Source organism: Ascaphus truei, chromosome 4, assembly GCF_040206685.1.
Source record: "Ascaphus truei isolate aAscTru1 chromosome 4, aAscTru1.hap1, whole genome shotgun sequence".
In the NCBI taxonomy this organism is placed as follows: domain Eukaryota; kingdom Metazoa; phylum Chordata; class Amphibia; order Anura; family Ascaphidae; genus Ascaphus; species Ascaphus truei.
Genome location: NC_134486.1, coordinates 11,569,029 through 11,713,207, shown reverse-complemented (window position 1 = coordinate 11,713,207; position 144,179 = coordinate 11,569,029). Strand labels below are relative to the sequence as shown.

General features: G+C 46.5%; 1 protein-coding gene across 2 annotated transcripts; it reads right to left on the bottom strand.

Annotated features, from left to right (window-relative positions):
• Positions 1-57,708: 57,708 nt before the first annotated feature.
• RAB10 (RAB10, member RAS oncogene family) lies at positions 57,709-120,309 on the bottom strand. Of its 2 annotated transcripts, none has more exons than XM_075595343.1 (6): positions 119,737-120,309; positions 88,090-88,150; positions 71,572-71,710; positions 61,518-61,607; positions 59,843-59,944; positions 57,709-58,428 (listed from the first exon to the last, which is right to left on the bottom strand). In XM_075595343.1, the coding sequence occupies exons 1-6, from the start codon at positions 119,825-119,827 to the stop codon at positions 58,345-58,347; spliced, it is 567 nt and encodes a 188-aa protein (XP_075451458.1). In that variant the 5' UTR covers positions 119,828-120,309; the 3' UTR covers positions 57,709-58,344. The 2 variants fall into 2 exon arrangements, with proteins under 2 accessions (XP_075451458.1, XP_075451457.1); XM_075595342.1 differs by having other exon boundaries at positions 119,795-120,308.
• Positions 120,310-144,179: the final 23,870 nt, after the last annotated feature.

The window sequence follows — 144,179 nt, the reverse complement described above, 5'->3', positions numbered from 1 at the left end:
CGGTGAGACTGGAAGTTCGTCACCAGGCTGCGCACCGGTCAAGGCTGCAACCGGCGCTACCAGCGAGTAGGCCGCGACCGGCTCCGCTGCAACAGAGGAACGGGACTGCTCACCCACAGCAAGGTAGGGGACGTCCAGCGTTGTCTCCGCAGGCGGTCAACTGACTCCTCCGACGTTGTCTGGAGCTGTGGTTCTCTCCGATGGCTCCAGAACCTCTGCATCCGCCGGAACGGGTACTTCTGGACCGGAACTCGTCTGGGCTGCGCAGGTAAGTGGGGGTCTTTCTTCCACAGGTCCCGCAGTATACAATTCTCCTTCTAGGGGGGAAACCTCCGCAGGGGACGCGATGACAGTGCGAGCCAATCGCCCAGGCGACCAGACTTAAGGGGCTGCCATGCTCCGCGGTCACCCAAGGGCCCACACCCGACACCCCTGGGGCAGTCCACTTACCCTTCTCGTAGGTCGGCAACGGTCCCAGGCTCTATGTGGAGAGAAACAGGTACAGCTGGACATACCCTGTTACAGTTACATTCCACATGAGACTTGTACTGGGTCACACACAGAGCTTCTCACTATGAAGGCCAGATGCTTAAAGGTGCAGAACCGAAATGCAGCAATAGCACTAATGTGTAAGGGAGGGGTTTCATCCTTTATTCTCTCAGGACACCGCTAACCACAGTGCTCAGTTGCTGAAGCACCCCTGCAACAGGACAGGGTCACAGAAAACACAGGACAGAGAGACTGTCACAGGAGACAGAGATAGACAGTCAGAGGAGGCAGGGGAGTCAGAGGGAGCAGGGGAGTCAGAGGGACAGAGAGAGGGGGCAGAGTGTCAGAGGGCAGAGAGTCAGAGGGGACAGAGAGTCAGAGGGGGCAGGGGAGTCAGAGGGAGCAGGGGAGTCAGAAGGGACAGAGGGTCAGAGGGGACAGAGTCAGAGGTGGCGGGGGTGTCAGAGGGACAGAGAGAGGGGGCAGAGTGTCAGGGGGCAGAGTGCCAGAGGGGGCAGAGTGCCAGAGGGGGCAGAGAGTCAGAGGGAGTGAGGGAGTCAGAGGGGACAGAGAGTCAGAGGTGACAGAGAGTCAGAGGGGACAGAGAGTCAGAGGGAGTCAGGGGAGCCAGAGGGGGCAATGAGTCAGAGGGTGCAGGGCAGTCAGAGGGGGCAGAGAGTCAGAGGGAGCGGGGGGGTAAGAGGGGACAGAGTCAGAGGGAACCAAGAGTTAGAGGGGACCGAGAGTCAGAGGGGACAGAGTCAGTGGGGACCGAGAGTCAGAGGGGAAAAAGTGTCAGAGGAGGCGGGGGAGTAAGAGGGAGCAGGGGAGTCAGAAGGGACAGAGGGTCAGAGGGGACAGAGTCAGAGGGGGCAGGGGAGTCAGAGGGGACAGAGTGTCAGAGGCGGCGGGGGAGTCAGAGGGACAGAGAGAGGGGGCAGAGTGTCAGAGGGGACAGAGTCAGAGGGGGTTGAGAGTCAGAGGGGTCAGAGGGGACAGAGTCAGAGGGGGCAGAGTGCCAGAGGGGACAGAGAGTCAGAGGGGACAGAGAATCAGAGGGGGCGGGGGTGTGAGAGGGGGCGGGGGTGTCAGAGGGGGCAGGGGTGTCAGAGGGGGCGGGGGAGTCAGGGGGGGCAGAGAGTCAGAGGGGGAAGAGTGTCAGAGGGGGCAGAGTGTCAGAGGGGGCAGAGTGTCAGAGGGGGCAGAGTGTCAGAGGGGACAGAGTGTCAGAGGACAGAGAGTCAGAGGGAACTGGGGAGTCAGAGGGTTCAAAGAGTCAGAGGGGACAAAGAGTCAGAGGGGGCAGGGAAGTCAGAGGGAGCAGGGGAGTCAGAAGGGACAGAGGGTCAGAGGGGGCGGGGGAGTCAGAGGGGCGGGGGAGTCAGAGGGGACAGAGAGTCAGAGGGGGCAGGGGAGTCAGAGGGGGCAGGGGAGCCAGAGGGGGCAATGAGTCAGAGGGTGCAGGGCAGTCAGAGGGGGCAGAGAGTCAGAGGGGACAGAGAGTCAGAGGGAGCGGGGGGTAAGAGAGACAGAGTCAGAGGGAACCAAGAGTTAGAGGAGACAGAGTCAGAGGGGACAGAGAGTCAGAGGGGGCAGAGAGTCAGAGGGGGCAGAGAGTCAGAGTGGGCAGGGGTGTCAGAGGGGGTGGGGGAGTCAGAGGGGGTGGGGGAGTCAGAGGGACAGAGAGTCAGAGGGGACAGAGAGTCAGAGGGGACAGAGAGTCAGAGGGGGCAGGGGTGTCAGAGGGGGTGGGGGAGTCAGAGGGGGTGGGGGAGTCAGAGGGGCGGGGAGTCAGAGGGGGCAGAGTGTCAGAGGGGGCAGAGTGTCAGAGGGGGCAGAGTGTCAGAGGGGACAGAGTGTCAGAGGGGACAGAGTGTCAGAAGGGACAGAGTGTCAGAGGACAGAGAGTCAGAGGGGACAGAGTGTCAGAGAAGGCAGGGGTGTCAGAGGGGGTGGGGGAGTCAGAGGGAGCGGGAGAGTCAGAGGGGACAAAGAGTCAGAGGGGGCGGGGGAGTCAGAGGGAGCAGGGGAGTCAGAAGGGACAGAGGGTCAGAGGGGACAGTCAGTGGGGGCAGGGGAGTCAGAGGGGGCAGAGTGTCAGAGGGGGCAGGGGAGTCAGAGGGACAGAGAGAGGGGGCATAGTGTCAGAGGGGACAGAGTCAGAGGGGGCAGAGAGTCAGAGGGGGCAGGGGAGTCAGAGGGAACAGAGAATCAGAAGGGACAGAAAGTCAGAGGGAGCGAGGGAGCCAGAGGGGACAGAAAGTCAGAGGGAACAGAGAGTCAGAGGGGGCGGGGGTGCCAGAGGGTGCGGGGGTGCCAGAGGGTGCGGGGGTGCCAGAGGGGGTGGGGGAGTCAGAGGGGGCAGAGAGTCAGAGGGGGCAGAGAGTCAGAGGGGGCAGAGTGTCAGAGGGGACAGAGGGGACAGAGGGGACATCCTGCATTCCTAGCACCTCTCCTTCCCTGTCACAATCTAGGGTTGTGCATTTGGGTGTTTACATCCATTAACCCCGTGTGGCCAGGGCTCGTGCATAATTTATTTGTGTCAATTTAGACAAGGTTATTATTATATTACTGTATTATGTGTATTTTTTGTATGATGAATGATTTTTCATGATAAAAATATATGTATTAATTCTGGTTTCTTCTGGTTTCCTTTTCATGCGCTCCTATTGTTGTTTTTTGCACGCAATATGGCCGCCTATTTCCAAAGAGGAAGTGCTGGGACTTCATAAATAGTTGCTATAGTAACCAAAGGAAGCTTAATACATTACAAATCATTAAGAAGGGCATAGGGGGGAGGGGGTGTGTGTTAATGCAACATTATCTAATGCTACACAACTAATTTATTTAGAAAAACATATCATTTTGAATGACGTGCTGCTTTAAATCACATAATAACCTTCACATAATGTCCTTCATACATAGGATGCACATTTTATGAAGTTTTTAACTACTTTTTTGCACTAACATTTTGACACGCAGAAAAGTGTACACAATGTGTACACCAATCACCCCCTTTCCACAGGGTTGGATACTTCACTTACTCTAACTGGAGAGCAGTGTCTAAGGGAGAAGCTCTTTATCACCCCAGTCGGAGCGAAGGGTTCCCTGTATGGATCTGCTGCTAGGTGCCTGGAGCCAGGGATGCATTATGAGAGGAGGCAGACAGTAAGTTCCTGGCTGTGTCAGTAAGGTGAAGCCTCGGGAGACCCATTATAATGTCCTGTACAAGGCAATGAGAATCACAAAGCAATGTTCAATGGGCCGTCTCATGCTCACTCCTAACCCACTCCGTGCTGGAAGAGTCTGCGTTCAATTGCACAGACATCTCTATTCATCCCAGAGAGGCTACAGGTGCACAACAAAGGGGGTCAGTCAGTACAGGGGGACCCCCCCCCATTCAGTCATTACAGGGGGACCCCCCCCCGTATATCTAAATGTAAATAATGGGTAAATAATGAAGTGAAATGGAATAATGAGTGGGCGGTGTGGATTGTATTGGAGTGTAGAGAAATCTGGGGGTGGGCTGCACAGGATGAGTGACCGTGCAGTACAGGGTACATCTCCATGTGTAGTGTCACGGAAGACCTGAACATAACACCGGGATTAAGGCACCAGACAGGACAAAGGAGTCAAATAAAGGACATGTATGCCACCCGGAGCCAGCAGACACCACACAAATTCACCAACAGAGCTTACACTCGCCATACAAGGGGTTACGGGGGGAATCCTAGCTGACTAGGTGCCAGGCACCACTTCAAAGGCTTACACAGGGGGCTGCTTCCACACCCTGTAGGGATAGGAACCGTCTAGACTTCAGTGCTGCTATATGCTTTTGTGCTCTGCTTCTCCGGCAAAGATACAAGTCTTGTGCTCAAAGCAGATTTGAGTTTCCCACTTGCGTCAGCCCCGAGCCGCGTTCTCCATGTCTCCGGTAACCAGCCAAGTCCTCAGGCACAAGCAGCTTTGAATCTCCCACTCGCCAGCCTCTGTCTCCGTATCCCCGGCAAAGCTCCTCGGAGATACCTCAGTGCTCACAAGAGTCCCGATGCACAGAGCAACTTTAAAGTCCCCGCTCGGAACAGGCGCTTTGTCCACCTCCACGCTAGCAGCAGCATCAACTCTGGAGCTAAGATCGGGTTTCCTTTACATAGCTTCCCTGCTTCCATTGAAAAGCATGGATAACGTAGCGGTGACCAATCACAGCACGGCTGCTGTGTGTGGGCCAGTCAGAGTTAGCGGTGGGATAGGGGCAGGTTTTGGCTAGAGTGGGAACTTCAAACCGACCAATCAGACTGGGACTAGAACCCGGCAACTGTTCCCCCAGCCAGGCGGAAATCCCGCGCTAGGTTAAGTACCCGGGTATCTGGCACAGTAAGGACCCATATATACCATGAAGGGCTGTGAGGAAGGGGCCTACACCTACCATACAAGGGTTTAGCAACAAGAGCCCATACTGGATCCATCTAACCACAGTCTACAAAAGCAATGGAGACTGTTGTTCCTAACTCCAATAAGCCTCCCTGCGTATAGGAGAGTTTCATCTCTGCCCCCTCCTCTTATGGTTCACTCTGCAATACATTGTTTAATATGTTCCGGTGAAGACTCCTTGTGTGAGGCCAGTTCTCCTTCTTCACTAATTAGACTCAGGGTCTGCTAAAGGCAACACGGACCACCAACATTGTTGTAATCTTTAACTGCTAACCGGTCAGAAATCCCAGAGGTTTACTCACTACGCCCCTCTCCGTATGTCCCATAGCAACTGGCTCTGTTAGCACATTTAACCCCTTGTGTTCCACAATACTCTAAATAAAAAAACAATTTAATCCTAGCTGATGGATCTTCCCGTAGGATCCATTACATAACATTTCCCCACGAAGATCGGTGCATGTTAATTCCGTGACCAGTGCAGAATGGACACTCTTCCATGCAATTAGCACCTTAGGATACGCTGTTTGTGGCATATAAAGGACATTTTACCAATAAAACTGCATTTAAAAAAAAAATATTCTCTGTATATATTGATATACTTATATGTGCACAGATAAGGAGCATACTTATATGTGCACAGATAAGGAGCATGAACGATGAATTCCCTCTGACCTTCCGACATTTTGTCGGACCCCTCTTTCTTTGTTCTCTAATACATGGAGAGATGTAGCAGAACTGACCGTCTCCTGAACCGCGGCAGAAAAAGCTTAAGGACGCAGCTCCGGAGACGGTGCTACCGTGACATTACGGCGGGGGTGGGGGGCGGGGGTGTACATGCTCCCAAATAAGATCCCCATCAATGATTATCCTCCGTTAGCTTTGCTACATCTGTAGTATATTATCAGTCCCCCATTGCTTCCATTAGCTGAAAGGCTACGCTTGAAGCTTCAACCAATGGGTGCATGAGACAGGCAGGGACCTTCCCCTTTGCTTTCAGACTGACGGGAATAGGTTTAATGGGTGCAGCTGGAATACACTACGTACAGTAGGTACAGGACATACAATCAGATACATTTCCTGCTGAGATAGATACTTTCGTTTGTTTCCATGTGCCGGACGTTCCCTCCTCCGCTGCTCCGTCTCACTTTGGTCAGTAGACGTGGAGCACTCAGTGCAGCCCCTGTGCTATAATAAGCATCGATAATGTGGGTATCTTTGGCCTGAGTTGTATATTTTGGCCGTACTTTCTTTGAGTATTTTAGGTTTCTTGTATAGCCGGCTATTCTCGTGGGAGGGGGGAAAAGGGGGGGTTCAAGGGACCTGTTTTGTAATAGCCATTAATACATTATTAGAAATTGGGCAGGAATACTAACTGGGAACATTATTTAACTTCCACACTTCTTTTGAAAGATGGATTCTTTATTGCAAGCTGCATGTGTACCTGAGAGAATACAGAACACCCACATTATCTGGGAACTCCTGCTCACACCGGCACTTCTAGATATCCTTTGCACCCACACTCCCAAATTTCCTCACACCGGCACTTCTAGACCTCTTTGCATCCGCACTCTAGGACCTCCTCGTACCCACACTCCCTGCTCTCCTCCTAGACCTCCGCACACCCACCCTCCCAGATCTCCTCGCAACCCCACTCCCAGCCTCCTCCTAGATCTACTTGCACCCACACAATCAGACCTCCTCGCACCCACACTGCCAGACCTCCTCCTACATCTCCTCACATGCACACTCCTTGACCTCCTCGCACCCACACTCCCAGTACTCCTCCTAGGCCTCCTCACACCCACACTCCTTGACCTCCTCGCACCCACACTCCCAGTACTCCTCCCAGGCCTCCTCACACCCACACTCCTTGTCCTCCTCGCACCCACACTCCCAGCACTCCTCCTAGGCCTCCTCACACCCACACTCCTTGACCTCCTCGCACCCACACTCCCAGCACTCCTCCTAGACCTCCTCACACCACACTCCCAGCACTCCTCCTAGACCTCCTCACACCACACTCCCAGCACTCCTCCTAGACCTCCTCACACCACACTCCCAGCACTCCTCCTAGACCTCCTCACACCACACTCCCAGCACTCCTCCTAGACCTCCTCCCACCACACTCCCAGCACTCCTCCTAGACCTCCTCACACCACACTCCCAGCACTCCTCCTAGACCTCCTCACACCACACTCCCAGCACTCCTCCTAGACCTCCTCACACCACTCCCAGCACTCCTCCTAGACCTCCTCACACCACACTCCCAGCACTCCTCCTAGACCTCCTCACACCACACTCCCAGCACTCCTCCTGGACCTCCTCACACCACACTCCCAGCACTCCTCCTAGACCTCCTTGCACCCACACTCCCAACCCTCCTCCTGGACCTCCTCACACCACACACCACACTCCCAGCACTCCTCCTAGACCTCCTCACACCACACTCCCAACCCTCCTCCTAGACCTCCTTGCACCCACACTCCCAGACCTTCTCACACCATTATTCGCAGCACTCCTCCTAGACCTCCTTGCACCCACACTGCCAGATCTCCTAGACCTCGTTGCACCTACACTCGATACATAGACACATTCTGTAAAGACTTTCTCCGGCAAACCCACCCTGAAACGTACAGCCTAGAAATCTCCTGGTCCCAGCACCCCGAGAAAGGCAAAACACTGAAAAATCTTTAATGTCGCAAAATTTGCACACAGTCACAGTAATGAAATACTTACAACTGGGTCCAAGAGCTGACACTCTAGGACCTCAACACATGGATCAGGGGTACCCAAGTGGGCTGAACCTTTATTAGTGAGCTTGGTCTGGCAAGCATTACATACTCACGGTGGTGGATTTTGCAACCCGGTACTCTGAGGCTGTAGCCCTTGCCACCATCGATGCTAGGGCAGTAGTTTTGGGTGCGTTGCCCTCTGCTGCAGGATTGTTTGTCCAATGAGGGGTGGTCTTGGCTCCCCTGGCCTGAGTTGCCGTGTCCTTGGTAGCCCCCTTTTGTTTATCAAAGCTTGATTGGTCACAAATTCATCAGCCATTTTAGCAGCTTCTACATGGGTTTTAGGTTTACGGTCAAAAACCCATGCCCTCACGTCCGAGGGACACTGCTGCAAAAGTTGCTCCTGGAAGATCAAGTACATTAGTGTGTGGAACTTGGTGACACAACAACGCTACACCCACTGGGATCGTGCATGGCCATGCGGGCCCCGCACCGGACATAGGACTCCCAGTGGTAATTTCCCATCCGGAACAAGCCCGGTACGCTTCTGGGGCGAGGGAATATTTGGTGAGCAACATAGCCTTCACATGGCTATAATCATCACCATCCTCGGGAGGGATAGCTTGCAGTCTCTTTGGCCACACCGGACAATAAGATGTTTAATCGCAAAACCCAGTCCCGTTGTGGCACCTGGTACCATTGACATTGGGTCTCAAAGTCTCTTAAAAACCTGTCGATCTTGTCGACGCCATCAACAAATTTGTTAAAACTGTGGTGGTCCACTCGGGGGGGCGTTTTGCTCCCCATTGATCAAGTGGGAGTTGGGGGATGTTGTTCCGTGGGCTGCTGCAAGCATCCGAATCCGCTCATTTGCGGTAGCCCCCACTCCCCATGAGGCAAGGAGTGCGGTGATGCCAGGGGTGTCAGGTCCGGTAGCCACGGGGACTAACACTGACGCACTCCCAGGAATCAGTCCTCCACCATTATCCCGGTGGTCGCCTGCTCCCTCCCCATGTCATTCCACCACCGGGGCTTGAATAACCTCCTGCGCCCTGGGTTGGCTTGTGACCACTGCAACTGCAGGTGAGGGGCCATTTCCCTCTGGTGAAGCAATACCGGCTTCGTGAAATTCCAAGTCCTCCTCCAGTTGTGTCTTTGACCGACCGTCTGTCGGTAACCCATAGCTTTCACACTGGGTCACAATCCTGGCTCGGTCCCATGACCGGTACCGTCCTGATCGCGTATCCATGTTCGCCCGCAGGCACTAAACTAATGGGTAAAGAGAACTTGTGTTTTCCGTGCCTTGTAAAAACGTGTGTACGCTACCGCTTGTTTTGGGAGCTCGCAATCTTCGAGTTTCCTGCTATGTTATAAGACCGCACAGGATTTTATAACATAGGCGCAACTGATTCAACCGCTGCCACCAGTAATTAAGTCTGTCACAGGAGACTAGGTTTATTAACACCTTGATCATTGATTGAGCAAAGCAAGGAGGTAAAATAAATTGTAATTTATTTCAGGAAAAGACATACACACAATGTAACACTGTCACGGGAGACCAGTACTTTTACACCGAAACCATCGGGATCACTAGCACCAGACAGGACAAAGTTGTTGAATAAAATGGGGTTTATTCTGGCACGCCAGCAGACAAAACAAGATACAATACCAACAGGGGGCCTGGGGAGTAGACTCTAGTCTCGCTAGGTGCAGGGGCCTGCTTCAAGAAGGCTTGCCCTGTCTGCTTCTCGTCCAGGATATCAGAGTGCTGATCACACAGCAGCCACTGACATGTATCGCCAGCTGGTCACTGTAAAGATCCAAACTCCTTCACAGAATGTCTCTCAGTCTCTCCGTCTCTCAGATGCTCTGAGATGCTCTCCACATTCCTTCCCAGAGTGTCTCTCTCTGATGGTCCTCTGAGGGCATCTCCACACTCCTTCCCAGATTGTCTCTCCCCATCCTTACCTGGGTCAGATGCACGGTGCAACAGGGACTGGGCCGGAGGAAATTCACCCCACCCTGTCCTGGGTCAGATAGGCCCCAGTAGGAACTGGAGGCCCGAGGCAATTCACCCTCTCCCCTTCCCTGAACAGAAAGCCTTAGAAGGACTGACAGGCTCAGTCTAAAGGGCCCTCGCCCAGGGGTATCATTCCTATCCCCCTGGGATGGACAGGGCTCAGGAGGAGCCTGGCAGAACTAGGGCCAAGACTCTAGGAGTCAGACACTCAACTCATTTGCATGGGAGTACCCTTTTATACCAGGGGAGTGGCTAGCTTCTCTGCCCAGTAACAGGCCCCACTGTAGCAAGCCCTCATCCAGGCAGGTGACTCCAACCGGTTTCAAGCATGTGCCTGAAAAATGAAACAATATAACTGAGGGGGGTAATCTGACTCCAGACACACTGTCTTTAGTGATAGAACCAGGTAGCATAACTCGTTCCCCTTTTATTCACACCACGTCCTTCCTTTCTTCTGTACGTCTTTATTGAGCAATAACAGCAACATGCAAAAAAAGACAGGGGTCTTTAGTAGGTGCAATAATTCAGATAAAGGTAAAAGACATGAAACTTTACCAGGAGATGATGGGAGACATGACAGTTCCTGAAGGCTTCTGGTTGAAAAGATAGCACACTTTCCTGTCCAGGCAGGAAAAGGCAATGGGATATGCCAATTAATCAAACATAGCATAGCATAGGGGGGGGGGGGGGAGGGGACAGGAACAGCTCAACTGGCTGAGAGAAGGGGGTGTTGCTAGGCAACAGGCTAGGAACCATAAGGGAAAGCTACATTTTGTAGCAACAATGTTGCAACTACACAGAGGAGCTATGGCTGCCTCAGAACAGGGAAACTGAACATACAGAGAGGTTCAGGACAGGAACCTGACACATGCAGAGCCATGTGCTAGGGGTAACAAGGCCTGCTAGTACCAGGACTTACATGCCAGGCTGTAGCATTATAGCAGGGTGCTACATGTATGTATATACTGTATTGTATATAGCTGGGTGCTACATGTATGTATATTCTGTATTGTATATAGCAGGGTGCTACATGTATGTATATACTGTATTGTATATAGCAGGGTGCTACATGTATGTATATACTGTATGGTTTATAGCAGGGTGCTACATGCATGTATATACTGTATTCTTTATAGCAGGGTGCTACATGTATTTATATACTGTATGGTTTACAGCAGGGTGCTACATGTATGTATATACTGTATGGTTTATAGCAGGGTGCTACATGTATGTATATACTGTATTGTTTATAGCAGGGTGCTACATGTATTTATATACTGTATGGTTTATAGCAGGGTGCTACATGTATGTATATACTGTATTGTTTATAGCAGGGTGCTACATGTATGTATATACTGTATTGTTTATAGCAGGGTGCTACATGTATTTATATACTGTATGGTTTATAGCAGGGTGCTACATGTATGTATATACTGTATGGTTTATAGCAGGGTGCTACATGTATTTATATACTGTATTGTTTATAGCAGGCTGCTACATGTATGTATATACTGTATGGTTTATAGCAGGGTGCTACATGTATTTATATACTGTATGGTTTATAGCAGGGTGCTACATGTATGTATATACTGTATTGTTTATAGCAGGGTGCTACATGTATGTATATACTGTATTGTTTATAGCAGGGTGCTACATGTATTTATATACTGTATGGTTTATAGCAGGGTGCTACATGTATGTATATTCTGTATTGTATATAGCAGGGTGCTACATGTATTTATATACTGTATTGTTTATAGCAGGGTGCTACATGTATGTATATACTGTATGGTTTATAGCAGGGTGCTACATGTATTTATATACTGTATTGTTTATAGCAGGGTGCTACATGTATGTATATACTGTATGGTTTATAGCAGGGTGCTACATGTATTTATATACTGTATGGTTTATAGCTGGGTGCTACATGTATTTATTTAGTGTATTGTTTATAGCAGGGTGCTACATGTATTTATATACTGTATTGTTTATAGCAGGGTGCTACATGTATTTATATATTGTATGGTTTATAGCAGGGTGCTACATGTATTTATATACTGTATGGTTTATAGCTGGGTGCTACATGTATTTATTTAGTGTATTGTTTATAGCAGGGTGCTACATGTATATATACTGTGGTTTATAGCAGAGTGCTACATGTATGTATATACTGTATTGTTTATAGCAGGGTGCTACATGTATTTATATACTGTATTGTTTATAGCATGGTGGTACATGTATGTATATACTGTATTGTTTATAGCAGGGTGCTACATGTATTTATATACTGTATTGTTTATAGCAGGGTGCTACATGTATTTATATACTGTATGGTTTATAGCAGGGTGCTACATGTATGTATATTCTGTATTGTATATAGCAGGGTGCTACATGTATTTATATACTGTTTTGTTTATTGCAGGGTGCTACATGTATGTATATACTGTATGGTTTATAGCAGGGTGCTACATGTATTTATATACTGTATTGTTTATAGTAGGGTGCTACATGTATGTATATACTGTATGGTTTATAGCAGGGTGCTACATGTATTTATATACTGTATGGTTTATAGCTGGGTGCTACATGTATTTATTTAGTGTATTGTTTATAGCAGGGTGCAATAATGTATTTATATACTGTATTGTTTATAGCAGGGTGCTACATGTATTTATATATTGTATGGTTTATAGCAGGGTGCTACATGTATTTATATACTGTATGGTTTATAGCAGAGTGCTACATGTATTTATATACTGTATGATTTATAGCTGGGTGCTACATGTATTTATTTAGTGTATTGTTTATAGCAGGGTGCTACATGTATATATACTGTGGTTTATAGCAGGGTGCTACATGTATGTATATACTGTATTGTTTATAGCAGGGTGCTACATGTATTTATATACTGTATTGTTTATAGCATGGTGGTACATGTATGTATATACTGTATTGTTTATAGCAGGGTGCTACATGTATTTATATACTGTATTGTTTATAGCAGGGTGCTACATGTATTTATATACTGTATGGTTTATAGCAGGGTGCTACATGTATGTATATTCTGTATTGTATATAGCAGGGTGCTACATGTATTTATATACTGTTTTGTTTATTGCAGGGTGCTACATGTATGTATATACTGTATGGTTTATAGCAGGGTGCTACATGTATTTATATACTGTATTGTTTATAGTAGGGTGCTACATGTATGTATATACTGTATGGTTTATAGCAGGGTGCTACATGTATTTATATACTGTATGGTTTATAGCTGGGTGCTACATGTATTTATTTAGTGTATTGTTTATAGCAGGGTGCAATAATGTATTTATATACTGTATTGTTTATAGCAGGGTGCTACATGTATTTATATATTGTATGGTTTATAGCAGGGTGCTACATGTATTTATATACTGTATGGTTTATAGCAGAGTGCTACATGTATTTATATACTGTATGATTTATAGCTGGGTGCTACATGTATTTATTTAGTGTATTGTTTATAGCAGGGTGCTACATGTATATATACTGTGGTTTATAGCAGGGTGCTACATGTATTTATATACTGTATTGTTTATAGCAGGGTGCTACATGTATTTATATACTGTATTGTTTATAGCAGGGTGCTACATGTATGTATATACTGTATTGTTTATAGCAGGGTGCTACATGTATTTATATACTGTATTGTTTATAGCAGGGTGGTACATGTATGTATATACTGTATTGTTTATAGCAGGGTGCTACATGTATTTATATACTGTATTGTTTATAGCAGGGTGCTACATGTATGTATATACTGTATTGTTTATAGCAGGGTGCTACATGTATGTATATACTGTATGGTTTATAGCAGGGTGCTACATGTATGTATATACTGTATGGTTTATAGCAGGGTGCTACATGTATGTATATACTGTATGGTTTATAGCTGGGTGCTACATGTATTTATTTAGTGTATTGTTTATAGCAGGGTGCTACATGTATGTATATACTGTATTGTTTATAGCAGGGTTCTACATGTATTTATATACTGTATGGTTTATAGCAGGGTGCTACATGTATGTATATACTGTATGGTTTATAGCAGGGTGCTACATGTATTTATATACTGTATTGTTTATAGCAGGGTGCTACATGTATGTATATACTGTATGGTTTATAGCAGGGTGCTACATGTATTTATATACTGTATGGTTTATAGCAGGGTGCTACATGTATTTATATACTGTATTGTTTATAGCAGGGTGCTACATGTATTTATATACTGTATTGTTTATAGCAGGGTGCTACATGTATGTATATACTGTATTGTTTATAGCAGGGTGCTACGTGTATTTATATACTGTATTGTTTATAGCAGGGTGCTACGTGTATGTATATACTGTATTGTTTATAGCAGGGTGCTACGTGTATGTATATACTGTATTGTTTATAGCAGGGTGCTACATGTATGTATATACTGTATTGTTTATAGCAGGGTGCTAAATGTATTTATATACTGTATTGTTTATAGCAGGGTGCTACATGTATGTATATACTGTATGGTTTATAGCAGGGTGCTACATGTATGTATATACTGTATGGTTTATAGCAGGGTGCTACATGTATGTATATACTGTATGGTTTATAGCTGGGTGCTACATGTATTTATTTAGTGTATTGTTTATAGCAGGGTGCTACATGTATTAATATACTGTATGGTTTTTAGCAGGGTGCTACATGTATTTATATACTGTATTGTTTATAGCAGGGTGCTACATGTATTTATATACTGTATTGTTTATAGCAGGGTGCTACATGTATGTATATACTGTATTGTTTATAGCAGGGTGCTACATGTATTTATATACTGTATTGTTTATAGCAGGATGCTACATGTATGTATATACTGTATTGTTTATAGCAGGGTGCTACATGTATGTATATACTGTATTGTTTATAGCAGGGTGCTACATGTATTTATATACTGTATTGTTTATAGCAGGGTGCTACATGTATGTATATACTGTATTGTTTATAGCAGGGTGCTACATGTATTTATATACTGTATGGTTTATAGCAGGGTGCTACATGTATTTATATACTGTATGGTTTATAGCAGAGTGCTACATGTATTTATATACTGTATGGTTTATAGCTGGGTGCTACATGTATTTATTTAGTGTATTGTTTATAGCAGGGTGCTACATGTATATATACTGTGGTTTATAGCAGGGTGCTACATGTATTTATATACTGTATTGTTTATAGCAGGGTGCTACATGTATGTATATACTGTATTGTTTATAGCAGGGTGCTACATGTATTTATATACTGTATTGTTTATAGCAGGGTGCTACATGTATGTATATACTGTATTGTTTATCGCAGGGTGCTACATGTATTTATATACTGTATTGTTTATAGCAGGGTGGTACATGTATGTATATACTGTATTGTTTATAGCAGGGTGCTACATGTATTTATATACTGTATTGTTTATAGCAGGGTGCTACATGTATGTATATACTGTATTGTTTATAGCAGGGTGCTACATGTATGTATATACTGTATTGTTTATAGCAGAGTGCTACATGTTTTTATATACTGTATTGTTTATAGCAGGGTGCTACATGTATGTATATACTGTATGGTTTATAGCAGGGTGCTACATGTATGTATATACTGTATGGTTTATAGCAGGGTGCTACATGTATGTATATACTGTATGGTTTATAGCTGGGTGCTACATGTATGTATTTAGTGTATTGTTTATAGCAGGGTGCTACATGTATGTATATACTGTATTGTTTATAGCAGGGTGCTACATGTATTTATTTACTGTATGGTTTATAGCAGGGTGCTACATGTATGTTTATACTGTATGGTTTATAGCAGGGTGCTACATGTATTTATATACTGTATTGTTTATAGCAGGGTGCTACATGTATGTATATACTGTATGGTTTATAGCAGGGTGCTACATGTATTTATATACTGTATGGTTTATAGCAGGGTGCTACATGTATTTATATACTGTATTGTTTATAGCAGGGTGCTACATGTATTTATATACTGTATTGTTTATGGCAGGGTGCTACATGTATGTATATACTGTATTGTTTATAGCAGGGTGCTACGTGTATTTATATACTGTATTGTTTATAGCAGGGTGCTACATGTATGTATATACTGTATTGTTTATAGCAGGGTGCTACATGTATTTATATACTGTATGGTTTATAGCAGGGTGCTACATGTATGTATATACTGTATGGTTTATAGCAGGGTGCTACATGTATTTATATACTGTATTGTTTATAGCAGGGTGCTACATGTATGTATATACTGTATTGTTTATAGCAGGGTGCTACATGTATGTATATACTGTATTGTTTATAGCAGGGTGCTACATGTATTTATATACTGTATTGTTTATAGCAGGGTGCTACATGTATGTATATACTGTATGGTTTATAGCAGGGTGCTACATGTATGTATATACTGTATGGTTTATAGCAGGGTGCTACATGTATGTATATACTGTATGGTTTATAGCTGGGTGCTACATGTATTTATTTAGTGTATTGTTTATAGCAGGGTGCTACATGTATGTATATACTGTATTGTTTATAGCAGGGTGCTACATGTATTTATATACTGTATGGTTTATAGCAGGGTGCTACATGTATGTATATACTGTATGGTTTATAGCAGGGTGCTACATGTATTTATATACTGTATTGTTTATAGCAGGGTGCTACATGTATGTATATACTGTATGGTTTATAGCAGGGTGCTACATGTATTTATATATTGTATGGTTTATAGCAGGGTGCTACATGTATTTATATACTGTATGGTTTATAGCAGGGTGCTACATGTATGTATATACTGTATGGTTTATAGCAGGGTGCTACATGTATTTATATACTGTATTGTTTATAGCAGGGTGCTACATGTATGTATATACTGTATGGTTTATAGCAGGGTGCTACATGTATTTATATACTGTATGGTTTATAGCAGAGTGCTACATGTATTTATATACTGTATTGTTGATAGCAGGGTGCTACATGTATGTATATACTGTATTGTTTATAGCAGGGTGCTACATGTATTTATATACTGTATTGTTTATAGCAGGGTGCTACATGTATGTATATACTGTATTGTTTATAGCAGGGTGCTACATGTATGTATATACTGTATTGTTTATAGCAGGGTGCTACATGTATGTATATACTGTATTGTTTATAGCAGGGTGCTACATGTATTTATATACTGTATTGTTTATAGCAGGGTGCTACATGTATGTATATACTGTATGGTTTATAGCAGGGTGCTACATGTATGTATATACTGTATGGTTTATAGCTGGGTGCTACATGTATTTATTTAGTGTATTGTTTATAGCAGGATGCTACATGTATTTATACTGTATGGTTTTTAGCAGGGTGCTACATGTATTTATATACTGTATTGTTTATAGCAGGGTGCTACATGTATTTATATACTGTATTGTTTATAGCAGGGTGCTACATGTATGTATATACTGTATTGTTTATAGCAAGGTGCTACATGTATTTATATACTGTATTGTTTATAGCAGGGTGCTACATGTATGTATATACTGTATTGTTTATAGCAGGGTGCTACATGTATGTATATACTGTATGGTTTATAGCAGGGTGCTACATGTATTTATATACTGTATGGTTTATAGCAGGGTGCTACATGTATTTATATACTGTATTGTTTATAGCAGGGTGCTACATGTATTTATATACTGTATTGTTTATAGCAGGGTGCTACATGTATGTATATACTGTATTGTTTATAGCAGGGTGCTACGTGTATTTATATACTGTATTGTTTATAGCAGGGTGCTACGTGTATGTATATACTGTATTGTTTATAGCAGGGTGCTACGTGTATGTATATACTGTATTGTTTATAGCAGGGTGCTACATGTATGTATATACTGTATTGTTTATAGCAGGGTGCTACATGTATTTATATACTGTATTGTTTATAGCAGGGTGCTACATGTATGTATATACTGTATGGTTTATAGCAGGGTGCTACATGTATGTATATACTGTATGGTTTATAGCAGGGTGCTACATGTATGTATATACTGTATGGTTTATAGCTGGGTGCTACATGTATTTATTTAGTGTATTGTTTATAGCAGGGTGCTACATGTATTAATATACTGTATGGTTTTTAGCAGGGTGCTACATGTATTTATATACTGTATTGTTTATAGCAGGGTGCTACATGTATTTATATACTGTATTGTTTATAGCAGGGTGCTACATGTATGTATATACTGTATTGTTTATAGCAGGGTGCTACATGTATTTATATACTGTATTGTTTATAGCAGGATGCTACATGTATGTATATACTGTATTGTTTATAGCAGGGTGCTACATGTATGTATATACTGTATTGTTTATAGCAGGGTGCTACATGTATTTATATACTGTATTGTTTATAGCAGGGTGCTACATGTATGTATATACTGTATTGTTTATAGCAGGGTGCTACATGTATTTATATACTGTATGGTTTATAGCAGGGTGCTACATGTATTTATATACTGTATGGTTTATAGCAGAGTGCTACATGTATTTATATACTGTATGGTTTATAGATGGGTGCTACATGTATTTATTTAGTGTATTGTTTATAGCAGGGTGCTACATGTATATATACTGTGGTTTATAGCAGGGTGCTACATGTATTTATATACTGTATTGTTTATAGCAGGGTGCTACATGTATGTATATACTGTATTGTTTATAGCAGGGTGCTACATGTATTTATATACTGTATTGTTTATAGCAGGGTGCTACATGTATGTATATACTGTATTGTTTATCGCAGGGTGCTACATGTATTTATATACTGTATTGTTTATAGCAGGGTGGTACATGTATGTATATACTGTATTGTTTATAGCAGGGTGCTACATGTATTTATATACTGTATTGTTTATAGCAGGGTGCTACATGTATGTATATACTGTATTGTTTATAGCAGGGTGCTACATGTATGTATATACTGTATTGTTTATAGCAGAGTGCTACATGTTTTTATATACTGTATTGTTTATAGCAGGGTGCTACATGTATGTATATACTGTATGGTTTATAGCAGGGTGCTACATGTATGTAAATACTGTATGGTTTATAGCAGGGTGCTACATGTATGTATATACTGTATGGTTTATAGCTGGGTGCTACATGTATGTATTTAGTGTATTGTTTATAGCAGGGTGCTACATGTATGTATATACTGTATTGTTTATAGCAGGGTGCTACATGTATTTATTTACTGTATGGTTTATAGCAGGGTGCTACATGTATGTTTATACTGTATGGTTTATAGCAGGGTGCTACATGTATTTATATACTGTATTGTTTATAGCAGGGTGCTACATGTATGTATATACTGTATGGTTTATAGCAGGGTGCTACATGTATTTATATACTGTATGGTTTATAGCAGGGTGCTACATGTATTTATATACTGTATTGTTTATAGCAGGGTGCTACATGTATTTATATACTGTATTGTTTATGGCAGGGTGCTACATGTATGTATATACTGTATTGTTTATAGCAGGGTGCTACGTGTATTTATATACTGTATTGTTTATAGCAGGGTGCTACATGTATGTATATACTGTATTGTTTATAGCAGGGTGCTACATGTATTTATATACTGTATGGTTTATAGCAGGGTGCTACATGTATGTATATACTGTATGGTTTATAGCAGGGTGCTACATGTATTTATATACTGTATTGTTTATAGCAGGGTGCTACATGTATGTATATACTGTATTGTTTATAGCAGGGTGCTACATGTATGTATATACTGTATTGTTTATAGCAGGGTGCTACATGTATTTATATACTGTATTGTTTATAGCAGGGTGCTACATGTATGTATATACTGTATGGTTTATAGCAGGGTGCTACATGTATGTATATACTGTATGGTTTATAGCAGGGTGCTACATGTATGTATATACTGTATGGTTTATAGCTGGGTGCTACATGTATTTATTTAGTGTATTGTTTATAGCAGGGTGCTACATGTATGTATATACTGTATTGTTTATAGCAGGGTGCTACATGTATTTATATACTGTATGGTTTATAGCAGGGTGCTACATGTATGTATATATTGTATGGTTTATAGCAGGGTGCTACATGTATTTATATACTGTATGGTTTATAGCAGGGTGCTACATGTATGTATATACTGTATGGTTTATAGCAGGGTGCTACATGTATTTATATACTGTATTGTTTATAGCAGGGTGCTACATGTATGTATATACTGTATGGTTTATAGCAGGGTGCTACATGTATTTATATACTGTATGGTTTATAGCAGAGTGCTACATGTATTTATATACTGTATTGTTGATAGCAGGGTGCTACATGTATGTATATACTGTATTGTTTATAGCAGGGTGCTACATGTATTTATATACTGTATTGTTTATAGCAGGGTGCTACATGTATGTATATACTGTATTGTTTATAGCAGGGTGCTACATGTATGTATATACTGTATTGTTTATAGCAGGGTGCTACATGTATGTATATACTGTATTGTTTATAGCAGGGTGCTACATGTATTTATATACTGTATTGTTTATAGCAGGGTGCTACATGTATGTATATACTGTATGGTTTATAGCAGGGTGCTACATGTATGTATATACTGTATGGTTTATAGCAGGGTGCTACATGTATGTATATACTGTATGGTTTATAGCTGGGTGCTACATGTATTTATTTAGTGTATTGTTTATAGCAGGATGCTACATGTATTTATACTGTATGGTTTTTAGCAGGGTGCTACATGTATTTATATACTGTATTGTTTATAGCAGGGTGCTACATGTATTTATATACTGTATTGTTTATAGCAGGGTGCTACATGTATGTATATACTGTATTGTTTATAGCAAGGTGCTACATGTATTTATATACTGTATTGTTTATAGCAGGGTGCTACATGTATGTATATACTGTATTGTTTATAGCAGGGTGCTACATGTATGTATATACTGTATTGTTTATAGCAGGGTGCTACATGTACTGTATGTATATACTGTATTGTTTATAGCAGGGTGCTACATGTATTTATATACTGTATTGTTTATAGCAGGGTGCTACATGTATGTATATACTGTATTGTTTATAGCAGGGTGCTACATGTATTTATATACTGTATTGTTTATAGCAGGGTGCTACATGTATGTATATACTGTGTAACGGGTTTCCCCCCCCCAATCGCAGATACAGTGTGGGGTTGCAGGGAACATATAGTGTTACTCTGTGTTTGGTGCTATACCTGCTGGCTCACAGGAGGGCTGAGCTTCCGCCACGGGGAACCTGGGGTAATTATACTAGGGGTACTTACTTACAACGATGCAGCGCCTCCACCTGCGATGGCTCCAACTAGAGGGGGAGTGGTTCCTCGCAGGACAAACACAATAATCACATAGACAGCATGTATATTAACTAGTGACTTTACTAACATGCAATACGACACATCACATTCATAATAACCTGTGTCCCTCTCTCACGAGGAGATACTAACCGCGACGTCTCGCAGGACGCTTCCCCAACACCAGGTGATCCCACCCAGTGTCCAAAGAACCCCACCCAATGTCCCGCACTCTTGCAGAGAGAGTCAATGGGTGACTGCGCAGTCACTATTTACGCTAAGGGCCCGGTGGTGCACTTATGACTGTAGGTACCTGCCGAGCACTCCGGTGCTCGGGTCAGCAACACTTCACAAAGGATTAGTCGGGCGATGACTCCTGATCCTCCAACCGAACTCCTGGCACGCGGACCGCCAGGGCGGTCCCACTCTGGAATAGTCTCTGTGGACCCCAACGTGGGTCCGAACCGCTTCAGAGGAACAGCAGCCTCCGCTGTGTCCCTATCTAATCTAAGTGGCACGCGCTATACTATAGGCCGTCCCTATAGCACAGCATCCTTAGGTGGCTTTGGGGAAACTCCTAGGGGCCTACAGGGGTTAATGACCTGCCCCACTCCCCTAACTACCCAAGTCCCCTCAGCCTCACTAATACCTAACGAGTCCCAGCGCCTACAGCAGCAAGCTGTATCTCACTGGATGCTGCAGCCAACGTGCTGCGCAACAAGGTGCCTGCCTGTCAGACCTCACAGCACTGACAGCCGTGACTCTGACAAGGTAGCACTCTAACACTAAGGGCAGCGTCCCTATCTTGGGCCTCCCTCAGCACTTACCCACTAACCTAGTGTGGAGTGGGGGCCTACCTGGGGTGTGGGTACCTATAGGGTTGCAGGAGCTGCACTCGCTCCCTGCACCCTTCCTTCCCTCACAGCTCCCCTGCTCCAACTGACAATCCTGAGTGACAGGGTCCCTTAACCTAGGGCATTCCCTGGCAACACTCTCTCATGGGGTACTTCTGAGCTACCTCGGGCCCTGGGGGTGCTGGCCTAGTACAGGGAGTCCCTGACTCCTGTACCCTACCTCCTTCCCTGGGCTGCTCCGGTCTCTGACTGCCTAACGTGGCCTCAGCGCGCGAAATGTATCCACTTGCCTGCCTGGAGATCCTAAGCCCTATTGGCTCCCTGGCATCACGTGGGGCGCGCAGAGGCTCTTGGGATCTGTAGTCCCTGCTCAGAGCCTTCCCTGGTAGGCTAGGGCTTCGCGGGCTTTTCCTATGCTGTACTGCGCCTGCGCAAGCTATCTGCGGCTGCCTCAATCTTTCCCTGCCTAGCCTTGCCCTCGTGCGACTTCTCCCTGGCTCTAGAGGCTGTACTGCGCATGCGCGACCACTGCGCATGCGCGAATCACTGGGCAATGGCGGCGCCCTCTTCGCCAGCCGCCGGGACCCTAGCGACGCGACCTCGGCCTTAGCAACGGCCCGATCGCGTCCCCGGCAACCGGCCGCATGTGGGGAAAGACGCGCTGCTCCCTGCTCCAGCCCCCACCCTTGGAAACAGCCGTCGGGTCCGTCGGCACCCGCGACCGCGCTGCAGAAAAGGAGGGGGGTCTCCAGGAGCCACGGGAGCTCCAGGCTACAACTGTATTCACCGGGCTACGAAGAAACGGGAGTATTCACCGGGCTACGAAGAAACGGGAGTATTCACCGGCCTGCGAAGAAACGGGAGTATTCACAGGCCTGCGAAGAAACGGGAGTATTCACCGGGCTACGAAGAAACGGGAGTATTCACCAAGCTACAAAGAAACGGGAATATTCACCGGCCTGCGAAGAAACGGGAATATTCACAGGCCTGCGAAGAAACGGGAGTATTCACCGGCCTGCGAAGAAACGGGAGTATTCACCATCCTGCGAAGAAATGGGAGTATTCACAGGCCTGCGAAGAAACGGGAATATTCACCGGCCTGCGAAGAAACGGGAGTATTCACAGGCCTGCGAAGAAAAAGAAACGGGAGTATTCACCGGCCTGCGAAGAAACGGGAGTATTCACCGGCCTGCGAAGAAACGGGAGTATTCACAGGCCTGCGAAGAAACGGGAGTATTCACCGGCCTGCAAAGAAACGGGAGTATTCACCACCCTGCGAAGAAACGGAAGTATTCACCGGCCTGCGAAGAAACGGGAGTATTCACCGGGCTACGAAGAAACGGGAGTATTCACCATCCTGCGAAGAAACGGGAGTATTCACCGGGCTACGAAGAAGTGGGAGTATTCACAGGCCTCCGAAAAAACGGGAGTATTCACCGTCCTGCGAAGAAACGGGAGTATTCACCGGCCTGCGAAGAAACGGGAGTATTCACAGGCCTGCGAAGAAACGAGAATATTCACCGGCCTGCGAAGAAACGGGAGTATTCACAGGCCTGCGAAGAAACGGGAGTATTCACCGGCCTGCGAAGAAACGGGAGTATTCACCGTCCTGCGAAGAAACGGGAGTATTCACCGTCCTGCGAAGAAACGGGAGTATTCACCGGCCTGCGAAGAAACGGGAGTATTCACAGGCCTGCGAAGAAACGGGAGTATTCACAGGCCTGCGAAGAAACGGGAGTATTCACAGGCCTGCGAAGAAACGGGAGTATTCACCGGCCGGCGAAGAAACGGGAATATTCACCGGGCTACGAAGAAACGGTAGTATTCACCGTCCTGCGAAGAAACGGGAATATTCACCGTCCTGCGAAGAAACGGGAGTATTCACCGGCCTGCGAAGAAACGGGAGTATTCACCGGTCTGCGAAGAAACGGGAGTATTCACCGGGCTACGAAGAAACGGGAGTATTCACAGGCCGGCGAAGAAACGGGAGTATTCACAGGCCTGCGAAGAAACGGGAATATTCACCGGCCTGCGAAGAAACGGGAGTATTCACCGGCCTGCGAAGAAACGGGAGTATTCACCGGCCTGCGAAGAAACGGGAGTATTCACCGGGCTACGAAGAAACGGGAATATTCACCGGCCTGCGAAGAAACGGGAGTATTCACCGGCCTGCGAAGAAACGGGAGTATTCACAGGCCTGCGAAGAAACGGGAATATTCACCATCCTGCGAAGAAACGGGAATATTCACCGGCCTGCGAAGAAACGGGAGTATTCACCGGGCTACGAAGAAACGGGAATATTCACCGGCCTGCGAAGAAACAGGAGTATTCACCGTCCTGCGAAGAAACGGGAGTATTCACCGGCCTGCGAAGAAACGGGAGTATTCACCGGCCGGCGAAGAAACGGGAGTATTCACCATCCTGCGAAGAAACGGGAGTATTCACCGGCCTGCGAAGAAACGGGAGTATTCACAGGCCTGCGAAGAAACGGGAGTATTCACCATCCTGCGAAGAAACGGGAGTATTCACCGTCCTGCGAAGAAACGGGAGTATTCACCGTCCTGCGAAGAAACGGGAGTATTCACAGGCCTGCGAAGAAACGGGAGTATTCACCGGCCTGCGAAGAAACGGGAGTATTCACAGGCCGGCGAAGAAACGGGAGTATTCACAGGCCTGCGAAGAAACGGGAATATTCACCGGCCTGCGAAGACACGGGAGTATTCACCGTCCTGCGAAGAAACGGGAGTATTCACCGGCCTGCGAAGAAACGGGAGTATTCACCGGGCTATGAAGAAACGGGAATATTCACCGGCCTGCGAAGAAACGGGAGTATTCACCGGCCTGCGAAGAAACGGGAGTATTCACAGGCCTGCGAAGAAACGGGAATATTCACCATCCTGCGAAGAAACGGGAATATTCACCGGCCTGCGAAGAAACGGGAGTATTCACCGGGCTACAAAGAAACGGGAATATTCACCGGCCTGCGAAGAAACGGGAATATTCACCGGCCTGCGAAGAAACGGGAATATTCACCGGCCTGCGAAGAAACGGGAGTATTCATCGTCCTGCGAAGAAACGGGAGTATTCACCGGCCTGCAAAGAAACGGGAGTATTCACCGGCCTGCGAAGAAACGGGAGTTTTCACAGGCCTGCGAAGAAACGGGAGTATTCACCGGCCTGCGAAGAAATGGGAGTATTCACAGGCCGGCGAAGAAACGGGCGTATTCACAGGCCTGCGAAGAAACGGGAATATTCACCGGCCTGCGAAGAAACGGGAGTATTCACCGGCCTGCGAAGAAACGGGAGTATTCACCGGCCTGCGAAGAAACGGGAGTATTCACCGGGCTACGAAGAAACGGGAATATTCACCGGCCTGCGAAGAAACGGGAGTATTCACCGGCCTGCGAAGAAACGGGAGTATTCACAGGCCTGCGAAGAAACGGGAATATTCACCATCCTGCGAAGAAACGGGAATATTCACCGGCCTGCGAAGAAACGGGAGTATTCACCGGGCTACGAAGAAACGGGAATATTCACCGGCCTGCGAAGACACAGGAGTATTCACCGTCCTGCGAAGAAACGGGAGTATTCACCGGCCTGCGAAGAAACGGGAGTATTCACCGGCCTGCGAAGAAACGGGAATATTCACCGGCCTGCGAAGAAACGGGAATATTCACCGTCCTGCGAAGAAACGGGAGTATTCACCGTCCTGCGAAGAAACGGGAGTATTCACCGTCCTGCGAAGAAACGGGAGTATTCACCGGCCTGCGAAGAAATGGGAGTATTCACCGGCCTGCGAAGAAACGAGAGTATTCACCGGCCGGCGAAGAAACGGGAGTATTCATCGGCCTGCGAAGAAACGGGAGTATTCACAGGCCTGCGAAGAAACGGGAGTATTCACCGTCCTGCGAAGAAACGGGAGTATTCACCGGCCTGCGAAGAAACGGGAATATTCACCGGCCTGCGAAGAAACGGGAATATTCACCGGCCTGCGAAGAAACGGGAGTATTCACCGGCCTGCGAAGAAACGGGAGTATTCACAGGTCTGCGAAGAAACGGGAATATTCACCATCCTGCGAAGAAACGGAAGTATTCACCGGCCTGCGAAGAAACGGGAATATTCACCGGCCTGCGAAGAAACGGGAGTATTCACAGGCCTGCGAAGAAACGGGAATATTCACCGGCCTGCGAAGAAACGGGAGTATTCACAGGCCTGCGAAGAAACGGGAGTATTCACCGGCCGGCGAAGAAACGGGAATATTCACCGGGCTACGAAGAAACGGGAGTATTCACCGTCCTGCGAAGAAACGGGAATATTCACCGTCCTGCGAAGAAACGGGAGTATTCACCGTCCTGCGAAGAAACGGGAGTATTCACCGGCCTGCGAAGAAACGGGAATATTCACCGGGCTACGAAGAAACGGGAGTATTCACCGTCCTGCGAAGAAACGGGAGTATTCACCGGCCTGCGAAGAAACGGGAGTATTCACAGGCCTGCGAAGAAACGGGAGTATTCACCGGCCTGCGAAGAAACGGGAGTATTCACCGGCCTGCGAAGAAACGGGAGTATTCACCGTCCTGCAAAGAAACGGGAGTATTCACCGTCCTGCAAAGAAACGGGAGTATTCACCGGCCTGCGAAGAAATGGGAATATTCACCGTCCTGCGAAGAATCGGGAGTATTCACCGTCCTGCGAAGAAACGGGAGTATTCACCGGCCTGCGAAGAAACGGGAGTATTCACCGGCCTGCGAAGAAACGGGAATATTCACCGGCCTGCGAAGAAACGGGAGTATTCACCGGCCTGCGAAGAAACGGGAGTATTCACCGGCCTGCGAAGAAACGGGAATATTCACCGGCGTGCGAAGAAACGGGAGTATTCACCGGCCTGCGAAGAAACGGGAGTATTCACCGGGCTACGAAGAAACGGGAGTATTCACCGGCCTGCGAAGAAACGGGAGTATTCACCGGCCTGCGAAGAAACGGGAATATTCACCGGCCTGCGAAGAAACGGGAGTATTCACAGGCCTGCGAAGAAACGGGAGTATTCACCGGCCTGCAAAGAAACGGGAGTATTCACCGGCCTGCGAAGAAACGGGAGTATTCACAGGCCTGCGAAGAAACGGGAATATTCACAGGCCTGCGAAGAAACAGGAGTATTCACCGGCCTGCGAAGAAACTGGAGTATTCACCGGCCTGCGAAGAAACGGGAGTATTCACCGGCCGGCGAAGAAACGGGAGTATTCACCGGCCGGCGAAGAAACGGGAGTATTCACCGGCCTGCGAAGAAACGGGAGTATTCACCGGCCTGAGAAGAAACGGGAGTATTCACAGGCCTGCGAAGAAACGGGAGTATTCACCGGCCTGCGAAGAAACGGGAGTATTCACCGGCCTGAGAAGAAACGGGAGTATTCACCGGGCTACGAAGAAACGGGAATATTCACCGGCCTGCGAAGAAACGGGAGTATTCACCGGCCTGCGAAGAAACGGGAGTATTCACAGGCCTGCGAAGAAACGGGAATATTCACCATCCTGCGAAGAAACGGGAATATTCACCGGCCTGCGAAGAAACGGAAGTATTAACCGGGCTACGAAGAAACGGGAATATTCACCATCCTGCGAAGAAACGGGAGTATTCACAGGCCTGCAAAGAAACGGGAGTATTCACCGGCCTGCGAAGAAACGGGAGTATTCACAGGCCTGCGAAGAAACGGGAATATTCACCATCCTGCGAAGAAACGGGAATATTCACCGGCCTGCGAAGAAACGGGAGTATTCACCGGCCTGCGAAGAAACGGGAGTATTCACAGGCCTGCGAAGAAACGGGAGTATTCACAGGCCTGCGAAGAAACGGGAGTATTCACCGGCCGGCGAAGAAACGGGAATATTCACCGGGCTACGAAGAAACGGGAGTATTCACCGTCCTGCGAAGAAACGGGAATATTCACCGTCCTGCGAAGAAACGGGAGTATTCACCGGCCTGCGAAGAAACGGGAATATTCACCGGGCTACGAAGAAACGGGAGTATTCACCGTCCTGCGAAGAAACGGGAGTATTCACCGGCCTGCGAAGAAACGGGAGTATTCACAGGCCTGCGAAGAAACGGGAGTATTCACCGGCCTGCGAAGAAACGGGAGTATTCACCGGCCTGCGAAGAAACGGGAGTATTCACCGTCCTGCGAAGAAACGGGAGTATTCACTGGCCTGCGAAGAAACGGGAATATTCACCATCCTGCGAAGAAACGGGAATATTCACCGGCCTGCGAAGAAACGGGAGTATTCACCGGCCTGCGAAGAAACGGGAGTATTCACCGGCCTGCGAAGAAACGGGAGTATTCACCGGCCTGCGAAGAAACGGGAATATTCACCGGCGTGCGAAGAAACGGGAGTATTCACCGGCCTGCGAAGAAACGGGAGTATTCACCGGGCTACGAAGAAACGGGAGTATTCACCGGCCTGCGAAGAAACGGGAGTATTCACCGGCCTGCGAAGAAACGGGAATATTCACCGGCCTGCGAAGAAACGGGAGTATTCACAGGCCTGCGAAGAAACGGGAGTATTCACCGGCCTGCAAAGAAACGGGAGTATTCACCGGCCTGCGAAGAAACGGGAGTATTCACAGGCCTGCGAAGAAACGGGAATATTCACAGGCCTGCGAAGAAACGGGAGTATTCACCGGCCTGCGAAGAAACTGGAGTATTCACCGGCCTGCGAAGAAACGGGAGTATTCACCGGCCGGCGAAGAAACGGGAGTATTCACCGGCCGGCGAAGAAACGGGAGTATTCACCGGCCTGCGAAGAAACGGGAGTATTCACCGGCCTGAGAAGAAACGGGAGTATTCACAGGCCTGCGAAGAAACGGGAGTATTCACCGGCCTGCGAAGAAACGGGAGTATTCACCGGCCTGAGAAGAAACGGGAGTATTCACCGTCCTGCAAAGAAACGGGAGTATTCACCGGGCTACGAAGAAACGGGAATATTCACCGGCCTGCAAAGAAACGGGAGTATTCACCGTCCTGCAAAGAAACGGGAGTATTCACCGGCCTGCGAAGAAATGGGAATATTCACCGTCCTGCGAAGAATCGGGAGTATTCACCGTCCTGCGAAGAAACGGGAGTATTCACTGGCCTGCGAAGAAACGGGAGTCTTCACAGGCCGGCGAAGAAACGGGAGTATTCACCGGCCTGCGAAGAAACGGGAATATTCACCATCCTGCGAAGAAACGGGAATATTCACCGGCCTGCGAAGAAACGGGAGTATTCACCGGCCTGCGAAGAAACGGGAGTATTCACCGGCCTGCGAAGAAACGGGAGTATTCACCGGCCTGCGAAGAAACGGGAATATTCACCGGCGTGCGAAGAAACGGGAGTATTCACCGGCCTGCGAAGAAACGGGAGTATTCACCGGGCTACGAAGAAACGGGAGTATTCACCGGCCTGCGAAGAAACGGGAGTATTCACCGGCCTGCGAAGAAACGGGAATATTCACCGGCCTGCGAAGAAACGGGAGTATTCACAGGCCTGCGAAGAAACGGGAGTATTCACCGGCCTGCAAAGAAACGGGAGTATTCACCGGCCTGCGAAGAAACGGGAGTATTCACAGGCCTGCGAAGAAACGGGAATATTCACAGGCCTGCGAAGAAACGGGAGTATTCACCGGCCTGCGAAGAAACTGGAGTATTCACCGGCCTGCGAAGAAACGGGAGTATTCACCGGCCGGCGAAGAAACGGGAGTATTCACCGGCCGGCGAAGAAACGGGAGTATTCACCGGCCTGCGAAGAAACGGGAGTATTCACCGGCCTGAGAAGAAACGGGAGTATTCACAGGCCTGCGAAGAAACGGGAGTATTCACCGGCCTGCAAAGAAACGGGAGTATTCACCGGCCTGAGAAGAAACGGGAGTATTCACCGTCCTGCAAAGAAACGGGAGTATTCACCGGGCTACGAAGAAACGGGAATATTCACCGGCCTGCGAAGAAACGGGAGTATTCACCGGCCTGCGAAGAAACGGGAGTATTCACAGGCCTGCGAAGAAACGGGAATATTCACCACCCTGCGAAGAAACGGGAATATTCACCGGCCTGCGAAGAAACGGGAGTATTCACAGACCTGCGAAGAAACGGGAAAATTCACCATCCTGCGAAGAAACGGAAATATTCACCGGCCTGCGAAGAAACGGGAGTATTCACCGGCCTGCGAAGAAACGGGAGTATTCACCGGCCTGCGAAGAAACGGGAGTATTCACCGGCCTGCGAAGAAACGGGAGTATTCACCGGCCTGCGGAGAAACGGGAATATTCACCGGCCTGCGAAGAAACGGGAGTATTCACAGGTCTGCGAAGAAACGGGAATATTCACCGGCCTGCGAAGAAACGGGAGTATTCACAGGCCTGCGAAGAAACGGGAAAATTCACCATCCTGCGAAGAAACGGGAATATTCACCGGCCTGCGAAGAAACGGGAGTATTCACCGGCCTGCGAAGAAACGGGAGTATTCACCGGCCTGCGAAGAAACGGGAGTATTCACCGGCCTGCGAAGAAACGGGAGTATTCACCGGCCTGCGAAGAAACGGGAATATTCACCGGCGTGCGAAGAAATGGGAGTATTCACCGGCCTGCGAAGAAACGGGAGTATTCACCGGGTTACGAAGAAACGGGAATATTCACCATCCTGCGAAGAAACGGGAGTATTCACAGACCTGCGAAGAAACGGGAGTATTCACCGGCCTGCGAAGAAACGGGAATATTCACCGGCGTGCGAAGAAATGGGAGTATTCACCGGCCTGCGAAGAAACGGGAGTATTCACCGGGTTACGAAGAAACGGGAATATTCACCATCCTGCGAAGAAACGGGAGTATTCACCATCCTGCGAAGAAACGGGAGTATTCACCGGCCTGCGAAGAAACGGGAGTATTCACAGACCTGCGAAAAAACGGGAATATTCACCGGCCTGCGAAGAAACGGGAGTATTCACCGGCCTGCGAAGAAACGGGAGTATTCACCGTCCTGCGAAGAAACGGGAGTATTCACAGGCCTGCGAAGAAACGGGAATATTCACCGGCGTGCGAAGAAACGGGAGTATTCACCGGCCTGCGAAGAAACGGGAGTATTCACCGGGCTACGAAGAAACGGGAGTATTCACCGGCCTGCGAAGAAACGGGAGTATTCACCGGCCTGCGAAGAAACGGGAATATTCACCGGCCTGCGAAGAAACGGGAGTATTCACAGGCCTGCGAAGAAACGGGAGTATTCACCGGCCTGCAAAGAAACGGGAGTATTCACCGGCCTGCGAAGAAACGGGAGTATTCACAGGCCTGCGAAGAAACGGGAATATTCACAGGCCTGCGAAGAAACAGGAGTATTCACCGGCCTGCGAAGAAACTGGAGTATTCACCGGCCTGCGAAGAAACGGGAGTATTCACCGGCCGGCGAAGAAACGGGAGTATTCACCGGCCGGCGAAGAAACGGGAGTATTCACCGGCCTGCGAAGAAACGGGAGTATTCACCGGCCTGAGAAGAAACGGGAGTATTCACAGGCCTGCGAAGAAACGGGAGTATTCACCGGCCTGCGAAGAAACGGGAGTATTCACCGGCCTGAGAAGAAACGGGAGTATTCACCGTCCTGCAAAGAAACGGGAGTATTCACCGGGCTACGAAGAAACGGGAATATTCACCGGCCTGCAAAGAAACGGGAGTATTCACCGTCCTGCAAAGAAACGGGAGTATTCACCGGCCTGCGAAGAAATGGGAATATTCACCGTCCTGCGAAGAATCGGGAGTATTCACCGTCCTGCGAAGAAACGGGAGTATTCACTGGCCTGCGAAGAAACGGGAGTCTTCACAGGCCGGCGAAGAAACGGGAGTATTCACCGGCCTGCGAAGAAACGGGAATATTCACCATCCTGCGAAGAAACGGGAATATTCACCGGCCTGCGAAGAAACGGGAGTATTCACCGGCCTGCGAAGAAACGGGAGTATTCACCGGGCTACGAAGAAACGGGAATATTCACCGGCCTGCGAAGAAACGGGAGTATTCACCGGCCTGCGAAGAAACGGGAGTATTCACAGGCCTGCGAAGAAACGGGAATATTCACCACCCTGCGAAGAAACGGGAATATTCACCGGCCTGCGAAGAAACGGGAGTATTCACAGACCTGCGAAGAAACGGGAAAATTCACCATCCTGCGAAGAAACGGAAATATTCACCGGCCTGCGAAGAAACGGGAGTATTCACCGGCCTGCGAAGAAACGGGAGTATTCACCGGCCTGCGAAGAAACGGGAGTATTCACCGGCCTGCGAAGAAACGGGAGTATTCACCGGCCTGCGGAGAAACGGGAATATTCACCGGCCTGCGAAGAAACGGGAGTATTCACAGGTCTGCGAAGAAACGGGAATATTCACCGGCCTGCGAAGAAACGGGAGTATTCACAGGCCTGCGAAGAAACGGGAAAATTCACCATCCTGCGAAGAAACGGGAATATTCACCGGCCTGCGAAGAAACGGGAGTATTCACCGGCCTGCGAAGAAACGGGAGTATTCACCGGCCTGCGAAGAAACGGGAGTATTCACCGGCCTGCGAAGAAACGGGAGTATTCACCGGCCTGCGAAGAAACGGGAATATTCACCGGCGTGCGAAGAAATGGGAGTATTCACCGGCCTGCGAAGAAACGGGAGTATTCACCGGGTTACGAAGAAACGGGAATATTCACCATCCTGCGAAGAAACGGGAGTATTCACAGACCTGCGAAGAAACGGGAGTATTCACCGGCCTGCGAAGAAACGGGAATATTCACCGGCGTGCGAAGAAATGGGAGTATTCACCGGCCTGCGAAGAAACGGGAGTATTCACCGGGTTACGAAGAAACGGGAATATTCACCATCCTGCGAAGAAACGGGAGTATTCACCATCCTGCGAAGAAACGGGAGTATTCACCGGCCTGCGAAGAAACGGGAGTATTCACAGACCTGCGAAAAAACGGGAATATTCACCGGCCTGCGAAGAAAAGGGAGTATTCACCGGCCTGCGAAGAAACGGGAGTATTCACCGTCCTGCGAAGAAACGGGAGTATTCACAGGCCTGCGAAGAAACGGGAATATTCACCGGCGTGCGAAGAAACGGGAGTATTCACCGGCCTGCGAAGAAACGGGAGTATTCACCGGGCTACGAAGAAACGGGAGTATTCACCGGCCTGCGAAGAAACGGGAGTATTCACCGGCCTGCGAAGAAACGGGAATATTCACCGGCCTGCGAAGAAACGGGAGTATTCACAGGCCTGCGAAGAAACGGGAGTATTCACCGGCCTGCAAAGAAACGGGAGTATTCACCGGCCTGCGAAGAAACGGGAGTATTCACAGGCCTGCGAAGAAACGGGAATATTCACAGGCCTGCGAAGAAACAGGAGTATTCACCGGCCTGCGAAGAAACTGGAGTATTCACCGGCCTGCGAAGAAACGGGAGTATTCACCGGCCGGCGAAGAAACGGGAGTATTCACCGGCCGGCGAAGAAACGGGAGTATTCACCGGCCTGCGAAGAAACGGGAGTATTCACCGGCCTGAGAAGAAACGGGAGTATTCACAGGCCTGCGAAGAAACGGGAGTATTCACCGGCCTGCGAAGAAACGGGAGTATTCACCGGCCTGAGAAGAAACGGGAGTATTCACCGTCCTGCAAAGAAACGGGAGTATTCACCGGGCTACGAAGAAACGGGAATATTCACCGGCCTGCAAAGAAACGGGAGTATTCACCGTCCTGCAAAGAAACGGGAGTATTCACCGGCCTGCGAAGAAATGGGAATATTCACCGTCCTGCGAAGAATCGGGAGTATTCACCGTCCTGCGAAGAAACGGGAGTATTCACTGGCCTGCGAAGAAACGGGAGTCTTCACAGGCCGGCGAAGAAACGGGAGTATTCACCGGCCTGCGAAGAAACGGGAATATTCACCATCCTGCGAAGAAACGGGAATATTCACCGGCCTGCGAAGAAACGGGAGTATTCACCGGCCTGCGAAGAAACGGGAGTATTCACCGGCCTGCGAAGAAACGGGAGTATTCACCGGCCTGCGAAGAAACGGGAATATTCACCGGCGTGCGAAGAAACGGGAGTATTCACCGGCCTGCGAAGAAACGGGAGTATTCACCGGGCTACGAAGAAACGGGAGTATTCACCGGCCTGCGAAGAAACGGGAGTATTCACCGGCCTGCGAAGAAACGGGAATATTCACCGGCCTGCGAAGAAACGGGAGTATTCACAGGCCTGCGAAGAAACGGGAGTATTCACCGGCCTGCAAAGAAACGGGAGTATTCACCGGCCTGCGAAGAAACGGGAGTATTCACAGGCCTGCGAAGAAACGGGAATATTCACAGGCCTGCGAAGAAACGGGAGTATTCACCGGCCTGCGAAGAAACTGGAGTATTCACCGGCCTGCGAAGAAACGGGAGTATTCACCGGCCGGCGAAGAAACGGGAGTATTCACCGGCCGGCGAAGAAACGGGAGTATTCACCGGCCTGCGAAGAAACGGGAGTATTCACCGGCCTGAGAAGAAACGGGAGTATTCACAGGCCTGCGAAGAAACGGGAGTATTCACCGGCCTGCAAAGAAACGGGAGTATTCACCGGCCTGAGAAGAAACGGGAGTATTCACCGTCCTGCAAAGAAACGGGAGTATTCACCGGGCTACGAAGAAACGGGAATATTCACCGGCCTGCGAAGAAACGGGAGTATTCACCGGCCTGCGAAGAAACGGGAGTATTCACAGGCCTGCGAAGAAACGGGAATATTCACCACCCTGCGAAGAAACGGGAATATTCACCGGCCTGCGAAGAAACTGGAGTATTCACAGACCTGCGAAGAAACGGGAAAATTCACCATCCTGCGAAGAAACGGAAATATTCACCGGCCTGCGAAGAAACGGGAGTATTCACCGGCCTGCGAAGAAACGGGAGTATTCACCGGCCTGCGAAGAAACGGGAGTATTCACCGGCCTGCGAAGAAACGGGAGTATTCACCGGCCTGCGGAGAAACGGGAATATTCACCGGCCTGCGAAGAAACGGGAGTATTCACAGGTCTGCGAAGAAACGGGAATATTCACCGGCCTGCGAAGAAACGGGAGTATTCACAGGCCTGCGAAGAAACGGGAAAATTCACCATCCTGCGAAGAAACGGGAATATTCACCGGCCTGCGAAGAAACGGGAGTATTCACCGGCCTGCGAAGAAACGGGAGTATTCACCGGCCTGCGAAGAAACGGGAGTATTCACCGGCCTGCGAAGAAACGGGAGTATTCACCGGCCTGCGAAGAAACGGGAATATTCACCGGCGTGCGAAGAAATGGGAGTATTCACCGGCCTGCGAAGAAACGGGAGTATTCACCGGGTTACGAAGAAACGGGAATATTCACCATCCTGCGAAGAAACGGGAGTATTCACAGACCTGCGAAGAAACGGGAGTATTCACCGGCCTGCGAAGAAACGGGAATATTCACCGGCGTGCGAAGAAATGGGAGTATTCACCGGCCTGCGAAGAAACGGGAGTATTCACCGGGTTACGAAGAAACGGGAATATTCACCATCCTGCGAAGAAACGGGAGTATTCACCATCCTGCGAAGAAACGGGAGTATTCACCGGCCTGCGAAGAAACGGGAGTATTCACAGACCTGCGAAAAAACGGGAATATTCACCGGCCTGCGAAGAAACGGGAGTATTCACCGGCCTGCGAAGAAACGGGAGTATTCACCGTCCTGCGAAGAAACGGGAGTATTCACAGGCCTGCGAAGAAACGGGAGTATTCACAGGTCTGCGAAGAAACGGGAATATTCACCGGCCTGCGAAGAAACGGGAGTATTCACCGGGCTACGAAGAAACGGGAATATTCACCGGCCTGCGAAGAAACGGGAGTATTCACCGTCCTGCGAAGAAACGGGAGTATTCACCGGCCTGCGAAGAAACGGGAGTATTCACAGGCCTGCGAAGAAACGGGAAAATTCACCATCCTGCGAAGAAACGGGAATATTCACCGGCCTGCGAAGAAACGGGAATATTCACCGGGCTACGAAGAAACGGGAGTATTCACCGGCCTGCGAAGAAACGGGAGTATTCACCGGCCTGCGAAGAAACGGGAAAATTCACCATCCTGCGAAGAAACGGGAATATTCACCGGCCTGCGAAGAAACGGGAGTATTCACCGGCCTGCGAAGAAACGGGAGTATTCACAGACCTGCGAAAAAACGGGAAAATTCACCATCCTGCGAAGAAACGGGAATATTCACCGGCCTGCGAAGAAACGGGAATATTCACCGGGCTACGAAGAAACGGGAGTATTCACCGGCCTGCGAAGAAACGGGAGTATTCACCGGCCTGCGAAGAAACGGGAAAATTCACCATCCTGCGAAGAAACGGGAATATTCACCGGCCTGCGAAGAAACGGGAGTATTCACCGGCCTGCGAAGAAACGGGAATATTCACCGGCGTGCGAAGAAATGGGAGTATTCACCGGCCTGCGAAGAAACGGGAGTATTCACCGGGTTACGAAGAAACGGGAATATTCACCGGCCTGCGAAGAAACGGGAGTATTCACAGACCTGCGAAGAAACGGGAGTATTCACCGGCCTGCAAAGAAACGGGAGTATTCACCGGCCTGCGAAGAAACGGGAATATTCACCGGCCGGCGAAGAAACGGGAATATTCACCGGCCTGCGAAGAAACAGGAGTATTCACCGGCCTGCGAAGAAACGGGAGTATTCACCATCCTGCGAAGAAACGAGAGTATTCACCGTCCTGCGAAGAAACGGGAGTATTCACCGGCCTGCGAAGAAACGGGAATATTCACCGGCCTGCGAAGAAACGGGAGTATTCACCGGCCTGCGAAGAAACGGGAGTATTCACAGGCCTGCGAAGAAACGGGAGTATTCACCGGCCTGCGAAGAAACGGGAGTATTCACCGGCCGGCGAAGAAACGGGAGTATTCACCGGCCTGCGAAGAAACGGGAGTATTCACCATCCTGCGAAGAAACGGGAGTATTCACCGTCCTGCGAAGAAACGGGAGTATTCACCGGCCTGCGAAGAAACGGGAGTATTCACCGGCCTGCGAAGAAACGGGAGTATTCACAGGCCTGCGAAGAAACGGGAATATTTGCGACAAAAACTATCGCCCATTTCTAGCAACAAAACCCTTTTAAATTGCGTTTACTTTTATTACCACTAGGTGGAAGCACCGAGCCACTGAAGCACTAATTTAGAACAAAGCGACTGAAATCCTTCCCACCGCGGAGTTGCAGTTTGGTGTCTGTGTGTGCATGTTAGTGTGATGCAGGACATGCGGTGTCAGGATTCTTTGTGTGCATGTTAGTGTGATGCAGGTCATGTGGTGTCAGGATTCTGTGTGTGCATGTTAGTGTGATGCAGGTTATGCGGTGTCAGGATTCTGTGTGTGCATGTTAGTGTGATGCAGGACATGCGTTTCAGGATTATGTGTGTGCATGTTAGTGTGATGCAGGTCATGCGGTTTCAGGATTCTGTTTGTGCATGTTAGTGTGATGCAGGTCATGCGGTTTCAGGATTCTGTGTGTGCATGTTAGTGTGATGCAGGTCATGTGGTGTCAGGATTCTGTGTGTGCATGTTAGTGTGATGCAGGTCATGTGGTGTCAGGATTCTGTGTGTGCATGTTAGTGTGATGCAGGTCATGTGGTGTCAGGATTCTGCGTGTGCATGTTAGTGTGATGCAGGTCATGTAGTGTCAGGATTCTGTGTGTGCATGTTAGTGTGATGCAGGACATGCGTTTCAGGATTATGTGTGTGCATGTTAGTGTGATGCAGGTTATGCGGTGTCAGGATTCTGTGTGTGCATGTTAGTGTGATGCAGGTCATGTGGTGTCAGGATTCTGTGTGTGCATGTTAGTGTGATGCAGGTCATGCGGTGTCAGGATTCTGTGTGTGCATGTTAGTGTGATGCAGGTCATGTGGTGTCAGGATTCTGTGTGTGCATGTTAGTGTGATGCAGGTCATGTGGTGTCAGGATTCTGTGTGTGCATGTTAGTGTGATGCAGGTCACGTGGTGTCAGGATTCTGTGTGTGCATGTTAGTGTGATGCAGGTCATGTGGTGTCAGGATTCTGTGTGTGCATGTTAGTGTGATGCAGGTCATGCGGTGTCAGGATTCTGTGTGTGCATGTTAGTGTGATGCAGGCCATGCGGTGTCAGGATTCTGTGTGTGCATGTTAGTGTGATGTAGGTCATGCGGTGTCAGGATTCTGTGTGTGCATGTTAGTGTGATGCAGGTCATGCGGTGTCAGGATTCTGCGTGTGCATGTTAGTGTGATGCAGGTCATGTGGTGTCAGGATTCTGTGTGTGCATGTTAGTGTGATGCAGGTCATGTGGTGTCAGGATTCTGTGTGTGCATGTTAGTGTGATGCAGGTCATGTGGTGTCAGGATTCTGTGTGTGCATGTTAGTGTGATGCAGGTCATGTGGTGTCAGGATTCTGTGTGTGCATGTTAGTGTGATGCAGGTCATGCGGTTTCAGGATTCTCTGCGGTAGTTTTATATCTGTGCATAAACCAAGTCTATATTTTACATGCAAACATTAGCGCTCCCCTCTTGCCCGCAAGCGCCAACCCAGCTTCCCCCACGCGCGCGCGCCAAACCAGCTTCCCCCACGCACGCGCCAACCCAGCTTCCCCCACGCACGCGCCAAACCAGCTTCCCCCACGCACGCGCCAACCCTGCTTCCCCCACGCGCCCGCCAACCCAGCTTCCCCCACGCGCCCGCCAAACCAGCTTCCCCCACGTGCCCGCCAAACCAGCTTCCCCCACGCGCCCGCCAACCCAGCTTCCCCCACGCGCCCGCCAACCCAGCTTCCCCCACACGCCCGCCAACCCAGCTTCTTCCACGCGCCCGCCAACCCAGCCTCTTCCACGCGCCCACCAACCCAGCTTCTTCCACGTGCCCGCCAACCCAGCTTCCCCCACGCGCCCGCCAACCCAGCTTCCCCCACGCGCTCGCCAACCCAGCTTCCCCCACGCGCTCGCCAACCCAGCTTCCCCCACGCGCTCGCCAACCCAGCTTCCCCCACGCGCTCGCCAACCCAGCTTCCCCTGCGCACCCGCCAACATAGCTTCCCCCACTTCCCCCAACCCAGCTTCCCCTGCGCGCGCGCGCCAACCCAGCTTCCCCTGCGCACCCGCCAACCCAGCTTCCCCTGCGCACCCGCCAACATAGCTTCCCCCACTTCCCCCAACCCAGCTTCCCCTGCGCACCCGCCAACATAGCTTCCCCCACTTCCCCCAACCCAGCTTCCCCCACGCGCTCGCCAACCCAGCTTCCCCTGCGCACCCGCCAACATAGCTTCCCCCACTTCCCCCAACCCAGCTTCCCCTGCGCGCGCGCCAACCCAGCTTCCCCTGCGCACCCGCCAACCCAGCTTCCCCTGCGCACCCGCCAACATAGCTTCCCCCACTTCCCCCAACCCAGCTTCCCCTGCGCACCCGCCAACATAGCTTCCCCCACTTCCCCCAACCCAGCTTCCCCTGCGCGCGCGCCAACCCAGCTTCCCCTGCGCACCCGCCAACATAGCTTCCCCCAACCCAGCTTCCCCTGCGCACCCGCCAACATAGCTTCCCCCGCTTCCCCCAACCCAGCTTCCCCTGAGCACCAGCGAACATAGCTTCCTCCGCGCCCACCAACCCAGCTTCCCCCGCACGCCCGCCTCCAGCCCTGGGCAGCAGCCGCGGAATTAGCCCACCCGTCTGGCCGCCCCCCAACCGCCCACCCCTGCGCCCAGTCACCCACCCAGGCAGTTAGTCACCCACCCACATCAGTCAGGCACACTGATGTACACACAGTGCAAACACGATAACACACTGATACACTAACACACACACTGATGTACACACAGTGCAAACACGATAACACACTGATACACTAACACACACACTGATGTACACACAGTGCAAACACAATAGGACACTGATACACTAACAGGCACATTGATGTACACACTCATTAACCCAGTGTTTTCCAAACCTCTCCTGGTGAGCTGTGGCCACACCAGGCTTTGGGAATAACCCATGCGCTTGTAGCCAGGTGAATGCACTTTCTTTCTTTGCACACTAATAGGATGTTCGGTGGTTGTCTCAGAAACCTGCTGTGGCCGCGGGGTCACAAGGAGCGGTGTGGGAAACACTGCATTAGCCCCCAAGCTGCCCTATGACGTACACAAAATGTCACAAGGGCCGGCGCGGGGTCAATAGAAGATTTAGGGCATGTTGTGTGACTTGTGCTTGTTTTATAGGAGGAGCGGGGAACCGGATCATAACCGAAGTGGAGGGGAGTCCTCTTCTGCTCGCATTGCTGGGGTCTCGCCTTCAACCATCGAATTGCAACCCCCCCAAACTTCAGAGAGCAAAAGTATTAACACACCAACAGGAACACAGACCCATTAACACACAGATACTGATACACATACAAAGGCATTGAACACAAACACACATGTACAATATAGAATATCGATGATGCACATAACAAGTAGACACTACTAAAGCTATGTAACTGGCATCATTTGGCGTGTAGTACGTATCACAGAGAGTAATGAATAAATACATCACCCAGGACCATATCAAAGACAAACGCCGCAGGTGTGCACCGAACTGAGGCATACCGCACCGCGCCGGCAAGTAATATCAAAGTGATTGTATTAGAGTTCACATAATCCAACGTTTCGGTCCCCTCAAAAGACCTTCATCAGGGCCGTGATATTCACAGATCTGCACCAAACCCCACATTGTCATATCCTGCCGACATCGTGAAATGGGTGATAAGCCCCCGACTGATACAGCTGTTCCCAGCGGCGGGACTACCGTATGTGCGGCCAGTTCATCTACACCAGGACCCACCACCTTCAGGGGCCCACCACCTTCAGGGAACCATGCTTCACAGGCTGCAACGCTGTTCCGGAGCCTATGTTGGTAGATGGAGCAATGTCCTTACCGGGCGCCAGAGGGAGTCCATCCAGGAGCCTAGTTCTGCAACTGGCAGTACCTGAGGAAAAATGATCCGCTAATATTGACACTTTTCACTTGTTTACCAGCTTTTAAAGACCCTTTCCATAATAATTAAAAAAAAACCTCTTCCATAAATTATATATATATATATATATATATATATATATATATATATATATATAGTTAAGTTATGGTGAGTAAAAAAAGTGACAAAAACCCTCCACAGGAAAGCAAATATGCAAATACAACTGTATCCTCATCTGCATGTCTTAGGCAGGTCTGCAACCCCGCCTTTCCCCATTATCACCCAGCATACAGCACTTCCACTGCAGCAAGGGATTCTGGGAAATGACATGCAAATGAGCACACAGTGTCACTTTTTGCCTCAATAACCATTTTTAACATGGTTCCCTATAGGCTTAAGCTTGCTGCATGGTCACAGCTTAACCCTGGCTGTGCTCAAAGCTGTGACCATGCAGCAAGCTTAAGCCTATAGGGAACCATGTTAAAAATGGTTATTGAGGCAAAAAGTGACACTGTGTGCTCATTTGCATGTCATTTCCCAGAATCCCTTGCTGCAGTGGAAGTGCTGTATGCTGGGTGATAATGGGGAAAGGTGGGGTTGCAGACCTGCCTAAGACATGCAGATGAGCATACAGCTATATTTGCATATATATATATATATATATATACTTGTTTTTTTTTCTCGCCTTCCTCTGGATTAATTTACTGTAAGTACGGGTACAGGATAAAGTATCTGATGTCTAAATTTAGCATAGGTTGAACTTGATGGACGCATGTCTTTTTTTCAACCACATCTACAATGTAACTATGTAGCTATGTATCAAAGTACCTATGTAACGTATATGAGAATGACAAACTGCAGATCTGGAAACGTGCATTGCGCATTGCGACCTGGGTAAGTAATGTCATGTTTCTGCAAGATGCTGCCGCAGAGACCCGCAGTGACGTCACTCTTCCTGGTGACTTTTGTAGGCGTCTGCAGACTTTTATGACTAATAGGATTTATTTATTAAGTCCCATTTGCTGCAGGAGGAACCTGAAACACAGAGAAACACCTTCAAGGCGCCTCCGACAATGAGTGGGAAAGTGCGCTGGGATGTGTAATGTGAACCTCAGACTGGACGGACCGGTTCTGCTGGCTGCGGGCGATCCGCTTTCTCTTATCTGCTGTCTGCGGGATGTTGAGGCAGCGTTTCGGATCTGGAGCACCTCCCACCACCAATTGATATGCAGCAATGTAGACATGTACTAAGTAGAGATGTGAGGACAGGTCTCGGTGCACCTTGCACAAGTTCACGTGAAAATCACAAATGGGTGCAAATCTTGGACGGAAGGCTGTGTGTTGATTCAGATCTAAGAACATCTGTTTATTTATGCAAAATGCGCCAATATTTGCCAGTATATTTTCCGGGTCTTTTAAATGAAATATTTGCCAGAGTTGGTGCGTCAGATAGGATCGGCAATTTCTGGTAAATGTTTATACAGAGGTAGTAAGACTTTCACTCCCTGTGGCCGCGAGAAGCCAATTATTTACGTATTGCGTGCGGTGACCGGGACTGAACTGTTGTGGTGTACGCTCAAGTGCCAAAACTCATTTTTGTTTTATAAAACAAATATTTTTGTAAATAAGAATGGTAACATTCTTACAGATTACTGCGCCCGCGTGCGCACAGACACACGTCGGAAAAAACGGGACCCCTTTTATTTTTCATTATATTGTAGAAAAATCACTACATTTTCATGACAATGTGAGCAATTACAGGTCTGTCACAGTAGATTATTATATTTAAGAACTATTTGATAATTTAATAAATATTCTTGGGGAAATGGTGTTTAGTGAAGAAGATGAGCACGTTATAAAGAGCTTGAGACCCAGCAAGGTTTATGGTCCAAAACGCTTCCACAGAATATTTCCTGATAAAGGATGGTCATTCAGGAGTGGGAGCAGCTGGATCAGCGCGTTATCGATTATACAATCGGGCCGCGGCGTTTTTGTCTTCGGGCGCACGTTTCAGCAGAAGGAGGGGATGTTGAACACACACATTGAACATACTTTATAGTAATCTTAGTGTTTAAGATTAGATTCCAACAGTTTAACACATTTACGAGATACAAAGGAAAAACTCCTATTTCTTGTTGAATGAACACCACCCTCCCTCAGAGTAGCTGGGACTTGTTCACATAATACAGTGACATCAATGTAGTTAATTTCCTTCATTGTGCTTGTGACACAGTGTTAAACTACATAACCGGCCTACAATTGTGCACATTATCACAGGGATTGAGCAAGAAATATATAAAATATGAAGAAAAACTAAAAGGGTCCTTTTTTTACCAGAACACAGGTGGGTGGTGTATATATACACATATACACATATGTAGCTATGGCATTTTTGTCTATGGGGTGGGTGAGAAACTCCCAATAATGTAAGGGCCAAAACTCTAATTATATAAATCAATCCTATTTTGAACTGTGCTGGTCTTTTTTCTACATTTATGCTTCCTGAACAGAAAAGGGGAGATCCTTTTAAAAAATAAATTTAAAAAAAGTGCATTTGAAGCAGAAACCTTTGAGGTTATGCAAGCTCTGTACAACACCATCTAATCTATGAAGAACCCTAATAGGTATCACAACCTATAGACTTAAAAAGGTAAGTATTGCACAGTATCACCCCCTCCACCTATTAATGATTAGAGGACAGGTCACCCCAACAGGTGACGGAAGAATGAAAGCCTCACCAGCCTTATACAGAGGAACATTCTTGGTTTGGGAATGGGCCAAGTGAACTGAACGAGCTCACCACTTCGTTTTGCAAGAAGTTGCTTTATTTTGCCTCCTACCTTTTTTTTTGCTTTCCACATTAAGCAGTGTTGCAAAATAAAATGACACATCCAATGCGTTTGCCCGGAAACTGTGTGGCTATCGCTGAGGAAAAGGTTTCAATCATACAATTGTTGTGCTTGGCAGGAGCAGTTATTTCTATGGAAGGACCGCGAGTTTGGAGCTGGAGAATATGACATCATGTAAAGTCATAAACCATCGAGCGGATGGCTTGCTAAGTGTGTTGGAGGACCACTGCAAAAGCCGACTATATTTTAGTTCCCATGTTCTTTTGCAATAATCAAAATAAACTAATGGGTGGAGACCAAAGGGGTTCATCGATGTAAATCGGTGTGAGTGATAACTTTTAGATTACTTTTTTTGTAAAAAATTATGTTATACGTTTTGTTAAGGTTTGTAAGTAAGTGGAAATGTGGGAGCGGTTTTATTTTCCTTGCGTCGTGTCATTGTGTTACGCAGGACATAACTAATTATTTTAGCCATGGAGATACGCAAGCACACGCACACACAAAAGTTTGTGAACCCGAAGGATAATTATGAGAATTCTATTGTTTTTCCATGATAACCTTCTTGAATCCAAACCAGTCTTTTCTTAAATATCCAGTAGGGTTTATAGTAACCAATTCCATATAGTTTGAAACAAAATGATGTATGAATTAGATAAACCGTGAGTAATTAGGAGTCAAGGTATGTGAAAAGTAAGTGAAACCCTGGTTTTATCAGATAAATTAAAGGGGATAATTAGAATCAGGTGTTTTAATAGTTAGGTAGATCTTCAGGTGGGATTTTGGGAAGCCCCACCCTACATAAAGATCAGAAACTTTGTGCGTTTGGTCTTCACCATACAGCTGTGTGGAAACATGTCATGCCACGATCAAAAAAAATCCCTGAGGACACCAAAAAAGCAGTTATTGATGCTCATCGGTCTGGAAAGGGTTACTAAACCCTTTGTAAGGATTTGGGGCTCCACCAATCCACTGTCAATCTGGAGAAAGTTCAAAGACCACAGTCACTACCCAGGAGTGGTCATCCTACCAAAATCTCTCCAAGAACAAACTGGCAAAAGGAAGTCTCAAAGAACCTCAAAGTAACACCCAAGGATCTGCAGGTCACTCTCGCCTTGGCTAATGTGAGTGTTCATGACCCAACTATCAGAAAAAGACTGAACATGAATGATATCAATAGAAGGATAGCCAGGAGGAAACCACTGCTCTCTAAAAAGAACAATGCTGCCCTTCTGACGTTCGCCAAAGAGCACATAGATGATCCCCAAGACTTCTGGAGCAATGTTCTCTGGACAGACGAGTCAAAGGTAGAACTTTTTGGCCTCAATGAGAATAGTTATGTTTAGCAAAAACCAAACTGCATTCGAACGGAAGAACTTCATCCCAAACGTCAAGCATGGTGGTGGGAGTGTGGTTTGGGGCTGCTTTGCTGGACGGCTTGCCATCATTGACACAACCATGAATTCTGCATTGTATCAGAAGATTCTAGAGGAGAATGTCAGGCTATCCGTCCGTGGAGCTGAACCGAATGGGGGTCATGCAGCAACACAATGTTCCTAAACATACAAGCAGATCTTTATATATATTTTTTTTAAATGAATGGCTGCAGAAGAAATTCTGCATTTTAGAATGGCCTAGTCAATATCTGGACCTAAACCCCATCGAAATGTTGTGGCAGAACCTGAAGCGAGCTGTTCATGGAAGTACCCTTAAATATCACTGATTTGAAGCAGTTCTGTAAGGACGAATGGGCCAAAATCCCTCAAACCGATGTGAGAGACTGACCACCAGTTACAGGAAACGCTTAGTTGAAGTTATTGCCGCTCAAGGGGGCGCCACCAGGTACTGAATCTAAAGGGTCACTTACTTTCTCACACATGGATATTGAATGTTGAATCATTTGTGTATGTATGTATGTATATCTTTATTTATATAACGCCAAGTGTACTCAGCGCTTCACAAAGAATACAGTACAGGGAATTATAATACAAAAAGCGCAGCAAAATCAGACAATAGAAAAGGAGATTCCTGACCCAAAGAGCTTACAATCTAAGTGGAATGTTGGGAGACTTACAGAGACAGCAGGGGAGGGAATAAGTGCGGTGGATGGCAGTGCTTGGGCACAACGGTTGGTAGGAGTGACTGTGGGTGTGGGACAGGAGCCATGAGTGCAGGCTATTGGGATGCTTGATTTGTGAGCCGAGTGTTAAGGTTAGTCAGTATTAAATCAGATAGGTTAACACCACTAGCAGAGGAAGAGGTGTCAGGGAGGCGTGGGTGAGAGCAGGCGTGTGTATATGGCTGGGTCCAGGATTAGCCGAGATATCCCCAGCAGCAGGAAGCAGTAGATAGAGGATCTGTGTGGGTGTTTTTTTATTGATAGGTAAAGAAATTAATCGGGGAAGGGGTGTATAAATAATGGTGCAGTGTATGAGCACGTGCATAGGTGGAGGGGAGGAGAGATGAAGAAGTGTAGATAGGAGGGGAGTAGGGGAGTGGGGAAGTTGGAGAGAACATAAATGTTTACAAAAGAAGTGAGAAAACACCCGTGGCTGTTGCTTCACTACCAGTATTCACCCAGCTCTGACACCAGCATACTTGGCTCCTGCTATATTAGTTATAATAACCCCCTCGCCACTCTACCTTGATCTTTATCTGCACATGTTATCTTCACCCTTACTTATTTTCGGATATATATATATATGCTTCCTGTACACTCGAAGAAACCTTTGAGGTTTTGAAAGCTATGTACCCTATAACTTTATCTAAGCAGAACCCGAATGTTGGTCCCCAACTCGTCCTCAAGCCCCACCCCCTCAACAGGTCCGGTTTTCAGGATATCCCTGCTTCAGCACAGGTAGTTCAGTCAGTCCTTGGTCCAGCAGAGGTAGCTCAGATTGAGCCACCTGTGCTGAAGTTGGAATATCCTGAAAACCTGACCTGTTGGGGGGGGGGGGGGTGCTTGAGGACTGGAGTTGAGCCCCCTGCCCTAAACAGTATCACAACCTACAACAGCTCTACATTTCCCCAGGACCCATTTGGCTACTTGAACATTGAACTGCACAAGGAGGTCTCCCGGGAGCGTCCAGTATCCACACTAAATCCAGCCAAACAAAGGACACCAGCCTTTAGTCAATATAATGTGAAAGTGTTTTTTCCATGTCATGGAAACTCATTGAAAAGGAACTCAGACCATCCCTGATGTGGATAAGAAACTGCACAGCATACTGCATGAGTCACAGAGCACATCAAACCTGCCAGCAAATGTGTTAGAATATAAAAACGTGGCACAGCAAAAAGCGATGCTTATTTCTTAAAGTCTCCTTGGTTTTGCAATAGGACTGCACCAGAACTATCCCAGGAAAACGGTTCTGTTCCGCTGATGGGGGGGGCTACTTGTTTGATACACCACTCTCACAGAGGGTGGGTGGGGGGCATGACAGATTAGTGTGCTGATCCTCTGCATTCAGTGAACTCCATAATAGGAACCTAAATGTTACAATTTTTAGCACGATTTTAAGTTGCAGTCCCACGGAGGACTACAGTGAGCAAATGGCAGGGGTAGCTTTACCTGGACAACCCCAGCTGAAGAACTTAACCTGTAGTTAACAGATATCTGTGCACGTGTTAGGCTGCGGTCCCAGTCACTGCTACAGCGCACACCTCAGCGTGCGCTGTGCGTGTCAGCACCACCCCTCAATGGGGAAGGGCCCAGTACTCACCTTCCCGCAGAAGGTGCAGCCGCGCTGTACTGCAGGGTTTTTTAAACTCGAAATAGAGTTTAAACCTTGCAACGGAGGCGTGGCCACGCCCCCACCGGCGGTTCACCCAATGAGGGCGAACCAGCCACGTGACATGGCCACGCCCTGCAAATCCTCGACCACGCCCCGTCGCAAACTCCCCCTCTCCTGGAGACCGCAGATCGCGGTTAGCGCTGTGCACGCGCTGCCACCCCTCCCCCCCCACCGTGCACGCGTCACAGTCATGACTGGGCCCGCAGCCTTAGGCTACGATTATACCAGCTGGGCGTGCACGCGGATCTGGTGACATCACCGCTGCGATCCGTCAAAGCGACCTGTGAACTGCAGGCAGGAGGCAGCCGGAGACAAGGAGGCGTGGCCGTGAGCGGTTCGCCCTCATTGGCTGAACCGCTCACGTGACGCGGCCGTCGCCTGCAGAGGACAAGATCTCAGGTGTGTTCTCCTGTCTGCCGCCCTGTAGTTCCTGTCTGCGCAACGTATGTTAACTTGCGTGGCAGCAATTTGTTATTGAGCTGCGTGACGCCGCCGGCCGCTTTTGGTATAATCACGGCCTCAGAGTTACTGCGTATGAATGAGTAGTGGAGTGGGTGAACATATCTTTATAATCATGGGTAGTTAACATAGTACATATTTGAGTGAGTGTGAGCAGAGGTGTGTGGTTGTATAGCTGTGTGTGGGTGAGTAGGTGTGTGACTGTGTAAATAAATATATCTTCAAGGGACTGTGTAGGAGTAGGCCTGCTGTCGATTAGTTTCATGCCACCAAACCTCGTCTATAAAGGCATACAGTAGGCGAGTATGAGTAACGCTAGGATCTTCTGCCGTTGAAATCCAATAATTTGGAGGAAGATATTAGGGCAGATAGGCAAGATGCAGAATATCAAAAACAGATGTTTTACAAATCACCGTCACTATCGTTTGTCACTCTGATTACAAACAGAAAAGTGAAATGTACTAATTTTTTAGTTTAGATGAATAGATTATATATGTACGCACGCGTGCACTTCAGGGCCGCGTTAACGGATTGCTATATATGTACGCACGCGTGCACTTCCGGGCCGCGTTAACGGATTGCTATATATGTACGCACGCGTGCACTTCAGGGCCGCGTTAACGGATTGCTATATATGTACGCACGCATGCACTTCAGGGCCGCGTTAACGGATTGCTATATATGTACGCACGCGTGCACTTCAGGGCCGCGTTAACGGATTGCTATATATGTACGCACGCATGCACTTCAGGGCCGCGTTAACGAATTGCTATATATGTACGCACGCATGCACGTCAGGGCCACGTTAACGGATTGCTATATATGTACGCACGAATTGCAGGGCGATTGATTTAGAGACCCAGCTCTCCTTATTTGGAATGGTGCAGCATGTTACCAGGTACATAGAGGTCCTTGACACATGCAGTATGTGATATTTGCGCGGCTAACTATAATCTTCCAAAAAGGTGTGGCGACTCCATAAAGGAGTACCACTAATGAATGTACAAAACAGGTTTACTACCACTTTTTTTGGAGCCAAAGAAAGTTGGCTCCTATTCAATTTAATATAATAAGTATTGTCCAGATATTTCAATAATATGGTTAAGGTTGAGTATTTCTTGTAATCAAGATTATCACTATTTTTTATTTATTTTTAACGTCTCTTTGGACACTCAAGATTAAATACGAACACCTAATCAAGTATACTGTAGATATGAAGGAATTTTAAGTCTAGATTGGGTGCCCAGCTGCTTTACTCAGACTTCACCTTACTAAATGGTCCTACAGAACCTGAGGAAGGATATTTGTATTTTTAAAAAAAAAAAAAAACTTTGTACACGCAGCCAGACAGGAAAGGGTACAATGACAGCTGCCCAGTGACGAGCACTTTGTGTAGAATAGGACCCGCCTTCTGCATCCTCGTTCCTAATTACATCCCACCAGGTCAATACACTGCGAAGCCTTCTCTTTGACCAGGCCTCGAGGACTAGAAGCTGAGAAGTGACACGCCTCCGACGTCCATTATCCTATGTTCTGCGAAAACATCTTCCCCATGCTGGAGAGCAGAATACATTCCCCTCAAACAAGCGGGGCCGAGAGGGAAGCTGTTTTCACTGTATTCTGAATAGGGAGATTGGTTTGAGGTTGCCATGGGCAGATATTATACAGCTCAACATGAAAATACTTTCTAAATGCCTATATTTGATTAAAAAAAAAAAAAAAGAAACCTCCAGCAATCACCACCATTTAAACCCATGACCTTTCAGTGGCTGAAGTCACAGAGTTAATAACCCTTTGCTGTTGGGGGCGTGGAACACATCAGACCACAAAGGTGGTAAAACTATTATGGATTTTGGTTCAACTTGTCGCCAGAAGGAGCACACACACATTTAAGCTTATTAACTCCCTGTAACACGTCAAATACAACTATTTGTAATGTAATCTGGGATAATTATTTGGATTACGACTGGGACACCAACAAAACTGCATTTCCTAACTTGTCACATTTCAGGCCCGCTGGACCAGACATGCATCAAGTGCAGATATAAAGATAGGGGGAAGTGCTGAAAGACAGTCAGTTCTACGTACATCATTATGAAATCTTCTATAAGATTACAACTGTTAAGTGATTTTTAAAAAGGGACTTAAATTTGTTACGTACTATTCACTAATATGGTGGTTCGCAACTCCAGTCCTCAAGATCGCCCCCAACAGGTCAGGTTTTAACAACAATCCATCGTTTAGCACAGGGGGCACCCATTAGTGGCCAAGTCGAATAACCCCATCCCTGAAATTGTCAGCATCCTTCCTAGGTTAAGTAGTTATTGAAGAAAGCAGTTTGGATTGTGCATTAGTAACAGAGGGGGCCTGCAGTACAAAAACCCTATGGCAATGGAGGAGTTAATAAAATGCTGAACCCATATGAGCACAAGCACGTATATATTGATATTTGTTTATTGTATCAGAAGTTTTTCCAAGGACGTCCTCAGACCAGAAGATGCAGGGAGACAGTGACTAGGCCGGGATCTCGCTCTGGGGAGTTGGCTTAAGCTGGAATTAAACAAGTTTACGTATTCCGTAAGTATTTACAGCAACAATCCCACCCTAACCACAAAAAGGTTTTACAAACTTTACATAATGAGAATTAGGGGCTCACCTGGACCCGTTTGTTTTATAGCTCCGAGGACCCCCCTGTACCAGATATTTGACCTTTTAAATGTGGCAGTGGTTCAGCTCCCTTTTGGGAATATAAATGGCACCTATCCAAGGCTCATTCCAAAGGGCCAAAAGATGAGAGCGCGATGTCATCAGAGCTCGACATTGCAGCTTGCTATTTGATGACCACGGTGGCTAACCTGGGACCTCCCCAAACACTAGGTGATTGCTCCTCTTACACGCTAAACACAATGCTACATGTTCTCCCCACCTCTCTGTGACCACTTTGCCTTTGGTCAAAGAATGGGTGTCAGGGAAAGTGGCGTAAAACAAAGCCTGCACCCGATGCAACAAGGAATAGCAGCTTGTCACACCAGCAGACATTTTGCAATACTTTGTTCTTCTAACAGGCATTATGAGCTGCTGTACATTGATATTAAAGTACAGCTATAAACAGGCCATATCGTATAGGTCTAAATAAAACTAATGGCACTTAAATGTTGAAAAGAAAGCCAAGTATCAAATAGGATCTGAACGTTTTATAACGGATGGGACGATCGGAAAACAGGCAAATTAGGTGAGCCAAATAGACGTAAAGAATTGGTTATAATAACCAACTATGTAAGGTTACATTCAAGTGACGAACGTTTTAGATAGAAACCATGCATATGCATTTTAAAATTGCATAACAGCCTCTTACTAAAATTGTATGCGATTGTTCTTTAAACAAAGTCCTAAACTCCAAGTGGCGATTTGGTGGTCAAAAACAACAATTCAATTCACTATATTAAACATTCAGTATACACCAAATAGGGGGGAACCCCCTTTCTCCCCCATGAAAATGTGCACAATTGTAGATTACCCCATTATAGGATTTTTTCCTTCGTAGCTCGCAAATGTGTTAAACTGTTATAATGTAATCGGACGTTGAATTTGCCAACCTAGTAATGTTTTCTGAAACACGAAGATTACTATAAAGTTTGCATTCAAAATATCCTCCTCCTGCTGACACACACACACACACACACACACACACACACACACACACACACACAGTCTGATTACAGATGTACAATGTGTTAATCCAGCGACTCCCACTCATTAGTGGTACAAATTAAGTTTCCAATCCTTCCTCAGGATGATTTTTATGTAAACATATGACCATTATTCTTGCTTTCGCAAGCACTTACAGCAGGCGTATATTCAATGCTAAACACCATTTTGTATCTATGCTCTTGATGAAGTCATCAAGCCATCAATTTCCCAAAATATTAGATAAAACATTTGATTGTAATAATCCGTGGCAGACCTATAATCGATGAATGACATTTTCTGAAAGATACGATGAAAAATAAAAGGGGTCCCATTTGTTCTGAACCCCGTGTACATTCTCTAAATTGGATCTCCCCTCCGGCCTTCTCATCCACGAAGAGGCTGGCAAGGGCTTAAAAGCTCATGAACAAACTACACAGACGACATACTGGATTGGTCGGTTCAGTGACGAATTTAACTACCCAGTCAATAAATCACAGCTAGACGGCAGCTTTGTTGTTAATCATGATTTTATAATGAACAGAATTAGGGTAACCAAAGAAATATTTCAGTTTATTTAAACTTGTTAAAAGGGGAGGTGAGAAAAATAAAAAATAAACCATGAACATGTCACACAGATCTTTCATTTATATATGTTGAACACTACTGCTAACAGGATGCTAATATGTTTATTTGCTCAGATCTTGGACCTCAATATAGACTTAAATAAAGTTTTATATACATAAAAAAAAGTTACGCACGTTTAACCCTTTCGGTGCTGAAGTGTCTGCACTGAAAGGGTCAATTCCCCTTTTTATGACAAAATAATCCAAAGAAATTCAAGAGAAAAACAATGACAGTTTATATTATATTAGCCCATTTGCTGCCAGGGGTTACCAGCACCAGTATCACGTAACACTAGACCATGAATCACACCGACCGGTAACTTTGGCTGTCGTATTTTACGGCCATGCCAGTCTCTGACAAGCATGGTGCGTCTTAGCATCGAAACTGAGCCCCCGATTTGATAAACCCCTGAAGGGGATAAGACCTAACCGTGTACAAAAGGATTTAATACCATGCAGCCCAACACCCAACAGCACAATAAACTCTATATGTTGGGAAGTAAAGTTGTGTAGGCGAAAAAGCTGTGTGCGCCGAGCTCATTAACAGATTAAACAAAACATTTTTTATTTATCCCTTGATGGGAGCATTATAGATTTAGCTTTCTTGTTTCAGAAACTTTGTATGTCAGGGAATCTTGGCACCGTAATCCAAATCATGCCGTGCCTTATGCTCATTAAAATAGATGCAAATCACTAACCATATCACGGTGGTTAACCTTTATACAACCAGCATGTCATCCATACCAACCAACTCTCCCCTATGAGGGACGAGTCCCTGATTCATCAGAAAATGGCATAACTGCTGCGGTCTCAGAAAATAAAATGCCCTTATACCAATGCAAGTTTTTAAGCTCTCCCGCATTTGGATCACATCTCACTGCAAATAGCCTTCACATTTTGGCCAGTATGTCTACTATGGTCACTTCCAGATAGTGGACAAGCTAAAAGCTACGGGACATGGGAAAAATCAGACGCCCCAAACCCTGCCACCAAGAGCCAGAGTAGTCGTTAAGTTTGATGCCGTGCCAGTGGTGCCGTTCCTGGTGCCAACATGCAGTCGCGATTTTTTTTTTTTAGAGAACTATCCACTCTTGGGCGTTTAAAATGGCCACTGCGATTTACTCCTTCGGTTATGTGACGGCCGTGGCAGTCAAACAGGTAAAAATCGCTAACATTTTAGACTAGCAGAAGGACTTGGCAGATCACACTTTACACTACTAGGGTATATTACTACTGCCATTTCATTGGGGGAGGGGGAGAATAACTTTAACCCCATCAGTGCAGGAGGGGGTAGCAACACATTGCAAACCAGGAGTGGAAAATGCCAAGAGAAGTGACTATAGCACTCATCACTGCACACACAATAAGGCCGTATTAAATGAATACAAAATGTCAGCGTTGTAACAATGGGCCAATCAAGTGATCAGTTCTGGAGAGCTGGTGGACCATACTAACTGAGCAGTACTGTTCTATAAGACCACCTCCAGCGATGGAAGACCATGTGACGCGCCCCGAGGAATAGCACTGTAAATATGGGACACTCTCTCTGGTTTGTGGGGTGTGCTTCGCCCGGCAGTATAATGTACAGGGCAGAGCCTGCACATGCTATATTACATCAGTTGACGTGCAAATCCCTGCTGTAGTTTGGAAAACTATAAATTTGTTACCAATTTAATATTTCAATATCCCTAAGCTCTGCCTATTAGAAATGCTTATGATATTTTTCTTCCCACCGGACAGGAAATAAATGGCGGTTCTTTTTCTGCAGCAAATAACAAATGAGCGGCCTAATTATTCGGTGTTTGTAACGAGTTCTAAGGAGAAGTGACCTGCGGCGCCGAGTGCTGACTCGGCAGTGAAACCGAAGCCCAGGGCGCCTATCTATAGTTACATGTAAAGGAGCAGTCTCTCCCGGGACTAAAAATAACAGAGGACATGTTTAGCATGCTACATGTAACCAAAATATATATATTGGCGACAGACAGGCATATGCATTGCCTTTCATCTATTTGGCGAATGATGGCATCATTACCGTACAAATAAACAGGCGGATGCACACACATTCAAGCAGTCCCCCAACGAAAGGAAAGCCATTTATTACTCCAAGAAAATAGACATAACAGTGTTACTATAAATCAGCAAACTCAGCCGCTCTTTTTAAACCCTTTTGTTTTTGCAGCATGGGAACCCAACAGGCCCCCCCGAAGCTGACCCCTCCTTCTGCCCCCCTCTCTTATAATACTTACTGGGAAATTTACCGGTGTTCCCCTACCAGGGAAACAATGGCCATTCACATCTTGCGAGCCAATAAGCCGCAACGTTACCAGTTACAGCTTCCTATTGGACGGCCTTATGAATCCCCCGGAGAATCCAGGAAGTGATACCAGTAACTTCGCTGGGATCTCTCACAGGAAACAGTGGAGGGGTCCCCAGCGCTAACACAACTGGGTTCAGCTGCATGGAAAGCACAGTTATCGATCGTGGAAAAAGGCAAAAAAAAAAAAAACAACCCAAAGAAACAAGGGGGGTGATCAAAATGGCATGATTGCTGCTTTAAGAATAAAGTGAATCCCTGGAAGACCATTACAGCTGTTCATATAAATACATGTGGGACTGCCCATTTAAGGGAGCCAATTACACCTTTATAAAAAGGTTGAATTTTGGCAAACTAATTGGGACTGGACTCTTAACGGCTCATTACCAACATCCCTTTAATGTAACCCATTTAAACCTTTTCTGCAGCTCTTTACAATACTCAGCACTGTTCTTACCTATTGAAAATCTTACATTATTTCATTCACAGGTTATAAAAAGGCGACAAAAACTCGGCGACTTTTTACAAGTTTGTAAAACGGACAAATATATGCAGATCTCTGCTAAGACTTAAGGGACACACCTGTGCCACCTAAAAAAGGTTTGCGAGAATGCTACTTTCCACCCGAACAAATCTTCAATAACGGGAGATGAGAAAACATGTTAAAATGAGGGATTTCCCTTCCTGTCACTAAGTGGGACTGAACATTTAAATATCACCTCTTTGTACCAAAGGCCCTCTGAAGTCTAAAGCATTGCCCCTCTACTAACGAAGGGGTTAAACTCTCCAGTGCCAGCAGGAAACATTGCAGAGCGATTCTGTCAGCAATGGGATTAAAGGAACCCCAGGCAAATGAGTTTGTTAGGTTGCCAAGGGCTCAGCACTGGCACAGCATAAGAAGCACAGAACATAGGAGAGGGCGTATGCTCAGGCTATTACATAGGGGTTACATTAAAAATAAAATAAAAAGCAGGTTATAAATTCCTGCTAATTAAATCCTAATTTTCGTAGCCTTGTAGTTCGGTTTGCTATAGCAGCAGAGATTGTTGGGTCAAGATTAATATTTTGTCATCAAATTCTGCTCCGAGATGTCAGCGTGGAATCCCTTTACTGCAGGCGTCGTCACGATGTTATTGGCTTTGTTTGTATGTTTCACATTACACGTTAGAGGGTGGGCTAGAAAACACGTGTTTAGTGGGAAGTGGGCCACCAATATAACACATAGCTAGGCAACAGAAGCACATTGCATATCTATACACACACAGCCTACCTAATGTGTTCCCCATTGTGGGAATGAGGCATCTCACGGAGGGTGTCCTCTGACCCTTACATATCAGCGTCTCATTTCTTTCCCTCAGGACCGTGCCCCATGCTTTTATATTCATTGGTATTACAGAACCTCATGTGCCCATTCAAGCCTATTTGCAAACATACTGGGTAGCACAAAATCATGGTAACTATGATCCACTAACAATAGGTTTGGGAATCTGAAATAAGATGCAATACGTGCATTTATAGTCCAGCACCCAGTGAACTTGTAGGTACGGGTTTCAAGGGAAAAGGTGTCTGGGAGTAATGAACACATACAGGATATCAGAATATTACAGAAATGCACTGAACAGAATGGCAGAAACATGTTCAAACAGCATGTACAAGACTCCTTATTTCATACTCAGACATTGTGACGAAGCCAATAAGAAAACATGTTGTACAGAAAGAAATGTTAACCCTTTATAGGGCTGAGCTCAGTGGGCAGGGTTAAAGAAGGTCAAGGGGCAGCTGCTCCAATTTGTCATCTGCCCAGCCACCTGCCCGGGTTGGTGGGAGTCTGATAGGAGGAGGTGTGGAAGGTGAGATGGGGAATCTGTGACTCATGTCAGATGACTTGGTTTGCTCGTCACAGAAAGCCGATACATCAAGGTGGTGACACCACTTTACTTAACCCATTTGTAGCCTGTAACATGGCTGCGCTGTACAATTTAACATTTCATGCCCACAAGACTGCAATAGCAGCAAACTGGTTTAATAAGATAATTCACCCCTTCCTTTCCAGGCTTCCATTAAAATCCCCGACAGAGCTGTTTAGGCACAGACCTGCAGAACAATGCATTGCTGGCCCCTGGGAGCAAAGGGGCTGACCCATTGAGTGTTAGGCGATTTATAACAGGCCCTGGTATGGATGCCATGTTCTACATGTTAGGCACAGGAGCAGTGCACCCAGCTCAGGCCTCCTCAGCACTGGAAGGACCATGAGCACATACAGACATGACCTGTGTGTCTGGCCTCAGAGAAAGGCGAGAGAGAGAGAGAGACAACTCTCCACACTACTTCGGAGACTCGTTAGCTGTGCGCTCCCGGGCTGCATTAAGGCTGTATTTTGGAAAGCCGTAATTAAATCGCATTAACCCATTTGCTACCACGGCTTGATAGTCCCTCTGGCAGGAAGCGGGTTACTAGGATAGATCGCCCTTTATGAAACAGGCACATATTTTCTCTATTTCAAGTCTCAGCCAGCAGGTTACATAAAACGGCTCGTATTCACATAACATACCCACTAAGGCTCAAGATCTAGGAAAACACCGTGAAATACAAGCTCTCCGGTGTAACATGGAGCTGGAATAAAACTTATGACAAAGGCACATATTTTAAACCTTTTTCTTGTACAACATCCCCCCCACATTTAGTAAAAGGAGTGTAATGTGCACCTTTGGTGTAGCACACACTAGGATATCAGGAGCCCTTCTAACATTGGCTCTGTTGCTAAGCCACGTTATTATTGAGCCCACGTATCGCCAAACAGGAGTCACGCTTGCAGCTCTGGTATAAACAGCAGAAGCTTTCAGGAACCGTAAGTCCCACCCGCCCACATTATTCTGCCTGTGTCACTGATACGACACTGCAAATACAGACCGAAAAACATTCCCAAGAACAGAAGGCTCCCCCCTTCCCCCTGTAACGGATACAAAAGAAAGGATTAATTCTAACCTTTATTCTTTAACAAGTTTTTTTTTCAGAATAGAGTTGCAATGAACGCTATAGGTGGCTGGTTTTTTTTCATTTCGTTTTAGTAGTGATAAGAGAACAGGGCTACGGTGGTACAACCAAAATGTAGTGACAACGTATATCAAAAATTATATAAGTCACAAACAAAATGTATCATGTGTGTAGGTGTGTGTATATTTTTTTTTCTTTTCCATTTTCTATACATTTTGTTTTGAGAAATATCAGCAAGCATTCTTTAGGTCAGCGATGGGCAACTCCAGCCCTCAAGGGCCACCGACAAGCCCAGTATTAGGGATATGCCAGCTTCAGCACAGGTGGCTTAATCAGTCCCCGCATCAGCACATGTGGCTCACACGGAGTCACCTGCGCAGAAGCAGGCATAGCCTTACTACCCGACCTGTTGGTGGCGCTTGAGGACTGGGGTTCCCCACCCCTGCTTTAGATGGAGGGATGGGAGATATTGTTACTATAATAGAAGGGGTAAGGAAACATTCATTTTAAGGTTAAAATGGGGGGGGGGGAGGGGCAAAGTGGTTTATGTTGAGAGTAGAAGGGGAAAGGGAAAGCTTAAAGGGGGTTGTGGATGGTGAATGTCGCAAACAGACGCTCAACAACATTTGCTCTTCCAGCCCGTGACGCCGCCGCCGCTGCTGATATCTACATTTTCACTGTTGGGTTCTTTAACTGGAGTCTGTAACGGGAAAAAAAAATTTTAAAAAACATTTCAGGCACATTTTATTTCTAGCATAGGTGATAAACACCGCTGCATTGCCAATATATGTTGTATATCACCTTTCCATGCCTAAGCGCTTTACAAGTGTACAGGCATACCCTGGTTTAAGGACATATCGCCCAACCGGCAAACGGCAGCTCACGCATGCCCTGTCAGCACGTCCTTAACAGCAATACCGGCTCCCTACCTGTAGCGAAGCTGTGCACAAGCGGGGAGACTATAGAGCTTGTTACAAATGCGTTATTTACACCAGTTATGCACGTATATGACGATTGCAGTACACGCATCGATAAGTGGGAAAAAGGTAGTGCTTTACTTTAAGTACATTTTCGATTTACATACATGCTCTGGACCCATTGCATATGTTAATGTGGTGTATGCCTGTACCTTCCAGGCATTAATGCAGGGGTGGGATATATGTCTTACACTATGCATGTCAGGCAATTTGAAGACAGGCTTGGGGAAACAGATTCACGGAGACCGCGACTTGCCCAAGAACAGTGTCAGAACTAATGTTTTTAGAGACGAGATGTTCAATTCCAAAGTATGAATTTGGCAAATGTGATGTTTCAGGCTGTGATACCAGATCGTGTGTTTTTCAAGACCTAAATATTCTCTGTAAAGGATTTATAACCAGTCTGCGTTAAAATAAAGGAAAGTGCTTCCGCTGTGACTTATAAAGGCAAGTTTAACACATTGGGACTCGAGCCCTTAAAACATGCACTCCTCACTGATAGGAACTCACTATATATTTGTGCAGATTTCACTACACAAGAGCTGTGTTCCCAAGTCTGGAACAAGCCAGCACATTCAGAAAACATGTGTTAAGAACAAAGTTGCAACATTCACGTTGGCCCATCTTATTGCAACATACATGGTAACTCATTTCATACATAAACGGTGACAGCCCTACATAAACGCTTGTATGCCATCATCATGAAGTCTCAGTATCTAAAGTACATACAGATTTTCTCGCAAATCTCCCGTTTGAAGTCTGGATATAAAGAAGCTGCAGGACAATGATATCACTACGTATTTCCTGTCACCCGAGGTCAATTCTCTTGACCCTTACAGGGCTAGAGGATGTTGCGGCAGGCGGTCGGGGGTCTGCATTCTAGGCACATTAAGCATGGAGGCCTCCAATTCAATAGTAACTGCATGGATAACTGTGCCTTACTCAGCAGCAGCCTACAAGGGAGAGAGTGATTGCCAGAAGTTGCTTCTGCAGAACTGGTAAACCCCCTTTGAGCACTGAGTGACTAGTTCAGCAGGAGATCGGGACTGGACACTGTTCTTATGGTTAATGGCAGCACTTGTCCTGTCCGCCTGAGACTTGCTGATAAACCAGTAAGGAAGCCTGCAGAGCTCTTACCTTTCGTAAGATGTCTTCCGCTAACGTGAGGAACGCCTTCTCAATGCTTACATTTGCTTTTGCGCTAGTCTCAAAAAACCTAATTCCGTGCTCCCGAGCAATCTGACGAGGGAAAATAAACAGAAAGAACACGAATATGTATATACACAAACACGTTAATGAATATACATACACTTACTTGACCAGGTGGCTACCACCAGGTCTCGGAAAACTATTTAAAGCAGTTAAACCATCTGTTCGTACCTGTGATTATAGGGTCAGTCTTAAAGCAGATTTATGTTGTATCATAAAGCTAAACTTGGAGCTTCCCCAAGGTAACAGCCCCCGTCTTTCCATTGGGTTTTATGTTCTTCACTGGAGAAGTTCCAGGACGTGGTATGGTTACACACCCTGCCCAGAGTTGCAAGCCCTTTGGCAGCAGAGAGGCTCAACAACCACCACGATATATAGGCAGCGTTTTCTAGATTTGCATTTCCATAAGATGGGCTGCTGCATTTGGGGCCAACACTGGCATTTAAAGATGAATGTATCTGGGGTACAGGTTAACATGGGGCCACACCTTTATTGCCCGTGCCCTTTGCCGTGTTTATCCCGAGATAACCCGCACACACGGTGCCACATCAGTAAAGCACCGTGCAGGCGAAGTTTGCCGCAATATGTCCCATTATTAGAGTGAGCTCCGTAACATTGCCCATTAGGAACATTTTAATTTAAACTATTCCTGCTCCTTGTTAATCTTGCCTATACCAGGGGGTTCACCTGGAGGTCATCTATGGTTTCTCAACATCGGGGGGACCCCTCTGTTGCACCGGTTTTCACATCAAAAGTTACAAATCTGGTGGTTGACTACAAACATGGCCGCCGGGGTCACTCACAGAAGGTGCACCAGCATGGCTTTCTATTGGCTGCTGGAGCCAGTGCCGATCGCCATACTGTTTCTCTAGTTTGTCTGGGTGACCTTAATCCAGGTAAGGTTCGCCACTTTCGGAAAATCAGACGAACAACAAGGAGTTCAGAGAAGGGGTTGGGTTAATAACATTTCTCTGGCATCAAATACTATGAACACCAAGTAACGCAAAGCGCCTTGCGTTAAATGATGCATTATTTTGCCGACGTCGCCTTACAAGCCACCTTCTTGCCTTTGACAGAGAAACTTTTGGAGGGTGTAAAATATTGTGTCAATAGAAATGTTTTGAGGGTTTGCGCGTTAAACAGATCTGTGCACTAGGTATAATACAAGGATTTCACTCCTGTTTTGGAAGCGCAGAAAGCAGCTTCTACCCACAGAATCCTTCGCGAGCCGACAGGTATTAAGCATCACATGATCTGTTCTATGGGCAATTCAGATTCTCAGCTTTGAACTTGAACAGCAGACATTTGAAATGATGAAACAAATGTGACTAGAGACTTGAACAGAGGTAGGCAACTCCAGTCCAAGGGCCACCAACATGTCAGGTGATCAGGATATCCCTGCTTCAGCACAGGTGGCTCAGTCGAAGACAGACACCTGTGCTGAAGCAGGGGTAGCATGAACACCTGAACCCGTTGGAAGCCTTTGCGGACTGGAGCTGCTACATGGCAGAGTGATTTCACGTTGGCAATGCCACCGCAGAACACATTGGATTTGCATTAAACCTCTCGAGTTGCCCGCCCACGGCAGAGCGCGACCTTTTACCTGCTCTCCCTTTGCCTTGGGCACCACCCTCTTGTCCTCCATGTCGCACTTGTTTCCGAGCAGCATTCGCTCCACGTCCTCATTGGCATGCTGCAAGAGAGGAAAGTCAGACTGTTAACCCCGCGCACACAAGCGGCGACCGGCAGCCACGGCTGGAACTGGGTTCATATTTCTTATACGACCATACAAAGCGCTCTGATGCAGATAAACACTTCCATGGGAGGGGAGAGAAGAGACGGGTACTGTGGCATTTGCACAATCAGTTAAATGACCTTACAGTCCCATTTTGGAGTTATGCAAACATTGGTGACACTCAACATTCCCCTCAACACTTTGGCTGCCAGAGGGAAAAACAATGGTGACAGATTAGACCAACGCCCACCTGACTTCTCTCTATTGTTAGAGAGAGAATGGCAACATGAACTCGCCATTTATTAGCAGATTAAACTTCTGGACAGCCCCTTTACGTTCCCTACCCACATATCTGACCTATTAAGAACATTGTGATGTGGAATAATTGTAATTTCTTGGCATCGCTAACACCATCTCTGCTTCTCCAAGGGCCACCAGTCTCCGCAGAGCAGGGGGCCCAGGGCTACACATGGAGTGACGACCTGTTGTTGGAGTGGCCGGTGAACCTGATATGGGGATGTTAGGTCACACTTAGGATGTTGGTGTGAAAGTTCATGCATTAATGCCGGAGAGGCATAGCACCATCAATGAAGGGGTTAAACCAGTGTGGGTTTGGTGGGACTTGTGAACTCTGAATTATGAATGAGAATGTTCACACTGGGTATCAAGTTATTAACATTAAATTGAGGAGACTGTGGGACCATGTGACCCCGGCTCCGAGAAGAGGAGTGACATTAAAATCCAATAACCCATTTCTTTTTAACGGGCGCTCTGCCACTTGAGAAGCAGCTTTACACACTGAAAATAAAAGCAGGATAGCCACTGGAACCAGCATCAAATGTCTTATTCGGCATGTTCCAGGTCCCCGATTAAAAGATCCAATCCCACATGTGTCAAGTACAAAATGCAAAATAAAAAATATAAACTGTCCCTGAAAAACTCCCATTACACATTAAATACAGCAATAATATTTCTTCAAACATTCATTTGCTGCTATTAAAAAAAAATAAAAAAAATTCAACTAACATCGCCACTGTCCCCATCACACTATACATAAGAGAAACCACAGGCCCAAACATCGCCACTGTCCCCCATCACACTATACATAAGGGAAACCACGGGCCCAAACATCGCCACTGTCCCCATCACACTATACACAAGAGAAACCACGGGCTCAAACATCGCCACTGTCCCCATCACACTATACATAAGAGAAACCACGGGCCCAAACATCGCCGCTGTCCCCCATCACACTATACATAAGGGAAACCACGGGCCCAAACATCGCCACTGTCCCCATCACACTATACATAAGAGAAACCACGGGCCCAAACATCGCCACTGTCCCCATCACACTATACACAAGAGAAACCACGGGCTCAAACATCGCCACTGTCCCCATCACACTATACATAAGAGAAACCACGGGCCCAAACATCGCCGCTGTCCCCCATCACACTATACACAAGAGAAACCACGGGCCCAAACATCGCCACTGTCCCCATCACACTATACATAAGGGAAACCACGGGCCCTGACATCGCCACTGTCCCCATCACACTATACATAAGAGAAACCACGGGCCCAAACATCGCCACTGTCCCCATCACACTATACATAAGAGAAACCACGGGCCCAAACATCGCCACTGTCCCCCATCACACTATACACAAGAGAAACCACGGGCCCAAACATCGCCGCTGTCCTCCACACTATACACAAGAGAAACCACGGGCCCAAACATCGCCGCTGTCCCCATCACACTATACATAAGAGAAACCACGGGCCCAAACATCGCCACTGTCCCCCATCACACTATACATAAGAGAAACCACGGGCCCAAACATCGCCACTGTCCCCCATCACACTATACATAAGAGAAACCACGGGCCCAAACATCGCCACTGTCCCCATCACACTATACATAAGAGAAACCACGGGCCCAAACATCGCCACTGTCCCCCATCACACTATACATAAGAGAAACCACGGGCCCAAACATCGCCACTGTCCCCATCACACTATACATAAGAGAAACCACGGCCCAAACATCGCCACTGTCCCCATCACACTATACATAAGAGAAACCACGGGCCCAAACATCGCCACTGTCCCCCATCACACTATACATAAGAGAAACCACGGGACCAAACATCGCCACTGTCCCCATCACACTATACATAAGGGAAACCACGGGCCCTGACATCGCCACTGTCCCCATCACACTATACATAAGAGAAACCACGGGCCCAAACATCGCCACTGTCCCCATCACACTATACATAAGAGAAACCACGGGCCCAAACATCGCCACTGTCCCCATCACACTATACATAAGAGAAACCACGGGCCCAAACATCGCCACTGTCCCCATCACACTATACATAAGAGAAACCACGGGCCCAAATATCGCCACTGTCCCCATCACACTATACATAAGAGAAACCACGGGCCCAAACATCGCCACTGTCCCCCATCACACTATACATAAGAGAAACCACGGGCCCAAACATCGCCACTGTCCCCATCACACTATACATAAGAGAAACCACGGGCCCAAACATCGCCACTGTCCCCATCACACTATACACAAGAGAAACCACGGGCCCAAACATCGCCACTGTCCCCATCACACTATACATAAGAGAAACCACGGGCCCAAACATCGCCACTGTCCCCCATCACACTATACATAAGAGAAACCACGGCCCAAACATCGCCACTGTCCCCATCACACTATACATAAGAGAAGCCACGGGCCCAAAATCGCCACTGTCCCCCATCACACTATACATAAGAGAAACCACGGGCCCAAACATCGCCACTGTCCCCCATCACACTATACATAAGAGAAACCACGGGCCCAAACATCGCCACTGTCCCCCATCACACTATACATAAGAGAAACCACGGCCCAAACATCGCCACTGTCCCCCATCACACTATACATAAGAGAAACCACGGGCCCAAACATCGCCACTGTCCCCCATCACACTATACATAAGAGAAACCACGGGACCAAACATCGCCACTGTCCCCATCACACTATACATAAGAGAAACCACGGGCCCAAACATCGCCACTGTCCCCCATCACACTATACATAAGAGAAACCACGGCCCAAACATCGCCACTGTCCCCCATCAGACTATACATAAGGGAAACCACGGGCCCAAACATCGATCTGAATCAGATCTGGGAAAAGCATGGAAATCAATGTACATTAATGCATGGGACAACACGCTAAACCCTGTTGTATAATTCATATGGCAGCTGCGCGATCCATCTACGTCCGGCACAAGTCCCAGCAACTGACAAGAAAGTGCAGAAAATTCACTAGGGAGATGACGCAACGGTCAGTGTTATGGAAACCGTGTATTTCCTTGACCAGACACTTGGTCAATTACGGCGACTTGTGCTGGATATAGATTAACTGATTAAACAGGATATAGCCAGCAGTCTCATGAATTCATATACATTGATCTCCGTGCTTTTCCCAAATCTGATTCAGATCGATATTTGTGTCCGTTTTTCATTGCGGTTTATATTTCCTTTTATGTGTAGTGTGATGCGCAGGAGAGCAGATGTTAATATTTTTTTTTAATAGCAATAAATACAATTTAGAAATTGCTGACAATAGGACGATTTCACACCTAAAGAGGTTATATTGTCTATATACATATAAATTCAGCATGAACTAGTTAAAATAAGTAATTTAATATTAAGTTCGAAATTATATTGGCTAATGATTAGCTACAAAGATAAAATAAATCAGTCGGACGACAGGCAGGTGTAGAAGTGTTGTGCGATTTAAGAAACTTGGTATGTTTAATGTCTGCAGAGTTGAACAGTATATGATCTTGAGTTTGGAATCAAAGGTAATATAATTTGTTAGTAGTAAAAAAACACAATACAATAGACAGTGTTCGACAAACCTATACATTTGCTCGCCCCGGGCGAGTGGATTTAACCCCCGGGCGAGTAAATATTGGCCAAAGCAGCACACGTTTGGTACTAGGTGGCGAGTAGATTTTTTGGTGATTTGTCAACCACTGACAATAGAGATGGGTCTTAAAAGATAAGGAACATGGTTAATTGTATAGTTACCTAGTGACAGAACAAAGGTTTTTCTAAACCAAAGTAAATTTTGCGAAGTGTTCTAATGCTGATTGACCAAGAACATTTTGAGCCGACAGTGAGAAAAACAGGCGATTGCCATGTTGACAAAATATAGAGTATTTGGATTGATAAAATTCTGAATTTTAACATCAAGCTAAGAACCACCAAGCAAAAGATTCTCCCCTCCAACTATATATATTCTATAACTATATTCTATAACTACATTCTATATGCCTGAAATGCTGCCGTAAAACAGGTTTATCGTTTTGGAACAGATTGCGAAAAGGATACGAAAACTAAATCGAATATCAGCTCTAGGAATGTAGTAACAATAATAATACACAAAAAAAAGTTGGTGTGAGGAATCCGACTATAACTAAACTTATCTATTGGATTGCATTGTGCAGTAGATGTTAAGTGTGTTTATAGCGTCAGATTCACCACACCAACCATGCGGTGTGTCAGCTAGAGCAGTGCTTCCCAAACTGTGCGCCGCGGCAGGATAGAGGGGCGCCGCCGCGATCAGGGCCGCCAGCAGCGGGAACAAGGGCTGCTAGTTAATGGAAAGAAAAAAACCTCTGAACCCGGTGCCGGGTCTCCCTGTTGGCAGTGCCGGAAGTTGGGTTAGCTTCCGGCGCGAGAGGGAGGCCCGGCGCGCGCTGGAGGAGCAGCACCGGGAGACAGATGTCTCCAAACAGCACTGCCACCCCCCCCCCCATCCCCCGGCAGCATCGGTGCACCATCAGGAGCACACCGACCCAATCAGCACACCCCCCCCGTGCAGCATCGCCCCCCCCCCCGCATCACTGGCACGATTGCTTTTTCCTACTTTGAAGCACTGCACATGGTTGGCACTATATAAAGAGATTAAAATCATGTCACGTTTACACAGAAGCTCACACGGCTGACATGGGGAGTGATGAAAGTTATACCAAGGATGAACCCGAGACGTTTCTTAAACTGCCCTAAGATTAACGTGAACCAAATGTAACCAAATCACTAAGCAGAGCGAAATGTGGCACTTAATGTTGCTTGAAACTGTTCTTTGGAACAAGCAATTCTTTTTCTTAATGTAAACTTTTTTTTATAGCTCTGCCAGTTTAATGCTGTATATAGACTATCATATTGTTCTGTCCTAGAAACCAGGAGGAATAATCATGCAGCTTACAGGTACGGCCATTGCTCTCTGTGCTGCACCCGTGGGATTCAGCGGCCCGTTTTTCTGCTTGGAAACGGAGAAGTGCGCATCTTAATGAAACAGGGCAACGGAAATCTGCCATCCTACAGCCACCAACTGTGGTGACTGCCGTGCAACACCGACTAGTTATCACAAAGTGATGCCTTTACTGCATCCATTTATTTCAAGGACCAATTAGGTGACACGGCCGCTTCTCCGTGACATCCTCCCAAACCTCTGTGAATCGGACAGAAGCTGGTTCTGTGATTAAAGGGCAGGCCCACGATAGAGATTTGTTTTTATTTTTTAAAACTCCAATGTCATTTTTTTGGGAAAGTTTTAATCTGTTAAAAGTGAAACATTGTTATTTCCTCTGTGTAAAAAAATTCCTATTTTGTGTGTTGGTTTTATTATAATATTATCTGGCAATTGTTGTTCACTAGTATCGCTATACGAATCAGACTGCCCTTTAACCAGTATATACAAGTTACTGCTCTTTATACACACAAGTTTACAAACTGTCCAAGACTTTACAGAAAGTTAGACAGTTTTAAACATGTAAAAAAAACAAAAAAACACTTGTCTGATTTGTTTACAAATGGTGTCAATGCACGCTTCACCTAAATCACAGAACACAGTCCCTAATTCACTTTTATCCTAAGAGTGATCATCTCCTTCCAAATATGAAATAAAATACATACCAAATAAAAATTGTGAGAGTTTTAAATGGAGTGTAAGATTTACAGCCTCTAAAGCAGCCATCCCTTTACAGCAGGGTATCTCAACCTTTTCTTTTCCTGGGCACCCTTATTGAGATGATCCAATTCTGAGGTACCTCATCCTTTTAGCAATTGTCACATGCAAGTTCCAACAAAAAACTAGGTAGGAACAGAAAGTATTTAATTACAAAATGTTACACCAAAAATGACAGTTCCCATAACTATTTGTAAATGTAAATATACGTTTGTAAAGGCAATTAGACACTTCAGGTTTTCTACCATTTTAAATTAAATGCAAACATTTTTAATCAGCAATAAACTCCCTGCCAAAACATTGTAATATTGCGTTCATAATCTAAAACATGAGTAATGGCAATAGTGAGAGCCCTTCCCCAAAGAAATGGCTCTTCAGATCTTACCAGAGGGTTAGAGAGCAGGGAAGGATTAGCAGCTGTAACTAGTTGCAGCTCCAATGCTTCTGCCGGTCATTTCAATGGAAGACATGTTTAGAACGCGGTGTAGAAACTATTTCATATCACACCACGTTCATCAACAGCTTCTCTGGCTCTAAAAGTAAATAAACCCCCTGTACAGGCCAAGGAAGAGAGGGGGTTATTCTATGTATGAAGTACTGAGGCTGCAATGACCTGCTAAACGCAGATTTTCACTTGCTTATTGTTTTGTGGAGAACTGAACCAAACTTGGCAGGGTGATAGAGCGAGGATGACTCAAAGTATAAACCGTTTCCAAACGCCGGTTTCCATGGCATCAAAACCAATAATAAATCTTCATGTCTGTTTCATATTTCAGGCGTGTCGTTGTTCATGTGTGGCACATGCAGCATTTTTAACATGTAGTTACTGAACTATAAGTAACTGAAGAGGAAAATCTGGTTACAAAAATAATTTGGAGATCTCATGTACAAACCAAGGAGCTTAATTTTAGTTGAAGCGGCTCCATGTCACCTTGCAAACCTTGTAGCACTGTGTCCCACCCACTTTCCACCATAGAGATGCGAGGCGAAACGCATGGGGTTGCTGTAATTCTATGAGACGTATAATAAGTTCCCATTTTTATTTCCTGGGACTCACAGGGCAAGTGAATCTATTTTTGGAGCCTGCTCACGTGTGCAGTTGTGTGCGGCTTTGTTAAGCCCGAGTCCAGGAACAACTCCCACGGGGTGTGCATACCAACAGCGAAGACCAGCACGGACAAGCCATTCAGAAATCGCTCCATCAACCCATAAGTGTGATGGAGCCCTTTATATTGCCTCTAACCAGAGGGCTCCTCTATATAAAAGAGACATTACAACAGAGCCCAGCTGCCCCTGCAAAAGCCAGAAGGTGGGAAGTTAGGGACTGCTCCAGAAGGTGATTTGTCAGAGAAAGGTCCACTTAAAGGGGCAATCCATCCTGGGACATCAGTGTACGAAGAGCAGTGACGTTTTTAAGGGGTTACATCTGGGTGACGGATGCATCTAGTAAATAATTTTGACGGTGGTAAACAGCGAGCTTGGTAGGGTTTTAAATTTCTCCTGGCTGCACCCTTTATTTGATATCACCATGTCATCAGCTTGCACAGGGCCGGTGGGGGCAAAGAAAATAAGACTAACACTCCTCCATTCAGAGGCATCTAAAAAAAAATGCAACTTATAATTTTCAGAGAAAAGTAGCCAAGTATTTGCTTCTAGCATGGCTGGATTAGTTTAAGGAAGTCAATTAGCTTGTTAAATTATTTGCAATAGGTTGTTTATTAACCCGGCTACATGGGATTGCACCTTTAACTTGAAAAATACCTAAAGCAATAAGAGCATTACATTAGCCCCTCCATTAACAAATGTAAAACATTGATGGGTCGGTGACTCATGGCTGGATTATTGTGTTTGGCCAGTATTATGCTGACCAGTAAGAGCCACGTCCGCTGGTGGAGGCGTACACGTCGGAATACTGTTTCTGATGTAATGACAAAGCAGGTTGGGTCAACCGATCAAGGAGCCACCTATGCAATGAATTGGCAGTTCCCATCAGTAAACAAGTCACTGTGACAGTGTCTTCATTTAATATGACAAATTGTTACGCATACACAAATATAAAGCACATACAACATGTCTTTCCAGTTCATTGTCAAAACAAACTGATTAACATGAAATATGTTTGGCCTCTGACAAGCGTCACAATTAATTGTCTGTCAGCCGATCTCCTGCAACATGTGTGTTTGATGCACAGTTATATTATAAAATCCATAGAAAGATCCTTGGGAGGGCTTTCCAGGAAAAAAACGTGAATTTCTAAACCTAAGTCAGGACCTCTTTGCTGTAAGGACTACTACATTTTGAGAAATAAAGCAATTTGATTTAGAAACTGGATTATGATCTTGGCTAAGAATTAATGTGCCTTTAAAGCAAATGAGGAAGAAAAGTAGCATTAAGCAGATGGTGACGTAAACCTCCCGCTAAATCTACGTAACTATATAGCACGCTCTGTAAAACGGCGTTAGGGCTCAAACGTAGAGATTCCTTTTATCTGTTAACCATTTCATTATCAGACACCGGCAAAATAATGTAATAATATGGCAGGGAAGGCATTACTACATAACAGAGCCAAACTAAAACAGAAACCCGAGCCTGCCACAGAATCCCCACCATGCGCCCAGCATTAATCATTGACGACAGGCAAGATGGCACTGTCCCAGCCTGCAAGCCAATATTAACCCTCTGAGTGCCCTAGGATCACTACCACGCCAGGCGTTCTGGAACCCTGGGGGCCCCATGGAATAGTAGCTGCACTCCCCATACAATATGCTCGTCTCCTTAGTGGAGATCCTATAGGGTGCAGGACACGATGTAAACTGATGCAGACGCCTCCCCTCCTTAGGCTGCGGTCCCAGTCACCGCTACAGCGCACGGCGTGCGCTGTGCTACCAAGCCTCGCCGCGCCCCCCCAGTCCCTACCTTGTCGCGCACCTTTCCCCAGCGGTGCGCGACAGGTTTTCAGGGAGGCAGGAGAATTTGACCTCGACATCTGCGACGGGGGCGTGGCGGTTCAGCCAATAAGGGCGAACCAACCACGGGGCGTCATGGCCACGCCCCTGCAAACCGACAGCCACGCCCCCTCCCGTCGCAAATCTTCCCTCTCCCCCCAGACCGCGGTGTAGCGCTGTGCACGCCATTCCCCCCCCCCCCCCCCCCCGCCGGGCGCGTGCCACATTGAAGACTGGGGACTCAGCCTTACGCTCCAGCAGTGACGGGGTGGTCACATGACCGGAGCAGATGCAGGTTAATTAAAGGGTTAATAAGATGTATTACTGCGAGGAGAGTGGTTTCCCTAAAGTATGTGTGTATGGATAAAACATATAACAGTGATTGCACAGGGGGTTCTAGCCCTTCTCCCTTGACACGTTTATGTTGCTTGTGTCACACAAGTCAGGTTCTATGGCCCCTGCCTGATCACACCTAGCAGGACAGGACACCACACCTCCCACCCTATTCTAGCTCCTTTTCGAGCTACATTTCCTCTCCTCCCTCCCAGGAAGCGACATTAGAGAGCTGCTTATAAAGCAGGTAGAATAGGAGCAGAGGTGAAAGCTACTGCATGGATGTGTGGGGGAGAGAGTGGGCTGAGGGACGCCTTCAGAAAGCTTTGTTTTACATTGTCTGCAATACAAAGTGGCAAATACAAAAAAAGGTTAAGTATGGAGCGTCTCGGGCAGCTTTTGATTTCAGCTTTGGTAGCAAATCTTCACAATCCTCAAAGCAAAAATAAGGGTGCCCCAGACACGGTAAGGCAACATTGCACCAAAACCAACACAGATTACATCAACAGCAGCAAAGATTTCATTTCAAGCAGCATCATCCTGTGGTATTTAAGGGAATACGGAAATGGTAACACTGGGAGAAGCAGAGTTTTACCTCATCGATGTTTCTGAGCCACTTGCTGATGTTTTCAAAGCTTTTGGCGTTCGTGATGTCATACACTAGCATGATTCCCATGGCCCCCCTGTAATAAGAGGTGGTGATGGTGTGGAATCGCTCCTGTCCGGCTGTGTCCCTGGGGAGATGGAGAAGCAGCACGTCAATATGCAACCTGGTTAGTGGAATACACACAAGCATTGAACTAAACAGGTGGGTTTTTCGGGATGTAGCACACTGGTTAGACATTTTTACATGAAGTAAATAGGGACGACATTTTCCTCAAAATAAAATGTTCAGCTTCAAAGAAATCCGGTTTAAAAAGGAGTTCAAATAAGAATTGAATTATGCTGCGATTGTATATTCTTAGGGACCTGTTAGGTGGGAGCAAAAGATTCAAGAAACCTTTTCTTGGATTAAATGCTTCACCGTCCTATACAGAAAGGGATTTATTTGGTGATGACAATTGTGGACATGCAACCGCTCCGAGTCAAATTAAGTGCTTCATTAAATTGCTCAGGTTGTGAGAACAAATCATCTATTGCCAGTTAAAACTACTACAGCGCAGACTACTCCCTGGACAAACTAAGGTTTTACATATTTGCATTACTCAAAAAGAGCAATCAGGACTCGGAGGAGGCGTACGAGACGAATGAAAGGTAGTCTTTCACAAGGCCATATTTACTAAGCATTGCTAAAACAATGCACCTCACTGCACATTCACTTGGATAAAAATATTCCCAAACAGGCCGTCGGGTGGGGGGGGGGGGGGAGGGGGAAGGGGTAACCGTTTAGCACAGCACTGTAAATATGAAAATACAAATAAAGAAATAAACCTGGCCCATGAATATATACAAAAATGCGCCAGGTTTATACAACCTCATGCGCCAGGATTATTTCTATATTTGCATTTTCATGTTTTTGGGTAATTATTGAGAGAGTTCCCGCAGTAGAACACTGGCAGCTTTTTTAGTGCACTGCACTGTTTAGCACATTGGTCTGGCGCTTGTTTTAGTATCTATCCCTTGTTTTGCAGTTCTGTAAATATGGTTCGTAATCTTGTAAGATTTTTATATAGGACTTCCCAGAATACAGATAATAAAAGATTATAATGTACAAATATTCACATGTATTAAAAAGGAAGTTAAACAGGGTTTAGGGAGCCTGTCCTACAGACCTAATCTAAATAGATATGAGCTCATGTATTTGGACTAATGGAGCTCAGAGCTGCACTAACTCAGAAGCGGTTTGGCAGCATATAAAATAGGGGCCCCTGTGCTTACATTGTGCGTTTCAGGACAGGATCCTTGTATTACAATACAAGTTTTTTTGTATTCGAACATGTATATTTGTACATTGTGCATAGTTAGTGCATTATAAAATGAAACACACCAAAGTACTACATCACAGCCCATTTCTGTTGACATCACCTCACTTAAAGCTGCAGTTCAGTCAATATCCCGCATGTGTTTTTTTTTTAATAAATCAGTTCTGTAGTAAGAAAAAATACTTTAAGCATTTTCTGTTTTTAAAAAAAAAATTTGAAAGACCAATTTTCTTGTATTCTATTTTAACAAGCATTTGCTAAGGCACTGCCCCTTTGTCAGCCCTGCCCTCCCTCTAGCACATGTCAGTGCAGGAGTGCTCATGAATATTCATGAGCTTCCACAGAGAAAGAAGCAGAAGAAAAACAGATCCCTTCACTAATTATGTCACAAAATTTCGCCTATCAATACATGGAGAACTAATTGACCGGCAGCTATACAGTTCTTTAGGTAATTAGAGATTGCCACATGAAACTATTGAAGTAAAAAAATAAATGTAAAAAAAAAAGACTGAACTGCAGCTTTAAGTTTACACATCCAAATTTGATATATAGATGTGAAAATGAAACCATTGCTAAATGGGACTCGAGGAGCACAAGAACACTTTAAAAAATGCACCGTTTGTGTAAGGCTTACACAAGCGCAAAACGTCCAACTTGCAAATCGTTTCAGCTCTTTCCAAACCCAACATTTGGATTCCCCCCAATCTGTGACAGCCCGTTTACAGTTCAAAAGCGACAAGCTCTTGAAACTGGAGTTTAACCCGGACGGATAACACAATACCCTGCCGTATAACAGGGCTCCTGTGAAGGGCATTCATGGGGCCTTTGGACTCTGCTGCTCAAGCAACTAATATGAAATGCGCAGAAGCAAAGTGCAATTTTTCACAAAAACTAATTTGAATGTTACGGTAGTGTAAATAAATGTGGTGCAGGTAGAATATTACATTTTGCAAGCATGGATCGTAATTTAAGTCTTTCAATGTAACTAAAATGACATTACAATAAGCTGGTGGCCCTGCTACTCCTACATGTTGTCTGACCGGGCCATCGGTGAACAGCCATGCCGAATAACACGAGAACAAGACTTTATAGCAGAGTACAGTTTCACTTCACATTGTATTGGCAGGGTACATTGGGCTATTTAAGCTACAAAACCCATGCAACAAACTTCAAGGACAGAGCTTAAAAATCCCCTCTTATTACCCGAGGAAAAGGGAGATAAAGGCAAGAATGTTCTGTATCTGGCGAGCAAGGACGCTGCTCAGGTCAGCGGGTCGGAAAGCTCTGCCAAGGAGCAGCAGGTGCAAGCAAATGGAGCTATTCAAGGCTCTGCAGCTGGGGAGTTCTGAGGAAAGGTTTAATGAGGCTTAATCTACACAGCCAAAAGGAGGAAAGGGGGAGCACAAGGAATAGATTAATGGCAACTAGCTGTAACCACAAGAGAACGTGTCCGATACACACTGGGATTCAGGCTGCAGTCCCATTTAGCAGAAACTAAAAAAACTGGAGCCGAGAAAGATGCGCTGACTTGGTTATGTGCTGCACCACCCTGCAGGTAATTTGTGCCGTCATTACAATACTAATCAAAACATGAGCAGAGGGGAAAAGTTGGGTGTTTCAAAATTATATATGTTCATTTTTGTATCATATGACGGTAACCGGATATCAGTGATATTAAATGCTGCAGACTTTCCTCTGCCCTGTGTTATCTGGATCCGACGGTTTGTCTCTCACTGTTGGATAGTTTCATGTTCTCTATGCTGCCTGTGTCTAGTTCCAGCAGAGTCGCCGCGATTATTCGATGCGCTGTTTCTTGTTGCCCATTTTGTCGATGTCTATTCCCATCAGCTTTGAGTCCTCTCTTAATTCATTCTGCCGTTTCATGCTCCCTTGCTTGTCCTTTTCACTTAAACCATCCTTCATCCTATCCCTCCAGCTTATATATACCACGTATCGGGCCTCTCAGTCTTTTCCCAAGCTCGATCTCAAGGACAGAGTGAGGTCCAAAACGTTGCTCCTGATACACGCGATTGCCATGTGGTGAACAAATCTTATTTTGATTATACTTTGAGGATTTTCTACATTTTCTGGACTAGCTGGTGTGCCCTGTCCTTCCGCCTACACCCCTCCTGCTGATAAGTATATCTTCAAGTGATTAGGCAAGTTGCCGATCGATCGGCGAAGATTCGGCCTGGTGGTTTACTAGATCATGGTCTGTGCTGCAGAAGAGTTTTCTCTGTATCTATTACTGCAGAAGAGTACCCAAGATGCAAAGTTCTGTCGGCGATGATCATGTGACCAGGCAGGCACTAGATACAATTGGTGCACTGCTAAAGAGAGGGCAAAAGGGGTGTGCCAGTGTCTTTTTCAGAAGAGGAAGAGATGTGACTTTGTAAATGGTTGCTATAGAAACAAAAATGCTTGTTACATTAGAATACATTAAAAAAAGTCTTTAAAAATAGTTACAAATGCTACAAGTATTTTCTCAGTATAGATTTATTATGGACCGATTTTTTTTTTTTTTTTTTTAAACACGTAGGATATTGCTTGAAATGCAGCTTTAAACAAGTCTAGGTTAAGATCGCAATGTTTGACTACTTCTGACTGATGTTACAAATGGCCTATCAATGCCACCGACAGCTGCCTACCTTCCTGAAAACTGTATTATAGAAGATTATAGCTCAGTTTTAGGAGTGATATTACCAATTCCATATGGAAGAATTCTTTATATTTAAAAAAAAGGGATGTTTTGCTCAGATTTGCCGGCTCTGCCTCCATCCATGAAACTGGAGCTAATAAACCAGCGGGGTCCTCCAGGTTAGATTGAGTCAGAGGCTTTATTCACTCCCCAAGGCCGGAAGTTTACAATAAGGCCACCACAAGCACAGCGTGCTCTTCCACACAGGAAATTGTAAGAAGATTTTCGTGGCAACTCCTGCAAAAAAGCAAAGCAGACTGCAAAGCATGTTGCACCGTTCAAGCAGCATTACCGGTCACCCTGCTCACATCCAGAGCGCGCTTCTCTTGTTTTTAGGGTGAAATATGCAACAGACCTTTTGTAATTCCATGAGAAAATGAACAAAGGTGCCATTTGCCACCTTCACTTCCAATATCTCCCTGGGGAAACCAGAATCAAAAGTAACCAACCCCCACACACCACTGGAAATCTTATGTAGTGCCCAGTGCAGCCATACACAACAGTAATGAGAGCAGTGTCAGTGCAGGCACAAAGGAACATGTAAAGGGCACTGCAGCAACTATAATCTTTGGAAAGCCCCGGCCATGCTTCCTATATAGCAGCAGCTTTAGCCATGCAACAGTGACCTTTGGTACGCATTATTTGTTTTGCATTACAGCCGTTTCACTATCAGTGGGTGGTTTCTGCAGCGATCCTGTTCCATTAATGCTTGATGCCACGCATGCCCTCGCCCCTCCCACCACGTAGAGAGACAAAAGTAGGTGTAATTGTTACAGTAAATCAAAGCTCATCCCGCACACCCAAATAGCACCAGAATTGCTGTAATCAAATCACACAAAAAATAAAATCAATCAGCGAAGTAAAGTAGTTTGTTCTGTTGAACATCGTGTAGCCCGATTCCAGATTCCTAGAGTCAGCCCTGTGCCCAGCCACTTTAAAGCCTCAATCTCGCCTACGTCTCCCAGACCCCCCATTTATTTACCAGAGCAGCGAGCAGGGGAAGGTGAGCTGAATTAAGCTATTTTTAGCCCTGGGGACCCCGCTCTGTTAATATGGGGGAGTGGAGGTTTAAGGGAAAAGCAGCAGTAGCATACATATATACATAGGTGATAAGTAGGTGTGGAGATCAACTTTACTACAACCAATAAAAAGGTAAGAAAGTTCATATTAATGTTTATGTTGAAAATATAACCAGGCCTTATTATCCATACTAATGCTAACAGAAAAGGATTTAGGAATGTGACTACAACCAACTTCTGAGCTCAAAAAACAACTTTAATAGAGCTATACGTTTCATAATCCATTATATTAACCTACAATCCACCCCTTCCCCATATCCAAGGAGTTCACATCTCTACTTACCAGTTTGACATCTAGGCCACCCGCTTACTACTGCACTTTAAGGCCCCATAGTGAGTTTCGCTCCACTCCTACGCTTGGATAGATATGCATCCTCCCCTCTGAGCTGCTACACTACACACTTGGGAGACCTGAAGTTGTGAAAGTTATGAACACTGATTACATCCATGAAAAGCTCATGTCTGGCCCCAGCATTGCAGACACATCTCAGCGTACAATCAAATATGTATTTCTACAAATGGATACGAGGTGAGTCATCCAAGATCCCCGCAGTTTTGTGACTAAATGGCATGTCTCCTCCACACAATGTGCTCATACTGGCTTACTTTAAGTCAATCAGGTATTGCACATTGCTTCTCCCTGCTCTATTCTCCAGCTAGCCACACTTTAAATGGGTTACTATTGTTCTACTTTGAGTGACTGATTACAGCAAGCAGGGAAAACAATTAGCAGTATGCAGTAAAGCTTGGGCTTCCTAGCAATCTTGACGGTTGCATAAAAATAATAGGGAATTAGGACTGCCCACCATCAATTGCACAATACATCTGGGACAGTATCTCATTAAGTCAATTATAACAACCAATAAAGAGAAATGTGTGAGAAATTGCTGCTTCTGTTCACAACAGGAAGAGAAATTAGGTTAAATGGAGAAATATGTTTGTGGTATGTATGTCTATCTTTATTTATATACCACCTACAATTTATGCACGGCTTTATAAAGACAATACAGCACAGGGAATTATAATACAATAAAGGAAGCAACGTCAGACAATAGGGAAGGAAATCCTTTGCCCGGGAGAGCTTACAATGTAAGGGGAATGTTGGGGGACTTAGAGACAGCAGGTGAGGGAATAAATGCAGTAGATGACAGTGCTTGGCAAGAGTGACTGTGGGTGTGGGACAGTAGCCACGAGTCCAGGCTATTTGGATGCATCTTTTAAGAGGTGTGTTTTAAGGTTGGTCAATATTAAAATCAGATGGGTTAAAACCCTTAGCAGGAAGGGAGGCGGCAGGGAGGCGTGGGCCCGAGCAGGTGTGTATATGGCTGGGTAGTGAATTAGAAGTGATATCATCAGAAGCAAGAAAATGGAGGAGAGGATTTGTTGGGGTGCTTTTTATTGAGGGGTGTAGGAAGTTGTTAGGAAAGAGGTGTGCAAACAGTGGGCACTAAAATAGGTGGAGGGAAGGAGAGATAAGAAATGTGGATAGGCTGGGAAAGTTGGAGAACAGAAACGCTTACAAAGTAGTGATGAAACAGCAAGCAGAAAAAGTGATAGGGAGGGCATGAGGAGATGCAGGGAGAGGTAGGAGGAGATGCAGGGAGAGGTAGGGAGATGCAGGGAGAGGTAGGAGGAGATGCAGGGAGAGGTAGGGAGAGGTAGGAGGAGATGCAGGGAGAGGTAGGAGGAGATGCAGGGAGAGGTAGTGAGAGGTAGGAGGAGATGCAAGGAGAGGTAGGGAGATGTAGGAGGAGATGCAGGGAGAGGTAGGAGGAGATGCAGGGAGAGGTAGTGAGAGGTAGGAGGAGATGCAGGGAGAGGTAGTGAGAGTTAGGAGGAGATGCAGGGAGATGCAGGGAGAGGTAGGGAGAGGTAGGAGGAGATGGAGGGAGAGGTAGGAGGAGATGCAGGGAGAGGTAGGAGGAGATGCAGGGAGAGGTAGTGAGAGGTAGGAGGAGATGCAGGGAGAGGTAGGAGGAGATGCAGGGAGAGGTAGGAGGAGATGCAGGGAGAGGTAGGAGGAGATGCAGGGAGAGGTAGGAGGAGATGCAGGGAGAGGTAGGAGGAGATGCAGGGAGAGGTAGGAGGAGATGCAGGGAGAGGTAGGAGGAGATGCAGGGAGAGGTAGGAGGAGATGCAGGGAGAGGTAGTGAGAGGTAGGAGGAGATGCAGGGAGAGGTAGTGAGAGGTAGGAGGAGATGCAGGGAGAGGTAGTGAGAGGTAGGAGGAGATGCAGGGAGATGCAGGGAGATGCAGGGAGAGGTAGGAGGAGAGGTAGGAGGAGAGGTAGGGAGAGGTAGGGAGATGCAGGGAGAGGTAGGAGGAGATGCAGGGAGAGGTAGTGAGAGGTAGGAGGAGATGCAGGGAGAGGTAGGAGGAGATGCAGGGAGAGGTAGGAGGAGATGCAGGGAGAGGTAGGAGGAGATGCAGGGAGAGGTAGGAGGAGATGCAGGGAGAGGTAGGAGGAGATGCAGGGAGAGGTAGGAGGAGATGCAGGGAGAGGTAGGGAGAGGTAAGGAGAGGTAGGTGGAGATGCAGGGAGAGGTAGGAGGAGATGCAGGGAGAGGTAGGGAGACGTAGGAGGAGAGGTAAGGAGAGGTAGGAGGAGATGCAGGGAGAGGTAGGGAGAGGTAGGAGGAGAGGTAAGGAGAGGTAGGAGGAGATGCAGGGAGAGGTAGGGAGAGGTAGTGAGAGGTAGGAGGAGATGCAGGGAGAGGTAGGAGGAGATGCAGGGAGAGGTAGTGAGAGGTAGTGAGAGGTAGGGAGAGGTAGGGAGAGGTAGGGAGAGGTAGGGAGAGGTAGGGAGAGGTAGGAGGAGAGGTAAGGAGAGGTAGGGAGAGGTAGGGAGAGGTAGGAGGAGATGCAGGGAGAGGTAGTGAGAGGTAGGAGGAGATGCAGGGAGAGGTAGGGAGGGCATGAGGAGATACAGGGAGAGGCAGGGAGAGGTAGGAGGAGGGAGTTCCCAGGTATTGTAAAACAGCATGCAAATACTTGTGCAATTAACTAAAACGTTTTTTTTTGTTTTTTTTTAGATTTAGGCTATTTCGGGGAATAATAGGAGGTTCCTCCACTCCTTTTCTTTTTTTATTGTTTGCGCCAAGTAGATCGGACACTTTAGGAAGCAGATTAAATGGTTGTTTCTTTAATGCTTTCAGTTTTGAAGAGTTCTGCAACGCATTGCTAAAGTCAGATTAGAGATACTCATTAAAACTTTATAAGGCAAGGGATCGTTATAGACTTTTTCCTAGGTCACCCCTCTTCCTCTGCCATATGTAAGAACTCCTGCACTAGCTCTCCATACCTGCCTGAGCCCAACACCCTTGTACCTATGGTGCCAGATGCCTTTGTCACGCAGTCAATAATGCAATCTTGAAGGCGGGATAAGGGAATGGACACAATTATAAACTTTCTACAGACCAGCTTTGCCAATTCTCTGATCAACGCAAATTTCGAACTGATGCCAGGTGATTTACTCAACTATAAGCACCCACAAAAGCAGTTTGGCTGGGATGTTCTATGCCGTTTACATTTAGCCACGCTGTTAAAAAAGAAAAATTAAAAATCGGTAGGAAAAGGTGCCCCATCACTTGCCACTGGTATTTTCCTACATGAATGACATGGGGATAAAATTAGATTCCTTAGAACTAGGATTGTTTTCTTTCACTAACTTGGACACAGGAAGGAAAAAGGTTGAGTACAGTGGCCAATTGGTTATCATCTCAGGGGTGCGCAGGATTTGTTTGGGGGAGTGTGGGGGGGGCAGCGTTGCAGAGGCCCCAGCACTCTTTCCCGAGGCATTTAAATGAAATGCCGAGGAACCGTACAAGGCCTCTGCACCTCAACTTACCGGGATTCAGTCAGCATCACGACGCGTCACCATGGCGTCAAATTACGCTGCGCGGTCATGTGACGCAATGTCATGGTAACTCGCGTGAAATAACGCTGCGGTTCACAGGAAGGGGGCGAGCGCTGGGGCTGGCAGATGGGTGCAGCACAGAAACTTTGCGCGCCCCTTCTCTGATAAATGGCAACAAAAAAAAAAACAGACTAACAAGAATTAAAAAAAAAAATTTTTTTTTTTTAAAGAATTCAATATCTGTATAGATCTAAAATGTAACTGCTGCTGATCGCTGGATTGTAATAGAGATCTCTACTAGTTTTGTACATTTTCAACTAGCAATCTCCTTACTAATAACCAGGTTACTATAATTCAGCCAGCCATGCGTTAAATGGCACATTAACACCATAACTAATAGCAGGGTAACATGAAACACTTTCTACTCTTACTTCGCAATATCAGCATCCATGTTTGTCAATCTCTTAACGTGGGCGATTTCATCAGAACAGGAACAGGGAGGTGGAGCACATTGGTGTCGGCTTCTCACCAGCCATGCATTGCATATGGAAGGGAACAGGGACGTGTGGTGAGGACGGGATTCCCAGCCATGCATTGCATATGGAAGAGAACAGGGACGTGTGGTGAGGACGGGATTCCCAGCCATGCATTGCATATGGAAGAGAACAGGGACGTGTGGTGAGGACGGTATTCCCAGCCATGCATTGCATATGGAAGAGAACAGGGACGTGTGGTGAGGACGGGATTCCCAGTCATGCATTGCATATGGAAGAGAACAGGGACGTGTGGTGAGGACGGGATTCCCAGCCATGCATTGCATATGGAAGAGAACAGGGACGTGTGGTGAGGACGGTATTCCCAGCCATGCATTGCATATGGAAGAGAACAGGGACGTGTGGCGAGGACGGGATTCCCAGCCATGCATTGCATATGGAAGAGAGCAGGGACGTGCGGTGAGGACGGGATTCCCAGCCATGCATTGCATATGGAAGAGAACAGGGACGTGTGGTGAGGACGGTATTCCCAGCCATGCATTGCATATGGAAGAGAACAGGGACGTGTGGTGAGGACGGTATTCCCAGCCATGCATTGCATATGGAAGAGAACAGGGACGTGTGGCGAGGACGGGATTCCCAGTCATGCATTGCATATGGAAGAGAACAGGGACGTGTGGTGAGGACGGTATTCCCAGTCATGCATTGCATATGGAAGGGAGCAGGGACGTGTGGTGAGGACGGTATTCCCAGCCATGCATTGCATATGGAAGAGAGCAGGGACGTGTGGTGAGGACGGGATTCCCAGCCATGCATTGCATATGGAAGAGAACAGGGACGTGTGGTGAGGACGGTATTCCCAGCCATGCATTGCATATGGAAGAGAACAGGGACGTGTGGTGAGGACGGTATTCCCAGCCATGCATTGCATATGGAAGAGAACAGGGACGTGTGGTGAGGACGGGATTCCCAGCCATGCATTGCATATGGAAGAGAACAGGGACGTGTGGTGAGGACGGTATTCCCAGCCATGCATTGCATATGGAAGAGAACAGGGACGTGTGGCGAGGACGGGATTCCCAGCCATGCATTGCATATGGAAGAGAGCAGGGACGTGCGGTGAGGACGGGATTCCCAGCCATGCATTGCATATGGAAGAGAACAGGGACGTGCGGTGAGGACGGTATTCCCAGCCATGCATTGCATATGGAAGAGAACAGGGACGTGTGGTGAGGACGGTATTCCCAGCCATGCATTGCATATGGAAGAGAACAGGGACGTGTGGCGAGGACGGGATTCCCAGTCATGCATTGCATATGGAAGAGAACAGGGACGTGTGGTGAGGACGGTATTCCCAGTCATGCATTGCATATGGAAGGGAGCAGGGACGTGTGGTGAGGACGGTATTCCCAGCCATGCATTGCATATGGAAGAGAGCAGGGACGTGTGGTGAGGACGGTATTCCCAGCCATGCATTGCATATGGAAGAGAACAGGGACGTGTGGTGAGGACGGTATTCCCAGCCATGCATTGCATATGGAAGAGAACAGGGACGTGTGGTGAGGACGGTATTCCCAGTCATGCATTGCATATGGAAGGGAGCAGGGACGTGTGGTGAGGACGGTATTCCCAGCCATGCATTGCATATGGAAGAGAGCAGGGACGTGTGGTGAGGACGGTATTCCCAGCCATGCATTGCATATGGAAGAGAACAGGGACGTGTGGCGAGGACGGGATTCCCAGTCATGCATTGCATATGGAAGAGAACAGGGACGTGTGGTGAGGACGGTATTCCCAGTCATGCATTGCATATGGAAGGGAGCAGGGACGTGTGGTGAGGACGGTATTCCCAGCCATGCATTGCATATGGAAGAGAGCAGGGACGTGTGGTGAGGACGGTATTCCCAGCCATGCATTGCATATGGAAGAGAACAGGGACGTGTGGTGAGGACGGTATTCCCAGCCATGCATTGCATATGAAAGAGAACAGGGACGTGTGGTGAGGACGGTATTCCCAGTCATGCATTGCATATGGAAGAGAACAGGGACGTGTGGTGAGGACGGTATTCCCAGCCATGCATTGCATATGGAAGAGAGCAGGGACGTGTGGTGAGGACGGTATTCCCAGTCATGCATTGCATATGGAAGAGAACAGGGACGTGTGGTGAGGACGGTATTCCCAGCCATGCATTGCATATGGAAGAGAACAGGGACGTGTGGTGAGGACGGTATTCCCAGTCATGCATTGCATATGGAAGAGAGCAGGGACGTGTGGTGAGGACGGTATTCCCAGCCATGCATTGCATATGGAAGAGAGCAGGGACGTGTGGTGAGGACGGGATTCCCAGTCATGCATTGCATATGGAAGAGAACAGGGACGTGTGGTGAGGACGGGATTCCCAGCCATGCATTGCATATGGAAGAGAACAGGGACGTGTGGTGAGGACGGTATTCCCAGCCATGCATTGCATATGGAAGAGAGCAGGGACGTGTGGTGAGGACGGTATTCCCAGCCATGCATTGCATATGGAAGAGAGCAGGGACATGTGGTGAGGACGGTATTCCCAGTCATGCATTGCATATGGAAGAGAACAGGGACGTGTGGCGAGGACGGTATTCCCAGCCATGCATTGCATATGGAAGAGAGCAGGGACGTGTGGTGAGGACGGTATTCCCAGTCATGCATTGCATATGGAAGAGAGGAGGGACGTGTGGTGAGGACGGGATTCCCAGCCATGCATTGCATATGGAAGAGAACAGGGACGTGTGGTGAGGACGGTATTCCCAGCCATGCATTGCATATGGAAGAGAGCAGGGACGTGTGGTGAGGACGGTATTCCCAGCCATGCATTGCATATGGAAGAGAGCAGGGACGTGTGGTGAGGACGGTATTCCCAGCCATGCATTGCATATGGAAGAGAGCAGGGACATGTGGTGAGGACGGTATTCCCAGTCATGCATTGCATATGGAAGAGAACAGGGACGTGTGGCGAGGACGGTATTCCCAGCCATGCATTGCATATGGAAGAGAGCAGGGACGTGTGGTGAGGACGGTATTCCCAGTCATGCATTGCATATGGAAGAGAGGAGGGACGTGTGGTGAGGACGGGATTCCCAGCCATGCATTGCATATGGAAGAGAACAGGGATGTGTGGTGAGGACGGGATTCCCAGTCATGCATTGCATATGGAAGAGAAAAGGGACGTGTGGTGAGGACGGGATTCCCAGCCATGCATTGCATATGGAAGGGAACAGGGACGTGTGGTGAGGACGGTATTCCCAGCCATGCATTGCATATGGAAGAGAGCAGGGACGTGTGGTGAGGACGGTATTCCCAGCCATGCATTGCATATGGAAGAGAGCAGGGACGTGTGGTGAGGACGGTATTCCCAGCCATGCATTGCATATGGAAGAGAACAGGGACGTGTGGTGAGGACGGTATTCCCAGTCATGCATTGCATATGGAAGAGAACAGGGACGTGTGGTGAGGACGGTATTCCCAGCCATGCATTGCATATGGAAGAGAGCAGGGACGTGTGGTGAGGACGGTATTCCCAGCCATGCATTGCATATGGAAGGAAGCAGGGACGTGTGGTGAGGACGGGATTCCCAGCCATGCATTGCATATGGAAGAGAACAGGGACGTGTGGTGAGGACGGTATTCCCAGTCATGCATTGCATATGGAAGAGAGCAGGGACGTGTGGTGAGGACGGTATTCCCAGCCATGCATTGCATATGGAAGAGAGCAGGGACGTGTGGCGAGGACGGTATTCCCAGCCATGCATTGCATATGGAAGAGAACAGGGACGTGTGGCGAGGACGGTATTCCCAGACATGCATTGCATATGGAAGAGAACAGGGACGTGTGGGGAGGACGGTATTCCCAGTCATGCATTGCATATGGAAGGGAACAGGGACGTGTGGCGAGGACGGTATTCCCAGCCATGCATTGCATATGGAAGAGAGCAGGGACATGTGGTGAGGACGGTATTCCCAGCCATGCATTGCATATGGAAGAGAGCAGGGACATGTGGTGAGGACGGTATTCCCAGCCATGCATTGCATATGGAAGAGAGCAGGGACGTGTGGTGAGGACGGTATTCCCAGCCATGCATTGCATATGGAAGAGAACAGGGACATGTGGTGAGGACGGTATTCCCAGCCATGCATTGCATATGGAAGAGAGCAGGGACGTGTGGCGAGGACGGTATTCCCAGTCATGCATTGCATATGGAAGAGAACAGGGACGTGTGGTGAGGACGGTATTCCCAGCCATGCATTGCATATGGAAGAGAACAGGGACGTGTGGGGAGGACGGTATTCCCAGTCATGCATTGCATATGGAAGAGAACAGGGACGTGTGGCGAGGACGGTATTCCCAGCCATGCATTGCATATGGAAGAGAACAGGGACGTGTGGTGAGGACGGTATTCCCAGCCATGCATTGCATATGGAAGAGAGCAGGGACATGTGGTGAGGACGGTATTCCCAGCCATGCATTGCATATGGAAGAGAGCAGGGACGTGTGGCGAGGACGGTATTCCCAGTCATGCATTGCATATGGAAGAGAACAGGGACGTGTGGTGAGGACGGGATTCCCAGCCATGCATTGCATATGGAAGAGAGCAGGGACGTGTGGTGAGGACGGTATTCCCAGCCATGCATTGCATATGGAAGAGAGCAGGGACGTGTGGCGAGGACGGTATTCCCAGTCATGCACGGACGGAGTTGTGAGGCAGCCTTCCTCATTTGTCTGCACTGATTTTCCTTGTTTTTAAGCAAATTTTCTTGTCATTAGCTTTCAGTCTCATTTAACACTTGCATGTGTCTTGTTTTTGCAATTTACCATCTTGTTCAATTTCATTCACAATTATTTTACTACAAGAAATTAAACTCTTTAATCTGTCCCTTTCTATTGTTACAGGTACAGGAAGCAAATAACTGAAATCCACCAATACTGCTCTTTCATTCTTTTTGGCTACGACAGAGACCTATCGCCACCTCCCGCTAACGCCTTGCAATAGGATTTGAAAATGTTACATTAAGCATATGGATTTGGTTGTGGTGATGTAGCCGTAAGAAACATATATTGCACATTCCTGGTCTCTGATACAAAGATTCACCTAAGTTTCCAAAGCACAATTCTGCACACTTTCCCAACACAGCATCGATAAGGTACAACAGACGCTTTACATTACCCTTCAGATGTGTTCTAAAACTGCAGGGCTCCGACTATAAAGAGGTTAAGAACAAGATTCTTAGACTAGGAGAGGTGTAGACAAACTGACTCCTAATTTACATACCTGTCCTACCACGAATTTGTTATTTGGGCAACAGAACAAATACATTTGCCTTTGGACATGCTGAGAGCCGTGACAAATCAAATACAATGATACAGGACTGCAATTCACGTAGCAATGACGCCAGGAAAGGAAGAGTTGCTGCAAAGTCTTTGTGACAGACTTTGGCAATGCATTGCCAAACGCTTCAAAAGGTGCAAGAACTCACAATTTAATCTGCTGCCTACAGGGGAAGAGCCACTTGGCTCAAACTATTCAACCAAAAAAAGGGGAGAGGGGAGAATCCAAAGATGAAACCTCTATTCTTCCCAGAAACAAATATAACTGAATTCAAATATAAAAACTCCTCAATAGATAATAGAAAGATCGGCAATAGTTATAACTATTTCAGGGAGCTACTATGGTAGTAGAACAGGAAGCAAATAGCGCACAGCCAGGGAGTCAGGTGGTAGATAAAAGGTAAATTCCATTTATTTCAGTGCATGACTGGTAAAATCATCACCCCGGGGGGGGGGGGGGGGGAAACACACAGCCTCTTAAGCGTTTCGGACGGGTAGATCTTTTATCATACTACTTGATAAAGGACCTACCCGTCCGAAACGCGTAGGAGGCTGTGTGTTTTCCCCCCCTGGGGTGATGATTTTACCAGTCATGCACTGAAATAAATGGAATTTACCTTTTATCTACCACCTTTTTCCCTGGCTGTGCGCTATTTGCTTCCTGTTGTACTACTATTGGATTTTCCCTCCATGGCTGGCACGTCACCACGGATCCCCTGAGAGTGTGAGAGTGGGAAAGAGACTTGCTTTCATTTGTTATGACTATTATAGTTGAGTACTCTTATATGGATTACCCTTAGTGGAAACTTTATTGTTTTTTTTTCTTTGAGTGACTCACAGGTCATTTTTCATTTATGCCCACCCCCACTTGTCTTAATATGGGGTTGTTGTAAGATGTTTGAATTCTGGATGAAGTCACAATGAGGTTGAGCACCCCATTTCCTCCATTTAGCTTTACACTATGGTCAGCTTTGTTTGCCTAAACACACATTTTAAATTTAGGGCTGGGACCCGCTGCGCCCGGCGGCGCGGGCGGCCGCGTGAGCGTTCCCCACCAGCAGGGGAATCCTTCTGAGCCAGTCCCAGTCCCCCCTCGCTGCACGGCTCACAACGCGCTGTGACGCGTCACGTGGTGCGCTGATGAGCCTATCAGCGGCGGGGGCTGGAGTTGTCAGACAGCTTCCTACACAAGGTAGGGGGTGGTGTGTGTGTGTGGGAAGGGGGAGGGAGTGGGAGGGGGAGTAGCGGGTCCCTCCGCTCAAACCACACCCCCCCCAGCTCCCTACAGACCGCGGTCTGTGCCTGTCAGCGCGCCGCCTGTCTGCAGAGCGGGCGCGCTGACTGAGGGAGCGGGGCCTTAGCCTTAGAATGTACGGTGACACTTCAGTTTTTTTTTGTTTTGTTATTTATTTATTTTTTTAATGTCTACTTTGCTAACAGAGAACAGGATAAGAAAATGTTAAACCAAACAAAGCAGTTGACAGGAAATGAAACAATTCCAGGACAAAGATGGAATATGCAGAGCTGTAGAAGACTATGTAAAAGTTTATAAGTGAAGAAGTAAAGGTCTCTGACACGACCAAGGGAACTATACTCATCTTCTGCATATCTACAGCCCACTCTTATTCATGCCGTAAAGTAGTTATGGCAAAATATAACAATTGGACCCACTGTAAGCAAGGAGAAAGTACAGATGTTACTCACCATATCTGTAATTTGATCTTCTTTCCTTGTAATTCAACTGTTTTGATCTTGAAGTCTATTCCTGTAATAGATGGAGTTTCAGATTAAAGTAATTGGAGGACAGCTAATACTACACCTGCACAGACGTGCTGACAGACGACAGGCGTGTCAATCAATTTCTCACACTACTACAAAATGTGCAGACATTTCTATTATACACCTTGGGCTTCCATTCATTAGAGCAGAACACACGGTTATGTAGAAGCGCATTCGCTCACTTATCACTCTCAGCCTCTGCTGAATCAGGTAACTCAAGTAAAAGTTTTCCCTGCAAAGAAATGTACTATTATGTAAAACAAAATGTAATTTACAACATCATTCCATCATCAGTGGACTCGTAAGCCAAAACGAGCAGCCAACAAGAAAGCCAAACAGATATTCATGGTCTTGCATTGGAAAAATAACCTGACACCATAAATGCTTTTATTTAGGTACGCCTCGCGGCGGGTGCTGCTGCTGCAGGATGTGCAACGCGCTGCAGACCTGGCAACTAATCACTCCAGCAATGTGTAGCTGTCCCCGGTGCCAAAACAAGGCCGAGATTATAGTGGGTGAGCGCAAAGGAGCGCATGGCGCCTCTGGCCCGAGCGATAGGTGAAGTGAGCTTCCAGCAATTGGGGAGGCGTGGCAGACGTGTCACCAGGCTGGTTCGCCCTCATTGGCTGAACTGCTCACGTGACAAAAAGACATTTGTCTCAATTTTTTTTACAAAACTGCTGCGCGGTTGCGCTCATTACGGGCAGCCTCATAGGCAAGAGGTCTGTCCTCCCCATCGCGAGCACTAGACTCTCAGCCCAAAGGAATACAACGCCAAGCCATACAACATGTGAAAACTTGCAGTAAGACGCCAACCCCATGCATTTTAACAGTGTACCGGAGGACCAAAACCAACCTAATTTAAGGGGACTACATTTAGGGCCTGGTTGCTTTCCAAAGGTAGCTCGCAAACACGGAATGCACAATTTGGCAACGCCCAAAACACTTCGCCACAGGGCAGCTCGCCGCGCCAGACCCGTCAAGCCTGCTGCTGCAACAACTGCATGTCCCGACCGCCCGCTACGACAACCGCATGTTTAAACGTCCTGTGTGGGACCGCTGTGCATTTAAACGTGCAGTTGCCGAAGCGGGCAGTTGGGACACGCAGCAGGCACTGATCTAGAGCTTTTTTTAATGTAGAATGTTCTCTCACTGCCGCTTTACACGCTTGATCCTGTAAGAGCAAACGTGACTCATTCCAACAGATTCCGCAGGTTACAAGCAGGGGAAGAACCCACGCAGAGAAGGAAGCTTTGCATGTGCCACGCTGCTCACTGCTGGCTCAGGGGGATTTGCAATATTTATGCCAGGGTTAATTGTTCCTATGGGATGAAACCCTTACATTCTCACGGGGTTGTACACTTTTGAGATGTCGCAATTGTAAACTACCTGCAATTGAAACGCTCTAGTAATAGGGTACAATGTTTTGTAAACACGTTGTGTTGGTGCCCACTGCTATTTATAGCTCCTGACCAGACGGGTGTCAGCACCCGGAGGCTGCGATAGTTGAGGAATTTTTTCCCCCAAGAGAAGTACTGTATGGAGACACGTGACCGCCGAGCGGTGACTGAACGCTCTGCCTCCACGAGGTGCGTTCTCTACAGATCTTAATGAAGAAGGATCAGGCACACGGTCTTAATCATCGGTGAAAGGGGTTTATTGTGCCAAGAAATCAAACGTTGAGATAGTCGGACTCTCTCAAGGTGTAGGCAGTATTACTGTCGAAACGTTGGATTTCTTGGCACAATAAGCCCCTTTCACCGATGATTAAGACCGTGCGCCTGATTCTTCTTCACTGGATCACATTGGGACTTCAGGAGCTCCCCAGGACCAGCGCACCGGCGGTTAAGTACCCCACTATCACCTATGTATTAGAGTGCGGGCACAACCATCATTTCCTCTACAGATCTCAGCCTCGCGCATACAAATACACGAGGCTAATTTGGATTTTGGGAGCCTGGGCAATTTACAGGAGCCCAAGCTGCGTATGCCAGCACCTTATTCACCAAAACCCGACCGCACAAATGCACACACTAGTACACATGCTGACACTAATGCAGCAAACCCAAGCACAGGTTTTTGTGCATATGGGTGTGAAGCCCATGTATGCCATAATCAGCAGGAGTGTAATAAAGTGCAGGATTAATTAAAACTAGTCTTATTTTCAGCTATGAGATGTCCCACTTCCTGAGATACAACCAGTGACATTACCGGGTGTAAATTTCCTTCTAGGGGAAACAAAATGGCTGTCAAACCACCACATTCAGTTGCGGCTTCCAATTGGACGGCCATTTAGTTCCCCTTTGAAAACAAGGACTACAGGTAACTTCCCAGTAAGCATCTCGGGAACCCAGCGCTGAAAACTGTACGGTTCAGCGTCCTGTAAAACAAGAGGCGGGGGGAGAAGAGGCGTAGGGGCGTGGGTGAGTGGGGAGGATTGCCACTGTAACATTCACAGCCAGCAGTCCGTCGCTGGGCGCCGCCTCTAACAAGCAGATAATGCACAAGTTCCATAATTAATGGCGTTGGGCTGTTTATTTTCATTTCTCGGTTTCTCTCTCACATTGCAAACTGTAAACAACCGAAACAGCTGCAAAGTGCGCTCGTACATCACATAATACCAGATACAAATTCTGGCACGGAGGGACGCCAAATAATACTTCAAAAATTATATCCCATGTGCAGGCTTCGTAATTAAAAAAAAATTATATATATTTTCTCTTCAACAAAGTCTGGGAAAGTCACACACACCTATACTTAAAGCAAAATGCAAGGGCAGAATATTTTTACTGAAGCAGGTATGGCCAACTCCAGTCCTCACGGTCAGGTTTTCAGAATATGACTGCTTCAGCACAGGTGGCTCAATCAGTGGCTCACTTTGACAGAGCTATCTGTGCTGAAGCAGGGATATTCCAAATACCTGGCCCGTTGGTTGCCCTTGAGGATTGGAGTTTGCCACCCCCGCGGTATGGGGTACTATTGCTTTAGACACCGACCGGCGACAGAACACACTTTACGGACAATTTAAATGGGCTATAACGTGTCATCCAGCAGCAGCCCATCGTAAATATGGCCCAAAACATTATGTGTCACATTACCCTTTTCAGGCGTATCGAGATCAGATGCCAGAGCTGAACAGTGTCTCTTAAGGACCCAACTTATACTTGGCTCTAGTAGGAGACTTAAATAAATGTAAAAATAAGTACTGCAAAGCTTTCTAACAAGGACATCAGGAGACTGCAGGCGGCTTGTTTTATTATTGGGGAGCCGGTTCCTCAGCTTCATGTGATCGGTAAAGGTGCAAAAATCCTTTGTGCCGCGAAAATCTTTCAGATCCCTCAAAAATGTCTATCCACCAGCAATAACCATTAGCAAATTCGATCGAACTTCTCTCCAGCAAAACCCATAGTACAGGCACTGGAAGGTCATACGGTTCTGGGTTTTACGAAATGCGCATAGGCGGATGTGAAATTCATGCCGATTCCAGAATTGTTTTGCATCAAAACCGCCATCTGTTTTCAGTCTGCGAATCAGATTTTGGTAAAATATATAAAATGAACACTAATTCGCAGATCTCTAGTGATCGGACACCAACAACTTCCAGATATGCAGAGCAGACCAGAAGATGCCAGGAATGTGCTCATTTATCACAGCTGTCAAGCGTGTGTGTCCAGGCCTTCACGGTGTTAAATGCTGCAAAGCACCGCAGGGCAATACTGCACCGTGTATAGCTGAGCAATGACATGCATGCTACCCATGCAGAGGTTTCACAAGAGAACCCTCTGAAAAGTCACACATGATATGGAATAAATTAGAGGAAGTGGCTTTTCCCAGAAGTCACTTGTCTCCATTGCAAACCCAGTCCCAGGTCACCATGTTCCCACATCTAGGCACTTAACACTCTGCTGTCAGGTGTCCGAGAAATATTGGTATTGGGAGGTTCATGACACACGGTCATTATATGGTTCAAGTAATGTTGCCGAATCAACCTCATCACTTCACCTTCTTGTTTCAACATTGTCCCTTATTCCCACTAGATTTTGCGATGGTTTGCCCTTGTTTGCACGCGTCATTGTCTTTATGTAATGCGCTGCTCCCTCACTGTACCGGGCTGAAGAATATGCTGGCGCTTTACAAATAAACGATAATCACGAATAAAGCCATCGTTAACTTGGACATGGCTGGAACAGTCCCCCCATGATGCCTCCTGTTCTGTTACTTGGCAAGGAGTTGTAGGCCTCTGACAGTAAAAGGTTTATTATAGATCTTGGGAGAACCCATGATCTCAATGACACTAATTATTATTATTACAGTGAGGATGAGCAGCAGTGTTTCAGTTTAAAGGATTATATCTGGAATCTTTTTCATTTCCTTGGCTAAAGTGGTTTTGCGGAGTATATTTTCTGGAACAAATTTCTATAAAACTTATGAAAACAAACTAAAAAGAATTTGTTGCTGCAGTTATCAAAAAATAAATAAGTTGTATATAGGTCTATATGCCTACAATTCTTTATTCAGTTATTAGCTACTTACATTTCCCGCAGAGCTTTTATTGAACTCAGAACAAATATCTGCAGAATCTTGAGGACGTGTCGCGGCTAATAATGTGCCACCGCGAGGTACCACAGGAGGGCATGGCCACACGCAGCACAATAGCGTAACCCGTATATTCTATTCAGTAAGAAAGTCCTATACAAAGTAGAATATGAAGGCTGCTTTTCGCACCAGGGACGTCACTTGCTGTTTTAGTCCCAATGAGTCATTGTGTTCTCTTGGAGAGGAGGAAAGGGAAAGACATTGCTACCACTTAATGTATAATGAACACGTTTGGAGGTCTCAGTAGTGGAAGATGTGAACATCTTCACAGTGCGATGTTCACGGGTCTGTGCTAGTCACAATGACTCCTGTGCCTGGCTGGAGAGCTTGCGGTCTCTCTCCAGCCCCGGTGTACGTCTTTTCAGCCCTGCTTAAGACGAGCTTTGCAGAATGTTTGACACGATGCCATAACAGCGTACTTTAACTAAAAATATTTGAGTTGCTACTGTAGACATGAATTCTGTTAAGGTTTTATTACGAACTAATATTAGTGCTACATAGCACGTCTTTTGCTTGAATGTCAATGGCATTAGGTTTTTCAATATTTTAATAATGGACTGCTTTACGCTTTACCAGTGAATACCCGTTTTAGTTATTGCATGAAAATAATTATACGATCAGCTCTCCTAGAAGTCAGACTATGCACCATCGTAAACAGAACCACAAACATGAACACTGGGATTCATGTCAACTGGGATTCATGTGAACTGGGATTGTTGTGTTGAGCCATTTGGGTAAATCCACTTATTCTCATTCATCACAAAAGGAAAAAAGAAAGGATATGGGAAAACGCATTTAATGCACTCAAGTAATCCACAGGCGCAATGAAGTGCCAAAGGGTGAGCAACGATAGATACAATGTTCCGCCCTTGAACTGTACATGAGAGCGAAACGTTAAGGTCTCAATGTTTCAATGTTCACTGGTCTGGGTATATGTGTCTCCAGAAGAGACGGTCTCACATTTTTCCAGGCATTTTTGTCTGATTGGACTGAATACAAGTATGGAAATGTGTATCAAATATGCAGAAACTTGTTATCAGCGGTTATCACAGAATGTAAACATGCATGGTTTTATTGCTGTTGCAAGAAGTCATACTGTATGCAATGAGCGGACTAAATGCAGAACAGGAAAGCACAAGAAGTCGTGTCTACTGTCCAAAGTGGCAATAAGAGCGAGCCTCTGGCTCATATAGGGGTGCAGCATGCTGGGGTACACCAAGAAATATTATCTAACACTACGACGCACCGATTGTCAATGGCAGTTTTTAATTTTGATAACCATTTCCTCCGATGAATGTGTAGCCAACGAGTGGACTTCATGTAAAAGAACAACTCATGACAACTCAATGTACGCATGTGACCAAAATATTAGATGGGCCCCAGAATGAGTGCTACTCACCATATAGGATTACTTACAAGAATGTATACATTGATATAGGAAATATGTATACCTGCTGGAGTTTTCCTTTTAAACCTGCTCTTATGAGATCAGCTGCAGGCAGAAGCTATGGTAACAGCAAGAAAATGTCTGCTCTTGCCAAACCTCATTTTTCTGAATGCAATTTTTCGAGTCCTCCAAAGACATTCCTGCCTGTGAATTCTTACAAGTGCTGACAGGTTTCTACCCGTATATTACAAAACCCACAGACATCGCCTTTCAAGAGAATGAAAATGACAGCAAACTACCCAAGCACCTGATCTAATTGTTTGAGTCATAAGCACAGGAAACGACAGTCTCGGGGGCACACCCTCGCCAGCATTAACTTCACAAACTGTACAGATGCAGCGGCCTGAGCAGCAGAGGGGGGCAAACTAGTGACAGAGCCACGGACGTTATTATTTTTACCAAAATCTCATCTGCAGACGAACAGCAGACAACGGATTTGGAGAGGGATTAAAAAAACCTGAAAAAAAGCTCAGAACGCCACTTCCACAACTCAGAACAGTTCAATCATATTGCTGCTGTCGGACACTTTAAATCAAATTACCTTTTAAAAGTGCACCTTCCAATCAGGTTTCAAGCTATTTTCAGGTCAATATTTGCCTTACTTTTTCAGATCAACCTTATTTTTTTCTCCTGGCTGTTCGATTTTATAGCAATTTTAGATTTCAAAAAGCTAAAAGCCTGCAGCAGAGTATCCACATGGCAACCTCTGCGGTGTATTCGTCTCCACCCCACCATGCAAAGACAGGTCGTCTACGAAATGGTCCCATCAGCTGACCTTTCAGTGTCAGACTGCCTACGGCACCAGCGACGCAAACAGGAGCAGAGCGCCTGGGAAATATACAAAATGGCGGTGACGTTTCACTGAAGTGAGTCATAATGGTACCAAGGTAACTTTCATTTGAGCCAATTTTTTAAGTGTGGGTTCTGAAGTGATACTTTGAGTTGTGAACCACCACAAAAAACCCTCGGGACCACAGTTTAAGAACAATTTAAAAGCACTCGTGTCGGATTTCTTATTTACATATAACAAAAACCATCCACCCAGACTAAAAGGAGAAACCCATTATGTTTTTGTCTTAATTTTTTTCATACAAAATTGATGCAGGGTGTCTCCGGAGCAGAACCCCATTAATTTCAGGGAGCCCCTGCTTCCACGGATACTTGCCTCTGAAGGGGTGCCGGTATCCCTCTGCAGTTTAAAGCTCCCGCGTCACATGGGTCAACAGGAAGCCAAACCAGGCGACATTGCGGCTTCCTATTATTCCGCTGGGCGCGGGAGCTTTGAAAAGCTTTGAACCCTGGAGCAGTACCCACTACAGAGGTAAGTACCTCCAGAACCAGGGTGTCCCAGGGGTTGAAATGAATGAGGTCTGACTCCTGAGAACACCTGCTTCAATCTTGTATTAAATAAAGGGGGGGGGGGGGGGGAGAAACAGCATGGATTGTCTCAAACATCACTGGTTCATTTTGCTTCCAGGGGAGAGGCTGCACCGTTAAAGATCCCTATATAGTCTGAGCAATAAGACATCTCTACAAACTGGGACCACCACAGGTTTGTCTTTACAATTAAAAAGTGTCATTTCTTTTTCTTGAACTTACTTAAGACAGCTTCCATATCAGATATCTATAGTAATCTATATAGCAACGTGTGGGGAGGATTTGGGGCGCACACCAATAAGTAAGTACTGGAACGGGCGCTGCTATAAAAGTACCACATGGGCATAATATTTAAAAAGAGCTACGCACACCACAAAATGGGTACACAAGTGTGGAGGGGAGACAAAATGTTGAGTATCAAAAGAATATTCCTTGGGAAAAAAAAATTCATTCTCAAAATAAAGACTAAAAATTACAAAATAAACTCCTTAAAAATACTTTAAAAACAACGGTTTTATTTTAAAGTGCACTCAAAAGCAAAAAAAATCATTTTTTTCCAGCCGTCACCAGCTGATCAGAATATTTTTGGACATTTGTTACTAAAAAAAAAACCGTGGGGCGCTCCTTAAATATCACTATTATGTTAATCGATAACCAACAGTAGCTAAAAATAAAAAAGTTAACAAATGGTACTCAATAGCAGAACAAAATACTATAAGATTTCTAATAATATAGCAGGGCTCTATTTGCTATCACCAATCTCATGGTGGCACTTAGTTGGTTGAGATGGCTTCATGTCTTAGTAGCACGTTTGGAATCAAACTATTCCATGCTAAAAATCAAGTATTTAGGTTTTTAACACATGGAACAAAGTATAATATGAAATGGCTTGTAGCGTTCCTTTGTAAACTAAAGTCTCACAATATAAAGGGAGTGGTACCTGCAATCACTAGAACAATGTAAGGTGTAAGGTCCTAGCCAATGTAGAGTATGTGTGATATAGAATATCACGTATCAATAATAAAAAGCGTAGCATGAAATTACAATAGAAAGTTCATCATTGATCTGCAAAACAGCATAAGTATTTGAAGATATTGAAACGCACTTGTTGACTTTATGATATGAAATTTTTTAAATGCATAAAGAATAGCTAAAATAAAATTACAAATACTTCAAAAACAACGTCAAAATAATTTGAACACAATCTACAACGCTTTTTATATTATCGGAAAGACATCAACATTTTACCTTCTATTAAAAATTATTCAAAATAATTTAACTAAATTGTATCATGGAAATAAACGTATACTGTATCAAACGAAAAAATTCTAAACCAACACAATATGCATACAAATATTTAAGGAGCACCCCACGGTTTTATTTTTTAGTTACAAATGTCCAAAAATATTCTGATCAGCTGGTGACTGTTGAATTTCTTTTTTTTGTTTTTTACTTTTGAGTGCACTTTAAAATAAAAACATTGTTTTTAAAAAGTATTTTTTAAGGAGTTTTTTTTTTTTTTTTTTTTAACCTGCTGACATGTAAAACACGGCTCTGGCCCCTGGCGGACCCCGCCCCCAGACCCCAAAACCCACCAAGTTACAGTCATTCATGGATTCTCAACTCCAGTCCTCAGGACTCTGGGGGAACGGGGGGGGGGGGGGGGGGGTAATAGAGGAATTCGATATATATGCCGAAGCGACTACAACACAGCTCGTCACTGAGTTTTTGGCGATAACACTTACTTGGGACTACAGGGAATTACAAGTGACAGGCAGGCGCACTGAGGCATCCCTCATTATCCCTCAGTGCGCCTGCCTGTCACTTGTTTTTCTTGTTTGTGAGCTCCCCTTGTGGGAGCTTATCTTCACAGGGGATGTGTGGAGCCCCCCCCCCCTTGACTAACGGCTGCAAGAGGGACTATCTCCAGTGATATCCCTAGCGCGGAACGACACCCCTGCTTCTACAGGGAATAACCCCCATTATCTAGAAATATGCTAATTTCACAACACTAAAAATATTTTTTAAAGAATGAAATAGAACAGGCCAGTTTTTTTTTTTTAAGGGGCAAAAAGGGGGCCTGCTGCTTTATTAATACATGTATAGGAAACAGGGTGTCTCCAGAGATTAACTGGTTTCAGGTACCCCCCAGTTCCCAAGATACGTGCCGCTGGTACTTCATGGACATGTAGATCCACAAAGTACCGGCAGCTGTTGTGATTTGCTATCAGCCCACGTGACATTTAGGCCTCGGATATAATAGGCGCACGCGGAGCGCATGGTGTCGCGAGTGCCTGCTGCAGAGATGATCTGTGGCCTGGGGATCTGGAGGAAAAGACGCGACGGAGACGGCACGCGAGTGGTTCTTCCTCATTGGCCGCACGTCGCGCGGCAAAATCAAATAATTTTGTCACGCGAAAAAAATTGGCCGCTCCCACCGCGCGTCCTCATTGAGGTACGGCCTTGTTTGCAGCGCATGGGCTACAGACGCGGCCGTAACCCATGGAGGAGACAGAAATGGTGTCAGTTTGAAATGAGACAGAAAGGTTACTAGCCCTAAAATCGAGGCTTCGCAACAGGACCCTGAGAAGTTGGAAAGCTTATAACTACTTGTTGGTCCAATAAAGGCACACCACACCTCTACCTCCTTTACTACATAGAAGGACCAACACTGCTACCTGCCCTTATTTGCTAACACCTGTACGGCTCTATGGGACAAACAAAATTCTGAGAAACGGTGTTGAGCAGTCCCTTCAATGGCCAGTCAAATGGTAGCGACTTGTTTAAAAAGTTCAAAATTGGGTGATTCATTTTTGAGAGAGATAAAGTTACTTTTATCACATGGTGATAGGGACGCCTTATACCAGTGAGGAGGTCAAAGCAGAGTACACTATAAATGAAAGTACGAAAAACCCCAATGCCGGTCAGTCCCTTGAAATGAATCACACGTAAAAAAAAAAAAATACACGCACGCATGCACACACGCACACACACACGCACGCACGCGCACGCACGCACGCGCACACGCGCACGCACACACGCGCACGCACACACGCGCACGCACACACACACTTCTCCAGAACCAAATATGGCTCCTTTAATTTGGAGAAATACTGACGAGTATATTTTGTGGGAAATAAAATAACCGTTTCGATTTTTTTTCTTGTTCTAAAAACCACACGACTCACATGACTGCCCTGGGGAGCAGCAGCTGCTCTGTAGTGAGGTACGAGCGACACGCAAACTCCTGAGAACAGCAGCAGGTAAAAGTATATTCTGTGACATTTGTGGCCACTTTTTGCATTAATCCTTCAGGCCAAAAAGCTGTTGCAGGAAAAGCTATACATGAAAACGTACAAATGGTAAAGAAGGTAATATTCTGAGACACTACATTTCTATCCCACAATGGGACCACAATTGCAGCAGTTGGGGGAAGGAAGTGCCCCAAGGGACTATGCTAACAGCTCGTTTTACGATTTAAGAGAAATGACTATGTATAATCTCACTTAAATATAATGTAACCAACAATACAAAAAATGAAACCACTACATTTGGTCATTTTGAAACGTTAAAAACAGCATGTCGTGCCAGTGCAGAGAACGTACCAGAACAGTGACCTACGGGTTTCTCAACGATATTACACAAGGAGTTTTCAGCTTGGGATGAGACACAGCAAGGCGTGGCTGCGGTCTGATTAACATACATTGTGTGTTTGATAAGACACAGAGTGCGGTCGCAGAATGCTAGTACTATTACCACTATTAGCACCTGGGAAGTGATCATGTGAAACCACAGCTCAGTCTTATCCTGACGTAATGTGCGAAGTTCTCTCCTCAAGAGAAAGCTGAAATAGGTGTAAGAATAAACACAGATTGTGCAGTACCAGGGAAAATGCACCATTAGTGCCCATTGGGGGCCTATGCCAAGTACAATTCCAAAGTGCAAGGAAACAGTTTCCGGCGAGGAGAATCCGGCTTCTGCAGCCAACACAACACAAACAATTTCCTCAAAGTGCAGGTCTCCTCTAGGACAGAGATCCAGCTCTTCTCACAAGTTCATAATGCAATTCTCCATTTAATGTGACAGCCAAGAACCGAGAATATACGACATTTCAGGTCCCACATGGACTTATCATTAGGAACTGAAGAAATTGTGCCTATGCCAAGTACACAGCTCACAACTGGGGTCTCACCGTCCAGTTGTTTGAAAACTCAATGTTGAGTTATCATTACAGGTACATTTCCACCTATTTCTTTGTATTAGGTGGGAAGCAGGGGGTCTCTGAAGCTGAACCCTGTTAATTTCAGCTATGAGGGCCCCCTGCTCCCCAGAATACTTGCCCCCATAGGTCATACTGGTCACGGCCCCAACCAGGCATGCAATATGCAATTTAATGGTCGCACCAGCCAATAGGAAGCGCATCACATGTCGCCGCTTCCTATTTTCCATCGTGACCTTTAAAAACATGCAGAAGATAACAGCATGAGTTATGGAAGCGAGTATCTAAACAAGCAGGGGGTCTCCAGAGCTGAAACAGCTCCGGGAACACCTGCTTCCCACCTGGGAAGGTGGTGAATTTAAACAAAGGGGTCTCCAGACCTGAAATAGCTCCGGGAACCCCTGCTTCCCACCTGGGAAGGGGGTGAATTTAAACAAAGGGGTCTCCAGACCTGAAACAGCTCCGGGAACCCCTGCTTCCCAACTGGGAAGGGGGTGAATTTAAACAAAGCAACCAAACAAAGGGAAATGCTCTTTTAGATACCCTACAGCCTCTTCCCATGGTCAATACCTTGCATGGTCATGATGTACCTGCAGGCCCCTTTGTGTACTTGTATGTACACAGCGCTTAACAGCAGTAATTCACGTGGCATAATATAAATAACAAATACAAACACCACAATGGGAATAAGCGCTTCAGACATAACGGTGGGGGGGGGGGGGGGGAGAAAGAGTCCCTGCCCTGAAGAGCTTACAATCTAATCACTTCTCATGCCTCACTTGCCAGGACTATGTCCCAATTGCAATTTTTTTCCATGGGCAGAATGGCAGAGCAGATGGCGGATAACTGCCGGTGGCAGATGACCACGTGGCTCTATCCTTTTGCAGTGCAATCAGCCGCACAGTGAATGAAGAGATCACAGGTCTCGCAGGCACAGAGCACACTGTGCAGCATCTCATGGTCCTTGCAGGAAGCAGCTATAGCATCTCCTGCATCCCACGCGCCTCTCGCTCACGTCAAAACGCGGCCTCTTCCCCACCTTCCTCTTTCCCTTCGGGTCACATGCAATTAAAGCGCAAATAGAACAGAAAGGGAGAACAAGTTGCACGTGGAAGAAAAGGGGAAGGCGCTGGGTCACCGCCGGCCAGCCCGATGAGTCACTTTCACTAGTTCGATAGTAAATGCATTCTTCCACTTATGGACATAAGTGTTTTTGTCTTCAATCCACAGTGGAAGATTCTGGACTCTAGCCAACATGAGCTTTTATTATTATTATTATTATCCTTTATTTGTATAGTGCCATCATGTTCTGTAAATCAGTACAGTGTGGGAGTGAGAACAAGACTGGATGACACAAGAGTACACACATGTTAAGACACAATAGGAAGGAGGTCCCTGCGACAAAGTGCTTACAATCTAGATGGGGAGTGGAGGCGCAATGAATCGTGTGTGCAAGTTTCTTAGCAAGGGCTTAACATCAGGACATGAAGCATTCAGTTCTAGGATGGAAGAGAAGTAAGTCAGGAAAGTGTTGGATAGGTCTCATTTGAAAAGAAGTGTTAGCCAAGTGTAATGTATCTTTAAATATGTGTATGGTAGGGGAGAGCGATTGTGCGTGGACAACTCCAGGGCTTGGCTGCAGCACGGGAAGTCTTGGAGACGGGAGAGAGGAAACATTAGGGAGGCGGAGGGATGTATAGCAAAGTGTACAGTGCGTGTGTGGGAGTACTTGGAAATGAGGTAAGAGATGTAGAAAGGAGAGCTGTGATGTAAATATAGCTTTATAGGTGAGCACAAGTGCCATGAATTTACTCGGTAGGTTACGTGTAGTCAATGTAGAGACTTGTATAATGGTGCTGCAGAAGAATGGCAGTCAGGTGAATAGACGGTCTCCTGCCCAGCCGGCAGAGGGAAAGACCAGATAGAAGCAGGTTGCAGTAATCCAGGCGGGATAGAAGTGTGTGAGCATTGTGGTGGATTGTTACACGAGGGGCGTATTGAATAGTGCAGAGGTGTAAATGACAATTTGAAGGAGGTACTGAATGTGCGGGATGAAGAGGGAGTAAAAAAAGACACCTAAGCATCTAGCTTGAGGTATCAGGATTATGGTGAAGTCATTTGTTGCAAGTGAGAAATCCCGTGTACTGCAGGTGTCGGGTTGGAAGGAGGGAAGATTCGAAGTTTCGTTTTTGGCACGTTAAGTTAAAGATCGTGATTGGACATCCATGAGGAGATAGTGATACGAGGTAGAGAGGCGAGAGGTAAACTTGGGTACCAAAGTATGGTGACGTACACTCTAAGGCCTTGGACATAGAGCATTGAAGCTCGCTGAGGCGCGCGCCTGCTCTGCCTCGCCTGCTGAAAATGTTTTTTTTTTCTGTCCTTGCAGGCGAGGCAGTGAGCGCGCTCAGGGGGCGGGGCTAGTCCCCTGCTCCCATTGGATGGGAGCGGTCACGTGACCGCTCCTCCGCTTCCCCGACAGGCAAATTTCAAACCTGCCTGTCTCGGCAAAGTTTCTCAGCCTCCGCACGCATGCGGAGGGGGAAACTATAGCCGCGCTGATGACAGATGCAGGGGCTTTGAGCATCTGCTCAGCGCGGCTCAGCCCGCCTCAGCGAGCTTCCATTCACTATGTCCTAGGCCTTAGATCGAGTTATGTTTCTTTTTTGTAATTCTAGTTAATGTAACCACTTTGCCAGTTGTACCACGCTGCAAAATATGCAGGCACAGTACAGCGAGTCCTCGGTTATCCGAAGGAATGCGTCCCGCAAACCGGCGCCGGTTAACGGACCGTTGGAAAGCTGGTCCAGTGTTAATTGCGGCAGTGACCGTCGAACAATGTGTTCATCGGTAAGCGGAATAAATAACGGATAGTGCCGCCTTGCATAGAACGGGGGAGTGGAGGGGGAGCAACATGCAAAGTTTGATTTGTACGGTCAGTCACTGCTGGATGCCATGTCCGAGCCCTAACACTTAAAGCACTGGACGTGAGGAAAGGCTGCTTGAGCTCATCCCACCTCCCTGGCTTGGCAGTCATGTCTGGTTTAACTTGTCATTATCCTTCTCATTTACTCAGTTTACCAGAGCAGTCACATCTATTGATCGGCCATAACACTGGTACATTTTGAGCATTCTAGGTGCAGATATTAGCATTGCAAGCCCAGGCCACGCCTCACAAAATCAAAAAGAACAAATTACAATCCAAAAACCCCTTTTGTTGGGGATCCATCCATTAACCCAGAGGTGCGCAAACTGGAGGTGCGGCGGTTACAGAGGCCCCGCGCTCTTCCCCACAGCATTTAAATTAAATGCCGGGGGGAGGCGTGAGGCCTCTAACTCCCTTACCTGCTTTGTCATCTGACACCCGGTCCTTGAAGGGGGGCGGGAGGGTGCGAATGCTTCGGCTGCCAGGCAGGGGGAAACGCAGCGCAGGAAGTTTGCGCACCCCTGTATTAACCAAGGAAATTTGCAGAAGCCACTGTAACGTTGCAGTGATCGGGAAAACATGGAACTGAACCATTAACTTGTGCCAAGTCATCAAATATTCACATGGAAAAAGTAAAACAGAGCAAGCCGTCAGCAGAAAACCAACATGCCGCTAGGCAGCATGCCTGCAAATTACACAAGCAACGCTACTCACGACACCAACCTAAAATATACCAGCAAGCCATGTGCCATTACAATTTATTCAGCTCTGTGCTTGCTAAGCAAAACTGCAGCACTAACACCTACACAGGGCATAACATGCAGGGAAATGCCATTACCGAGAGAAAATAAAACAATTGCCAAAAGTAGAAGAGGGAACACAAAAACCTTTGCATTTTATGCATTTCACAGGCTGGGAAAATGTTCCCAGGAACAGAAGACAAAAGAAGAAAGATGGTATTCACAGAGAAGTAGGGATGGGAAAATTGTGTATGTTTAAAAATACATAATGCACAAAGAGGGGTTTTCTACTTGTATGAAAGGACAAATGCACGTAACAAAAAAAGCCATGATACAGAACAAAGGACAGTATAAGAAACGGTTGTTCGGGGCTACAATTGTAAATGGTGTAAATTCCCAATCACTGAGAAATTAAAATAAAGGCAAGATGTATTATTCAATGAAGCAACTTCTGCTGAATCACTAACAAGGCCGACTAATTCCAAGCAAACAGAACTGAAATTAAAAGGTACACGAGTGATAAACACAAAGCAGCCATCGTAATGTAACAAAATAAAACCTTGATCGCTTGTAATTAAACCGGCTGATGAACCATTATTTCTATGAAACGGCAACAGGCGTACATCTATAAAAGCATAGAAAGACAGGACGCCCTAAAAAAGAACATAGGGTGGACAAATTACAGACGTATGAGCCAGGTGAAATAAAATATGAACCGCGCTCTAAATTCAATTATATACATAAAGTGAATAGATTTACTTAGGTGATGGTGTCCTATAACAACCCTAAATTGTGAAAAAACAAGTTAAATAAAAGCTGTAACTTCCATGTGATAAACTTTGAGGCTGCTGCTGTAGATATGATGGAATGGCTCCACAAACCATAGCATTAGTGAGAAAAACAAAAGAAAAAACAGCGCAAAACCTCATTGTGTAATATTTAAATATATTGTGAAAAAAAATTTCAGCAGGTAAATAGGAGCCAGGTAGAGTTTTTAGGAAGCCCTGCTTTTTTGAGCGGTGGGGGGCTGCTGTTCTGGTAACCCTCTCTACCCCCCCCCCCACACCGTCGCTGACTGTGTGCGTCAGTGCGTATCTGACACGGCGCACCGACACCCCCCCCCTGACACTGAGAGCAGGCAGAGTAGCTCTCCACCTCGTTGCTGCACTGACAGGTAAGGCTGCTGCAGCAGGCGCTGCCGGGAACGTCTCCATCACCGCGTATAACCAAGTGTTAAAATGTTACAGCGACAAACTAAAATGTATGAGTGATGCGACTTAAAAGGTTTACTGTTGAGACTACTTAAATCTTATTTAACACAGGCCCATGAAAATATGTAGCAGTCGTGTTCTTTCCCTGGATATGTATACACATTTAATTCTTACATCCTTATTCCCTGTATATATGTCACTCGACACTTTCCAGAGATTGGCTTCCTGCAGCAAATCTGACTTCTTACCTTTCTGTATATTCCTATAGCAGGGCCAACTCCAGTCCTCAAGGGCCACCAACGGGTCAGGTATTCGGGATGTCCCTGCTTCAGCACAGGTGGCTCAATCCATGGCTGCCATTCTGACCTGTGGGTGGCCCTGGAGGGCTGACGGCCGGCGTGCTATAGAATGCCCATAACGGCGTGAATTTGTTGGTGACAGCTAAGCTCGTTAAAGAGGCAATCCACGCCGGTTTCTTTAACTACAGGATTGAAGCAGGGGGTCTTCAGAGCTGAACCCCGTTCATTTCAGCTCCGGGGACCCCTGCTTCCGGAGGTACTCCAGGGTTCACATTATGGCCGATAGGAAGCCGTGATGTCATCCGGTGCAGCTTTCTATTGGGCCATGTGACAACAGCTTTAAACTGCAGATACTGGTCTCCAAAGCGGGTGCCTGTATCTCTGGAAGCAGGGGGTCCCCAGAGCAGAAATTAATGGGGTTCAGCATTAAAGACCCGCCGCTTCAATCCTGTATAATAAAAAAAATGAAGGGAAAAACCCGGCAGGGATTGCGCTTAGAAGTGTGACTAAATGAAGGCTCAGAGTTTTAGGAATGGCTATTCCCAAACACAATGCAAAAGGTTTGAGACCAGTGACAGGTAATATTAGATTAATCTCCGGGCTAATGCAAGACAATATAAAAATCAGCCAGTCCATTTGGGAAAACAAATTACATGAAGTGCAACACTAACTTAAGAAACAGCCGTCACAAATTCATGGAAGCCATTAAGAGGTGTTCTCTGGCAATATCGGAACAAGATTTGTTCATTTCAAATCTGTCACTCAAACCTCGATACTGAGCAATGTTTGCACATCAATCTTTAGAGACCTTTACGCAATAGAAGTCCCATGACCACTTCCACTTGAGATACATCCACCAGTCCAATGGATACGGGACAGACTATTACAGCAACTAAAAAACATCAAGCTTCAATTTGTACAGCTTTAATCTACTAAGAAATGAGGCTTGCCAACATACTCAGAACGGTCCTTAACTCCTGCTTCTGACGTGACAGTAAAGTGAAACACTGCAGTGACGTTAGTTATAGCTACTAAAAGAAGCAACATATAAGTGCCTCGTCTCAGTGGTCCTCAACTCCAGTCCTCAATCTCTGCCCCCCCACCCCCCCCCCCCTCCAACAGGTCAAGTTTTCAGCATATACCAGCTTCAGCACAGGTGGCTCTCAGTCCCAGCTTCCCAATAGGTGGCTCCTTCAGAGGCACAGTGTTCAAAGCTGGGATATCCTAAAAACCCGACCTGTTGGGGGAGTTTGAGGACTAGAGTCGAGCACCCCTCCTTATCTTACGTGGCAGCTAATTTTATACTTAGTCTTAGAGCTAAACTTTAGTAAAAATACTAGTATAAGAAAAAGAATATCCCCATAAGGTAAGACTACCTGTTAATCTGAGAGAAGATTCTATTAGCATTAGGCCAGAAGCTTTTCCTACACAAGCCTCCCTGGGCATGCCCAGCTCATCTCATTCACACAGCAGGAGACCTGTACCGTGTGGGGCACGTACCCCCCGCTCCCCCGCTGTGTGATACAAGTCGCTGTGGGTATTGCGAGACAAATACTGTTCCAGGGTCTGAGTGGATTGATATAAATATAATAGAGATAGATATAATATAAATATAATATAGATATAATATAAATATAATATAGATATAATATAAATATAATAGATATAATATAAATATAATAGATATAATATAAATATAATAGACAGATAAATATTATAGATAATATATAGATATAGATAGATATATAATATTATATTTGCATGTATGCCCTTTTCCAGTATTATAATCTAATTATATTCTCTTTACTGTGTTTATTGTCAAACGGTTATTTGCACTATTGTGTTTAAAGACACCAATATCACTTGTGCATTTGAGTCCTTATACTGTATTTTGAAGGACCCTAGTTTAATTACTTATATTATCACCAATGTTGCGAGCCGCGTTTGATTTTTTTTTGCACATAGGCGCAGCTCACGCCGGTATAAAGAGGACATTGCGCCACTTTACAAGTGCAAATGGATCACAATAAAATCAGCAGCTTGGGCAACAGATACCTAGCATGCAAAAAAATCTGAGAAAGCAAAATGAGTCTCTAGAAGCTATGCTTAAACTGGAGGAGTTTCATTTTCTTCACCTTTAATAATCACTATTCATAAGGTCAATTAAGCACGTTCTACCTTTCTTCATACAATATTCTACCAGGAAAAATAGTTACTTTAAAAAAAATAAAGTTATGTCCCAGGCACAAAGTAAAGCTGACATTACAATACAGTTACAAACGTTGTGATTACAGTAAGAAACAGCCAAAGTCTGGAAGGAACTTGGAGGATGCTGGTGAATTATCCAGCCGTGGGAAGAGGGGGAGTCGGTACAACAGGGACGAGTGACTAGATGCTTTATTGAACCATGGGACTATTAGCAGGTTCCTGGAGGCGAATCTCAGGAGGTAAGTGCTGGGTACAGTGGGGGTGAGAAGCCTGCTCAGATAATTGGGTAACTTGTCCAGAAAGTATTTGAAGGGGAGACAGGAAAGCTGCATGTTGCGTCTGGACTTAAGGGACAGCCAACCTGGTTCAGCCAAGACATCACAATGGTGGGTGTTGAAGTTACATAATAAGACAAAATGGCATACAGTGCTAAAGAATGTCACGTTTGTTGCAGTGCTGAACTATACACTATATCCATAGTGAATAATTAGCATTAGCATCTGCTGTGCAATACCCAACCTCCCTGCCAGAGTCCTGCCCATCTTGTGTGGTCCTCAGAGAAACAATTCAATGTTTGCGTTAAGGAAACCAATCGTATTGCAGTTGTTGGTTTTGTAAGATATGTGGGGCTGCAGCTTGACCAGAAACTCTTCTAGATAACGTTTAAAATGGACTTAAGCAGCGCTCTTAAGCATGCACAAGACAGACACTAGTGTAAATGTATAGACTAACTAAAAGCATGTAAACAGCCTGTGCAGGCGATGCATCCATAACTCAGAAATGCCTTCTCCAGGGACGTCATGGAAAGCCGCGCTGAAGATAATGAACTCTGCGTGGCTTCCAAAGACTAAACTGATCTCGCTGTACATCCTCCTCCCCATGCCGCCGCTGACCTTTTACTTCCCCCTATTTATATACTTGCTATTTATTCATTATTTTTTTAAAGCCCCATGAAAAGTAATAGCAGCCTTCAGTGTAAACTACGACGTCAAAAGGGGGGTTTGTTCATAGACGCGGACAAATTGTTTGGGGATTTCTTCAAAAACGACAAAAGCGATCACGGCATTATCGGGAAGAACGATCAATGCAGGCAGGACATACACAAGCAAACGTGGTCACTGCAGAAACCCAAACCTGACTAACACCAAGGCACAATCCCAGAGTCATGCCAACAAAAACCCTGTGATTAAAGAATATATAAAGTGCCCTAAAAAACACACCTTTACAGTACATAAGTGGGGTCTTTCACAATGTAAAAGCCAAGTATTTGCTTTAGAAAGTGGACCTGGGAAGTAAGCGGATAGAAAGCCTGATGAAGGAAAGTCTGATCCGCACGAGCCCTTCCTGGCAGCGCCAGCAGCGCCTGTGTCACAACATGTCCGGAACATTCTTTGTTTCTTCACATAAACTATTCATTTTACACCAGTAGAGAAAAGGGTTTTTTTTCTAGCAGACTGTGTAAAGAAGAATAGCAATGTTGCCACTTGATACTTTTTCTCATCACCTACCGTTTGCCTCCCGAGCACTGATTAATAATTAAATCACTTGCTATTGTGACTGTGCTTTATTAATTTGCTTTGAGTACTGGAGAAATAAAGGAGAATGGAAAAGGCAGGCGGGCAGGCAGACATGAGGTTTAAGTTATTTTTCGATAATTGTTGTCAAATGCGATATGGCACCAACATGTGGGCTCTCAAAGATTCAGTATTATAAAAGAGAGTGAACTAAATAGAAAAGGGGGTCAGAGGCAGCGCCAGGGGGAGTGGCGGTGGGGGGGGAGAGGGGTTTGGGTCAGAGGCAGCACCAGGGGGAGTGGCGGTGGGGGGGCAGGGGGGTCAGAGGCAGCGCCAGGGGGAGTGGCGGTGGGGGGGCAGGGGGGTCAGAGGCAGCACCAGGGGGAGTGGCGGTGGGGGGGGAAGCGGGTCAGAGGCAGCACCAGGGGGAGTGGCGGTGGGGGGGCAGGGGGGTCAGAGGCAGCGCCAGGGGGAGTGGCGGTGGGGGGGCAGGGGGGTCAGAGGCAGCACCAGGGGGAGTGGCGGTGGGGGGGGAAGCGGGTCAGAGGCAGCACCAGGGGGAGTGGCGGTTGGGGGGGGGTTAGATTTATCGTCGGGGGGAGTGGCGGTAGGGGGTCAGAGGCAGCGCCAGGGGGAGTGGCGGTGGGGGGGTCAGAGGCAGCGCCGGCGAGAAAAAGGGGGTCAGAGGCAGCCCCTCCCAGTCTAGGACATTTGGTCGCAGCCATTTTGCCACGACCAAAACGGCTGCCAGTGCTTCACCGCAACTCACCCCACCGCCACCGGCCAATAAAGTAAGTGCCCTACCCTAAAATCCCCTACCCCAAGAGCTAAAGCCCCTTAAATTAACCCCCTACCCATAACAGTAATAAAACGTACCTTAGAAGCAGCCGGCATTTCAGCGGCAGTACAGCTGCGCCAGCGTGAGTCGCTGTGAAATGACTGCAACCAAATGTCCCATTCCAGTCCCTCCTCAACTCTCATGCAGCCAGAAGTGAAGGAGAGGGGCGCGAGAGCAGGTGACAGCTGTGTGACTCACCCCCACCCCCTCCTACCTCATTGCATCTCCGCCAGCCCATATAAAACAGCACAGAATACCTGATGTCGGGGCTTAACCCCCGAAACACTGACAGGTCACTGCAAATAAAAGCGCCTCTAAAAATTGCCTCTTTATATTTTCAAGAGTAGCAAATAGATCAGAATGTGAAATTACCATGTAGTTTCGGTTAAATATAAAAGCATATTTTAAGGAACTAAAAACCAGCTACCATTGTGATTTTATAAAAACTTGTATATAACTCAGTCTTTATCACAGCAATTTAATGACTTCCTTAATCCTCCATCAGGCGCGAGTTGGTATCAAAAGCCTGATGCATTGTATATTGCGTCAAGTAAATTTGCAGACAAAAAAACATTTTTAAAAAACAAATAAAGTTATTTCACACGAGCAAGTGTTAGAGCAACTTGACGCACAGAAGCGCACGTAACAGGCTTCCTAGAAAGATACAGGGTGCGAATACTGTTTGCCTTCTGTCACTGTCTGCAGGGTGACTGATTTCAGAAATTAAAAGATTCTGTTTGTTACCAAAACAGATACACCCTTTACTATTAAAGAAACCAACAACTAGTTCAGTGATCCATCCCTTATTTATTCCCTATGAGTTGGAAGAGAAAAGTGGCTGTATTTCTGCAAGGCATGAACAGTATACAGATAGATTGAGGCTTTGGATTGATCTCTGGCTGAGAGACAGGGTTACAACTGAAGGAGAGGAAAGCATACATTAATATTCATTTCCAATCACTGGCATCAGAAGGAAAAGGGGGGGGGGGGAAGAGAACGACAGCTGATTGCTTTAGCACTGGCTTTGCTTTCTGGCTGCATATTTTTGCATCTCTTCCCATATTAGTATTTACCAGCGACAGTTCCCATAATTTTACAAAAACCTCACCATATTAAACTTGCAAAACAGTCACAAAGCCTTAAATGGTGCCGTGTCAGACAGGGATCCCCCCCTTCCTGACAGAGGGACATTGCAGCTGTACAGATGTCATGGTGGGCAGTAACGCCTACTGCAACGCCGGAGCGTTTACACGTGACGTAGAAGTCCGTGTACGTAAATACTTGGGCAACTTTCTTATGGGAATTATAGTGTACGTTTACCGTAGTCACAGTTGGGATAGGGGTACGTAGCGGGCTTGAAAACCAGCACTAAAATTCACTATTCAATGAGAAAGTCCAGCACAAGTCATGCACAACAGTATAACAGTAGGAATTACAGGCCTACAGTCAAAATCTCATTCTTTTCACAATGTACAGTTATGTATACAATATTGTATGGCAATGACATCAGGGCTGGACCAATCCAGGGCACGATGTGTCCTTTGCAGGACCGCAAACTTAGATGCAAACTGCACCACACGTGCACACCGTGTGGGGATTCTAGTTCTCTATCACTGAGGGGGGTGCTTCCAAAGGCAATTCCCACAATCCCTTGCATACCACCCATAGAGTAAGGCACGTCCCTTGCCCCCCGATGAGCTCAGGAACTAATGTTGCCTGGCATTGGTCAAACAATGAAGGGGAAAAAAAAAACTGTCAAGTCTCCCCTGAATTTGGATTTTTTGAGCCACGCTTACGTACCACAAATCCCAGCCTAATCGCAATGCTGCGACAACGAACATCATACAGAGACTAAGCAATTTGTGCATCACTGAATGCTTACCGTGTCCCCATGTCAGAATAGATATCAATCAAGAAGTTACGTAAATAGCGTGTGCACATATGCACAAATACGCAACATTTTAGAAAAGATCTTTTTAACTGAAGTGACGGTAGAATAGCTTGTGTCAAGAAAGCAGTGTTCTCTTAAAAGATACCATTGGATTTGGTATGGTCACAGCTAGAAACCTAATCTGATATTGCCAACAATGTACTGTAGGAGCTAGTCACTGTAGTGCAGTGTTCCTTCCATTTGAGCCGCGGCTGGTATACTTTGTTGCTTACTTATTTATGAGAGCCATCTTTATTATGCAGAGAGTCAATTACACAGGCCACAAAACTAAAACCGTTGTGTGAAATGGCACGCCTCTCCACAGGAAAGATCCGCTGGATTAAATGTATGGAAGATGTTTTGATGTCCTCGTTATAAAGCAAGGAGAGGTGTTTTAGGCACGTTCTATAGCGCCGTGCGTGCGCACGCGCGGAATTTTAGTTGGCTGACGTGAGTCAGCCCTTCTACACAACGACCGCGCGCGCGCACGGCAGGGAGAGGGGAGCCGACAGACAGCGGCGAAGACGGGGAAAAGCATTTTTTCGCGCCGCTGCCGGCGCTGAATGTATGTATGTGTGTGTATATATATGTATGCATGTGCGTGCGTATGCACGTGTGCGTGTGTGCACGTGCACAAACGTGTACACACTATATAACAGCCCTTAGATCAGTGATACCCAACCAGGGTTCCGTGGAAGCAGTATCACGGGTTCCTCCTATGTACCACAGACCCCCCTTCCCCCTGGGGGTAGGGTTTTTTGGTATGTATTTTGTAGGGTGGATTGAGAGAGAGTGGGGTAATTGACGGAAGGTAGGGGCGAGTGAGAGAAGAGAGGGGGGCAGGAGGGAGTGAGGAAAAGAGGGAGTAAGAGTGACACGCAAGGGATAAATAAATGCGAGGTGGGAGGGGGGAGAGTTAGTGAGATGGAGGGGAGAGAAATACATGGGTAGAGGGTGGGAAAGAGGTGGCTCGTGAGGTGTGGAATGTTGTCACTGACGCCTGTCGAACTTAATATGTGTCAGCCAGATAGGGGATCCCCGAGATTTTTCAAAATACTTCAAGGGTTCCCCCAAACAAAAAAGGTTGGAAATCACTGCCTTAGATAGAGAAAAAAAAAGTGGTAAAATTGTCCCTCAACTAACATCGGAAGTTGGCCGGTGTCTAAAGCACTTCTCCTTTTTGTGTGTTATTTATATTATTTGTTATCTATATGATTGACATGTGTATTACTGCTGTGAAGCGCCATGTACATTAATGGCGCTATATAAATAAAGACATACATACATACCCAAACAATTAATCCCAATGGCTTTTTACCAGTCGTGTGGCCATTAAACATTTGCTGGATGAAATAGAAGAGAACTAAACTGGGAATATATTTAGGCTCCAATTACAGGCAAAAGTTTCCCCAAAATGTTGTAGGATAACACACTGGTATTAACATAGCATTAAGCATTCATACCATGTGACATGTTTAAAGGTTAATCCCACATAGCAATCCAGAAAACATCCTTTCGTAAAGGATTCAACAAAGTTCCCTAAAAGCAAAGATTTTACTTATTTTTTTAATTACAAGTTGGATTTTTTTTATTGGGACCTGAATGGGAAAGTGTTGGCAATCAAGTGCTTTATTTAGCCTTAGCACATGCAGATCAGAGAAACAAAGATAATGGGAGGAGGAGATAGGGGAAGGTGGGCTGTGAAAACTCTTGTTGAGTGCAGCAGAAGTGAGCAGCCAGAGGATAGCACATCCTCCAGCTCAACCAATTTACAATGCAACCTTGAAAAATTACTTTATCCAAATTCGGGATAAAAAGCACTCAGATGTAACCCCTGGAACAGATGAGTTAACTTTGTTCGCGTGTGTCTTTATTGAAAACAAGGGGTCCCAGTAGCTCAACCGCGGCACCCTGAGATACTTGGGTATGAAATTCCCTTAGGACAGGGGTCTGGCAACCTCAAGAGACATCTTATAAAAAATAAATTCTCCAAAATATTCCAACAGCCACAACACTTGCATGAATATTAAACCCCCACAAACACATACTGTACACCAATAGGTATATACTGTATAAGTATTAACAGTGGTCGACAAATCACCAAAAAATCTACTCGCCACACAAAAAAATCTACTCGCCACCTAGTACCAAACGTGTGCTGCTTGGGCCAATAGGAGCTCGCCACGATGTTAAATCCACTCGCCCGGGGCGAGCAAATGTATAGGTTTGTCGAACACTGAGTATTAACATACGACAATGTGGGGGGAATAAAATGCAACTCACAATAAAAAGTCCCTTAGTTTTTTTCCCATTGTTTCTGTGCAAAAGTGTCATTTACAAATACAACATACATACATTACACTACCCACACCCCCAAAAAAAACATACATTACCCCCTCCCCAAAAACACCCACACACGCGTGCCTCTCTCCTGTACTGACCCACGCCTGGCTCTGGGACGTCGACTCACGCCGGAAGTTGCAACACGCACCGGCATGACTGTCCAGAGTGGGACCGTACAGGAGAGGGGCAGGCCAGCAGCTGGGGAGACGTGGAGCTCGGCGGCAACAAGGGGTGCAGACCTGTCTGAGACCTGTGAATGTGCTCACAAGTGATTTTTATTTTCTGTAACAAAATCTGACATCTACAAGTGTTCCAGTCACGCTGTGGATATGGGGAGTTGAGAATTGGAAGGGGTTTGCTTTCCTGTGGCTGCTCCCTATTCTGCGAGGTCACTGCAAGCAGAGCATCTTCTTTCCCTGGCTTATATCTTTATTGGCTCTAAAAAGGTAAGGCAAACATTGCCTAACAATCACAGGCCCCTAAGTAATTCAATTTGTATTTATTTTTCAAGGAAGTGGGACAAATATTTGCAGTTAGAGTGGTTAGGGACGCTTAAAAACAGCCAATTAGATTGTCACGTCATTTACAGAAGGTTGTATTTTCAGTTGGTTATGTGGGATTGCACCCTTGATAAATATTAGAAAAGTAATTCTCATATTAAATGAGTTTTAGCCTTTCAGAGCACCCGGGAAGTGAAAGGGCCAGGGAGGACATTTACATTACATTTTCTAAATATATTTAATTTGCAAACAGGGATTGCAACACTTTGCAAAAAAAAATTTAAAAAAAGCTTCAATATTCAGCCATATCTTCCATGTATCATTTCCACAGATTCTGGGGTACAAAAGAAACGACTGAAAAGTTTCCCATAAAAAGATAACATGGATGTGTGGTACTGTACGGATATAACGAATACTGTTACTTTGGAGGTACGAGTTAAAATATCAACACCTTGTAAATAAAGTGAATAAACAAGGACGGAATGAGGCTGATAACTAGTATCTGAGTTTGACTAGATGAACTTGAAAGGCAGTGAAGACACACACACACACACACAATGGGGATTTACTACACGCAGTACTATTATAAAGTAACTAAAGTAACTATTATAAACAATGGATTCTGGAGTAATCTTCTAACCTGCATTAATCTCAGTTTTGTGATAGTGGTGACTCAGCCCGTGCAGAGGCGTGCTGAGGGCAAGCGGGTGCTTTCCCTGGCCTTGGTTAACACGCCGTCCGGGGGCGTGTCGGGGGGCGGGCCAGTGACATCACGGAGCTGGTTCGCCCTCATTGGGCGAACCGCTCACGTGACCGGGCCTGCGCTCCCGTGAGCGCTTGAATTTAACATTTTTCTAAGACTTACGCTTCCGCATGCAAGCGAGCCCCTGCTAAAGCCGCTCTCATTGTGGCTGCAGGGGCTCACTGCCAAGCAGCAGCGCGCCTCAGCGCATAAGCGCTGACCATGCCCGAGGCCTAAGTCTTGCTGTGGAGTGAGCGCATTACCACATTAGTATTACTGTTTACACGTGCAAATAATGAACAGTGATGTTTAAAAGGTCAATTTCATACTAAATTTAAACAGAACGTATTTGCTTTCAACTGTGCAAGAACCAAATAAAGGCAAGCTTCCTTTAACAAGTAAAATATGAGAAGACCACAGATTCCTCATCTTGCACATCATGCTACACAAGGCAGAGAAGAGGTCTCACAAGCTTGTATCTCAAAATTAAAAACCAGCAGCTCAGGGGTGATGCAAGGCAGAATTAGTGTTGGATTAAGGATCTGACTAGAGTGCTTAGACATAAGAAAACAAAACGTGTAGAGAGAAGGGAGGCACTGAGCAGAGATAATAGGAGGAACAATGTAAAGAAACAGGCGACGGCGGCGGCACACCCTAACCAGAGAAGCACAGCTTCACCATCACACAGGCGCGCTCATCATGCAGCTCTTAAATGCTAATTAGGGACCTGCTCATTCAGAAGGAAAGTATACAGAAAACCCCTCTGAAGTTTGCCACCATGTATTGTGTCAATGAAAAGGAACATATTTTAGCCCAATCTGTTTAGAAGACAACCTCTTCTCCTTTTGTTTCTATTAAAGCTTTGCACCAATAATCAGAGAAAATGCTGCTCACAAGTAATATGAAGCAATAAAGCGAAATAGATACTTCAGAATAACAATGCAACCGGTAATTCAGGGTTTGTCTGTGTTTCCGATTTTTGGGCAAATGGAAAGACTCAGGACTGGGAATGAATCTGCGTACGGATGTAGCGACTTCTCAGGAGATGTGCACTGACCTTCTCCAGCCATCTCGTCAGGAATTGATGCGCAAAGTATGTCTCTTTCTACAAACAAATGCCACCGCACCAGTGGTCGTCAAATCACTGGCACTTCTCTAAAGTACCACGTTACTCGGACACACCGCTATGTCACTTAACCCATTCGCTGACAAGCAGGCCTTGGGAACCACACAAGGGGTTAACCCTTTCAATCAAACAGACTGCAAATCTTAAGGCCCGTTCAGTGTGCCAGAGGCAGGACTTGGAGGGAGGGCGTTCGGGAGGGAGGGCGGCAGTCTGCTGGGCAGTGTGTTCATACCCAGGAGAAGTTTTTTAGGAGTTGAGGAGGGGGTGGGGCTAAAGACAGTGAGGTTAGGGATCGAGGCTGCAGTCTTGAAATCATTCTCAAGAATGATTTCATTGGCTGCCGAGGTCCCAGTGACGCTGCTGCAGCTTCAAAAAACGATTTTTTTGTTTATTGAAACTGTAGCCAGCGTCAACTCTGGGCTTCGGAGACAGGGCAGCTGCTACCCTGACAACCAGTATTCAATTTGAATACTTTGTGTCCCACGGCAGCACGCCCTCCCTCCGAAGCCTGCACGAGGAACGAGGCCTAAGATGTTAATTTCTTTCGGCATTAAGACCAACAAAATATGATCATAGGACTTTATGGCTTGAATGTAAATTGCACTAGCAAAATAGGCTACTAGGTATTATTTTCAAGCACCAGATTATCAAATTAACAGATAAAGAGCATTTTAACCCTCCTACTGAGACGGGCCAGGGACACGTTGTGAAGTAATGCATTTCTATCTTTAGCAGCAAAAGCATAAAGGAGAAGATAGTCCAAGCATATAGCGCTCACAATTATCCCTATCCTACAGCACAAGGCTGCAGAAGCTGCCGGAAGCATTCTGTAACCTGGCACGCCTGAAGTGACAGTCAGGTTATTTTTATGTCCTGAGCACATCTCCCAAAAAAAGAAAAACCCTGCACATTTGTTCACAATATAATCAAGAGAAAGATCAAAACTAAATAAATAGTATGTGCACAAAATGTTCAATGAAAAAACAAAACAAAAAAAAAAAAAAAACAATTGCTCCACAATTTAGAAACGTATCAAAATGACATTTTATTCGAATAGCAAGAGTCACAAAGTAAGTCACTAAATCCCAATGACATGCAAGTCTTTTTGATACTTTTCTAAATGGTGTATGCAGTGATCATTTTTCTACAATGAGTACATCTCCGGATGCCACAGAGGTCCTCATAGCACCACGATTAGATCACCCCGCATATAACAATTCCAACAAGCAGTCGGAAAAGATTGGGAGTGTGTTATTCTGGCAGGGAATAGGGTAGATTTTACACTTGATACAGGGATCTGCTTTTGCAATCACATTTTCATTTTCTCTAGGCCGTCACGTCTGTTCTGCTACTAAACGACATCTCTAAGATTGTGTAGGATCGGAGTCAGCTCATTACCTATAGTTACTTGGAGTAATTGCATGATCAGAATGTTTGGACTGGTATTAAGTTCCCGAACAACTAATGTTTCATTCTAGGGAAACAAGGAAAACCCTGTACTTGCATATCCTTTGCTCTAGTCAGGCCTTGTTACACTGCTGCATACAGCAGTGCCAAATTAAGTTAAATCTTAAATGCCTGGAAATATAAAACCCATTGTACACTAATAAAACAGGTTTGCAACATGCTCGCCTACATTAATAACCCATTCGCTGTCAAAGTGTCCGGTAACGCATTGCTTCAGCCCTTCTGGCAGTGAAGGGATTATACATAGGCCAAACCTCTGAAAAAAGATTACCTCCCACACTGGATGAAATAATTCTTTCAAAGAATTTAATTCTGAACTTTGTTCTATTTTTCAGGCCTAACTTCCAAAATCGTTTGGCATCAATCACCAAGTTACAAGACTTTGCTTTTAAGATAACAGAACATAGGAGCTGGGTAGGAAGGAGAGGCCAGTAAGAGGTCCCTTGGGGGTATTACCCAACATCCATATTTCTTTACAGCTGTGCTCCTCAAGTAGGACTGACCTTTCGGTTACATTTTCCTCACCATTACCTGTAGTGGCCTCCAGTCACCGAGACGACTTTTTAAATTCATGAACCACAAGGTTGGGAAAAAGTCTATTAGCCTCTTGGTTGGTGGAGGAAGCTGCAGAGCTTAGGCTATGCACAGAGATCTTTCCAGTTCTCTATATCCCCCAAGCTAAAGGGTAAAGAGTTTGTAAGAAATTGTTCTCACAGGAGGGACACAAGAATGTCACTTTGCTCCCAGTGGAGACAGCGAAGGTTACTACAGACACGAACTGAAGAAAGCCTGCGGTTTCGTTTTAGCAAGTTACGTCAGGAAACATCTATGCATGTGCAGTTTCTCCCTATCTATGGGGGTCAGTGGCAACCTGGACACGGTCACACAGCATGATTGCCCAGTGGATGTCACCAAAGGGTTGTCAGTCTGGTGGATGAAACGGTTCCACAGACCTGCCAAACGGAGTCTCGCCTATTGAATGCTAGTCTTGCTTATTTTAACATAAGTGACCAAAAACTTCAATCAACCCTCCACCCTCTTACACAGCAATCCATTGAAGGAAAAACCACCACCTCGTTTGGATCTCTAGATGAGAGCTATGGTTAACCAACTGGAGGTCAGTCTAACACAAAGGTAAGACTTGGACCACGCTTAAAGTGCTGGCGACGGATGACATCACCCGTCGCCACCAGCGAAAGTTATTATTTGTTTAGTGACGTTCGCCAGTGACATCACTAAAGGGTGCGCAATTTGATTGGTTTAGAGTCACGTGGCGACTGTCTAAAAAAAATCAAATACCAATTTTGCAGACGCGACGTCGCTCCGTCGCGCTTACTATAAGCGCTGGCACCGGAGTTTATTGTTTTGTTTGAGCGACGTCGCATCGCCGTCGCAAGGCACTATAAGCGCAGCCTTAGCGAGTCACTCATCCCAACCCAGTGACAGAGGTCTCCAAATAGGAGAACTATATACAATAGGAAGAGAAGCACCAAGCTTGTGATATAAATGTTCTATCCATGAAGTGCCCCTCGGGCTGGTGATTTACATGGTTACCAAGGAGGTGGGGTATCCTCTTTATAGCCCCCCCCCCCCAAAGGGAGATGACAGCACCTGCTGCTGTACACAAGTGGTGCGCCCCCCCCCCCCCCCTCAATATAGTTACCCTGGAGAAGAGCCACCCCCCTCTATATCTAGACACCACAGGTGCGTCATATCCAATCCACCCCCCACCACCACTTAATACAAAGTGCCCCCCCCCTTCAATTACTGTACATATAGTGCTCACCCCCCCAGTCCGGTGTGTGAGGCACAGTGAGTCTAGACACCCCCCGGGCTGTGGGTTATATAGAGGCTAATCACCCCGAGAGTAGTATACAGAGGCCTGGAGGTTATACAGAGGGACCCCCGGTTATCCCGCGCTCTTACCAATGATGGTGGTGTTACAGAGGTTACCCCGCTTACCGATGGTGGAGATAAAGAAGGCGGTGTTATACAGAGGGACCCCCCCCCCCCGGTTGCCCCGCATATCGATGGTGGAGATAAAGAAGGCGGTGTTATACAAAGGGACCCCCCCGGTTACCCCGCTTACCGATAGTGGAGATGAAGGTGGTGTTATACAGAGGGACCCCCCCGGTTACCCCGCTTACCGATAGTGGAGATGAAGGTGGTGTTGAACGCATCGTCCGAGAAGCGGAAGAGGACGCAGGTCTTCCCCACCCCGGAGTCTCCGATCAGCAGCAGCTTGAAGAGCAGGTCGTACGTCTTCTTCGCCATCGGATCTGTGTGTGTCTCCGCGCCTCCCGGATCCTCATACACCGGCGGGCCTCCGGGGGAGCACCGGGAACAAACCGGGAGGGACCGAGCTTCCGGGGGAGAGGGCGGGGGCACTGGGAGAGAGGGGAGGGAAGCACCGGGGGAGAGAGGGGGGGAGCACTGGGCACACCGGGAGGGGGGGGGAGCCCCAGCACCGGAGGGAGGAGAGATATACCCGACTCTTCCACACACCGGCTCCACTCCTCGGCCGGGGATATCCGGCTCGCGGTGCCTTTTCTTTATCCAAGTCCGCCGCTGCTGCTGTCTGTATGCGGCCTCGCCGGAGATTCTTGCTCCGGACAAAATGGCTGCCCCTCCCCCCGCCTGCTACTGCACACTGAGCGCGAGACCGCTGCGCGCGGCCAAGGCCCCTCCTTACCCGCGCGCACGGGTTGTTTTTTTTTTTTTTTTTTTTAAATCAATCTTTATTGGCAATGTTGAAAATCAGACACAATGTACTGCACTTTTTTTTTTTTTTAATCATGCTCCTTCCTGCTGCTTGCTGATTCTCCTGATGCGCCTGCTCTTGCTCTTGCTGCTGCTGCTGCTTGCTGCTGCTCGTGCTGCTGCCCGTGCTGCTGCCTGCTCCCTGCTCCTGCTGCTTGCTGCTACTGCTATTGATCCTGCGCCTGCTATTGCTCCTGCTATAGATCCTGCTCGTGCTGCTCAGGCTGCTGCCCCTGCCCCTTCATCTCTGAGAGACTGATGGACTTTTGATTCAAGCACAGATTGACATTTTGTCACGAAATGCTTTTAATTCTTGTACCCTTGTGAGTTTATTTCTTCCACTTCCCTCCTTTTCCCATCATTAAATATACGGTTTTATACTATGGGGCGTGCGCTCTCTCCTCTCTCTTTTCTGCAGATTCCAAACAGATGTGGTTAATCCCCTTGAGAGCAGCCGGAGACCCCTTTTCCAGCATCACCATTATCATTGTTGGACATTTTTCAAAGGACTGTTTTTTACTTCTTTTCTTTTTTCATCACAGTTTGAATTAATATTTGGTTTTATATTTAACATTATTATTCAATTTATTTTATCAGGCACTTATACATTTTGTATTGTATGTCTTTATTTATATAGCGCCATTAGTGTACATAGCGCTTCACAGTAGTAATACATGTGGTAATCAAATAAATAACAGATAATATAAATAACAGATCATGGGAATAAGTGCTTTAGACATAAAAGTAACATTTCGGAAGAGGAGTCCCTGCCCCGAGGAGCTTACAGTCTAATTGGTAGGTAGTTAGAACGTACAGAGACAGTAGGAGGGAGTTCTGGTAAGTGCGTCTGCAGGGGGCCAAGCTTTATGTATCCTGTGTTCAGAATATCCACAGTGCTATTCATATGCTTCTTTAAGCAAGTGTGTCTTAAGGTGGGTCTTAAAGGTTGATAGAGAGGGTGCTAGTCGGGTACTGAGGGGAAGGGCATTCCAGAGGTGTGGGGCAGAAAGTGAGAAAGGTTTAAGGCGGGAGAGGGCTTTAGATACAAAGGGGGTAGAAAGAAGACATCCTTGAGAAGAACGCAAGAGTCTGGATGGTGCATAGCGAGAAATTAGGGATGAGATGTAAGGAGGGGCAGAAGAATGTAAAGCTTTAAAAGTGAGGAGAAGAATGGAGTGTGAGATGCGGGATTTGATAGGAAGCCAGGAGAGGGATTTCATGAGGGGAGATGCTGAGACAGATCTAGGAAAGAGTAGAGTGATTCTGGCAGCAGCATTTAGGATAGATTGTAGGGGAGACAGGTGAGAGGCAGGAAGGCCAGACAGCAGGAGGTTACAGTAATCAAGACGGGAGAGAATGAGGGCCTGAGTCAGAGTTTTAGCAGTCGAACAACAGAGGAAAGGGCGTATCTTAGTTATATTGCGGAGGAAAAAGCGACAAGTTTTAGAAATGTTTTGAATGTGGGGGGCGAATGTGAGAGAGGAGTCGAGTGTGACCCCTAGGCAGCGTGCTTGGGCTACTGGGTGAATGATTGTAGTTCCAACAGTAATGTGGAAGGAGGTAGTAGGGCCAGGTTTGGGAGGAAGTATGGGGAGCTCTGTTTTAGCCATGTTGAGTTTAAGGCGTCGGAGGGCCATCCAGGATGATATAGCAGAGAGACATTCAGAAACTTTGGTTTGTACAGCAGGTGTAAGGTCAGGTGTTGAAAAGTATATTTGTGTGTCGTCGGCATAGAGGTGATAATTAAACCCAAAAGATGTTATTAGGTCACCTAGAGAGAGTGTGTACAGAGAAAAGAGAAGAGGTCCCAGGACAGAGCCCTGGGGTACCCCCACAGAGAGATCAATAGAGGAGGAGGAGGTGTTAGCAGAAGAGACACTAAAAGTACGATGGGAGAGGTAGGATGAGATCCAGGATAGAGCTTTGTTCCGAATACCTAGAGTATGGAGAATGTGGAGAAGAAGAGGGTGGTCCACTGTGTCAAATGCTGCAGAGAGGTCGAGTAATATGAGCAGAGTGTAATGACCTCTGTCTTTGGCAGCATGGAGGTCGTCAGTTATTTTAGTGAGGGCTGTTTCGGTGGAGTGAGCAGTGCGGAAGCCAGATTGTAGAGGGTCTAGGAGAGAATAGGTGTTGAGAAAATGGAGCAAGCGAGAGAATACAAGACGTTCAAGGAGTTTAGAGGCAAAAGGCAGGAGGGAGACAGGTCGATAGTTAGAAAGACAGGTAGGGTCAAGCTTGCTGTTTTTGAGTAATGGTATGACTGTTGCATGTTTGAAGGAGGATGGAAAGGTTCCAGAGCAGAGGGAGGAGTTAAAAATGTGTGTAAGCGTAGGGATTATAGTAGGAGCTAGAGGTTTTAGGAGATGGGAGGGAATGGGTTCAAGAGGGCAAGTGGTAGAGGGAGAAGAGGCGATCAACAGCGACACATCCTCCTCTGAGACAGTGGAAAAAGAGTCAAGGAAGGCAGGATGAGAGTTAGGAAGAGGTGTAGGATGGGGGGAAGAAACAGAGGGGATGTTCTGCCGTATGGATTCCACCTTTTCCTTAAAATAGTCAGCAAAGTCCTGAGCGGAGATGGAGGAAGGAGAGGCAGCTGAGGGTGGTTTGAGTAGAGTATCAAAGACAGAGAACAGTCGGCGTGGGTTAGACTTGTGCATGTTGATTAGTGCAGAAAAGTAGGCTTGTTTAGCTTGCGAGAGGGCAGAGTTGAAACAGGATAGCATAAATTTGTAGTGAAGGAAGTCTGCGAGAGTGTGAGACTTCCTCCAGAGGCGTTCAGAGGAAAGAGTGGAGGAACGCAGCATGCGCGTGTGGGAATTTAGCCAGGGTCTAGGGTTAGAAGGGCGAGGGCGGCAGAGAGAAAGCGGGGCATGTAGATCAAGAGACGAGGACAAGACAGAGTTGTACTTTCTGACCAGGTTGTCAGGGTCTGTAGCAGAGCTGAGAGAGGAGAGGGAGGAGCGTAAAGTGGACTCAAAGTCAGGTAAGTGAATAGAGCGCAGGTTTCTGCAGAACCGGGGGGTAGATGGAGGTGGAGAAGCGAGATAAAGAGAATGAGATGAGATGATGGTCAGAGAGACGAAAAGGGGAAATGGAGAAATCAGAGAGTGAGAAGTTTTTAGTGAAAACCAGGTCTAAGTAGTGGCCATCCTTGTGGGTGCTAGCTGCAGTCCACTGTTGAAGGCCAAAAGAAGAGGTAAGAGAAAGAAAGCGGGAAGCCCAAGAGAGAGGGGTCATCAATGTGGCAATTGAAGTCCCCAAGGAGAAGAACAGGGGAGTCTGAGGAGAGAAAGAAAGAGAGCCAGGATTCAAAGTGAGAGAGAAAGGCAGAAGGGGGATGAGTAGAGGTAGGTGGGCGATAGATGACCGCCACATGAACAGGGAGAGGAGAGAAGATCTGGACAGTGTGAGCCTCAAAGGAGGGAAAAGCAAGAGAGGGGGGAATAGGAAGGGTTCGGTAATGGCAGACAGAGGAGAGCAGGAGCCCCACGCCTCCACCCCTGCCATCAGGGCGCGGAGTGTGGGAGAAGGAAAGGCCACCATAGGAGAGGGCAGCTTCCAGAGCAGAGTCAGACTGAGTGAGCCAGGTCTCAGTTATAGCAAAGAGAAGCAGGGAGTGAGAGAGAAAGAAGTCATGTACAGAGAGGAACATTTATATTATGTTGGTCTATTCTTGGTATTAATAGTATATATTTATTATATTTATTTTATTATCTAATACCTATTCTAGGCGCTGCTTTATTGTTTTTTTCGTTTGTCTTTGATATATCTATATATGTAAGTAACCGCGGCAAGCGCCGCCCCGTCAGCGTGCTCAGCGCTAGCGGGGACGCAGCCTGAGAGATATGTCTTTATTTAATGTAATCCATACAGGTGCCGGGGTAATACATTGCATGTACATTCATACATTCAAAGGGAGGGATACATTTTAAGAGGGATACCCTAAAACACGGGTGGCCAAGGGCCACCAACAGCTCAGGTTTTCAGAATATCCTTGCTTCAGCACAGGTGGCTGAGTCATTATGACTGGGCCACCTGTGTTGAAACAGGGATATCCTGAAAACCTGACCTGTTGGTGGCCCTTGAGGACTGGAATTGGCCACCCCTACCCTAAGGGGTACATTACATATCAATTACCCAAGATAGTGTACTTGGCAGGGAGGTCTCCGGAGTGGCCAGGTCAGATGGCGTGTGCCCTCCATGGCTCCCAAGTGTTTAGGAACTAGTATGTTTCTCCTCCAGTAGACTAGTGAGTTTGTCCATAAGCATTATATTGTTAATCTTCATTTTGATTATGTTGCTAACAGGAGTGACGCGGGAGACGAGGACAATTCCACAGGATCAAGGCACCAGACAGGACAAATGAGACAAATAAAGCATATTTATTCAGGCACAAACACAGCTGACAACGCTTTATACACAAAAAGATCTTACACTTACCTAAACAGGGGTTACGGGGGGAATCCTAGCTAACTAGGTGGTGAGCTCCGCTTTGGTAGGCTTAGGCTGGGATTATGGTCGGGTGCAAACAAGCGCACCCCCGCGCGCACTCCTGCAACCCAAGCGATTTGTGAACTTGGCTGCAGGAGATTGCAGACACTTTGCGGAAGCGTGGCGGACGTGTCACGAAACTGGTTTGCCCTCATTGGCTGAACCAGCTCACGTGCGCTGACGTCACGCGTCAGCCACCTCAAAAAACAGGTTTTGTTGTATCCTGAGAACTGTCACTTCAGAATAGAGGAAATTGGAGGAGCACTACTATAAGTATCAAAAAGTAGAAAAAGAAGGTGCGTATCCTATAAAAAATTATTTATTGGTCATGGATAAAAAAGGGGGCACAGGAGAACCCCACCAACGTTTCACGCATCACAGAGCGCTTTCTCAAGGTATACATATCACAACTTTATTGACATATATATAGGCACACAATAATATAATCAACCATTACTCACAGCTCACTAGTGGTCCGCCCTCTATGATTGCTAATGTTCATCTGATGTGTGCATATAGGTAAAAGTATACACAAGGATGCCACCTACTGTCTCCGCCTCCAAATGCTAATCCGGAGGCATGTGGGGTCTAAGAACCCTCCTGGTACGCGCTTGCACAATAGCCAAATGAGGGAGAGTCCCCCATGCCAATGGAAGCCGGAGGACGCAGGGAAATGACGTCATCCCGCGACCCTACCTACATGCGTCATTGAAACCCTAGATGCGCGCGCATTCTAAACCTACCAAGTCACTAGTCCCTCCCCGCAACCGGAGAACACCTAGTGAGCCACGGACCTTCAGAGATTGTAGACACTTTGCAGAAGCGTGGCGGACGTGTTACGAAACTGGTTTGCCCTCATTGGCTGAACCAGCTCACGTGCGCTGACGTCACGCGTCAGCCGTTGTATCCTGAGAACTGTCACTTCAACTTGCTACTTTGCCGGCAGTTGCGCAGGCAGTGGGATAGCTCCCATAACAACACAGAGCACAGTGGTTGCCGGGCGCACACACGCGGTGATGCCGGCACCATAATCCCAGCCTTACCCAGGATTACTTCCATGTTTGTAGGGGTTTCACAGACCTCGGGGATGCAAGTCGGAGATGTGTAAATTTGAATCTCCTGCTCGGATCAGCGCCAAGTCTCATTCTGGGGTGTCTCCAGCACAGCTTAATTAGCTTGTACGCTAACTCTGGGACAGTCTGTGGAACTCAGACCGACTCCTCTTTACAAAGTTTCCCAGTCTCCATAGGAAAGTATGACAGACTGGGACGCGACCAATCACAGCACAGATGCTGTGTGTGGACCAATCACAGCAAGAGGGCTCGTCAGTGGTGGCCAATCCATGCTGGGTGTGTGACTGGGCGGCCAGGGTTACAGGAGAGCAGGATACCCAGCAATGGTTCCCCTGGCTGGACGGATATCTCCCGCAGAGATAGGCGCCTCAGTGCCTGGGGCAGACAAAGGCTCCGATCTTCGGACCAACATCTGCCAGGCGTGAGGGCCGCCCATCCCCACTCTCCCTTTGTCCCCCAAACAGCACTTCCCCCTTCTCGACTGGCAAATGCCAGGATCCCTTGGTGTGCAGGCTGGGTACGTGTATTACTAAACTAGCACACCAAGTGAACACCAAACATTACAGTAACAGAAAACAGTCATTCATCGTAAAACACAGGTTTTTGGGCCAGATGAGCCATAGGCAGATGGATCTCAAGAGGAAACCCTGCACATCTATCAGACGGATAGGGACAATAGCTGGTATTCACCTTTTATTATGCGAGCCGCATTGCCCCTAACATCACAAGGTTTTTCTTTTTTTCCAGTGGCTTGCTATTGAAGATAGGATGATTTCCAGCCTTAATTAACATACATATATATCCAGCATGTAACTTGTTACAATAAGTAACTTAGTATTAAGTTAGAAATTATATTGGAAAATGATTAGTTGGCACTGCAAAGATAAGCTGAAGACAGACAGGTCTATGTTTAATGGAACGAAATCAGGGGAGCGTCAGTACCTGGAAAAAATATACAAACCACCATAGTGTATACTGCTATAAAACAAAACGTTATGGTAGGGCTCCAAGGAGCAACAAGGTGCTGGATTTGGTATATAGTCCAAAACAGCATATAATTAGGGAGAGCGATATCCCAGAAGAGAGACACAGAGTCAAGGATAAAAAGCCATATAAAATTTATCCGGAAATGGTAAAAGTCAAGGCTTACAAGATACCGGAGTATAACAGGCGTGGGTAACAGGTTAGAGATGGAACGCCGAGTCGCGACCTCGTGGACCTATGTTTAATATCTGCTAGATTGCAACAGTTTGGATTCAAAGGTTAGTTAAATAGTAGTAAGACCATACAATAGAGGTGGGTCTTAAAAGATAATCCTATGATCCTTAACTACAGTTACTTAGTGACAGAACAAAGAGTGTCTTTTAAATCAAAGTAAATTAAGAAACTGTTCTAATGTTGATGATTGACTAAGAAGATATTGAGCTGAGTGAGAGAAACAGGTGATTGCTATGTTAAGAAAATGTATAAAGAGTGTATCAGGATTTATAGAATTCAGAATCATTTAATACCAAGCTAAGAACAACTAAGGATTATCCCTCTATAACTACATTCTGTGCGCCTGAATGATGTAACTGACTGAAATGATGCTGTTAAAGATGTGTTCTGTTGTCTTTGAATAAATTGAGAAAAGAACCGGGCCGGGGACTATTTGATGTATATTGAAAGGTGGGACATTTATTTGCACCCATCTACTGAGCAAATCATCAGCTATCGCCACTTTAGCAGCTAAAAAAATATGTTTGTGCCGGAAGTCTGCGTTTCTGTTTACGTGGGCTGTGGGTTTGTTAATCAGGAATGTGCCCATCTCCCAGGGTTCCTGGGACTATGCCCGTAACCTGGCTTATTAGTCTTTCCATTCTCATTCAGTATGGGGTCATTTTGGGACAGGACTACGAGATGTGTTTAAATGTAAAGATATGCCCACCGTTTCACCAGCACAGTGTAGATGAGTTAGAGAAGAATACTATTTGTTTCTCTTTTAGATTTGTAACCCTCCCTGCCCGGCTCTTAAGGATTTTTAATGCCCTGACAATATACATGGCTTTGCTCAATCTCCGTTACCTGGTCAGGGTGCTGGATTAGCGTAGGCTGGGGTGTGTGCGGGTGGAATAAGGATGGAAGCCAGGAACTTTTGTAGTACAAACAATGAGCCTTTATTAACATCCGTTGATAAGGTTCTTCTCATCTGTCCCATGCAGTATATTTACAGGCAACTTCACACTGTTGCATTGTTTGTATTATTATCTTCTGCTTCCAAAGTACCCTCATCTTAACACTAGGGAGATACTGACACTTGACTTGGTTTAGCTGACCCGTCCCCATTCTGCATAACGTCCGTTATGCTCTGTCACTAAGGAGCCACTTGAGGACTCTAGCCAACTCATCACTATTAAGGGATCCATGTCCTGATTCGGCATTCTATCTGCCACTTCTAGGCAGACTGGTATAGAGGCCAATATGAACCTCTTGGAAACAACTGTAGGGTATATGCCTCCTCTGATGTGAACAACTGTGTTCACCTTGACCATATCTACGGGGTACTATCTGAAGGGACACTTTCCCTAACTACAACACAATAAAAGGGGGCAGATCCTCCTTAACTTACTTCTATATACACAAGCACATATCTACAAAATATACAGTGAGGCTCCTCCAACTGTTACTCCTCCAGGAACATGATTCTAGAACTATGTACCTGGTTATATATATCCTAGTGGTGATGTCACTATCACCAGATAAAGTGGGCATGGATTAGTTTGTGCCAAGAAACCCTGTACATGTAATGAGAGAGGAGTTACTCTGTGAACCACACAGTTAACCCTCTAGAGCAGGGATGCGCAAACGAGGGCGTGAGATTTTCCTGGGGAAAGGGGGGGTGCGGGCGGTTGCAGTGGCCCCACGCTCTTCCCCAAAGCATTTAAATTAAATGCCGAGGGATCGCGTGAGGCCTCTGTAATTCACTTACCGGGATTCAGCTGTGTGTGACCCGTCGCCATGGCAACGTGATGGCAAATTATACCGCGGGACCATGTGACGTCACATGACCCGTCGCCATGGCAACGCATCATTTGACGCTGGAAAACAAGGTAAGAGGGGCGCAAGCACCGGGGAGCAAGCAGGGGGGGCTCAGCTCCAATAGATTGTGTACCCCTGCTCTACGGCCCTTAACCCTTACACTGCCATAGTAGTCCCCACAAAGGGGGGCTAAAGATGAGCATCTGACAATCCTGGCCCGGCGATCCTTTCGAATATATTCTCCCATTCCTCACCCTCAAGGCTCGTGTCCATGTCTCATTCCCAATTCATGACATGAAAATCAAGAGTAGAATCACCTGCAGGTCCTCATATGTGGTGTACGCTATCAAATGGCCATGTGGCTTGTTATATGTAGGGAAAACTAATGTTGAATATTAGATTCATAGAACATAAGAGTGTTATACGCAGAGGCATGGACCTTACTATCTGTCACGGATGCTCACTACAACCTGGACTGGATCGTGGGGCTGAGGTGGGGAAGATATATAACCACCGCCCTAAGCCACAGGGGTGGGTCCGGATTGCTGGGTCGTGAACGTATTGCCGGGTCAGGGTTGGAGAGTGGAGAGGGTAGCGGGTACTTGCCTATGGTCCGGGGTTGGAGAGCGTAGAATGGTCGAGGTCCGTAAACCGGGGGCGTGGATTAGAGAGCGCAGAATGGTCATGATCCGTAAGCCGTGGTCGTGGAGTAGACAGCGTAGAGATCCGTTAAACAAGCCGTGGTCCAGGGGACCAAGAACAGACAGGTCAGGAACAAGCAGGGTCACAACGGGAATTCGGAATAACGAAGAAAGGTACTCAGGCTGCAAATAAGCACAGTGCATAGAAAGGTCTATGCTCAGCAATGACCAGAGGGCTGAATAAGGCTATATACAGGGGAGGACCAATGAGGAGAAGGGAGGAGTACTCAGACATAGGTAGACTTGTGATAGGCTGAGGCAGGGTGTAGCCCACCTGATATTAGTGAAGGCGTTAGAGTAGGTACTGGTCCCTTTAAGAGGTGCACACGTGTGACGCGCGCGCGGACGGGACCCACTGCGCGTCTCCAGAAGGCGGATGCAGCGTGCCGATGGAGTGGGAGCCGGCGGAGGAGCGAAGGACGCGGCCGCGCGGACCACCATGGAAGCGAGTAAGTGCCGGTGAGCGGGGAGGCGCGTTCCTGACACTGTCCTTGTACAACATTAGTAACAGTGTTGGTCATAAGAATGATCAGAAAGTTTCCCCCTATATAATAAGCACTCTATGTCCTATATATTCACAGTAGATGGACTTAGTAGTCCAGCAGTAAATTACTGCAAAATAGGTCTAGTTGACCCAGAAACCAAAAAATAAAATTTTATTACTTCATTGAAATTAAAAACATATACATTATTAAAAGTCCCCATACTGGTGTGGCGTAAAGAGTATCGTACAAATTGGTATGCCTAATTAGCTGTTATCCGAAAGAACTCTTAATAAGCATCCAAAGTATAAGTAATTAGTCAAATATTGCAATGGATCTCTAGGTGTATAGGCTAAAACATACCAGATCAGATATTATCTCCATCGAAATCAACATATCCAGAGGATGACATGCCTGTGAGTAGTCATACAAAATTATCTAATATAAGCTAGGGTGTATCTCTTTAAGGGTAATCTAAATGGTATGGGTTGCGTCAAAATATAATATCAAGCCTGATATGGTATTGCCCTGTATCTTATATATACATAAATATCGTAGCCGTGTGCATATCAAGGCGGCAGATAAAGTATGCTGTTGTACCCAAAACATTACAATCAATGTGTTTAATATCATGCCACTTGCGCCCTGAAACAGTGATTCCCAGAGATACTTTCCCGGGTAGACATATAGCACACAATGTAACGATATATTCAATGTGATTCAAAGTGAATGGTCACTGAAGCATTGTCTCCTCAGCAAGGATGGACCTCGGCGGGTCATGCTAGGAAAACAGCAGCTACAGATACAAGCCTGTCCGTTGTCTGTGTGTGGATGTCGCCACTTCGAGTGACGTCACTGCCGTGACGCTCTACGTTCCCGACGCACGTATCACGGGAAAAGGCACTTCTCATACAGCGGTGGTTCTATTCCCATATAGAGAGATATATTATTTATTGGACAAGGATTTCAAAAAGCACCACGTCACAATCCAGCCTTCAGCACCAATTGGCTAAAACTGAGAAAAATCTCAAAACAAAACACACCTAGAATAAAGGCGTTGTGACGATGAACCCAGCTTATTAAGACTTTTAATAACCGGGATCATTGATTGACCAAGCAGAGATAAAAATAAATTGCGTTTATTCACCTAATGAACGCACACAACTATGTTACACATAAATACAGTAAAAAGACACACTTACTTTGGAAACTGGGATAACAAAACTAATCTTTCCTAATTCCAAACACACAGCAAAATATTCCAGGCTACATCTCCTTCCTGTAGCCTCTGGCTGTTGAATTCTGGTCACTTATCCTGAGAAATTTAGACGATATACTCAGAGCTGTAACTTCTCAAATGGGACTGAATCTCAGGTGAATCACACAAGATGGAACTGATGGACTCATGAAAAACTTAGATGGATCTCTTAGAACTGATGAATCTTGAGCGGGGTTCAAATCTGTGATGGTGATAAAACTCCTCTTCACCCCACCCCGTCCTTCTTGATGTTACAGCAGAGAACACCTTCCCAATGGCCTGCACAAGCTTATAATACCTTCAAAACCCTATCTGGGTAATGGAGAACCAATCTCGGCTTGGGAGCCAAATCTGCCCTATTGCAGGATTTCCAGTAGTCCTGGTAACCGGGCAACAAGCTTCACCCACGTCGTCGTCCCCCCCCCTCCCCCGCTTAGCATGCCTGGCCAAACCCCCTTTGCTCAGTGACAGAATATTTGGTTCTGGTCAAAGAATCCCCCCAGTCGCTGGCCAGCTGTTTAACCCCTTTGAAGCTCTAACGTTTTGTATACATCCTGGAGGGCCTCTCCCCAGGGTCCCTTAGAAGCCAGACCTTCGGTTATACATACCTGCCCCTTGGAATGGTGGGTCATAAACTAGCAGGGTGAATCTTTTAACGTATCCTGTCCCCTGCCTGTCATGTAAATCCCCCCACCTCCCATAACTAAAAGGTACCTACACAAGGGCCATGCCCGTTTATGCATTTACACACATGGTACTATTAATAAAATCTTAACAGTCTACATGTCTCTCTCCTAATCGTTTGCATACAAAAAATTAGAACATTAGAACATTAGGACATTCCTTCAATCATATCAAGCTTGGGGGATGGTTAAAACCCATTCTCTTTTCCCTTATTCAAAAACATTGTTACCATACTTCATAACTTATATGATTTTCCCTCTGAACCCTATTTTAATCAAACAAACCTCTGTGCTATACCTGGAGTGTGGGGATATACATTAACCCCTTGTGTCCCATTATTACCTTTTCCTGCCCTGTGCTGAAGCAGGGCGTCCCAGCACCTCTGGAAACGGTAAAACACAAACGGCAATTGTCTCATATTTTCCAGTCACAGTAATGCATACACAATGCCCGGGCCCAAGAGCTGACACTCTAGGACCCCAAAACACGGGTCAGGGGTAACCAAGTGGGCTTGACCTTTATTATAAGCCTGGTTCTCCCTTCCCCCACCACAGGCATTCAATTCTCGAGGCCAGATCACTGCAAAGGACGTCAATACACTGGGAATTGTGCAAAGACTGGCTACGAAGATGATGCATGATCTACAGCAGGGGTGCGCAAACTGGGGGGGGTTCTAAGGGGTGGGCACCGTGCAGAAGAGGCCCTGCGCTCTTCCCCACAACATTTAAATTGATTGCCGGGGGTTAGCGCGGGGGCCTCCAACTGCCTCTTACCTTCTCTCCGGCTTTTCCTGCTGACGCGTCGCCATGACAACGCAGCGTCACATCTAATGGCAACGCGACATCACAACGTCTCATGACGCCGCAGAGATTAGATGCCAGAGAGCATTGCCTTAAGGCACTGATCGTGCCCATAGACCGCACGTACGACATGACCCTTCAGCAACCTATCAGCACCAGTCAACGCATACACCACACAAAGACATAGCCCCGATCCCGCCAATGACACGTCTCTGGCCACGCCCCCCGATCGCTCGTAAAATTCTGCAGGACAGCCGAGCGCTCATGCTTGGAGACCTGGTGACGTCACCGCTCTCAAGCATGAGCGAGCTCAGCGGCAGCGGGGCCACAGCCAAAGCCCAGCGGAACCTGCACCTGTTAGGCCTCGGCCAGGGTTCCTGCTGGCGTGCGGAGGGCGCGCCGTCCGGGGGCGTGTCGGTGGGCGGGCCAGTGACGTCACGGAGCTGATTCGCCCTCGTTGGGCAAACCGCTCACGTGACCGGCCCTGCGCGCCGGCAAGCGGGGAAATTTAAAATTTCCCTAAGACCTACGCTTCCGCAAGCGTAGGCGAGCCCCTACTAAAGCCGCTCTCATTGCGGCTGTAGGGGCTCAGTGCCGAGCGGAAGCACGCCTCAGCGCGGCCTTAGGCTGGTTTTATAGTAACCGCAGGTGGCGTTGCTCGTGACGCCCACGTTTTGTACGTACAGTACAAACGGTGATGCTTCCAGCTAGGGGGCGTGGCCATGACATCACAGCGTTAGGCCGCACTGCGATTGGCACAGTGTCACGTGGCGCAACAACAGCACGAAAAGACAATTTTCTATGTCTTTGCTCAGATCAGCCGCGCCAACGCTCACATCTCAACCATATAACCGTCAGGCTCACACGCGCACTTATCATTGGCGCACACTGTATTATAGGCCTTAAAATCCGCACCTGTCTCTATAAACGTGAAATAGGGAACCAATATGTGTGTTATTTCTGGGTATTTAGCATAGTGGAAGGAGAGTACTCAGGCACAGCAGGTGGTGAATGGGTTCAGGGACCAGCATCAGACATTGGGGCCCCTGCTGCCCTATAGTAAACACACGCACAGTAACACTCCCCCATACACTCCTTCCCTGACCAGGGGCTCCGCGGCACTCGCAGGAAAGGCCACTCGCTCCCGCCAAACGCCCCGCCCCGCCCCGCGGCCCGTCTGAAAGCGGCGCGCGCAGCCTCGCTAGCCAAACCGCTCCCGCGTGGACTAGTCCATCCTTCTGGCTTTCTCCAGGGGAGAAACAGGTAATCTCGTAAACAAGTAAAAAATAAATAAGTACACGCTGTAACGAGGGCTGATACCATTTCACAGCCGCTGCCACTCTCTCTACACCTCCCCCACATCACGCATTATTGAAATGGCATCGCCCGGTTAGGCGGCAACGCCTCCCAGCCACATAACCACATCCGGAGACAGGGTGGGCGTGACGTGGGAGATCGCGCGCAGGGTTTGGGCGGGGCTAGCGCGCGCAGGGTTTGGGCGGGGCTGGCGCGCGCGCCTTCGAGACTCACGGCGGCAGCAACGAGCTCGACGGCCATATTTTATTTGGGCAGCGAACACTAGGGGAACTAGTATTTTCCTGGCCGATTTGGCGGGCTGGCAGCGGAACACATTAGGGAAACGTGTCACATTATAACACTGGTATGGGTGTAGTACGTGGACTGTCTTTTTTTGGTGAGTTTCTGTCTACAGGAGTGGTCGGAGATGTTATCCGTGCCCAAATCCAATATGGCAGCCGCCTTCCCCCTCAGGGCGGAGCCTTGCGCCACAGCCTCTTTCAACTCTCGTGATTGCGACGGGAGGACACGCCCCCAAGCGGGAGAGGCTGTGTTCGTGAAAGTGTGACGTCAGCCTCCGCACTGATAGGCACAAAGGGCAGAGACGTCACCGCTCTGACTGCGCATGCACGGATAAGATTAGTAAGCTGTGTTGACATCCCATGTTGCTGCCATGGCAACGGCTTTGTATGTGTTAGGCCTTCGCCCAGGGGCATTGGCCTCTTATCTGATACATGTGCAATACCAAGCAGCCAACACAAACAGCCATTGTAAATAATGCCTTCTAACAGCTCATTCCATTTCTTTGGCTTCCTTACATACACACCTAACCACGCTGAAAGCAAAGATCTGGCTTCCCTTGTTTCTTTGTAAATGAATTACAAAGCCCATTTCTTAGGGGCCCCTGAGGGGGTTAATCAACTATTTCCTTCGCCCTCGGTCCACGCTGTTCTTATCAGAGAGCTGGATAAGGGGAGGAGGGGGAGAGAGGGGTGCTCCGCTTGTGCAAACTCTTGGTGAATGCAAGTGACAATCTTAGGGAAACACCTTAACATATGTAGTTCACATGCCCTCCAACGGTAGCGATTGTTAATGCACTGTACCTATTGTACCCACTTCAGCCTGTGTGAGAGTACATCGCACTGCCTGTGCCCTATTGGTTGAAACTAGGGGCCTTCGGGTAGTTACAGGAGCCTGAATGTTGATGACTGCTTTTATAAATGGTCAGTGTTTCAGTGAGGTTCTAACCTTTACAGGTAGTCCTCGCTATTCAACGTTTCACTTTACAATGAATGGAATATCCAACGCTTTACAATGTAACACTAAGGGCCGTTTTTCGACGCCGGAATGCGTTATCCAACGCTCACCGCCACTGATTAACATGGGACTCACTTTACAACGCTACTTCCAGAACGGATTCCATTGGATATCCGAGGACTGCCTGTATTATGTATATGTAACATGGTTAGTCTACTCTGCTTCTCTTTCCCCCCTGTCATAAGTCCTTAGCAGTCTAGGCTTGTGGCAGGCTATTCTGTGGGCAATTGACCCCCCTCATGCTCCTCTCTGAGTGACAGAGTTGTGGGGGTGACTCATGTTCTGTGTGTAGCCTATCAGGGTACAGACATTGAGCCCTCCCCTTCTGGTTCCTCAGACGGGTAGTGCCCAATTTAGTTAGTTCTCTCCCACCCTTCCAAGAGAGTGGAAGTGTGGGGCCTGTCGCCTCCCTGTGGGAGAGAGAGGCCGGCCAGGCCCTCATGGCTGACTTGGGAAGATCTAAGGCTCCACACTTGGAGAGCCAGAAGCATCCAGAGGCCTGGGATCGTCTGAGCTCCAGCAACCGCTGTATTACAGCTACTGCAGTGACTGCAAATAAAGCCAGTGTTCCATTTTACACCTGCCTGGATTTAGTCTGTGAGCAAGGTGTATGGGAGTGCTTCAAAGGCGACTGCCTCTAAGATTCTTAGAGCCTAATGAAGCTGGAGGCGCTGAACACCTGAAAGAACGTCAGAGGTCATCAAAAGCCGCTCCTGGTCTTCCCATCGCAGACAACTCAACTCTCCTGGAACCTCACAGGTTGGCACCACCAACACCTGTAGCTGCAACACGTATCTCCTAGAGGGTGGGGGTACATGTGCTACATATACATTAATATATACAAATAATACAGAAACAAAAGTGTTTTATTGGTACATGGTGACTAAATGAGGTGATTAGCAGGTGATTAATTCAGGAGTGAAATTATAAAGCGTAAGATTCAAAGGTGTCTGAAACAAGGGCAAGTCATGTTTAAGCATAACTAGAGATTATAATTGATCTGTAATTGTTGGTGTGACACGGAGCAGTCTGGTGTGTCACTAAACTCTGTCGTCAATTGTGTGAAGCCTCGTATGTGCCTTGGTTACATTGTTGACTTCGGTGATCTGTGGGAAATCTAAGGTTGAAGGACACTTTCAGTAAATAGAACAGTCACCGGTGAGCCTCACCATACCGTCTCCAGTACCGGCACACCATGTGAACTTACTCAAGCCCTGGAAAGAAAGGGAGGTTCTAATTACTGTGGAAACCACTGCCTTCCCCGCTAGGAAAAACCCAGATCCAGAAGTGAACATATCAAAGGCCTTGTCTATACACCAGGCACGGGAAGTCAAGGAATTTGTTAAATTAAATAAAAGGGTATTCTCCGCAGTTCTAGGAAGGACTAGGGCTATTAGGCATGACATTATATCCGAACCAGGAAAAAGGGTCAATCTTAAGCCTAATAGAATACCTGCAGCTTGTAGAGAGGCCATTAGAGCAGAGGTTAAGAAAATGCTAGAGCTTGGGGTGTTTGAGGAGTCACAAAGTGACTCGAGCAGCCCTATTGTACTTGTATCAAAGCCTGATGGGACTGTAAGGTTTTGTAACGATTATCGCAAGCTGAATTATATCTCAAAATTTGATTCCTACCCCATGCCAAGGGCTGATGAGCTAGTGGAGAGACTTGGGAAAGCCCGTTACCTCACCACACTAGATTTGACCAAGGGTTACTGGCAGGTTCCACTCACAGAGCAGGCAAAGGAAAAGACTGCTGTTTCTACTCCTGATGGTCTTTTCCAATACAAGGTGTTGCCGTTTGGTCTGCATGGGGCTCCTGCCACCTTTCAAAGGATGTTGGACAGAATATTAAGGCCACATACATTATATGCAGCTGCATATTTAGACGATGTAGTGATACATACGGAAGATTGGGAATCCCACCTTCCAAAAGTACAAGCAGTGTTAAACTCGATTTACTCTGCGGGGTTAACGGCTAACCCAAGGAAGTGTACAATTGGCTTAGAGGAAGACAAATATTTAGGATATTCTATTGGTAGAGGGCTTGTGAAACCTCAAATGGCTAAAGTGGAAGCCATAAGGAATTGGCCCCGGACAGTCACCAAGAAACAAATGAGAACTTTCCTTGGCCTAGTTGGATATTACCGGAGGTTTATCTATAACTTTGCTATCCTTGCATGTCCTTTAACTGATCTGACAAAGGCAAGAGCTCCAGTAATGGTAAAATGGTCCCCAGAACTAGAACAAGCATTCAGGTCGTTGAAAGAAGCCATATGTGCCCAACCAGTGTTGGTAACCCCCGATTTTGCTAGGGAATTTATTTTGCAAACCGATGCGTCGGACATAGGGCTTGGTGTACGGTCCTCTCACAAGAGAACCAGAATGAAGAACATCCTATCTTGTACCTAAGCAGAAAACTTGACCCACACGAAAGAAACTACTCCATAGTTGAAAAAGAGTGTCTTGCAATAAAATGGGCAGTAGACAGTCTTAAGTACTACCTGTTAGGCAGAAAATTCAGGCTGGTGACAGACCACGCACCCAAGACCTGGATGAGTCAGAATAGGGAGAAAAATAGCAGAGTGACACGCTGGTTTCTCAGTCTGAAACCCTACAAATTCTCAGTGGAACACAGGGCAGGCAGTAGACAGGGGAATGCAGACGGCTTGTCAAGAATGCATTCACTTGTGTGCACGGTCGGTCGCTGACCCCACTAGGTCTGAGCTGGAGGGGAGGATATGTAACAGATATGAGGGAACAGTAGTGAAAAGAGGATATTACGGCCCTAAAGTAGTGCAGGGTTTCTGCTCCACTCCACGGTTTGGAGATTTACCAAGGGAAATCCAGACCGGGACTTCTAGCTCTCCCAGCTTTCACAGGACTGAAGCAGCTGATTGAGCAGGGAGATGATTAAAAGTTTGCTCTAAACACAGCAAGACAGGGCTGTTTGACTCTCAAGAGGAGGGTGTGCTGAAAAGCTGTGTTATGCTGAGAAAAAGACTTTTGTTTTGTTTGTTTGATTTACTCCTGTTATCTGCTGTAGCATTTGTATGGCAAAATAAACAGGCCAAGCTTTTCACCTCTGTGTCAGAAGACTGTCTCCTCTACCTGGAAGGCTGTGTGAAACTGCTGATCCTTGGACAAAAGGTACAGAGCAAGAAGGTACTTTGTCACAGTACCTTAATAACAAAAAAATGAGAAAAGAAAATATAGGACCCTTTCAGTGTGAGATGGGTAGGCAGATTATTGCAGATAAGGAAAAAGCAGAGGTATTAAACAAATTATTTGCCTCTGTTTACCAGGGAAGAATCAATGTCAACAGTAGTGCCACAGGAGGAAGTCACAACCTCCATATTAATGAACAATTGGTTAACTGAGGAAGAAGTTTATAAGCGGCTTGAAAAAATGAAAGTAAATAAGGCACCTGACCCTATGGCTTACATCCAAGAGTTCTCAAGGAGTTAAGTTCAGTAATAGCCAAACCATTATATTTAATATTCAAGGACTCCATTTCCACAGGCTCAGTACCACAAGATTGGCGTAAAGCAGATGTGGTGCCTACATTTAAAAGGGGAGCTACATCACAACCAGGAATTACAGACCTGTAAGCCTGACTTCAGTAGTGGGGAAGCTACTTGACGGATTAGTACGGGATAATATTCAGAGATACCTAATGGAAAATAAAATCATTAGTAATAGTCAGCATGGAATTATGAAGGATAGGTCATGTTAAACTAACCTTATTAGTTTCTTTGAGGAGGTAAGTAGGAATTTAGACCAGGGTAATACAGCTTTAATTCAAGGGGTTGAGCAAAAATATCGTATGAAACGTGTAGGAATTGCAACCATTTTCATACACAGTCTCCTTATTTCAGGGGCTCAAATGTAATTGGACAAATTAACACAATCATAAATAAAATGTTCATTTTTAATACTTTTTCGAGAATCCTTTGCAGGCAATGACTGCTTGAAGCCTGGAACGCATGGACATCACCAAACGCTGGGTTTCCTCCTTTGTGATGCTTTGCCAGACCTTTACTGCAGCTGTCTTCAGTTGTTGTTTGTTCGTGGGTCTTTCTGCCTTAAGTTTTGTCTTCAGCAAGTGAAATGCATGCTCGATCGGGTTAAGATCAGGTGATTGACTCGGCCATTGCAGAATATTCCACTTCTTTGCCTTAAAAAACTCCTGGGTTGCTTTCGCAGTATGTTTTGGGTCATTGTCCTTCTGTAAAGTGAAGCACCGTCCAATCAACTTTGCTGAATTTGGCTGAATCTGAGCAGACACTATATCCCTATACACTTCAGAATTCATCCGGCTGCTTCTGTCACATCATCAATAAACACTTGTGACCCAGTGCCATTGTAAGTCATGCATGCCCATGCCATCACACTGCCTCCACAATGTTTTACAGATGATGTGGTATGCTTCTGATCATGAGCCGTTCCAAGCCTTCTCCATACTCTTTTCTTCCCATCATTCTGGTACAGGTTGATCTTAGTTTCATCTGTCCAAAGAATGCTGTTCCAGAACTGGGCTGGCTTTTTTTAAGATATTGTTTGGCAAAGTCTAATCTGGCCTTTCTATTCTTGAGGCTTATGAATGGTTTGCACCTTGTGGTGAACCCTCTGTATTTGCTCTAGTGAAGTGTTCTCTTTATGGTAGACTTGGATAATGATATGCCTACCTCCAGGAGAGTGTTCTTCATTTGGCTGGATGTTGTGAAGGGGTTTTTCTTTACCATGGAAAGGATCCTACGATCATCCACCACTGTTGTCTTCCGTGGACGTCCAGGCCTTTTTGTGTTGCAGAGCTCACCAGTGCGTTCTTTTTTTCTCAGAATGTACCAAACTGTTGATTTGGCCTCTCCTAATGTTCCTGCTATCTCTCTGATGGGTTTTTTTTTGCTGCCTAAGGATGCCCTGTTTCACTTGCATTGAGAGCTCCTTTGACCACATATTGTGGGTCCACAGCAACAGCTTCCAAATGCGAATGCCACACCTGGAATGAACGCCAGACCTTTTACCTGCTTAATTGACGATGAAATAACGAAGGAATAGCCCACACGTGTCCATGAAACAGCTTTTGAGTAAATTGTCCAATTACTTTTGGTCCCTTGAAAAAGAGGGGGCTACATATTAAAAGATGTAATTCCTAAACCCTTCCTCCAATTTGGATGTGAATAACCTCAAATTAAAGCTGATAGACTGCACTTTAAGCCCATATTCATTATTTAACTGTAACTTGAATTAATTTTGGTACACTGCCGAAATAACAAAGTTGGTACTCTAATGAACTAGGTATCTCCCTCCCCCTCCCTCCCCCTCAATATTACGTGGTCCGGAGGGAGCTGACGCCACCTTTAGATCTGACCTAAGTAACGCATCGTTAAATCCCTCCGTAATGAACACGGCAGAAATTATTACGCATTTTAATCAGTCTGACACACGAGAGGTTAATGTTCAATTGAAAATTGTCTTAGAAATACAAGAATTGTTTCTATTGCCGGTCACACCACTGACAAGACTTGAAAACTGTATTTCCCAAAACAAACTGCTTTTAACCACTGACAAGATTGTAACAATGGTTTTGGGGATAAAAACTACATTTCTAAAGCTACCAATGACAGAGCTACAGTTCACAACCAACTCTAACACCATTCTAGCCACTGTCACTAGTTTTAAATATCTGGGCATATGGTTGGATTCCCACTTAACATTTGGGTTGCACATTGATACTCTGACATCCAAAACCTATGCCAAACAAGGTATGTTTTATTAGAACAAATCCTCCCGTAGCCAGCTTTTCAGAAAGCGCATCGCACAGCAGATGCTAATGCCAATTATAACCTATGGGGACATAGTATATGGTACAGCATCCCAAACTCACCTTAGCAAACTATGTACCCTCTACAGTTCAATATGCCATTTTGTTTTACAATGTAACTACAACACACATCACTGTGAAATGCTCAAAGAACTAAATTGGACATCACTTGAGTCTAGGTGCAAAGTTCATTTTTCCTGTCTTACCTTCAAATACTTTCTGGGCAAGCTACCCGGCTATCTGAACAAGCTCCTTACCCCTACCACACGCAGCACTTATCACCTAAGATCTGACTCCAAAAGAGTATTTACGGCTCCAAGATTAAACAAAGTATCCGTCCACTCCTTCTCTTAACATGCACCCCACAACTGGAACAGTCTATCGGAGACTCTCACTGCTGCCACCAGTCTAAGTTCTTTCGAAACTAAAGCTGTCTCACATTTTAACCTGGTCTGTAACTGTTACATACGCCTATAACATATTATCTTTAACTGTGCATGCAATGTCTTTATATATAATGTGTAACCCTGTTCTTTTAATGTAACCTTGTATTGTTATCATAACTCTGTGCCCCATGGAACTTACATGTGCCTCCTGGCTGCTGCCCTACATCTCCTTTTGGAATCCCAGCATCAAATGATGCCGCGGACGTCATCAACGTGACGGTGCCCGGCGTTGCGTTGCCATGGCAACGAGACGCTGTGTGACATCATGTTGGGGCGTCTGCCGCATCATATGACACTCGGATTCCAAAGCAGATGGAGGGGGCGGCAGCAAGGAGGCGGCCGACACATGCAAGTGCATTCCCATTAGGTCAGAGAGCGCAGCAAATGCATATGGGGCGGAATTTTTTGCTGCCCTAAGCCCTGGCCTAATGAAAAATCTACCCTGCCCAGGACATTCTTAAAAACGAAAACTCTCAATATATTAATTCCTGGTAAAACATGTTATAAATAAAATAAATAAGACCAAGCCTTTTCCAACGTGACTGGCAGTATGAGACTGGGACACTACCATGTAAGATACTTACATTTGTAGCCCGTGTGCTGTTGCTGAAGTTGGGGACGCGTCATCATCTTTGACTTGGCGGTGGATTCTGCGTGATTTACGTTGCATGTATTTTGGGTGTGCTGGGGGATCAGCATGTTTTTCATGGGAAATTATAGGTACACGAGGATAAATATAGATTTGTTGTAGGTTCTAATTCCTTTGTACAGGAACAACATTTAGGGATTTTCATAGATATAAATAAAACGCACAGATCTTTCAAAACCTTACAAATTAGTTACACTCTGCAATGTTCTCGGCTGGCTCCCTGGGGGTGCAAGACTACCCACACAGATCTGGTATACCAAGTCTTTATTGCTGTGCCGACATTTACCACTTTCAGATTAGACATTGGTATCCTACTCAATACAGCAAGACTCTTCAACTTGTAACACGTGGCCCAACTTCCAGCCCCCAAAGGCCTTGGTGTGGCTGATATACCTGCCTGGTCATGTTCAATTCATTGCTGTTTGTCAAGCGGCGGATTGTGCATTTGTTCACTCTGAAACACGCCGTAAAGCTAAGGTACTAAAAGTATACCATACAGAAGGTATTAATGCTTCTAAGCTGATGAAGAATGGTTTATTTTCAGGTCTACATAAAAGGACATCACGTTAACCTTTCCAGCACTTCTACTTGTACATATTTTCTAAACGGTCCTTTGAACAGTGCAATACAGGAGAAACTAACTCTGCCATCTAGTGGCAGAATCCTGCATAACCCTCGTACTTCTGGTCATACTGAAACCTCAAATCCTTAACCGCTCTCCAGGTCCGCTGACATGAGGGGAGTGCAGGGATATGCGTCCTGGGCTCGGCAGCAGAAGAAAGCCTGCCGCAGCGATGCAGACCCGAGAGTTAGACCCCGCCGGTGTCGAGTCCAACTTCCATTTTTGGCCGTCGGGGTGGGTGTCCCACCGGTGTTGGGTAGAGCCAGGATGGATCTCGCACCACAGGGGGGGGGGCGCCCTGTGGAGAGGAAACAGAGTGAGAGAGTGGGGATAAGGCGAGAGAGGTAGGGGGGTTAAGGAGAGTGAGGGAATGAGAAATGGGAGGGGAGAGGGAGTGAGAGAGGGGTGAGAGTGAAAGAAGGGGGAGAGAGAGAGAAGGGGAAGGGGAGAGGGAAAGTGAGAGATGGGGTAGAGATAGAGGGGGAGGGAGACTGAGAGAGAGTTGGGGTGAAATTGAGGAGAGAGAGGAAGGGGAGGGAGTGAGAGATAGAGGGGGGGGTATGGGATGGAGAGAAGGAAGTCACAGGTCGACTTGTTTTGTTTTTGTGGATTCCTCCCATTACCCCCCCCCCCCCCCCCCTCCATGCTCAACAACCCGGGGCCCTGGTAGGGATTCAAACATACAAAGGGCAAATAGAATAGTATGAAACATATGTAGCCAGGTCACCCTTTGCCCCCTGCGACCCCCTCGTGAGCCTCCGTGGGCACAAGCGATGCCGGGTACTGCCGGAGGCCAGCGGCACACCCGACGGCCATCCCAAGGGTGGGGGCCGTTGCAGGGAGCGGTGCGCTGTCTCCGCGAGCAGGCCGGTTGCCGGGGACGCGATCGGGCCGTTGCTAAGGCCGCGGTCGCGTCTCTAAGGTCCCGGCGGCCGGCGAGGAGAGCGCCGCCATTAATTAGCCATTCGCACATGCGCAGTGATCGCGCATGCGCAGGTAGAGCCCCAGAGGCAGTGAAAGTCGCGCGAGGGCCAGAACAGAGTAGGGAAAGGTTGAGGAAGCTCCCTATAGCTCGCGCATGCGCAGGAAAGGCGCGCACGCGGCCCCA

What these genes read in the sequence shown, in the direction of transcription:
- RAB10 (XM_075595342.1), bottom strand. Translation starts at nt 119,921, where the DNA reads ATGGCGAAGAAGACGTACGACCTGCTCTTCAAGCTGCTGCTGATCGGA. An exon ending in AAGATCAAATTACAGATATG is followed by an intron (nt 71,711 to 88,089) that starts GTGAGTAACATC and finishes CCATCTCCCCAG; the next exon opens with GGACACAGCCGGACAGGAGC. An exon ending in CGGAAGACATCTTACGAAAG is followed by an intron (nt 58,429 to 59,842) that starts GTAAGAGCTCTG and finishes TTCCCGTTACAG; the next exon opens with ACTCCAGTTAAAGAACCCAA.